General features: G+C 40.2%; 2 protein-coding genes and 1 long non-coding RNA gene across 11 annotated transcripts; 1 reads left to right on the forward strand and 2 right to left on the reverse strand.

Annotated features, from left to right (window-relative positions):
- Nucleotides 1-35,399: 35,399 nt before the first annotated feature.
- Nucleotides 35,400-54,921, reverse strand: TCAIM (T cell activation inhibitor, mitochondrial). 4 transcript variants are annotated; one of them, XM_027675468.1, is made up of 13 exons: nt 54,852-54,919; nt 53,964-54,078; nt 52,886-52,929; nt 52,525-52,600; nt 49,171-49,306; nt 48,479-48,632; nt 47,330-47,576; nt 45,598-45,720; nt 42,902-42,999; nt 41,203-41,294; nt 39,034-39,266; nt 38,381-38,512; nt 35,400-36,661 (listed from the first exon to the last, which is right to left on the reverse strand). In XM_027675468.1, the coding sequence occupies exons 4-13, from the start codon at nt 52,551-52,553 to the stop codon at nt 36,436-36,438; spliced, it is 1,470 nt and encodes a 489-aa protein (XP_027531269.1). In that variant the 5' UTR covers nt 52,554-52,600; nt 52,886-52,929; nt 53,964-54,078; nt 54,852-54,919; the 3' UTR covers nt 35,400-36,435. The 4 variants fall into 4 exon arrangements, with proteins under 4 accessions (XP_027531269.1, XP_027531270.1, XP_027531268.1 ...); XM_027675469.1 differs by lacking the exon at nt 54,852-54,919 and adding an exon at nt 54,215-54,360; XM_027675467.1 differs by lacking the exon at nt 53,964-54,078 and having other exon boundaries at nt 54,852-54,921.
- A 2,294-nt stretch (nt 54,922-57,215) lies between these two features.
- TOPAZ1 (testis and ovary specific PAZ domain containing 1) lies at nt 57,216-97,724 on the reverse strand. 6 transcript variants are annotated; one of them, XM_027675473.1, is made up of 22 exons: nt 96,358-97,724; nt 92,646-94,948; nt 92,386-92,612; nt 89,619-89,680; nt 87,120-87,250; nt 85,158-85,219; nt 83,249-83,361; nt 80,917-81,002; nt 80,057-80,194; nt 75,794-75,857; nt 74,531-74,682; nt 74,220-74,312; nt 73,826-73,941; nt 72,343-72,412; nt 71,064-71,238; nt 69,531-69,631; nt 65,505-65,670; nt 64,522-64,686; nt 63,281-63,484; nt 62,034-62,217; nt 60,602-60,797; nt 57,216-57,900 (listed from the first exon to the last, which is right to left on the reverse strand). In XM_027675473.1, the coding sequence occupies exons 1-22, from the start codon at nt 97,502-97,504 to the stop codon at nt 57,724-57,726; spliced, it is 6,132 nt and encodes a 2,043-aa protein (XP_027531274.1). In that variant the 5' UTR covers nt 97,505-97,724; the 3' UTR covers nt 57,216-57,723. The 6 variants fall into 6 exon arrangements, with proteins under 6 accessions (XP_027531274.1, XP_027531272.1, XP_027531273.1 ...); XM_027675471.1 differs by having other exon boundaries at nt 92,386-94,945; XM_027675472.1 differs by having other exon boundaries at nt 80,917-80,987; nt 92,386-94,948.
- Nucleotides 97,112-104,695, forward strand: LOC113963924. The gene is made up of 3 exons (XR_003533008.1): nt 97,112-97,335; nt 104,163-104,235; nt 104,616-104,695. It is a non-coding gene; the product is annotated as an uncharacterized LOC113963924 (long non-coding RNA).
- Nucleotides 104,696-134,310: the final 29,615 nt, after the last annotated feature.

Here is a 134,310-nt window from a genome sequence, read left to right on the forward strand (position 1 = left end):
CTGCTTTCCACCAGCAGTAGTGTGGGACAAACAGAACAGTGTTCCTGCCAAAAGCAATACAGCTGGAAAAGCCAGGGGTCTGTAGGTTAAAAGCTTTGTTAAATAGAACCAGGTACAATAATTGTGGGTTCGGGGATATTTTACTGTAATTTTAGAGGCAAACATTCACATAAAGAGCTCTCCCCCATACCACCTGCGTGAAGTGGTCCAGCATCCTGATATGGTTTGCCCTGCTATGTGTTGAGCACGAAGGCACTGTGCAAGCTCGGAGCTCAGCAGGGCTTCTGAACAGGAGTTGCTGAAGAACTGGTGCCTGTCCTGAACATGCACAGGTAATAATAAACATAGAGGTCTGAACTTCTGTTGTCATCGTTGCTGTTTTACACCTAAGGACAGAGAAAACATTTCCAACTCCAGTATTGCTATACTGCAGACATAAAAAGCCAGGACAGTGGTTCATCACTTCGAGTTCTGCACAGTCTTTTCTAGGGATTACCAAGACTAAAACTCACCCTGAATCCCCTTCCTTCTTTATCTGTTAACAGACAAGAGACACAGCACTGCAACCTGCTTGGATTTTTACTTCCCGTGCTTAAGAATTCAACTAGTAAATCAGTGTATGAAAGGAGCACTTCCAACAGGTCTACTCACAAGGAAAGGCTTCAGCAAGATCTTGATGCTGATATAGCCTTTGGAGATTTTGCATTAGTCAAATAGTGCCAGATAAGTGAAAGAGGAAGGTTTTGCTGATGGTTTTTAACTTGCTGTTAGGGACTTATTCATTACATTCAGAGGAATATCCATCTTTTTTTTTGGCTTTCACCGCAACTGTACTCCACGGACAACTGTGCCACTTAAGTTCAGCCACTTTAGCCCTGATTTGTGCTGTTTTTTCTCCTTTCCTCATTTTTACTCTTGCAAGCACAAACTTCTAAATTTGCCTCAGATTCCAAATTTGCCATGCCTGCTCTTGCACACTGACTCTCGCTCAACCATATATCTGTCATTGGATCCATTAGTAAGTACAGTAGTAAGCTCAACTTTCTGCATGTGTTGCTGAGCTTCCTGTATGGTATGCTGGATCTTGAGCAGAGTGGAGGGTTGGGGAGCAAAGAAGCAGTATGTGTTGTCCCCATGGTATAAATCATTGGGAACTGGCTTGCTCAGCATATTAATTCAAGCTTTTGACACCCCCTCCTCCACCCATCCATCTCCCCTACAGCAGGGTCACCTTGAGTTTAAAGATGTGCTTGTTAGGATGTGATGGGATCCAGAAAGGAACAGAGAGAGCCTCCTCTATACACATGTGCAAGTGAAATCTATAGGTTTTGTTGGTGCATCTTTACATCTCTACAGTCTTCAAGGGCTGGCTTTGGTAGGCAAGGACCTTGCACTCAACAGCTGACATTACTTTTAACCCCAGAGACATTACCAAGTTTGGGCATCAATCCTCTATTCCCAGAAAGAAGCAAACCCCTACTGTCTTGCCTTACAGCACTGAGCTCTGCAGGCAACTGATGCAAAGATGTAATTTTTCGATGTGCTAAAGGAAGTTGGGTTTTTTTTCCACTTCTATTGATAAAGTCTCCCAGAGCACCTTTATGCTTAAGCCTTACTCAGGCTCTCCTACTGTTTGGTATGCATCTGAGAGGAAACTAAATGACCTTTCTTTTCCTATTTTTTCCCCCCGTGCATTCTGATTCATTCCTTCTTCTTTTCAGAAATTCTGGCTGAAAATCATCCATTTCTAACCACATAGCGGGATTTAGCATCACAAGGACTTTTAGGAACTTTACCTCCCAATGGCTGCATCTCTAAAACCAGTTTCCTCTTCCAGACTTCTCAAATCTCTCTCTATTCACCATCTGTTCAATCAGATTTCTTGTTAGACTAAGTACCTGTGTTGGCTTTAATCTTTGATGATGACAGCTCAACTATTGCCCCCCAAGGATGGGCTCAAGGCCAGAAGATGCCAATGTCTGTTCTTCTCACCCTGATTTCACTCTAAACAGCTTTCAAATGCGATACCTACCATTAAGAATGGTCTAAATCACAAGAAGTGACTTCACCGACTGGATGTTGAACTTATGTGAAAACTGATGCTGGAGTCATATTAAAGGCTCTCAAACTCACCTTCCATGAAATGTCCCATCAGATCGCTTTTCTCTTTCAGGAAAAGCTTGGCAGAATCAACGTGTCTTGTAAACATGCTCTACAGGTCAAGAAATGCAAGCTCTGAGCAGCTGGAGGTAGAAAGCAGGTGCCAACATTATGGGCTAATAATTGCAAATGTTTTGTTATTAGCCTCCTGTTTCCTGACACTGCTGCTGCCCTGATACCTCACTCTGCATTTATCCTCTCCGCACAGTTAACTCAGCTCAAACTCAAAAGTTCACCTTACCTTCGTTCTTGTTCACATCCGCAAGATCCTTTTACTCAGCTGGGGGAGTTCTTTTAACAGCAAAAGGGAGAATGGCTTGTCAGCTGCTAATGCTTCCCCACAGCTGTGTAAACTCTGGGCACGGGCAGCTGTTCCCCTCCAGATCTGGCGGCAGGAGCTGGGAAGCCTGGCACCCTCAGCTATTCATTACCAGCCCCCAGTACAGCCCCCAAACTGGGACATGTGAGTGTCCCCTAACAGGCTGCAGCACCACCATGGCTGACCTTATGCTGGGAAGGGTGAAGTGCTTGTGCAGTGTGTTCAGAGAGACACTAGTATCTCCTGTCTCTTAGAATGGTTGCAAAGATCATTTACATCTTCTACATCGTAGGGTTGTCTGCATCCAAGTGCTGCCTGTCTCCTTCTGCCTCCTCCTCCTCATTCCCTGGGAAGCCTGGACTGATCATTTCTCCCACAGGGCCATGCAGTGTAATTCCTTGAGCATTGGCAAAACTGTGACCCTTGGCAAGTGGCACATTTTCCCCAGATGATTATGTGTTATGTGCAGCACTAATCCTGACCCACATTCAGGTGCTGCTCTCTCCCACAGCTGCTTTGATCAAGACAGATCAGTTTCAGAGGTATAAACTGACTGCTGAGAGAGAAAAGTGGAACTATTTCTGCATTATCCTTAGCAGGAAATACGCTTGGAGCTGATCTGGACCTGAAATGTTTAGGGTGAAACCAACACTGGTCAGGGACAGTTACTACAAAAGTACTGTACTCCTTTATGAAAGCGAATGAACAAGAAAGCGGCCATGCAGGGTGATAACCAAAGTTTCTGGCTTATGTGAGAATTTCTTGTGGTTATAATTTTGTTGCCTGTAGGGAAAGCTGTAAGATAGGCTCAGAGAAAGCTTTTGCTACCTTGTAGGATGCCATTCCTCCAGGCTCAGATTACAGGTAGAGGCTGTTGTGTACTCACAGGATATGCAAGAGGTTGGAGTCTCCTATCTTGATTTCTCTGCAAAATCTCTGGGAACGAGGAGTGACAGACACCTGAAGAAGCCTTTCACCTCCTCCCTGTTTCACCAGGGAGCCAAAAAGGGAGAAGCCCTTGCCTGGGCAGCTCTCCCTGGCAGTAGGAGCAAGCAGCTGCATCCTCTCCTACATGAGACCCCAATGGCATCCCTACAGTTCTTCATAAAAGTGGACCTACAAGAACAGCCTATGACTCACATCACAGCCCAAAGCCCTTGTTGCGTGCCACTGTAAATACAGGCAGCTAACACCCTTTGGGTTTTCTCACAGAAAATGAGCCCCAAGAAGCCACATCTTACTTGGAGGCTATTAAATGTCCCTTTGGGACATGTCTCTTCACTGGGCACAAGAAGGGCCCTGCGCCTGCTGGTGTAAAGCCTTCCCAGTATACCTCTGCCACAGGAGCTATAAATAGGCTGGGGGATAAGACAAAGGGAAACTTTCTTAAAATGGAGGATACCACAGGTCATCTTGTTTGCAGGAATGAGAACTTTAAAGGTTAGGCAGGTGTTCAGGGAAGTTTTGAAGCTGATGCTGTAGGTCTTGGAGAGGGGAACGCTGTCATTCTGAGGATCCCTTCCCTTTTTTGTTTCACTAAAGCAGGGAGGGTGTTGTCTCTCCTTTAAAGCAATACCCACACATATTTACAATAGTGGATGGCTGCTGGGAATAGAAGTTTGTATATCTTCTGTTTGCTTGCTGCAGAGCATTGGAGTTGCGTTGAACCTGACAGCCCCTTTTGTGAACCACTGCCTAGCAGTACAGATGCTCGTTTATTTGAATAAAAGCAGCCAAGGGGCTTGTGTGGTCTCCACATGCAGACTCTACCCTTCCAGGGTGTTTCACAACTACAGGCTTTTGGATGCTACTGCAACCTAGAGAAGTAAAAATAGGAAGGAGGGAGCAAGCCTCAGGAAGCCAAATCAAATGGCAGTAACAGCATCTCAGGAAGCTCACCCAAGGTGGTGGGGTGCAGGGCAGGTGAAGAAGATCAGAAGCATAGGAAACTGGGGAAACAGATGTGGCGATGCCAGGCTTTGGGGAGGGAGCTCTTGAGATGCAGGGCCGGCATTCCCATGCGCTCCCATCTGGCAGTGAAGGAAATTATGTAAAGTGGAGGGGCTGCGGGCCCCCTTATTTTTTTTTTCTTCCAATTCTTTTCTCCCTTCACTTCCCATGATGCAATTAAACAGCCATTGCTGACATCATCATGTATGCACGCTGAATGCAGCCATTGTGTCTCGGCTGCAGTGCTGTACTATATATAGATTAGTTGCCAATCTCTGCTATGTATCAGCAGGGAAGACACCCAAGGAATTAAGTGAGCAGTTGCACTGTAGGACTCCTGGCTTTTGTCCCGTGGCCTCAAGACATGATGGAACTAGAAATAGTGAAAGATAAGTGATTTGGAGACCAAGCCAGGAAACTTTTGAAGGATTGATTTGCAGCAGTGGTAGGGGAGCAGTCCTCTAGGTTTTGATGCATGAAGCAGGAAGACAACCTGGCCCACGCATGTCGCTAGCTTCTTTTATGTAAAACTAAGCGGTTAGTCAGTAATTTCCCCTCACCAGTCCCTATGTCAGGTAACATTAGATAGCTGCACATCCAGCTTCTTTGCCTTTGGTAGATGAGGGAAAAACAACCACCTCTGGTCTTGGCCTTGTGGACAATTGAGGGGACAATTGTGATTGCCCTCCCCTCTGTGGGTGGTAAATGCACCCTGCAATCCCCTGTGCAGAGACCAAACAGAGCAGCCAGTGCCTGTCCTGGCATTGTCAGAGGCATGGGAGGCTGGGCATTTGAGGAGGACCAGTGCTCTATCTGCTGCCACAACATACCAGGTTCTGTGCTGAGCCTATTCAAGTGACCTTGCCAGCACTAGGTTAGGGAAATTTGGCCTTGTGCATTTGCAATGGTAGCATTTTCTTTTGAGGCAAGACAGCTCCATCAGCTCCTTCTCCCTCCCACCCAGCCCTTTGGCTGGAGGTGACAGGAGGTAGCTGAGCCAATCAAACAGCTCAACACTTCAGAAAGGGGCAAGTCCTGCTCTTTCCCTCCAGCTTCTGCTCTTTGCTGCTCATCTGTGGACACTCCAGGCAGCTGACAGCAGGGGTTGATGAGTGCTCAAACAGAGGAGGTGGTGGGACCAGGGATCTGGGTGACCAGGAGAGGGTCAGGGTCCTTGGAGGTAAGCAAACCCTCCCTGTTCGGCAGTGACCTGTTAGATTGACTCAGACAACAGACAATTTGAAGGTGTAAATTGACCCTGAAAGGAAAGCTTTGATGTTAGAGGATTTTTTCTTTCTTGTTGACTTCACTCCAGGCCAAATTCCAACTAAACTGTGGCCATAGCAGCTTTCTCAATCATTTCATGAAGTCCCATACCAAGATGATGAGACCAAGTGTTGCCACAGCCCCAGGCACTCACCTTCCTGCCCTTATGCTGCCCATGAGCCAGTCACAGTGTCTCTGTTCCTAAGAGGTGTTAAAGTCTTCACTCAGTAGATGGTATTTTTTGTTGCTCTGTCTCCTGCTAGGCATTTAAGAATAAGCCAGGTAAAACTTTTTGTTTCTTGCAGTTCCTATGAGAGCAGCTGTTTCTTTGGTAGCAGGCACAGAAGATGCTACCGGAGTAGTTTTGAAAATCTTCAGGACTGTAGGTTCCCCAGATTCTGTGGGCCCCTGTCTGACCCACCTGTCACAACAAAGGTTTTTCCTTGCATCCAGGTAGGATTTTCCTTGCTGCAACTCATGACTGCAGGTCTTGTCCTTTCAGTCTTCTCAGGCTAAATAAACCCAGTTCTGTTAGCTCTTCACACATCATGCTCCAGCCCTCTAACCATCCTAGTGCCCTTCTGCTGCCCCATTTCTCTAGTTTGTCCAGGTCCCTCTGAACAGCAGCCCTGCTCTCTAGGATATTGTACTCCTCCTGCTTTGACATTGTCTCTGAACTTGCTGAGGAAGTGTTATCTCCCATTGTGCAGGTTGTGGGTGATAATTGGTGTAAACCAATTCTGGCCTCAGTATTGACCCCAAAATTCACTATCCATTAAGGACTGCCTGATGGACTCTGAATCCATGACCACTCCTTCCAGAGTCTAAGCATTCAGACAGTTTTTCACTTACTTTCCAGTCATCCCACACCACCTTAGTTCGGCTACAAAGATGCTATGGGGTACCATAGTGAAAGCCTTACTAAAACCAAGGAAAGCGACATCCACTGCCCTCCTCACCCCTGCAGAGCAGGTTACATATTCCACCAGGAGCGCAGGCAGGCTGGTCAGGCACACTTTACCCTTGGAGAACCCATGCTGGCTATTCCTAATCACTCTCCTGTTGTTCTTGAGGTAGAGTTCCTCAGGACTTGTTTCATAATTTTCCCAGGCACTGGGTTGAGTCTGACCATCTGGTCTTTCTCCAGATTCTCCTCTCTGCCTTTTTTTTATTTTTTGAAGGCAGACCTCACATCAGGCATTGATTGACAGATCAAACACAGACCTGGTTGAAGCTGACGGATGTACAAAGCAGCCTTCAAGTACAATAAAAGCAGCAAGTGAAGATCCCTGTGCAGCAAGACAGCTACTGCAGAAGCCACCACGCACGGCATCACAGCAAGCATTGCGCAGCCTGGAAAACACAGCCCAGCTAAGCCCCAAATGCTGCTTATGGGGGACAACCCAGACAGTCATGGTTAGTTAATGGCTGCAATGAAAACTGCAGAACTTTTGCACTTTGACCAGTAAATAATCCATGGTGTTACAGTCTATTTTTCAAACAATTGAGAAAATCACTATATTGGGTTCCTTGGGTTGAAGAACTACAGTTAGTCCCCTGATGTGTTTCCATTTCTGCTGGTACTTGTTAGTCCTTTTAATTGCATATGTATTGCAGAGTGAATGAGAGGCACAAATTTGGATATGAGAACCTGGTCCAGTTCAAGCTTTTCTGATGTGGCTGTTTCAACAAAGGCAGTATCAGGGCAGATGGAAAATATTGTGGTATTTCTGGAATACAAGGGAATTCTTTGTATTTCCTGAATGCAAACAGTATTTCTACTTGGTAATAGCTGTTCTGGAACTGATTGCCTTTCATTCATTGTCTTTTTATATCCCAGACACAGAAAACCTATATTTTTCAATTGATTTTGCATCTTTTCTTGATACAGCTATATACAACACCCTAAAAGCTTTCACCTAACTGGGTAATTATATTTTGTTTTCAAGACAGAAATGTTTTAAACTTCCTGTAATATTAAACAGCTCCCAAAGATACATTGAATATTGACCAAAAGTGTGACCAGGGGATGATGGGCTACATGACTGTCAAAACAAAACTCCCAGAGCACAGAGCACCCCTAGGAAATTGGGCATCTCAGGATTCCTGACAGCAGGAGCCGAGAGTTGAGGCAGCATCTACCCTGCCTTGATTACCCTCGGGCACCTTGCCACACTGGCCTTGGCAGGTAGCCACTCTGAACTGAATGCATATATTTATCTTTTAAGATGAAGTTTTGTTAGCCTTTTATTCTCTTTGCAGATCCCGAAGTTACAAAAAAACCTGCTAAAAACTGTGGTTCCTCATCAACAAGATGAGGAAAAACTCTTACCCTTTTGCAAAGCCTGAGGTGCTGATTCTCTCAGGACATGGTAGACCTGAGGGTGTCTCCAAAAACCTTAACAAGCTATCTGATCCTGCCAACAGTGATCTGCAAAGCTATGAAGCCCTCTCTGCTTTTCAGGTTTCTGATGCAAGTGCCTTGCGTAATACCGCAGGCTTCCAGGTATGGGAACCATAGCCAGCCCATAAACCTGAGTGCATATCTTATCCACCTTGAGGCCAAAATAACCTGACCTTTAGATGATCTTCGGTGGATGATGAATAATGTATTGCATCTCTCAGAAGGCTGATTTCTGCCCCTACGATAACTGACAGTTTTCCTGGCATCACCCAACTGTGTCAGCTTGTATATTTTGAAAAATGATCTGGGGTTATTGAGGGGGAAAACCTGTAAGGCAGAAGACAGACTGTTTCAAAAAGAAGTCAAAAACTATTGCAACCACCAAATGGGAGTGACTTTTGGGACACAGTGGCTGCAGTGTTGGAATTCTGAGCGCAATAAAATCTATCAAAGAAGAAACATCAGGGCTGGAGAGAGACAGCAGAAACTGAGGGCTAGGAGAGAACTTCCAAGGAGTTAATTGGTGCTGCGTTGGTGTTTGTGGGTAAGCGGACCTGTAAGTAAGGACATATATTTGTGAGATCATGTAGAAATTCCCAAAGGAGCTCTCCTTGCTGGCAAATGACACTATCAAGCCTGTGCTGACACACATACTACCTACTGTGAGAGATAATTATATGTCACTCATTACAGAAAAGGCATTACAGGATAAAATCCAAGTCCTTTGGCTCAAAGAAATCTCCAGTACTGCTTCAGCCTATCTACCTGTCATCTCCAGCTGTTTCTCGCTGGGCTGGGGCTGTCCCCAGGAGCCATGGTGTCCCCAGGATCCACTGGGTCACGGCAAAAGCATCTCCTCATGAAGGAACTCCGTACAGGTTGTGGACCAGAACCCTCCCATGCAAAAAAAGGCTTGTCTCCCTCTGCTCTCCCTTATCCTGGTGTTGCCATTAACAAGGCCCAGAAACAGCAGCCTCATGTCATGAGTCACAGAAGTGACTTTTAATTCCCAGAGGGAATTTTTGAAGTGATTTAATGCTTAGAAGTTTACACCTGTTCAGGGATGGGTAAAACTCCTAGGCCCCTGCTTTTGTGCTTTCAAAAATGTGCCATGCCAATTAGCTGCAGATGTGTTTGTAGGGTAAGAAGGATGCTACCAGAGTTTCCCCTGCTCTTCTTGGCTAGACCATTTCCTGAGAGCAAGCCCTGCAAAACGTCTGAGCCCTCACCCTCATGAACGTTGTGCTGGCCAAAATGGGCTGTACTTCTTTCTGATGTGGTTTTTGGGCAGTGTGGCCCTTTGATGCTCTGTCTTACTCCCCTTGCCATCCTTCTCAGTACTTGCCAGTGCTCCACTGGGCTGGCTGCCTGTTTGCTGTAGCTGGATGCTTGCAGCAAGGTTGGGGTTGTCTTAAATGCTTTTAATGGTGGGGTGGCCACTACTAAATAAAAATACACTTCTTAAACGAAAATATATATTCAGACACAGCAAATGCCTTAGCTTGTGGGGAGCTGCTAAGTTTCAGGGAATCACATTTTCTGCCAGCATAACTTCACTCGAGTCAACGCAACACCTTCTCCTAAAAAAGCCTGTGTGCAGGGGATTGCATCCATCAGCAGGATTGGAACTACTTGGAAGTAAGAGCACAGACTTCTTTTATAACATAGTAAAAAGTGTGCTTCTGTATGACTTATTATATGTTCATTATGTTCAAGTTGACACCACTTGTATTCCTTATGTGCTTTTCTCAATTACAATCTTAAACACTTGTATAATTTTAAGCACCTGGAGAGCTTGGCTGGCTTCACTGGATGCTGCTTCTGTTTAACCTCATGCCAGGGTTATGCTGCAGTATATCCTACAGTCTCACCAGGTAAAACTGCTGGTTTTGATTCAAGCATGTTTTGTCTGTTATTTCTCTTGAGGTTTTATCTTCTGAGGTGATTCTCTGAACTAAACATTGCTCCAAGGTCTTCTCCATGCTTTTGGAAGATAACATCCATCTTGTTGGGACTTGCTGCTTAAACCGTGTGGCAATGACTCGCCAGCCTGCCTTAGGCCTGCTGTCATCCTTCAACAGTTTGGTTGACAAAGCAGGAGCTGTGGCTTCCAGGGTCTGTGCTGCTCTGCAGAGACACTGGATGCTTAACTGGAGGAAAGCAGGGATACGTAAGATGGGAATTCAGCGTCTTGGAACTGAGGGCAGTGGGCTGGAGAACATCCAGAAATATGGCTCTGAGTATAGCCAACCATTACAGGAGGAGGTTGCTGAATGTGGCTCCCCCTCTTCCTCTGACCAGTGAGTCGGTGCTCACCCTTCCCTGAGGTCAGGGTAGGCTCCCATTGCTCCCCTGCAGGCTGCATCCACCTGGCTGAGCTCAGTCATGGGCAAAGCTCACTCCTGGGGAGGGGTGAGGTGGACACGAAACCTTGCTCAGCCTTTCTTCAGCCAGCATCTCCTATCACAAGGAAAGATGACAAATTGTTTGTTAAATTATTTAAGATACTACTGACTGGTTATGAATTATTAAAGTGTTTATTACTTACCATTTGGATGGCAACTCAGAGCAGAAAATCACAAGCCTTTCAAAGAAACCCGAGGCCAGACATAGCGTGCCAGACATGCTGGGGACTCGGGGGTGAGCTGAGGTGGTGGGCGCGGCAGCATCTGGTGTGAGAAAAGGCACGGCTGGAGCCTGGAGCGTGCCACAGCCTGCACTGCTGCAGATGGCTTTGCCACTGGTGCTGCAGTCTCACAACCTCCTGCTACTCCTCCCAGTCCTATTTTTATTTGCATGATGGCAGTGCTGTACAATGCGCCATATAACTTAAAACAGAGACAGTCCTTGTCCCAGTGGTTTTCTCCCTATTACTGCAATTTTCTTATTAATGAAACTATCTTTAGGTAGGAGAGGGTTAGGGTTAAAGCAAGAATATGCTAGTTCTCATCAGCAAGTGTATACGTTTGTTTATGGTTTCACTCTGTTAAGGATAGTTGAAATTTTTTATACCGGCCTTTTTTCCCCCCTCCTTTTCACCTCCCTCGCATTTTGGTTTTTTTGCTTTCTGTTTTAATTTTCCCTTTTCTTGAAACTGTAACCATGTGCTGATCATTAGGACTTCTGTTCAATGCATACTTACCCTTTGTGGTCACCATTCACAAATCCGGAGGTTAGTGATCAAAGAAAGAGTGTACCTTATCTTCCAATGTTATTTTGAGGAAGACAAAGCAAGGAGATAAGCATAGTTTGGACATGCAGCTCTGCTTAACAATACCTCCACATCAGAGTCAGGATTGGGCATGTGGTTAAAATACAACTAGTTGGAGCAAAAATTCTGCTACTGGGTTCTGACCACATAACATGGCTGCTAAAAAATGATATTACCCTTTGGGCTGAGCGAGATGAGTTTGATTTGCAGACATAGATATATCACGGCATCCAGAATCCACAGGGTAGCCAGAGATTGCTGGAAATCTCTGAAATTGTTTGTGAAAACAGTCAGCTGAATATGTTTGTCCTTGAAATGCACTGTTTCTTATTTAGTATGGTGTGTTCATTTTTCCTCCCTTGCAAACATTTCAGTCATTCAGCCCAGGAACTGATTAAACCACCCAGTAAACACAGTACAGATGTCAAAGTGAAAAATTCACAAGCTATTCATAACAGGCCATCTGCTGAAAATAATTTGTCTAAATTATTTGGGGAAAACTTACAAAGTAATGAAAATGCTCAGAGATATTTGGGAAGATTCTAATTACCAAAAATCAGGAGAAGGCCTAATGATATGTTTTGGATACAACTGAAATCTTTACAGCTCATTGCCGGATTTGGGATAATAAATGCTCTGTGGCCTGCCATGCTAAGTACTGTCTGCTCAGATTTGAAGCACATAAACCTGTTTCATGTTCATGATTACCCTATAAGAACGTGCAGTTTGGGCATAGTCCACAGTCTGACTTATATTCCTAGGACAAAATGGCTGAAACTCTCACTCAGGCTATATTTGGACTATATTGGAAATCCAACCTTCAGAAACTCAAGCCATCCAAAAAATAAAAAGAAAAGTCATACCAACCTTTGCAGACCTTGCTCAAGTAAAGGCATACCTAATCTTAAAAATTTTTTCATCACTGTTTCTTTGGTTGTTCAAACTGTTTCTGTTGTGTATTATTCTGGTTTTCAGAGCTCCTGCTGAGTCCCGAAGATGGGCTCTTTCATCTGCCATGGCTCCAGGAGCATCTCTTCTTTGCCTTTCTCCATTCTCTGCATCTCTTCTTTGCCTTAAGTTTACACATCAGTGCTTTGACAGGCACCTGAGCTGGCTAAAGTGTTTTTTGTGTGTGAAATTTGGATTTGGGCCCCTGGGAGTTGTATTTGCTGGTAGATCAGAGATCTTACCTTTAAACCACAAGCAATTTCCTGAAGAAGGCTTAAAGTGAAATAAAAAAAAAGGGGAAAAGATTAGTATCTTCAGGGGACATTTTCCAGCACATCGCTTAAATCCTCCTCCCCAGCCTACAGGCTGAGTAAAGGTTAATCCTACAGCATCTAAAATCCCATACAATCCACACTCCCTCAATGTACACATTTCCAGGAGGAATTCCTCTGACTGAGCATACTTGGCAGCCACACAGAAAAGTATCTCAGAGCTTAATGGCCACAAGTCAGTGGATATCTAGGTCCATCAATCTCCAGTGGATATAAAAGTCACCCTGAGACATAGATGCTGTGCACATGCGGGATGGGGGCTTTCTTTGTGAGGGAACCATGTGCACTAAGAAGAAAGACCTCTTCTAAAGCCCAGACCAAGAAGTAGTTGTCAGAGCCTTCACTCTGGGATTAATGAGACTAAGGTCAAACAGATAGGTAGGTACTTAATGAATTTTTCAGTAGATGTTACATCTGAAGTGTGTATTTACTGAATTGTTCCCATGTCCCGTTTCTTCTTTTCTTTGGAAACTGTCAGTATAAATATTCTAAACAGACTGAAAAGTCTGTGGGTACAGCTGGTTGCTGAACTTCACCAGTGAACACAGGGAAATTTGTTTTATGTTTGCAGTCAGAACTTGTTTTCCATTTTTAAGTGACTTCCAATATTGAACTCCCAATTAGGTACTTTTAAATAGAGATGAGCTAATGCATTGTCCAGCTGCTCTTGCCACTATCCTGTGTTCGTCGATAGTTGCCCATCTGCTCTTTGCCAGCTTAAAAATAAACATCCACTAGTAAAATGAAAACATGTTCATTTAGAGTATTATCCTGATGCTACACAATTCAGTGTTTTCCATCTAAAAGTTCATTGCATTCTATAAAAAACATGAAAAAAACGCAGTAGCTTGTCTTACCAGAGGGACAAACTGAACTCGTATGAAAATATGCCGTAAAATGTTGCTGCCAAATAAAGAGCTTAAAATCGGCATTAGCCTTCTCTTTATCTTTTGCCTTTTATTAGTGTAGTCTAACACCCAGATCCACGAAGTTATTTGAATATCAGAGTCTCATTGATTACAACAGGAGTAAAGCACCTAGGTGTATTACAAAAGTTTGGTCTGAGGGTCTCCAGCCTTGCACTGTGCGTAACCCATGAGCTTCGGCACATGGTTTGACTCTTAGCCTGGCCAGCTTTGGCTAGTGCCGTAGACTGCATTTCCGATGGGAAAACGATGGGAAAACGGGGACCGCGGCTGCAGATCTTCGGGCAGAGCCTCCCGTACATTTCCCCGGCGGTGGGGCTGGGTAATCGCGGACCTCACCACGGAGCAGGTCAGCGATTGCAGAGAGCTCGGGCTTGTTCCGGAGGTAGAAACCAGAGACACGAACCGAAAGCACACCGTGTGGTCCCGGCGATGCTCCCGGGCAGCGTGGCGGTCTCGTCGGGAACATCTCCCCGCAGCGCCAGTGACCTCCGAGCGGAGGGGCCGCTTTTGTCCCCATCGCGGCGGGTTTGCTGGCCGAGGCGGGGGTGGCGGGGCTGGAGGGGGGTCCCGGCAGCGGCTGCCCGCAGCTCATCCCCCGGCCCCGGAGCTCGGCTGGGTTCGCGGGGCAAGAGCGGCACCCAGCGGCATCCAGAGCCCCGCGGCTCTGGAGCGTCGGGAGCACCGCGGGATGGTGGGGGGTCTGTGTGTGACTGGGAGCCTGCGAGAAAGGGGCACAAACTTCTTAGTAGGGCCTGTTGTGATAGGACAAGGGGTAATGGTTTTAAACAGAAAGAGGGCCGATTTAGATTGAATATAAGAAAGAAGTAAATATTTTGCGGTGCGGGTGGTGAGACGCTGGCACAGGTGGCCCAGAATGGTCGTGGATGCTCCATCCCTGGAAACATACAGGGTGAGGTTGGACAGGGCTCTGAACAACCTGATCTAGTTGAAGATGTCCCTGATCATTGCAGGGGGTGTTGGAACTAGATGATCTCAAAAGGTTCTTTCCATCCCAAACAATTCTGTGATAGTAGGTTTCTGTGAGTCGATGATTCTATGACTCCCAGCCCTGGGAAGGCCCTGAAAACTGGCTGGGTTTTTTTGTGCGTGTTTTTGTTTTGTTTTGTTTTTTTTAATAAAACACACACACATACACACAAGAAGGACTGGCAGAAGCCTGAGGAAGCCAGAGGGAAGGTCTGGGCTTGCTGCTGCTGTGCTGGGGACAGGGTGAGAAAGGGACCTACAGGCTTTGGGACCTTTCTCTTTCTGTTACAAATATCAGGGAGCATGGTTTCTCCACCCGATAGTTTTGTCCTGAGGGAATCCTCCCAAGAGGGAGCCAGTGGTGCTTCAGGGCTAAATTGCATGAGGCAAACCTCAGCTTTCACTGCCAAGGAGAGAAATGGAAGAGGAGACGGAAATCTGTCAGACTTAACTCGAATCCCAGCCACTGGCATTTCAGTGGAATTGCTGTGGGTTGGGAGTACTGCACTTAAGAACAGATTTTTTGGCAAAAATAATTTAATCCACTGCTTTAGAGTAAGAAACATCACACTCATCATGGTCTGCGTGCTTATGTGAACCAGCCCCAAAGACCACAGCAAGCACAGGTAGTGTCTGCAGCCATGGGAGCCCATGGACCACTAAGCACAGCCAGGAGAGAGCAAAGTGAAGAGCTGGAGCCAGCCCCTCCCTCACCTTGCTCCTCTGGGTCTCATCCAGAAACAGTACCAGGCTCTGCCAAGTTTTGCTCCAGCTGAATTCCTAATGCAAGTGAATCTTAACTCTACCCCTGTTTAGGGTGTTGAACATTGCTGTCTTTGTAAGAAGAAACTGTTGATAAGGATGATCCAACTGTGGGTTTGGAAACATGATAAATAAATGGTGCTCAAATGGCTGCACTTCAGTAGAAGTGATGTTTGGTGGAAAACAAAATATTAAGAAAAAAAACTGTATTTATTATTGCTTTTAATCTTTTTAGCAGGATTACAGACTGGGCAGACAATCTACTTTTCTTGTGGTGTAAAAGAATCCTCCTAAATGAATAAAATATGGGATATGTTAGAACTCAGCTTAAAAACTAGAAAAAAAGAGGAAAGAAAAAACCAGAAAGAACACAGGCAAGTCCCCGTCTCAGCCCTCATTGCCATCTGAGAATCCGTGGTTGGGATCCTATGAAAGAACAACCCCTGGTGGGACAAGAATTAAAATTAGAAGAAGAAGAAAAAAAACTAAAATACAAAGTGACCCATGAAACCTAGCCCAGAAAGAAGAAGGGCCACTAGAGGAAATCAAGTTAAGGATATGTTTGGAGGGAGTTTGTTTTCTCAAAGCCTTCCGTTTCACTGCAGCTGATTTAAAGCGAGGGTTGTGTTTCAGCAGCAGCAGTTGTAGGAGTGCAAGAGGGGATCCTGCTGCCTTGGCCTCTGCTGGCACACCCCACACAGAGTTGTTTCTGGGATTGGGCTCAGAAGCTGTCCATGGGACCAGACCTGGAGGAAAAGCTGCCTTTTCTCTCCAGGGGACCAAGTGATGCTGTAGAGGGGCATAAAAGGTGTCCCTCAGCCTGGCTGCAGACAAACACATGAGTTTGTTGCCCAGCAGTTTTCTCCACTTGCAGAAATGGTCAGCAGTGATGCAGGCCTGTGCCCACCAACACAGGGATTTGAGCAGTGCAAGAACTGAACAAGATTTTGTATGCTAAGGAACCAGTGCCATGCCATCAAAACCTTTCACATGGTAAATGCCTATTTGCTTATTTTATTTACTTCTTTATCCCTAACAGGAGCACTTTTCATCTCACAGTGCTTCTCCAAATGGGCCACATATGTTCTGTTCTCCACCTTTGGGCATGGTCTGGATGCCCATCACAGACCTGCTCTCCTCAGGGCAATCCCACTCCTTGAAGTGAAGCCTTGCTCCTCCACACGCTCCCGCTATTACATTTTCATTAAGCACAAAACATTTCTATTCTGTCCCCACACTGAGAAATTCTATAGGGATCATGACAAAAACAAATGACCCCTGGAGATTTTGTAGCTCTTTGCTGGGTCAGGAAGCTTGGATTGATGGTTCTGCACTGGCAGGTGGATGAAGTTATGATGGTGCCCACTGCTCCAACTTTCCCAGTTGATGGCAGGAGCAGCCACCTTTGTTTCCCACAGACCCAGTTTCCAGCCCTCCTCAGGGGTGTCGTGGGGGTCCATGATGTCCAGTGATGTCAGCTGGAGGTTGTTGACACTGTTAGCCAAGCACATTTCAAGGGATAGTTTAAATAATAGATAAATTATGGGTAAGTTTCTGCTTAGCAAGGATCTTTACACTTGAAATATTTGTACTAACCATGTCTGAAAATAGTGGTGTGGACAGGGAAAAATATATTACACTGTCAAAAGCTGAGCTGAGTAAATGCTGCAGCGGGGATGTTTCAAGTTCATTAGCTCTTTACAAAGCCATACTTATACTGGTTCAAATAGAAAAATATCTCCAGTGAAGAGGTGCAAATCTGCCATCATGGTCCAGGGACTGAAGAGCCTGGTAGTCCCTTGCTGCAGCGCAGGTGCCTGGGTGCTGAGCTGCACTTCGGAACACAACGTCTAACTGCACGTCATGGCTGAGGACACTTTATTGCTTTCTGTCAACACCACAGCACCGAGCTGGGAAGTAATATGTGCTTCTAGTGATGTGATCCCTTAGACAGCATTTTAAATCAAGCTTCTGTCTGTGGGGAGGCATGAAAGATCCCGTGACACCATTTTTATTTCAGGAAGAATAAAGGCATTCATCTCCGCAACATTGGATAGATTCACTGCCTTATCCCAGTAGGGCATCTTCACATAAACAGCTGAATTAAACTGCAGTCTGGAATAGCAGTCAGTGGTAGGAAACTCAGGCACTAATTTTGCTTCTTCACTGAAACTATCTGTGTTTTATCGCTCTGAAGGAGGGTGGCCAGCAGTTTGTGCTATGACTTCCAAATAATGGTACCATTTTTCCTTGGACTGCAGGGTCATTTTTGTTTGAATGTTGATGGCTGGTATTTACAGTTTCAAGCCCATTCGAGGCCAGGAATGTGAGAAGAAAATCAAAAGCAAGTTCCAACCCCTATTTTCAAGGAATCTGGCTGAGCTGTGGAGGTTGATTTGCAGTTTAAAATCTTTAAAATGCAGTTTTAGTTCTAAAAGAACAACGATTGCACCAAGGCAACCAAAAGACAAACGGTGATAACATTTTTAATACCAGTGGGGGCAGCTGATTTGAATTAAGGTTTTTCTCTCAAGGGGGAGACAGCAGCCCTTATATGGGCTACAACTCTGCCATGGTGGAGCTTTTCAAGACCATCCATAATCACAACCTTCCTGAATGCCATGTAAGCTTTGAAAACACTATCCCAGTTTTACAGATTTGTGATTATGGTCCAAGAATTGGCCTGGGACCACTCCCTACTGAGAGCACTCAGCAGTCCTGCAGTTGAGCCAGTACCGTAACTCGTGGGAATCACTCCCATGCCGTTCTCACCTTCTTTGCCCTACACCAGCGTCCTCCAGGCTGGATGTCACCCCCTGCCCCTTGAGCTGATGAGAGCCCTTAGATGGATGTTCACGCACTGGTGAACACCAGCCCAGCCTTCATTTGAGTGAGGGCAGAAGAAACAGAAAGCTTCTCTGGTCTTTGGGCTGAGTTCATTCTCCAAGCAGCAGAAAATAAGGAGAAAAAAAATCAGGGTGAGGGGTAGAAAGCAAAGTCAATGCAGGATAGAAATATGTATACTCACCACAGTCTATGATGTACTTAAATAACATAGTAAGGATTTCAAAAATTCAGTCTTGATTCTTTTATTTTAAAAGTAAGCATCACTCGTGAATATACAGCTGGATGAGTTAATCATTTGATGTTATTTTTAGCCCTTTTTTGTGCATTTTGAAAGTTGCTTCAGCTTCAGTAGGTCTAGCAACCCAAGAGGCCAGGGAAATGCCTTGTCCTTGTATCTTTTCTCCTTTTTACATTTTGCATTGGTCTGATTTTTTGTGAGGTCAGTTTGTGTTACTGTTGGTTTGGATCTGGGTGTGTGCATCACTACATTGTAAAGATGCAAAGCTGCAAAGGCACAATTCACAGAACATCACTGCTTTATAAAGCATACATTCAAGAACCACTTTGAGTTTTTTCATCTCACCTTTTCACAGACTCAACAATTTTCTTTGTCATTGACAGCAACTGGGGATAAAATCACTGTGTGAAATGCTTACAAAAGGACCTGTCTGCCCTTTGCAGAGTTTCCAATACAGCATCTGGCTGCCAGCAAGTCAGACTACCTGGGTAAGGGGAGAACTCTGCTCCATATCACCTGTTCTCCCTCCTCCCAAGCAATGCTACTGGAGAGACACAGAAGTTTAGCATCTCCCACCTAGCACCACGGATATTTATGCGACGTATTCCCTCTCCTTTTTTCCAGAAAGCCGCATCCCTCTCCCCCCACAACTAGGAGCAGAAATCCAACCCTGGGGCATCCATCCTGCAGAAACTGCACCTTGCCAGAGACAAGTACTGCAGATGGCTGCAGCTGCTCAAGCCAACTGGGACGGCAGCCGCCGGCCCCCACGCAGCAGCCCCGCGGCTCAGGTGTCCTCAGGAAGGAGAGAATTAGTGAGGACTTTAATGCTGGATTAGGCTGCCCCAGGTTTTCTCTTTTTCTCCTACCACCAGCTCAGCCCATGAAAGCGGGTGGTCTCCGGTGTGGGTTACAGCCTGGGACTGCCCCTTGGCGTGGCATGTCCTCTCCCTGACCCACAGCCCTGCTTTGTCCTGGGGTATCCTGAGGGCACAGGGATGGGAGTTGCTAGAGTTACAACTTACAACTCACCCTGTCCTCTGCTGTGTAAAGCCTGCAGCCGAAATGGAGCATTTTGCAAAGGGCTTCTCTCCTCTCTGTCTTATTCAAAACCCATGCACCAGAACATGGGTAGAGCCCCCTGCACAGACAAAATATTCTCCCCTGTGTTTTTAAGCATTCCCTTTCTCCACAAAACCTTAGGGATATTCCACCAGGCTGCAGAGAAATCTCTAACCATCACACCAGACTTTAACGGCCCTTAAGTCCTGGAGGACTGAGCAACCCAGCGCTGTGGCCTTGCTCTCTCACTGCAGGGAGGAACTCACCGTTCCCCCTGTGGTCAGAGCTGCAACCATTAATGTAACTACTGGGAAACTGGAGTTGACATGACTTGTTGAGTGGTAGTTGGTAAGCTTCCTGGCTGAATTTGGACAGCCTGCCGGGCTGCCCTTCCACAGCAGTCATGTGGAAAGCCGTGGAGAAATAAGGCTATTGCAATAACGCCATTTTTCTGAAAAGCCAGTTCTGTGGCTGAATGTGCTCATGTGGGTTCAGGACAAAAATCCCATAGTCATGCAACACAGAAATAAGAATTAAAAAAGATCTCATATGTGATTTTTCCCCAGGACTTAGAGATTTGCCAAAACCACTGTGTGCTGAAAACCAAGAGGAGGTCACTTTGCATTTACCCAGTTTCTCATCTTTCCTTGAACATCTGCTACTCGTTGTTGCTAGAGGGAGGTTTGGGATGAGGATACACACCAGATCTGACCCACTGTCATAATTCTTTTACTTTCTGCTATGTAGTGTTCATTTTTTGACCCCAGTTGACTTTGAACAGCTCAGCCAGGATCATCTGCCACTCTTCTTGGGAGCTGCTCTTTGCTTTCTGAGAATGCCCAGCTGAGTTGTTCTGATAGTTCATCAGTATTTCCCAAAGGGTAATTAAAAAGCTTTTATTAAAATATGTCAAGTCTGTTTTGCTGGAGTGAACACATCTTGGAGGCAATAATTTGTTACAAATGTTCCATGTCAAAAAGCCAGAGCATGATGACCCTGCTTTGGCTCTCAATTCTAGCAGAGGTGCCAGGTCCTGAGGAATTGTATCTCGAAAGAGCAGGTTCATCCACTGTTTTTTGGTTTCAGGTAACCAGTGCTGTCCTCTCATTGAGGGATTAGCAGCATAACTGACAAACCAGGAGGAATCCAACTGGTGACTGCTCTTTGTAGACACAACCTTGGAACACAAACCTCTGGCCCCAGGGATTTGCTTTTCATTTGCTGCTCTACAAGTGCAAACAGTTCAGTAGGGAAACTGCACCCAGGCTAATGGCTGCTGACCCTCCTCCTGCTCCAAGTGTGAGGCAGCAGGAGCCTGAAAATCATGGTTGTAATGTATCTAGTGACTGAACTCCATCTGCCACAGCAAGAACCATGCTCCATGCTGCACCACTTGGCTGCTGGTATATGAAGTTTCTCAAGCAGAGCTGAAGCAAAACTCCCACTCTGTGAATCTGCTGGAGCTTAAGGAGTTAATGCAAAAATGCCACAAGTAGTCACTGTTTTTCACAAGAAATGTTTTGAAGTAAGTCCAATTAATCAACCATTTTACAAAATGCAGGTCAGGATGGTGCGGGTGCATTAAACCTGTGATCTCACAATATTACCTCATCTCCACTGGGTCATGTAGGATGTTTTGGAGATGGTGGCCCACAAACACCCTTTCAGACTGTAAGCAGGGGTATCTGCTGCCTGGAGACACCTTACAGGTTTGAAGATACCAATGACCATGAATTTCCTTGTGCTCAACCAGGAGTTCCAAGAGCTGATGCAACATCTTATGTCTTCAGGTGTTGGCATTTGGCACCACTGGCCAGGCTGACGCAGTCTCCTACAAAAACTTTTTCAATCAGTTTGCATATGATTCCCGTCTGGGACAAGGAAACTTTCTACTATAAGGACTGGGTTTTAATCTTTTTTTTTTTTTTTAAGCAGCTCTTTGATTTATTTGCTCATCTAAAGATTTTTTAGGATCCTGAAGCAAATCCCACCTTGGATGACAGATCCTGGTATTGCAGATGAAGGAAATAACCAGTAAAATGACATGCACCGGGTTTCCCACACATCATTACAGAGGAAGCTGTGTTTCCAGAATAGATTTACAATGTACAGAAGCAGAAAAATGCAGAAGTAATGAACATTTTAAAGAAGAGAATGTGCCTGTTTATTTCTTCTGATGTAAAGAAAAAGCAAAATTATTCTGAATATGCCCTTTCAGAGTGATTTTCTAGTATTAGCATTATGGATTTTAAAAAAGTATCCGCTATATTGTTGATATATAAAATATTATATTTATATCGATCTATTGATCTATTGATCTATTGTATCAATGTAATAAAAGCATTTGGTTGAAAAGCAGAACAAATCAATCCTGTGCCCATCAACTACAAATTCAGTTCTAACTTGTCAGCTTCTGCACTGTTTTTAATTCTTATTTTCTACTGCCTCTTCTAATACAAGATAATTTTTAAGTACTTACTTTCATGATCAACTATGCAGCACTTCCTTCAGTTTAGCACAATGTCAGGAGAGGATGGAAACAGTTGTGTAGGATGCAAAAGTGGAGCCAAGGTCTTGTTGAGGGTGAAATGGGTTTGTGTAGGGGGGATGAGGCCTCGCAGGAGCAAGTGAAAGGGGAAATTTGACAAGACCCCCATGCATCTATCCAGGACATTAGCTGATGGCAGGACAGCTTGTGCAAAGTGTATGCACAGAGCTACTTGTGGCTCCTGGAAAACACTAGTTTTTTGTGTGACCACCACCACCTCTCCCTATGCCACGGTTAAATTGGGCAAGGCTGGGTGGACTGGTATAGAGACGACTGGCTTTGAAATCCTCCACTGTGCTTTATAAGGAAGGATCCCAGGGATGCAGGATGCAGGAGGAGGGCTGAGGCGCAGGCAAGCTAGAAGGAAGCACTGGGAAAAGGACAGCGAGAACTTTATAGGATAAAAGCAGGGGACAAGGATGAAGTGAGGGCACAGCAAAGTGCTAAAGATGAAGTGTTATATTTCAGGCAATTAGAATAATCATTCACATCTCAGAAATGCCATGGTTTTATTTAATATGTCATTTTTTTTGTCCTTTTGCCCCCAGACCTGGAGAGAAGGGAGCAGCTGCAAGGCATCCCCAAAACCCCAGATACCCTCCTCTGCTCTCTGCAGAATAAATGTGTTATTGGAGCTTGGCTTGCAGCATTTGCACTTTACCAGCTCCTGTATCTACAGGCACTGGCCAGGACATGAAGCAGATTTTGTCTGCCCCTGGGATGCTCCGAGCTGAAAGCACATAAGGATTGGTTTTGCTGCACTATCACATTTTCCTGCTGCAATAAAAATCAAACCATTGAGTAAAATGCTCCCAATAGGAAGCATGAAAATGTACAAATGGAAAACACAGGAAAGGCTTTTGTAACTGTGATAGTCCCATACATGCTGGTGTATGATGAAATATAGTGACTTCTGCAACATTCATAAATGCAGACTGCCAAGGCAGGCTGGCAGAAGCAGAGGATGGTCTATGGGACACTTTGGTTGAACACAGAGGGTGGCCTGTGTGCTCCTCAGTGCACGAAAAGGAAAGAGAAGGCAAAGCATGAGTCCTGACTCATACCTGCACATAGCACATACACACTAAAATATTCCCTAAAATTTTCAGATGTTATTTGGTCAGAAAAGCTAAGGAGCATGGAAGGATTTCTCACCGGTTGGGAAAAATGAGACCATAATTGCAAAGACATGAAAGCATCCTCTGCCTTCCCCGCTCCAGGTCTTGAGTTCCCAGCATGAAATGTGCTGCATCATTCTATTATGATTTGAACAAAATCAGACGGAGCAGCACAGCCATGTGGGTTAGCCATGGAAAATCAACACTTGTGGGCTCATGAAAGGAAAACTCTGGGTGCCTCCCTGCACCCACCTGGTACGGAGTGGAGCTCAAGCACCCCAAAATCAATGTGGCTCTGGCAGGACCCCCAGTGGAGCAGGTTGGCCCCTTGAGGCAATTGCAGCAAGGAGCCAGGGATGGACCCCTGGGTGCCCACCACTGCTTTTCCCCAGGCAAGGAAGGAGCGGGGTGCAGGCGGCAGGAAGGCGGACGGGGAGGGATAAAAAGGAAGAACCTCCTGATCAGAGGCCACAGCTGATGGCCATGCCCAGGGCGTGTGCCCTGGCTGCCTCTGGTCCGGAAACGCCATCGTGAGGCCCAGCGAGGGCGAGCTACGTGAGGAGAAAAGCAGCCTCAGAGCATGTCTAAGGTCATGACACTTGACCTTTTCATTTCTTTTCGTTTTTGAAACCTGATTATGTCTATTTTTAGGCCCGTGCTTGGGGAAGGAGGGGGGCAGGGGTGGCCTGACCCTGCCTGATGGCGCAGCTCCGCTGTATTCCCTACTCTGCGCCTGTGCCTGTTTGTACATTGCAGCAATGGCTCCATGTGTCCAAGCACACTTGGAGTCACTGGGTGGATTTGGTACCAGAGTGCTTTCACCACCCCAAATACCCTGCAGATTGAGGTCTGCCACATCTGGACAAGGAGCATGTGCTACAGCTGGTTTGGACAGGAAGCCAAGCTCAGCAGTGAGCAGCTTCCAAGGGAATTCGCTCTGGGTGGCCGGGGAAGACAAGGTTTGGTGCAAAGAAGAGTGGCTGCTTGCCCATTTTGAATTGAGATAACCCTGTGGATGCTGTTGGTGAGTGATGAGTTGCCAGGAAGGCGCGGGAGTGGAGGAGGGACTTGGGCATGTCGGAGGCAGAACAAAATTACCGATTTTGAGGCTGAGTATTGTAGTCCAACGTAGGCTCTGGATTTTTCTATTTAAGACAGGCAAAATCACACTTGAAGAAACAAGGAAAAGGGGGTGAAATAATCATGGGTGATGATAGCAAAGCTGGCTCCCAATACAACAGTCCCTTCACCAAGCATAATGTCTATTTTATTTTACCATTTTAAGTTATCTGAGCAATAAGAAAATAACAAAAAAACCCCCATAACCTTCTGGCAGACTGTTTTGCCAGGCAGATGCTGATTTTCTCCCACTCCAGCTACCCAACTGCCAGAAGTGCAATGGGGGAAAGCCAGGAGCTGAGCAGAACCTGTAGCGTAGAGGGTGTCCCCACGTGGGGCTGGGCTCTCCCTTCTCTCCCCAGGACCTGGTGAGTGGGTGTTACTTCACCCAGTATAAGTTTTGCATCCTGCCTTTCCCACAGCTCTGGCTAAAAGCAAACTCATTCTCCCTCTTCTCTCCCTCTCTCTCTCTCTCCCTCTCTCTCTTGTTTTAAAGCAAGGTTATTCTGCCCACCCAAGGCCTGACTTCTTTCACATCACCCATGCAGCAGCATCTCACAAACACATTCAACAAAATAAAATATTGGGTGTCTCTGTGCCAATATGATATTTACACATTATTTCATACACCAAACACACACACACACACACACACACACACACACACACAGAGCTTTCTGTTTTGTGTTTTTTCTTTAAAGGGCCCAGGGTATGGTCAACCAATTCTCTTGGCTGCTTAGCAACAGGCAATTGAGCCTGCCTATCAATTCTCAGTTTATAATAACCTGAGGCAGACCTAGATTTTTGTTTTCCCTTGAGCTTTTGTCTTCCCTTCCCTCTATAATAAATACCAGAAATGTAGGGGCAGCATGTGTCAGAAATCCCCCAGTGGAATATCTTTCATCGTGCTGACGGGGCTGCTTCTCTAGCAGGATAGAACTCTAGGTCCCACACGCCCTACTCTCCTTTGTTAAAACATTTGAGAGATTAGTTCTGCATTAGACCACACCTTGCAGTAGGCTTATCTTTAAAGTAGATAAGTTAAAAATAGAAATTTTCTATTTTGTATTAAAAAAAAGATCCAAAGAGTTCACCTCGACAGACAGACTGAATGCAACCCTGAAGATACACAATAACCTGAATATCTCTGTCTTTGAATGTGCTATAAAAAAAGATAGAATATAGTTAATTTTAGTGGCTAATGGATCCCTAAACAGCACATCCTGCACTGCAACTCAAGGGGCTGGAGCTGAGGGGCCTGGCCATGCTTTTGGGGGGAAATGGCAGTGACAGCGCATGGAGAGGTTGGGAGCAGAGTGCTGTGCCTTAGTGAGCACCAAGGAGCTGCTGCCTCCCATTGGAGGAGGGCAGCATGTGTTGATGATGAAGAGGTGGGTATTCAGCCCATCCTGAGAGGTGCTCTGTGCTCGATGGGCAGTGGGCAGGGCATGGTGGGATCTCTGTGGCCAGCTTTGCTGTAACAGCACACTTCCTCTGAAACACTTTTGTTTTCCACTGCAGCACCATAGGGATGCTGCTTGCTGACTATTACTGCCCTTACTCTGGAAGGAAAAGCAACCTGTAAGGCCTGGAGATAAGGCAAACCTATGGAGATAAGAAGTGAGCAAATGGGAGAAGCCTGCTCACTCACCTCCGGCCCCAAGCAGCCTCATCCATAGAGCTTAGGGCAGCCTCAGGCTGGTGTGGTCTTTTTAGATGTGAGCCCTCCGTACCAGGTTAACCACAATTCTCATAGTTATCCTGTATCAAATATAAGCATTTCCATTATAAGAAGCATTTCCAGGAGACTGACATGTTTTTTACAAGCAGGTGAGCAGGAGTAGACCAGCCACCCGACATGTTCTGGATCACTCTGGCAAGGGATTGGCATCCCTGGTGCTGGTCCACAGCCTCCAGCCTCACCACACCTCTTCTATTCACAGAGCGTGGTGCAAAGCTGCCACCTACAACCCTCTTGCCCACAGCTGTGCTGTGCTCCCCACTCTCCAGGAGGGTCACAGGACCAAGTGCTGTTTCACCCCCAAGCTCATGACATGAAGGATGGTCAGAAACCACCAGCAAGGCCTTTTCTTTCTTGTTCTTTCTTTGCGGATCAGCGGGTTCTTCAAATGCTGATTCCAGAGATGGCACAGATGATGGGGATGGAGAATCCAATAGCATGAGTCTCCTCTCATAAGGACCACACATTAGAACATTCCCCTTACAGCATGAGAGGAGGTCATGCCAGGGAAGGAGAACAGGGGGTCCCCATGCTCCCAGCGCAGCCTGTCTGCTCACAGCTCTTCACTCCGGGCTAGAGCCTGTGGGATTGTTCTGAGCTGTTGTATCACATAATACCATCACTCATCTTTTGCTCACTGGAAATTCAGCAGAGGATCCAGCTTTTTAAAAGCAGAACATCTGGAAACGAAACTTAGGCAGGGTATACATGGGGATGGGCATAGGTGTTCACTTAAGTAGAACTGAAGTTAATGAAAGCAGCATGTCACTGGGAATGCGAGTGGCCAGGACTTTTCTCCAAGAGGAATCCTACAGGAAAGGCACATTTCTGCACTATGAAAATGCAGTCAGGTGACTGTCAAGGTTCCCAACACCAGTGCCTGCCTTCACAGAGGGAGTTTTCTGGTGTGAAGTTTGTGGTACAGTAAACTCTTCAGATCTTTTTTACACAGGGAGGGAAAAGTCACATTGCTTTTGTTGAAAGTTCAGTTATAACTGTGCTGAAGAATGGACCAATCTATCCTCTCCCTGCATACCTTCTCCTATGCTCTGCCCTCCTGTTACGACAGTAAAATTACAGGCCAAAACAAGCTCTACCTTTCAAGAAAAGATGTTAAGGGAAAAATGTATTTTTCACAAAATCTGTGCTTTTGATCTGTTCACAGCAGGAACTAAAAAAATCTACAAAGAAATTCAGGACACTTGATGCACTATCGTTCGAACAGTGATTTCTGGATGCAAAGAATCCAACAGGGATTAGAGAAATATTGAACTCCATTGCAATCCTTCAGGAAAGGGGAAATATTTTAAAACACATCAGCTGTGGTGTACATGTGAAATCACTGAAGCTACACAAGTGCTTGTCATCACAAAAGTCACAGCACTATAAGTGTACATTTAGGTTACAGTAACTCTAGTGCAAATCTCCACTGGAAACTCACTTCTGCAACAGGTAATACACTTTTAAAAGTTTATTTATGACTAAGAGTGTATGTTTAAGAAAACAGAACAACAAAAAAGGAAACAAAATACTGGAACAAATATTAAGACAAGAGGTTAAACTATTTGAACACCCTGAATTCAACTCTGGCTTTCTGACATTTTCCCAGATACACCCTTCCTATAGATCCTTGTACATTTATGTAGCTGTACATCTGGTGCACAAGGTGGAATGAGACCCTTTCCCACAGTGAGGATGCAGCACTGGCAGAATTTGAGGAAAACAGCTTTGCTTTAACAAAAAAGAATCAGCAACAACTACAAAGCCCAAACCAGAATAACGCTGAAGATAGAAAAAAACTTAACTGGGAGTGCAAACTGCTGAGAAAATGGCTCCAGTGTACAAGAAAATTATCCATACTGACACTGTGTGTGTGTTAAACTATTTATTATGCTCATGCACATGGTGATATACTAAAATTCTTGTTGGCAAAATGTCCATTCAAAATTAAATGTTGCTTTAGCCTCACTACCAAGATTTTTGTGGTACCAAGTCATGTTTGTAATAAACTTTATTAAATGTGATAAAATATTACACAGTTCAAACAGAGAAATCCAACAGGGAATTAATGTCCATTTTTGTTAAACTAAGTAGCAGAGCTTTGTTGTTGGCATTAGAACAGCTCTGAGCTTTGCTGGAGATATGTTCTAGAAAATCTCCCCATAGTTCCTAATGAATAATTGAAGACAATATATAACTGAGATGCTTGTTTGCGAGCTCCAGAGCTAGATCCTAGAGGACCATAATATTAACTTTTAATAACGTATGCTATGGTTAAAGTTATAGGACACAAAATTTCACTCTAAATATGCTCATGCTATAAAGAATAATCCCAAGATTATAACCCGGCTAGCAGGAGGTGTACAATGACTTATAAAGCAGAAAGGGAAACATTAGCAAAGCTTACAGCTACTCCAAGTTATTTTTCAGATATCCTCTATTTATACCTCTTACCTACATATTCCATGACTCTAACAGTGCACCACGATGACAACACTCAAATTCTCCAGTGCAGTTCTCCTCATTTTCATGGTCCTCTTTCACCCCCCCAGAAGCTAGGAACTGAGCAGGCCTTTTGAGTGTGTGGGGTCTGGGCAAGATCCTACTCATTTTAATTATTTATCATATGTGATCAGTGAAGATGCAATTTCTGCTCATGCCTCAGGGTGATGCTGAAAATGTTTCACAAATTTATTATCCAAGAAGAATTCAGCACAATAAGTTGTCTGCAAAATAAATTTGTAGAGAACGAAGTAATCATTAGGAAATCCAGCCCATTTAAGCGATTGCTAACTGCACCTAGGCTTCCATTAATCACCACATAATTGTGTTTCACCTAATATTAACTCTGTCTTCAAGAAAGGCTGGTTTATCTTTGGAATAAATGAACATAATAAAAGAAGGGAACAATGAAGGAATGACAAAATCAACATGAACTTTAAACCAAAAAAGAACAGAGGAGTTACCAAATATCCCGTGCCATGGGTGACTCAGTATTTGTATAGAATCTCTGCAGTCTACCATTGAGATGAGCAGCATGTGAGAACATACTGGAATGCAGGCAGAGTACACTTTGTAATGCTGTGGTGGAGCATGAGGGTTTAAGACACAGTGTGACAGTGTGTACCCAGTGACGCTTTTATTTTGACAGAAGCAGAAAGCAGTTCTGGAAACCCTGGTTTGTAATTTCTTGGCAAACTCTGTCACTATTGCAGCCAATGGTCCATGCTCACTCGAGGTGGAGTAGCCTTTGCCCATTGGCACTAGTGCTTGAAATGAGAAACAGAGGAGAGGAAGGAGGAAGACAGATGTACTCAGCACCCAATCCTTCCACACTCTCTTCTTAGCCACTTTTGAACACAAGACATTTAGAATAAATTTGCCTATGATTTGTACCTACCAAGTCCAAACCGATGAAGAAAAATGCAGGACACACGTACTTAGCCAGAACAGCAGTCCTCTTTGAAAGAAATTTCTAGTGCCAACCAGATATACAGATGTACCACACTCACTATACAGGCTTATACAGCTTTACTTGGGTGAGGGAGTATTTTTTCACAAGAGATTTTGCAAATAAAGACATAATTAAATTTTTCTTCTAAGAGAGACCTGTAAGCTGAGAAGGTCTGTTAGGACTTCTTGAAGACATCTGAAGATACCTATAATTGCAGTAAGGTCTCTATGGTTTTCAAAGGGCTGCTACCCAGCTAGGGATATGCTACTAAATTATAACTAGAAATCTCAGCTAGCACCTGCTCTTTAGATCTGCCATTCAGTGCCAGTCACGATAAACTGCATTAGAAAGGAGGTGGACAAACCCCCTAATTGCCAAGCTGGAGCAATCCTAAACCTGATTGTTCCTTTTCCTCATTTTTAGACCAGAGCATAAATTGTAGATGAAATGTGGCTTCTGCCAGAAGATTACAGTTCATGGGTTCTATACCCAGTAAAGATGGAAAGAATCATACAGTAGTGAGGAAGATAAATATATATATATGTGTGTATATGCAATCATTTTTTTAAAGTCCTGACTTCAGCCAGGAGGGGTTTAGACCTTCAGGGTCCTTTGTCCCACCCCCTTTTCACCATCTCAAAATGAAGATAGGGAATCTTGAGCACCAGCAGAGATTTCTGGCTAAAACCAGAATGCACATACACTCCTCAATTTACAGCACAACTTATATTCCCTCCAAAGTCTGTCATGCCAGGACAACAAACACCTGTGCAATGAAAAAACGTTTGCAACTGTACAGGCTTTTAAATTCTGATTCATTAATTTGATTTTTCTTTTTTTGTGGTAATACAGAGTGCAAGAAACCCAGGTATTCCAGGCATCATATAAATACTGACCAAGACAAGATTTCCTGTTGCTAAAACCTTTGTGAACTGGTTAGTCACATCTAGATTAACACTTTGTTTAATCTTTGAGCTTGCAAGATCTTTCTGTAAAGGTCACAGAGAGGAATGTGCATCTGATCATGCAATACACTAACGGCCCTGTGTTTAAATATCACCTGGCTAGAGGGATTGTCCATTTTGAAGACAGCAGCATCATCCTCTAAGAATCTTATTTGAAGTGTGCAAAACCACAGCAGAAAATTGGCTCAAAAAACCATAAGCTGTTAACTCTGTCAGCACTGCTACAACCCCCCAGGGAACAGTTTCAGAAAGGCCATTCCTCACTTTTATTTCTGTGGAGTTTTTTTGTTTGTTTTGTGGTATGTTGGTTTGGGTTTTTTTCTCCTTGATTTTTTTGTTTGGTTGCTTTTTGTTCATTTGTTTTTGGTTTTAAGTGAGCAAGGCTCCTCAGACCACTCCACCGGAGAGGTTGCTGTGATCAGATGTCCTCCCCTGGGACTGCATAGGCAGTCTTGATGAAGACAACAGTGACTCACCCTCCATAGGTCTGCTTCTCTGAGACAGTATCGCCTTCTCACATCCCTGCTAGCAGGGTAAGCCCCAAATCATAGTCTCTGAACAATGCCCTAGCTGCCAGTTGGTGAGAAAAATCAAAGTTAGATGTAGTGCTCCTTGTTAAGTACTTTCTAGCAATTTTAATCAGCTGTAAAATTGAGAGATTTGCATTTATTCAATTTTTTTTAGCAATGTGTAGAAGTTACCACTCAGTCTCCACGGACTGAGTGGTCCATAAATGCGAGCTAAAAGCAGGAGTTACCCATGACCTTGGATTATAACATATTCAAAAACTCAGTCTATGGCTGTGACCCACTGACTCAATGAACTTGAAACATCCCACTAAAAAAAACCCCCTCAGAATAAGTTCCCAGGAGCATGACAAACGGATGGGTAAAATAACGTGTGGGTTGGACAGAGCACTATCAAGGAAATGCCTTGATCTTGAACTGTGGCTGCCAGATCACAGAGTGGTCTTGAGGGAGGACATCAGGTTCTCATCCGATCGCTGCTTTTAGTAAATGGTCTCAGAATATCCCATTACAGAGAGAGGGTACACACAGCAACCACAGGCATTAGCTGACTGCTCAACTATGTCCCTGCAACATATAAAAATCAAATGACAAAGCAGATGATGAAAGAGAAACAATCAAAAAGAAATTAAAGCTGACTGGTGTCTTAAGCTACAGTAAATTGCCTTGTGTTCTCCTGTGCAGCTAGGTAGGGATGTTGGTACTAAATGAGAAGAAAATTAACCCTGCTCTTTTTATCTAACCTCAATGTTAAAATACCGTTTCATGTTGTCATTGCAGCCGTTATATTTGGCACAAACCTTGGCTGCTCCCACTTTTCTGAAATCTTATTCCCTGTTAAAATCCAAGAGAAGTTTAGAAAGAGCTTAAGCAGCTCAATTTCAGGCATGTTGGGAGGGTCTGTTGTTAGCACAGTCCACAGCAGAGATGGGGTGAATTTAGACCTGTAGTTTTTTTGGTAAACATGGTAGGAAAAGCAAAAGAGTTAAAAATCATTTAAACTTGCTAAAACACAGAGCCAAAACAACAGCCAAAGGCTATGGAAACAGATCAGAGAAAAGACACTTATAGAATCTAGAAGTTGTAAAGAAAATAATAAATTTCAGCTCTACTAAATAAAATATATTCTAAAGGTTTTTTGTTTTAAAGACATCGCTGAGATCATAATCAATCAGTCTGGCTACTTAGACACAGCGCCCATCGGAGGATTTAGCAAAAATGAAGCACTAAATTATTCAGCATTTAAGCAATCGTGTAAAGAATATGTAGCTGAAAAGGATAAACTGCAAAACAAGATTATTTTTCCATTCCTTCAGTATATACTGGGCCTTCCAGAGAGATATTTAAACATTTTTTCCATGCACAGAATCGAGATCCCAGCTTTTAATCTTGTATTTTTAAGTCAAATTACTCTAGTGTTTATATGCAACTGAAAAGGATGACCTCCCTGTCTAACTTCTTAAATTAACGTTTTCACTGTATTTACAGCTATGTTTTTTCCTTCTCAGTTAGGCTTTAAAAATCAATCAAACAAAAAACCCCAAACAACCAACCCTCTCTCCCCCCCTCAAAACAACAATAAAACAATCAATCAAACCAAAACCAAAATCAAACAAAAAACCCCAAACAACTCTGCCCTTCTCTATTACAAATCTGCATAACGTTAAGCTTATAAATATTAGGTAAGTCTCATCTTTGTATACATGTACTACATGCAGACAGTACATGCATATGTCCAAGGAGTCACAGAGATAATCTTCTTCAGAAAAATACTATATATTCTCAGAAAGACAACCAGAAATCAGTAAGTTTAAAAATTTCAGTTTCCTCAGAAAGATTTTTTTAGCTGTAACGTACAAAACTAGATGAGATTTACATTCTCCATGAAGAGTTCTGATGGATTTTAGATATGCTTTAAAAAATTAGCTCTAATCTTCTGGAAGACTTTCCCTTTTTAAGTCTTCCTCAAGATTCATTATCAAGATTTTGAATGTCTTACAAAACATGAATACAAGCCAATTAGTGCTGGAGACTGTATCACAGCAGTTAATAGCCACAAGAACAATGACAAAATGGACCTTATTGCATGCAATTTCATGCAATTTTCACATACAGCTGTTAAAACTCAGGCAGGAGCCCATAACACTGAAATTCATACAGAACTGATACTGTAAAATGTTATGCCAACACCTGACAAGATGGAAAATGCTGTTTGTCAGTGACTGCATCTCAAGGTCACAGTATTAAACAGCATCAAAATAACTTGTTAAGGTGATAAATTTTGTCTCAAGCCCCCACCTCTTTTATTGTAGCATTGAATCTGGCATTGAATTTCCTTCTGGCAGCTGCATGAAAATACTCTCATGGGCTGAATGACACGATCTGGGCATCAGGGTTTACTGACTCATGACAGATGACCAACACACATTTCAGTGGCAGAGTTTCAATTTGATCACTGGCAGAGTTTCTTACTTATCTTTCAAATCACGGAATGACTTTTTAAATCACAGAATATTCTGAGTTGGAAGGGACCCACAACGATCATCAAGTCCAATTTGTAACTGAATGGCCCCTACGGGGATTAACCCACAACCTTGGCATTATTAGCACTGTGTTCTAACCCCTTAGCTAATCTTGGGCATGTTTGCTGCAAATTTCTAAACAGTAGGTAACGTCAAATCTAAGCCAAACAATAACGATTAAAACAGCAAGACATCAACTCTAACTAATTATATTAGGATTTGTTTTTAAAGAGGACACTTTTTGAAACTTAATGCCAAGCATGTTTTTAGTTGTTGGTCGCAGAGCAAGCAGGAATATTGTACTGAAAAAAAACTACAGTAGATGTTAGTACTCATTCAAATGCAGTTCTGTAATGAGGCGATAGCAAAGTCTGTTGAACAGAATTTGAGGCATTCTGCACTGCTTAAAAACACAACAGTTTCAAATCATCATCCATTTCCACCCTGCCATTGTGACAAAAGATTTTTCAGAATTCTATTACCTCTTTTTTTCCCCTACCATATTAAAATGTCAGAAAGCAAAATGTAACTCTGACAGATTTAACCCATATATTTACCTAAATGGATAATTGTTACTCTTGTGACAGTCTTCAAAATAAGTCAAACATGCCAAAATAAATACCTACAACATGTGCATTAAATTTACTTTTTTCCCCCCATTTTTCTAAGTATGTTAAATAGAGGCCCATATGCTTGTAAAGGGAACTCAACCATTCTGCAGCAAAATGGACTTACAGAAAGTGCACTATAAAATAACACTCTTAAGTTCTAGACCTTGCATTGCTGAATTACTGACATGCTCAACTTTAATTCTTTTACTGCTCAACTTCTGAGGAGTTTTAGAGATTTTTATAATGTATCTCCTTCAGAACTCAGGAAAACTGAACCTAACAGAAGAGCAAAAGCCCCACGGCACCCGAGCCAACCACCTCCCTGGTGGAAGAGTGGCAGGACTGGAACTCTGGTTTATTGCACAAGAACCGAGACCCAGGCCCAGAGATAACCATCAGGAGAGCAAGCTGCCACACTATCCTTGGAGTGCTGACACATTTTGCTAGATGATTTTGGCTACTTCCCCTTAGAAGGAACGGTGACAATCTGCAGATGTATCTGCAGACTAGAAGTGTGTAACAGCAACTACTTTCACTGCTTTTACACTTAAACTCAGTCCCATTCTCCCTCACCAACCCTTGCCTACACCAATCCCATTCCAGGTCAATGTCTCCATTGCCCCAGTTACTTACACGGAAACATCCCATGCTCTATTTCATTAAGGTTCTTTAGAGCTTACATCTCCTCCTCCTCCAGCCAGTTCCAGTCATCTTTTCTGCACCGCAAAGAGAAGGTGTAGTCACTGCTTTCTGTGACATTAGCGTCATTATCCTCTCAGGATCCCATCTGGCTCTGGCTCTCAGTTGCACCCACCTTCTCTCAGACTTTTTATCATCTCCTCTACAATCAAACTGGACCACTGCTTATTGCCTCAAGATCTGTAAGGGGTCATTCAACTCAAGCAAGAAAAAATTCCACTACATTCACTTTTTATTGCCAACGACACCCTGCTTTCAAAGAGCTATTACAGGGAATATTGCTGGGCTACAACTGATAGGACTGGCTCACTTGCTTAGCACAGAGGGGACATGGACAGGATCATCAGTGATAGATGGAGCGAGGAAGGTAACGTGCAATAGAAGTTAACTACTTAGAAAAAACTATCAACTGACCTTCAAAACCATCACAAGGAATTGCCAGTAATATCCCTGAATTAAAGGCCTGAAAAAGTCACAGCTTCTGCGTCAATGTTTTAAAACACACATTTGAAGTCACAGTGAGAATTTTTGTTTTAAGTTTGACAACATATCAAACAACTTGACACTGAGCCTTTTAACAGGAGAAAACAGAGAACCACAACAATTTCCCTGCTCAATACAAATAAAAAGACAAGGCAAGTAAGCATTTGACAATTCCTTTTTTTTTTTTGCCAGCTATGATGAATTCAAGTGCAGAAATGTTAAGCAGTTGGTGTTTCTCAAAAGATATTTTGTAAAGTAGTAATCCAAATACCAAAATGCATCTTGGCACATATTACAATGCAAAAGTGTTGACATACATTCAGACTTTATTTCATGTTTTTTTTCGAAGAATAAAGTACCAGTAAAGATCCATTTGCCGTACTGCAAACTCCTTGTTCTTATTGAGAAATACTTACTCTTGCAGACAATCCCACACAAATCAATGCTTCCTTTCCTTAGATGTCACATTAAACTACTCAGGTTTTAAGTGTTGTGAATGGGATTTGCAATCTGTTATAGTGTAAGTAAAGAGGATTGTCTGTATTTTGGAGCAAATGCTGGAAAACAAAAAGAGAATGACATCTGCTTTAAAGTAACTGCAGACAGTACAACTGGTGTATTTTGGAATTCTAAGGCAATACTGTTGGACCAGCATACGAAACTCTGCTGTAGAGACCAAGTTAACGTACTGTTTTCTTCGGCAAAGTAGAAATATTCTGTTGGTTTTCCCTTGCTTTTTTGTTTTTTCCTAATTCAGTAATAAGCAGCAGTATGAAATACCAACGTTGCCAGTAGATGAATTATGTACTGAACTTCTGCATTCAATGAATCCCTTAAGATAACATATAATGTCTGCTTTGAATAGTACACTCTTTAAGGTGATCTATCTGGCAATATTCATGTATATCAAAAATACACATGCACATTTTTGCAGACTCACAATTTAATGTATTTTCAGAATTCACTACAAAAATGCAGTTTCACAACTGCTAACATACATTGGACTTCTACAGTAGTATGGATGATGTACAAATGTCTTTTTCAGAACTACCAATACTGTGCATTGTGCAAATTGTCTAGGACTCCACTCCTTCTTGAGCAGCAGCTGGAAGAAAATTTGTATGTTGAATACTGATATCAAAATACAGATTTAAATAATTTACTCTTAAAAACATTCATATTTATAACCTCTTACAGAAAATAAACAATTTATCTGATTATTAGATATGTCCCTCAGTTTTTCCAGTTCCAAGGTATACACAGGTCTCCATCCTGGAGCACAGAGTAGAAGTGTGAAATGCAAAGGTGCATGCCTTGTAGGTATGGCAGCGATTCTTCCAGCAGCCGCTTACAACAATCTATCATCTGTGCACTGGAAACACTTGGCTCCTTATACAGCCGATCCAAAGAGAATTTTTCAGTGGAAGTATCAATTAGCTCTTTTTCTGTAATCATCATCCTAGCAAATGAAGACAAAACACAGTGACAAAGTTAGAACTTAGCATCTTAAAAAAAACCCAAAAAACCAAACCACCTTGAAGTAAGCATTTCAATATATACTGAATATATATTAAAATCGGAAATAATGAAATAAGTAGGTCATATGCATGTAAACAAAGGTATCAATTCATGTACAGTTGGTACAGCTGAGATTTTTGTGCAGATTGATACCTGTGTCTACTCAGAGGTCAGACTGAACATTCTTCCATGACTATGGGCAAAAGCATGCCCAGGGAGTCACATTTGAAAGCCTGCACCATGACATCTTGTTGCTCACTAAGTAACAGGGAAAAATACCAAAATAAAATCCTATAAAGCTCCATTTTTAATGTAAGGGATGCAAGTACTTAAATAATGTTGAAAGTGTAAGTTTGAAGTACAAGATCATGTTCATAATGACTCTCATGTTCCTAATTACACTAGTACTCTGTATGTCATCAAAAACAACAGTTGATAGGTACAGTCAATTGATGCACATTAAATGTGTTAAGTGACTTCCTAAAAGCAGAATTATATGGATCCACTTGGACCTTATGATCTTAAAGGTCAATTCTAAGAATATTGAATTCATAGCTTGCAGATGGTTTTTCCTTTTGCCTCAAAGTGATAAGACACCACATGGCAAACTCAAACTACTCAGAAATAAAGTTAATGTGTAGAGTTAATTAAGTCACTGGAGCTGTGACTGATCAACTAATGCAGATAGTTCAGGCTCAGCAAGTCTCAGTAGCTCAGGCACTGTGCCACACTAACACAGCTGTAGTTTCCAGCCGGCCCGCCTACAGAAATAGCACCGCTGCTGCCCTACTATGCACACCCTGTGCTAGAGAGGGAGGTGAATCAGCCCAAGCTAAGCATGGACACAGCTACTGAAAACACATGAAAACACTACTGTAGGGCCTCGCCACCATTCTTTCCAGAGCTCAGGATGGGATCTCAGTGTACTTGCACAGCACTGTGCTCTGCTGAGGCACTCAGATCACTGTACAAGAGCCCAGTCCACCTCTGGCAGTCAGGGATGAACTGAGATGGTGAGTTAACCTAGGGCAAGCCTGTCCTCTCTGTGGACCATATCTGCACCACCCTCCTGAGTGCCTTCCCTAATACCGAGGCACAAGCTTTCCTGTTCTGTGAAACCTCAGGCTCCCTTGAAGGACTTCAAGTTAGCTGCACACAGGGAGAACCCCTTGTTAGGTGCAAACTAATCTTTTTCTAAACTAACTGACAAACAACTAGAAGTAATGATTCTGTAGTTGTCTCAATACTTTTAGTTTAGATTTTTTTTACTGCTGTCACATTGTAATTAACATTAATAGAAGTTGTTGCTTTTCTTATCCAATTAAAGGTGTCTTCCTTTAAAAAAAAACCCACCTCCCCTTTGGAGAAGTAATTGTAAAAAAATTATGCAATTTTGTCTTGTAAGCAAAGATCTTTTATATCTGAATGAAGTTTCTACAAAGTGAAGGAGGGTATTTTCTAACAACTGTTTGTGTTCACTGAATGCTGTCATTCTGCACTTAGTAAAGCTGATGGTTAAAGTTCTATTTTATAAACAGAAGATTTTTTCCACCAGGAGAGTATGAATATGTTCTTCAAAGTTCTCCTCCTCCTCCAAATAAAAAACATGACATGCAAAGATTTTAATGAGCTAAATGTATCAAGTCACATGAACACTTACTCCTCCTTTCTTTTCAGATTCTCTCTTGCTTCCTGTGCTTTGGCAAAAATAAACCATTGAAGAGCTGCTGGATCGCAGACCGTTGGGATCATAAAGTGTCCAAATTCATGTAAGCTTGGTGCATATCTGTCACTTAGGAAACATGATGGAAGTAAAGAACAAGGTATAATTTTTTTTTAATGCAAGTATTTCCATTAATTACTTTCAGCATGAATTCTGAAGATAAAAGAATATAAATTAATCACTATCAGAATAATTGGTAAAAAACTAATCAAGTTTGGTTCATGCAACTACAGAAACATAATACATAATTCTTTTTTAAAACTACATTTCAAAATCAACTGACAACAATACTTAAAAAATATGAACACCAGCACGACAGCACAAAACTTTTGATTTACCCCAGCACAATACTGAAAAATAAAGACAGAACTTTGAGTCCAACTTGAATGAAATTAAGCAGGATTTTCTTCAGTCTGATTCCTTCTTAACCCACAAAAATGCACTTAAAACCTTCAGAAACAAGATGACTTTGACATAATGAAAATCTGAGATTATATTACTTTTCTTCTTAGTGAAAGCAATAATCAGAGTACAAAAAAAAAAAAGAGTAAAAGCTCCGAAAGAAATAAACCTTTCCTGCAAATACCTACCTTTCCAGAATCATTTGCAAACCTCGCAGACTGCGAGGATGAAAAGGCAGTCTACTGTCACGTAATTTGTTATAGAAAGAGTTCAGAGTCTCGTAGTACTCTTCTAGAGTCCACAAAGGTTGCAGTTCTTCAATATATATTACTTGTATGCCTCCCAGAAGTTCACTTATCCGATCTTCCAAGAACAGCAGTCTTTTTTGAAGCTTATAATAATTTGGCAGTCTCTCAAAAATCTGTGCACACACACAAAAAACATCTCCTATGTCACAGAGCATAAAACTAATTTTAATAAATTAAAAAAATAACAAGAAACTATAAAAGAGACACTTAACAATACAAATATGGAACTCAAAGGGAAAAAAATAAAATCAAAGAATACCAAAATTGAGAAATATCAAATATATACATTTTAGGACTAAGATTGTAAGTATTTTTCATATTTATACTATAAAGGCACCACTATATATACAGAAATTAACAGTTCCAGATAAAAAAATATATCATCTGAAGCCAAAATAAAACATTTATCACCACAGTTATAGTGGTAGAGCTATTCCTCATACAATAGTCACTATTCACCATCTACCCTGCTATTACTATAATGTAGTTTTCCATACCAAAAAAAAATGCTGCTGCTGGAATAAGTCAAGTGATTTCAGAACAATCTCTTTAGAAACCCAGGAGAGTAGTAGAATCAGAACAGCTTTTGGCACAACAAAATTTATTGGTTCAGCATTTGCATTTGTTATGGAGAAAAATGGCAAAACTCCTCTAAATATTGTATTTCTGATGAAGCATTCTAGAGACTGACTTGGACAGTATCCTACTGCTTCCTTCTTCTAGTAATTAGTAACAAAAAGTAATAGCACTTAGGACTATTTTCTAAAACGGGGTAGAATTGGACAATTGTGCCCTCTAAAAACCAAGTGGCTAATCGACCTCATCAAGATTTTCACTGACTTTTTCTATGTAACATTTCACATGATCTTCAGTGCATTTTAAAATAAAAAGCCTTTGATTTCAGGTTCAAATTTATACCTCTCCTTTGTACCATAACTACAACTAACTACATACATTGTCCCATCTGCATGGCATTTTGTGTAGATATATGACCTCCTCTGAAAAGTTAGAAAGACCTCCTTGGCAAAGTTAGAAAGAGCATTTATCTTTTCATGGAAGATAGGAGTTTATTTTAGTATTCATCAGAATGCTTTTATTCCAATGACTATCAACACTCTCAAGTCTCAGACTAGAAAGTTTTTTATTAAATTCTAGTTTCTCAGTGTAAGTTCTTAGTAAATCATTCACACTAACAAACCATGGTTTGTTTTCTCTCTCAGTGAAACACATATAGGCAAAAATTCAACAACCAGAAAAAGAAGATTGAGTGTCAAGTTTTCATATTATTCACTGACTGGACTACAGAAATAGAATATTCTCATATTCTAGCAGGGTGAAATTTCCTAGTAGGAAATTCCACCAATTATCTCCTTTAAAAGTATTTTTTGATAGAACTATCAATATTTCAGCAATCAAGATTAAAGAAAAATTACTGAAGTGACATGTTGATATCACTACAAATTTAATTTTTGGTTCTTTGCATATAATACTTTATCATTTAGAATGCCAGAAAGCTTATCAACTGAACGTTACACAATCAGCAGCAGAACTGGCATAGTCACTAAAGGTAAATTTCTGCAACATCCACATTAGCTGCCTAAAAGATCAAAATGGACTTATGGGGTTGGTTAGTAGTCATTGACTGAAATCATCCGTTCACAACTCCCTTATCTCATATTTATGAAAAATCTGAATAAAATTCATTAGTTCTTCATGGAAATCAGCTCTTTATGGATCACGAAATATTCTGCCAGTGCTTGCTGCACAGACTGGAACGGTGCATAACAAATTAGTTTTCCTTGTATCTAATCAGGAGTAGTACTGACTTGTTAATGAAAGCAGCAGTAAAGATCTGACAAAGACTGTTGTTAGCAATAGCATACAGAGGATTAAATTTAGAATGCAGTGTACACAGTGATGCTAAACATAATAGCTAAGTGTTTGCTTTAAATTACTCATCAGTTATCTGCACCTATTAATATTTTTGTTATAGTTTAAAAAAGGATGTCATAACAAAAGGCATTATCATTTACTTTGAAATCCTCTTACTTTGGTCCAGTGATGGTGAACATCCATGGTCCCCAGCATTATGTGACCTGCTGCACTCATACCCGAGCGGTCTGTAAATACCACTGTGCGCCCTAGAGATTGAACAAAGCTCTTTACTAATTTGGGTTACTGCAATAATTCTCACAATGTATTTCTGCAGCACCAATGCACATGAGTAGATGCTTTTGTTATTCTCAAAGTTTGAAAGAGATTCTTGAAAAGTCTAGTTTAAGAATTTTTTTTCATATAAACCCCACTTAGCATTTGCCTTCTCCCTGTTTGAACTTGCTGGTTTTTAGATACTTGGATTTTTTCTTATGACTACTTTTAAAATAAGAGAAAATCTCAGTAGACAGCATATTTAAAGAATCTGTACAAATAACACAAACAGTAGGAAACGTTATACGTTTAAAGTATACATAAGTAAGGTAAAAGTTGGTCAAAGAACTATTAGCACAGCCATTCAACACCACTTTCACAGAACTCCGCAACATGCAAGCTGTAATAATTTTCATTTCACATTAGGTTTTCACTCTTTTTTAAAATAAAAAATAGAGACAACATACAAGGATAATTCTGGGTGTATTTTTAGGGTGATAAATCAATTTTGAGTCTGAGTATGGTTTTTTAAGTGAAGTACAAAGATCCTTAAGAATTCTTTAGGGTAAGAGCACAGGCAACTAACTATTTATCAAAATAAGCTTCTACAAAAGTCTTCAGTGTGATGTATTAACCTACAAGACAAGGCTTAAAGAGAAGCTCTTGGTCTCAGAAATCAGTTTTCCAAAATCTCAAAGAAAGAGCAGCACTGACTTTAAGGTATCTAGTCCATTCTTGTACCCTAAGGCAAGATCAACTATACCTGTATAATTACTGACAGGTATTAGTCCAGTGTATTATTACAGATCTTCAAAGATGAAGACTACGACTGGTTCACAAGACAGATTTCTTTAGCACTTTAAATCCTTAGCATGCTTAGGAAGAGAAACTAATTTGAAACCTGATACAATTTAAAACTACTACTTATTGTCCTACCCACTGTCTTTTGACAAAGGATTAGGTGCACTCTCAAATGAAAGCATCTCAAACCTGACTATCTGCAGACAGGTATAAAATGGGGAATTACAATTAGAGAAAACAGCTACTGCCACAGGTCAAACAGCTGTATGAGAGGAATGGTAGGTCAGGTTTACAGAATATTTTAGTTTTTCTTGAGAAAATACAGACTTTAATATAGTTGTTTTATGGAACACATGGGAGAAGAGAAAACAAATTCAATTTTAAAGGTATTCTTGTAAGTCCTCCTTCTACTGACTCTTTAGAGAGCTCCTCACATTTCTGTCTTGAATCTACCATGTGTAATAGTCTATTGCTACCTCCGCCCTTTCAGAGGTTCAGACTAGATTTTTTTACCTTCATTGTTAATATAAAGGCTGGTGCCTTCAACTCACTCTGTTTGCATTTATTAAGAAGTAAACTAGAAGCTGAGTGTAGCGAATATACTATAAGGCAAGACCACCTTAAAAAATACCCAGTAGCTTAAAAGTTCTCACCAGCTTTTCAGTAAGCCTGGCAAGTTTGTTTTTGCAGTTACAAAAGGCATTTACGAAAAGAACAAGAGCTCTGTTGTCACAGAAGACCCATGCTCATCTCTAAATAAATTCTATATTAGGATATATGAAATAAGCAACAGACATACCTTTAACATTCTTTAATACTTCAGGTCGCTGTTGGACTAAGCGAGCTAGACTGTGCAGTTGGCTACAGCGGTGAGCAATACCCCAGCTTCTCTGCCACCTAAATAAAAATACAATTGAAAGCATTTAATTTTCAATATCATTTAAAAAAAATCACAGAAGTTGAGATGCAGGTCAAAGCCTTATAACACAAATAACATAGCACTTCAATAGTAATAAAAGAAAGTGCTACTGAAAAGCTGTCCATGTCATATGTTATTTGAACAGTTAAAAAGCCCAAATAAAATTTCACAGTGTTTCTTAAAAGTGAGGCCAAAAAACCAAAGAAAACCAATGACAGATACAAGAAAACCAAATAGAAAATCTGGTAGACAGAACAGAACTTGTTAATCTCTCCCTCAATTAGAAGGGGGTTAGTAAGAAAACAGTGACAGACAACCCCGTATTTGGCTCAGTTATGGAGCATGCAGTTTGTTTGTATACTGTGTAGTGTTCATCCAGAGGAGCAAATAGAGTATCTAAGGTTGGGTTTTTTTTTTTTCGAGTTCCTAGCCCAAAACATTACTATGATTCCAGTGGAAAGTTGCTATGTATTATTATATTTTACAGTGGAGCAATTTTTGTTAAACCATACAGGAGTCAGGTATTACCTTGGTGACTTTAATATACGCAGTTTTGACATCTTTTCCATCACAGACAGATCAAATTTCTAACTAAATTGCAAAAACATTTAAATTGTGAAGTTGTCCTAGTGTATTGAAAAAATACACCCTTTTACAGAGTTGATATAAAACTGTCTCAAAGTAGGAAATTACTATTCCCTTATTGTACTGGGTCTGTCTGGAATTAAGTTCATTTTCTTCACAGCACTCATCTTTTGCATTTTTATTAAAACAGTGATCATAACACACCAATATTTTGTGCAGTGCTGGCACAGTGTCCAGGTCTTCACTTCTTCTTCCCACTCTGCCCCCCAGCATCAGAAAGTAGGCAGCAGTGGGCAAGATGCTGAGAGGGGACAAAATCATGACAGGTGACTCCAACTAACCAAAGAGTTATTCCAGACCGTATGTTGTGTTCAGCAATAAATGCACAGGGAACACAGAAGGAAGGGGGGGATCCTCATGATTATGGTGTTTGTCTTCCCAAGCAAGCATTACACATACTGAGGCCCTGCCTCCCATAGTGGGTTAAACACCTGCCTCCTGCAGGGGAACAGTTAATTAATTCCTCCTTTTGCTTTGCTTGAACTCACAGCTTTGCTTCACTATTAAAACTTCTACTTTAATCCACAAATTTTCTTGGTTTTACTCTTCCTTTTCTCTTTCTCCCATCCCGCTCAGGGTGTATCAAGTGGCTGTGTGGGGACTTAACTGCTGGCTGGGGTCAACCCAGATTATCTCATTTGGGGAAATTTAACTAGCAAAACCTCACTCTTTGGGATGCAGGAAATGGCACTAAGCCACAGCACTTGTGAGGCAATTTAATCTAATCCAAGTAATTCAAACAACTACTTACTGTTACCTAGCAATATCACTTTGCTTTCAGTAGCACCAGACAGGAATGTAAAAAGGTGGCATGTCTTCAGCTGTCCTAAACTTATATGTGGAATAAAGCCAATGACCCAGTTATTTTTCAGACCTCTGTGAACACTGGCATTAGGCTGCAGGATCACAAGTAATAGTTTCCTATTAAGATACTGGTTTGTCAGATTTCCAACACACACATTCTTTTCTGAATTATAACAATATAACTCATGGAAGGTTAATAACTCTGCATGGAACACAACAGTTTTAGTGAATTTTAAAAGCACAAACTGTAATAAAATTAGATATAAGCAATGAATAAAATCAAACGCATACGTTTAATACTGAAGACTGTTTCAGAATCTTAAAAACCCTCACAACAGCTTAGTTACAGAGGATTAGAAATTGTGTTCAAAAAAACTGGCTTCAGCTTAAAAGAAGCCAGGGCCTTTTACAGGGGGAAAGGACAAAAGCATGATTTCAGAGGCTCCAACTCTCCTTTTTTAAAAACAGAACTTAACAGACTGGCCCTTGAAATAATCCCCCAAAGTTACTTTTTCCATTGGTGAATACCTTCACTGCCATTTTCCCATACCAAATATCACACTTCAGAACATTCTCAGTCAAAGGCACAAAATTTAAAAAGGGATCGCAAATTATTTTCTGAAAATATTCTGAAGAATCAAGATCTCCAACTATACTCGGCCCTTCTAAGGAAACATAGCTCCTACTCTGGAGAGTGGGAAACAAAGCACTCGAAGGAACATTTTTATTAAACATTCACACAATATGTACAATGTGCAAAGTTGCATTTCACTGCCAGACTAGTTATCTTTGTAGATATTAACTTGAATTCAGGAAGAGCAATTTTAACCAACAAAACACCACCCAAACTAACACATATGCACAGGTTCTATTTCTATTTATGTGTTTACCTCAACTGTAGCCTACATTTTTAGTTACAAATATGAGATCTCTTGGAGCAGATTGTAACAGGAAACTTTTGTCCCAAAAGAATTCTTCTACAAAAATATTCAATGCGGTAACACTTTTTCATATATGAAATAGAGCTTTTTTTCTGAAACAAGTCTTTAAAGCTCATGGTGTAGAATTAGGCAACACTTCCTTGCTCTGATTGTCTTAATCAAAGTCCTACTGATCTAATTTATTACCTGATATCTGAGAGCTGGAGTTCATTACGAAGTTCAAATTTTAAACGTTCTAGTTCTTTTCTAAGCGGCAAACTCTTTTTCAGCTTTTTTACTGCACTTGCTCCATTATCATCTAGCCAGGATCTGAAAGAGGAGGAAAAATGCTCAACAGTAGAAGCATGCTGCTGTATTACCTTTCATGAAAACAGCACAGGTAACTGAATTCTTACTGCTAACATAAAGATTATTTCAAATTACCAGGTAAAGGGATTTTTTAAAAATAGAGGATAGAAACTGAAATTGTTGAATGCTTCACCTGAAGGTATCTACAAAGGAAAACCTGGCACTTAATGTCTTTGAAGGGGACTAGGGAATCAAACTGAAGCAAAAGACACTGACAGTGTAAACTGTAAGACTTAGAGGTATGAAAGGGGTAGAGAAGCAGATTAGTGTGATTTCAGGGGGCAGCTTCAGAACGTTGTGTTTTAATGAAAGAAGCTTCCACATATCTGCCTTTAAAAAAAAAGGCCACAACAAAGCCCAATGGAAAACCCAACCGAAGTGATTGTAGTAGATTACCAAATACAAGAGGTGGTACTAGAGGGCTAGGTTAGGTAACTTCTACAGAGCTGACAGGAACATAGATTAAATAAGTCAAAGTATAATCACAATAATCACAATCAGACAAACATGACTCATTGAGTACATCTAAAATTTCAATAAATAGATAATTCTATTTATAGGGAAAAGTTACTCTTTAAGAGAGTTAGCCTTTGTTCATAGCATAAACTGATTTTCATACTCTTATTTTTACAAACAAATACTTCCATTCTCATATTGTATTCTGAGCAAAAAACTTCAAACTCAAGTAAAAAGAGAGGCCTAATGCCAAATGGATAGTTATTCAAAGGAAATTGTTAATATGTAACTGTTTGTGGGATTTCTTGTATATGTGTAAAACTAAGTAAAAATATTCTCTAGTACGTTAAACCTCAGTTAAGTGTTTTACAATTGCATATGTTAAAGCAGTTTTATTTGTGAAGTGGTATGCAGGACAAGGGGTATGCTTTGCTCTGAAGAACCTTCCAGCACAGTCCTGCATTCATTTCAAATGACACAAAGTTACAAGAAGTTTTTCAAAGCCACAAAATGTGTATGTGTCCCAAAATAAGCACCAATTTCTAATACACAACATGCTACATTAAATGCAAATTCAGTATTTATAACTGCATAAATTTAAATATTAAGGTTGGCATGCTGAACAACAAATGAGGAGCACAACACTAAGATACTTGGCAAATTAAAACCTTTTAACCTTAGTTTTCACGTATTATCTCTCACCCCTACCAGAACATGACAATGAAAGAGTAACAATAAAGTTAGGAGCCATATAGTTTTGTGTTACAGAAGTACTGTAAGAGGTAAGGAGCTATTTGGAGCAAGTGGACCCTCTGTCTCCTTCTGAACTGCCACCAATATTCCACAAATCTGAAAAGCTAAATCAACCAAAACTGGATTGACCAAACATGACTGCTGGGCAAAGACACAAGAATGCCTCAGCTTAGCTGGCACTACAGTTATCCCAGGAGCTCATTAGAACTCTCTTTAATTATAAAAAGCATGACAAAATTACATGTTGAACAATAAAGTTTTGTATTGTTCAGAATGCTTATTGACTGCCTTTAAAGAACTTTGCACTAGAATAAGACCAATTTAGGTTACAAAATTTCCATTCAGTGAAAGCATTACATACATTAAAGTTGTTTCCACTCTGTGGGCTTGTTCTAGTTCCTCCTCAGGATCCTTGAATCCAGTAAACGAATAATAAGTCTTATCCCATTTGATAGGTCTGTTCACTGTGCTTTTTGCTTCCTTGTGTGGCTGAGAGTTCACGTTCAAACTCTGAATATGCTCTGTAGATAAACTGCAGGAGTTGAGAATATCTAATACTGTGCTCAGGAGATCCCTAGTACGCAACGTAAAACTGACTGCTCGAAACCCTGTAAAATACAAGTATTATTTAATTAAAATTATTTAAAATGCATTCACATTTCTCTCCTCTTACATGAGAAACCAAACAAGGCACAGATAGTTGGAAATTATTATGATACTGTTATTTCAGTACTCACTGCAAAATTTACATGCAGTTCAACTATGTCTCATCACAGCTACTGGGCCAAACTGCCCTGTTAGAAAGCAAACTTTTGACTCAAGAGCAGAAGACAGCTTCCACTTCAAATGTTACCTTAAGCAGACTGAACATAACACCACTATTTTCTTGAAAAACAGTATGATTTTATTTTCTAGGACCTAGCATTAGGATCCCTCACAATTTGCTCAAGTTTTTTAACTGTCAGCATATAGAACGTAAAACTCATCTGTTAGGTAAGGCATATTGGTACACCACAGACAAATGTGCAGACTAAAATTAACCATAAGCAATATTCCAAATTTGGCAATATTTTTTGTAGTCTCAAAGATAAGAGACAATGTGGTAAATTGAAGCTTCAGATATTATACAGCTTCTGCTTTACAGAATAAGTTCCTATTGAACCTACAAGTACCCTGACATTGTGTACTGAGGACAAGGACCCAACTGTTGTTCCAGCTAAACATGACAATGGTATTAAAACCAGAAAAGTTATGATTTACATCCACCTATGTTTTTTACTTTCTCATACTGTAACTTGACTTCAACTCTGTAATGTCTCATTCTTTCAATGCTTTTTAAAGCTTAGATGTTTAATTACTTGGGATGGTCCCAGCTGTCTGATCTAATACATATTTTCATGGTTTGACTGGATTTTATTCAGCTGAGAAGTCTTCATGACTGCACAAGGGTAAGTAATGGTCGGAAAGAATTTAAATACAGGAAGATACATTCTGCACGATATAAAAGCACCTGAAGCACTGAAGGATTCTTGAACATTAGAAGAGTTTGGTTCTGTTTCTCTTACATAAAAAGTAAGTTGAGTTGGCTTCAAGGAACGAAATCCTGGTTTCTGTAGGTTCTCCAAGTAGCCATTTAACCTCTTCAGAGAGTTTTCATTTACTTCCTATTTAAAAACAAAAACAAACAAAAAACCATTACAGATGATGAATTTGGTAATTTTTCATTTAAACCTTTTTTAATCTTACAGGCAGAATTAGTTCTTACAAAATGCCAGTTGCTCTTAGCAAGTAGTGATACAGTTCATATTCTTAGCATTAATAATTATCTTGCATGAATAAATCTGTATGATGTACATAGTTGTACATTCCAAAACCCACTTTTAGGGCTTTCAAGCTTAAAGAAATATACTGATTCAAATATAATGCACAGCATTTCAAAGTGATAAAGTAGTATGTATTATAAATTAGTCTGGAAGGATTCAGTATTTTATTTAGAACAATTAGAAAATATGAGTAATAAATAATGGATGTTTAAGGGCCCTAGCCTTGCTAAAAATAAAGGAAGTGCATCTTTCTGTTCCATGGTAACAACCACATTAAATTCTAACACTATCTTTGTCTCTTTGAGAGCAGGAAAACTAGAAAATTTCCATCCTTGATATATGAAATATTTACAGAGAAAGCATACTAAAAGATTTTTACCCTCTCTTTGGGATGCTGACCAAAGAAATCTGGATGTACAGCAAAATAGAAAGGTCTGAGAGCATTGATGGCATCAGCTCCTGACAAAGTTCTTGCCTGAAGAACACACTGTAGCAATATCTTGTCCAGACATAACCTAATAAAATAATAAAATATTTATGTATGATGCAAGCAATCAAGTGACAAAACAAATTACATTAGAATGTGACAGAATTGAGTAAATGTTCACAACTGCAAGTATAATAATTTAAAACTGATATCAGAAGTCTGAGTTCTGGATTTTTCCCCTTAGGATTCACAAAGCTGTATTTCAACAGAGCCAATCCAACAGGTTCTAGAGATGGTGGATGCTAATGGTTGATTAAAGACATGTAAATAAGTACAGTAAGTTTTCCCTCTACTTTCTCAAAGAAAAATTCCCCAATCAAGAAGTTCAAATTACAGATATTTGCTTTAGTGGTATTTTTTGTAGGTATTCCTGATGCTTCTCTTAAAAGCCAGTCCTTACATATTTTAGAACCTCCACGTTAAAAGCCAAACCTAGAATTTTTCAAGCAGTGTCAAAAGAGTATTAGATTTTACCCAGGAATAATAATCACAATTCAGTCAAAAAAAGTTCTACATTAGTTTCTGGGTTTCCCATACTTGTGTCCATTACAAAAAAAAAAAATCTACTTTCTTAAACATCCTTTTATAGAAAACATCAAGTTAAAAGACAATATTTATTTGCCCTTTAATCTTCACTGAATTAGAAGAAACAAGGACTAAAAGAAATTTCAATGGTAGGAAGCGAAGATTGCTTCACCTAAGATTAGAAGGAAAAATTAAGTTGAAGAAGTTCTACGAAGCTCAGAAAGCACAAATTATTGAATATCTCCAATTATGCAGAAATTAAACAACAGTTCTATAACAAGGACACTTGTGTAACAGAGGACTGAAATGGAAAGAAAAATGAGTTCTGCATTAAAGACCACCAAAATTTCCTGCCATAGCTCAAAGGTGATATTCAGGTTTAGCAAACTAATTACCAAGAGACAGTAGATATAAAAGCAACAAGAAAATGTGAATTGGTAAATATTCAATAATAGGTTTCTCCTTCAGCTGATTTTACAAGCTAACACATTCAACAGGCCATTTTCTGTGATTAATGTTTATTTTAGTTTGCAACTCAGAAGGGCAGGGACTCTGCTCTGTTAAGCAGTAGAATGCTGGTTCACTCTTCACAGTATTATTCAAACAGCAAACCTTAAATATGTGGCAGACTGGAGGCAAAGCTGTTTCCAATTCACATAAAACTAATAACTTTATTAATAATAGTTAGTAGGACTGTTTCACAGCTATTTGTTCAGCATCCTAGACCAAATAATTATCCTGGACACAGAAACATGTGAGACTTTCCTGACTGCTGTCATTAATAAAAAAAAAAAAAATCCCCAAAATCCCCAAATTTGTGCTCGGACAATAAGCAGAATTTTTTCTTTTTGGCCAATGGTAAATGACAACAGTTGAGTTGTCAAGCAAATGCAGTGACCCTCACTTTACCTTTTTTCTATCAACTTTTCCAGCTCTTCAATTAGATACATAAAAGCAGTTCAGACTAATGTTTTCTGCCTAAGAGGTGAGGAAATATTTAATTAGTAGGTCTGAAAAGTCAGCTTGCTGAAAACAGAAGTTTTTGTAGAAAAGTGGGACAGAAAATCTGTGATGCAAGAAGACTGATGAAATTTCAAATCCGTTATCACTAACAACAATTTTCACGTGTGTGAATTAAATGGAAGAATTAAAAAAAAAAGTATTACTGGCAAACACTTCTACCTCCTTCCTGACTACACCTCAGAAGCTCTAAGACCAGTCATCACTATAGCCCATGATCCTATTCAAAATAGCAGGAGATGGTGAAGTACCACATATTGTGTTTTTATGAAGAGTGAAAGCTCTCAATGACAGTGCCACAGTTGCTCAGTGATGCAGGAAAAATATCACTACTAGATCTGGCAAGAAAGGAAGCAAAGCACACTGGATATAAATCCAGTTGGTCCTATGTTCTGGGTATGGTAACACCAAAATAATTGTCTTGCTGAGAAAAAAAAAATTGCAGGTTTGTTTTTTTTTTTAGCAAATGGACACAGAACAGTAAAAAGAAAAAATTTTTTTCCAGCAAAGGAAAGAAAGTAAATTAGCCATTTTTCTATTCCAAAGCAGTTTTGAGTAACAGCTATGCAAAAAAATTCACATCCTCCTAGACCTTGCCAGGAGAAAGAAGAGCTCAGTTCACTGTTCACCTTATTTATACACCATTCCCCATATCCACTCCTAAGCTACACTGCAAGCTGTTTCCAGTAGTTCAGGTAAAAAGTTCCAACACACCTGGAAACTATTAATCATACTTCCAAGTTTATTAATCATAAAGTTCCATCTGCTATTCTAAAAGAAAAATGGTCAAGTATGGCTAACTTTAGTTCCCTTGTTTTGTATCTAAACAACACTGTCATGCTAGTAGGAAGGCTCAGGATTCCAGCCAGAAGTCTATTTTGAACTTGCTTAAAAGAGAAATGCTCAAAGGCCAAAATTAGTCTGCGTGACAGAAGGAAGAATTCATTCAGTGAAGGTGAAAGACAGAACTCTGAGGCATCTTTCAACTGAAGTGACAAAACAAGTGAATTAAAATGGATTTAGAGAGATAAAACGCAAGAAAGATGTTTATGGCTTCACTCACAAGGAACAAGGATTGTTCCAAGAGGTTCATTTAGATCTGAAGAGCAGAGAAAGGCTTCATATTAAAATCAAGGTCATAACCACTTTGAGGACAGTGTCTCCACTTCATGAAAGATATGAAACACAATCTCTACTACAACACATTATGCAATCACACGCTAGGGCTGATTTAATTTATTGATTAAATAATTCCCTCCAGCTTTCTTTTTCTTCACATCTCTCTGAAGTTTAGCTTTTTGGCTTATAGTTTTGGCACTGAAAAGCTTGGCTAAATTAAGCTCATAGTTATAGACATATTCACACATTTCGAAACACTGAGCTTTAATAACTCAATAGTGCAGTAATATATTGGACATCATATTCATATTTGGACTACCCCTTCTCAAAATTAAGCTATTTTAAAACCCTTGTTTTGTTGAGAGCCTTTTTATTGTCTCACTCGAGGACAGGCATATGGCTTTTGGGGATTTTCAGCTGTGGATGCTCTGCTGAAAGCTTCAAGCTGTAAAGGCGAGAATGTCAAAGAAATGAGCACTGATCAAAAATACCAAACCAGTTTCACATATATGCAAATCATATACAAAAACATACATACATAAACATAGGCTAAAGTTAAATTAAGTCAGCAACATGCCATACCTTCTCACGGTTCTCAAGCAGCAAAACATTTCAGCAACTCAATAGTCAAGCCAAATTTCAGCCATCCAATAACTCACTTAAAAAAAAAAGGAAAAAACATCCTGTTTAGTAACAAACAGGGATATTTTCCCCTGCTACTTATCAGTGCATTCTCTAAATCGTAAGTGGAAACTTTCAAAGTCACAACAGTAATACAAAATTGAGCAACCACACATAAAATCTAAAGGTTTGTGTAAGAATGTTTTCAGTTTTCTCTACTAACAGCGAGTCTTGCCAACAGTAAGGGTTGTTACCGTATTTTGCTTTGAGGATGAATATTTAAAGGCATTCCAGTTAGGAAAAAAAACACCCTAAAAATTACCTATGGACAATGTTTCCTGCTCTTCCTGATGTTCAGGTTTTGTTCCGAAAAAAAGTAAAAAAATAGAGGCTTTCTTTAACCACTAACACATACCAGTTCATGGAATTCCATGTAAATTTTTACTAAGTCCGAAACTCTCAAACAAATGATAATACTTTAAAATGTACATGCCAACTATTTTATGGAAGCATAATGTAAAAACAAAGGGAAAGACACTGTCTTACAACAGTGCCTTGAAATCTTTTATCAGAAGTTTGCTGGCATTCATAAAAACGAATTAGCAATTTTTAGCAGTAACTTCTGCACTATGCAACTGTAGGTTGAGAGTTTTCCAGCAGTGGACAAAACACTGGGCATGTCAGAGTGCAAACATGCACCTAATCATTAGGGATTATGAGGGAAGCTCCCTATTGGCAACATTTTCTTATATGTTTTCACACTCTTTTTTGAAAAATATACTTTTGTTTGCACTTTTCAAAATAACATGCTTGCTAAGTATGATGTTTTCAAGCTGAGATAAGCAGTTATCAGAGAAACACCATCCATGTTCCAATACAGCGTGATAGTTCCTTGCAAAACACTTGAAGTTTTAAAACTTACTAATAAAAATATACTTAATCAAGAGGTTGTTTTACTAGAAGCAGACAGTGGGAGAAAAAAAATGCTGGGCTAAAATAACCCCAGATTACTCAATAATTTTTGTCTTCTGATTTTCAGCTAGGTGGGCAAGACTGTAATAATGTCATTTTTAGTGTCCATGACAACAGTCCTAATCATAAACTAAGCTAAATACGTTAACAAGCTCTCTGGTAATAAAAGTTTTCTCTCTCTGTAATTTTAGCTTCAGGCATTTGGGCAGAGGATGGAAAAAAACATCTCACTTAATCCGCGGTGATGCTTTATATAACCAGACAAAAGCATCATTGTTTCTTGCTTCAAATGCTCTATTAACTGCTTGGAAATTGGTACACTGCTTAGTTAAAAAACAAAATCTCCTGGTCTTGACCAAGTTTCACCTGCACCCCACCTCAAAGTCACTCATACTTGCTAACACAGAACAAAATATTAACTACGTTGCAGTCACTTAGTAAAACCCTTTGGCAACACGGCGTTGCACATCGCTATCTCACCTCGGGCCGAAGGCGTCTATTTCGGGTGCTCACCTATACCCGAGGCAGCACTGAGGAAAAAGACTGAAAATAAACAAGATGATACCGGCTCAGAAAATAAGCTCGGGCCAACCTGACTCACTGGCTGCTTGAAAGGAAACAGTGGCCCGACCTCAGAAACAGTTTTAGCTACTGAAAACAGAGCCCTGGTAGAATTCACCTTAAGATTCACCAAAGAAAAGGTGTTCCCAGAAGACGGCAGAACTGACAACCCCCGGCTCGCGGGCCTTTCGCACCCTCAGCAACAAGGCACGGGCAAAGGACCATTGATCCCGAGCCGAGCTCGAGCGGGCAGAGCCGAACCGAGCCGGAACGAACCGAGTCCGGCCAAAGCGAGCTCGAGCCGGGGGGAGCCGAACCGAGCCGAGCCGAGCCGAGCCCGGTCAAGCCGAGCCCGACCCGAGCGGACCCGAGCGCGGTGGAGCCGATCCGAGCGGCGCCGATCCAGCCCGATCCGACCCCCGGTGCCGCCGGCCGGGCCCGCGCGTGCCCAGGCGCACGTACGGCCCGCGCATGCCGGCGCACAGGCTCGCTCCGGCCCCGGCCCGCACCCCCCGCCCCGCCGGCAGGGACGGGGCCACGGAGCCCGGCCCGGTTTCAAAGCATACACTCCCCCTCCCGCACCCCCCCACCGCCCGGGCTCGGCCTCGCACCATCCTCCGGCCGCCGTCGCCGCTGTCCGAGCGGGCCTCTCGAGCAGGAGGGCGGTGAGGTCGCACTGCCTTCCCCGATCCCCTCCTCCTCTGCCCTCCCCTTGAGGAGAGGCGCGGCGAGACCCCCGGCCCAGCCCCGCTTACCGCCGCGGCCGGACGGCGCCCGCCGGGGCTCGGCCCCATCGCCCCCGCCGACGGCCCCGCAGGGGGCGGGGCTGGGGATTCCCGCCGGGGGGCGCGGCCGAGAAGTGGGCACGACCATCAGGCAGTGGGCGTGACCACCAGGCAGTGGGCGTGGCCATCGGCAGTGGGCGGTGCCGCCCCGGGGCGGGCAGCGCTTCCCCTCCCGGGCCCAGCTCCGCGCAAGCGCACGCGCAGGCCCCGCTCCTCAGGGCTGCTGTGGGAATCAGCTCTTCCCATTCTAGCGGGTCGTACAGCTGTGCCCGCAGTAGTTCGTCAGGGACACGGAAGGGAAAACCCTCGACACAAGAAATGTCTGCCGTTCTGCAGAGGGGATGGGAGCGGTTTATCCAAATGCCTGCGCACGCCTCACGTTGCCTTTCTGCAGAAAGAGAACACCAAGTGGGCGAAGAACCAGCCGTGAGCTCTGCGGTCCCGATGGGAACGCAAGAGCGGTTTTCCTGAAGTTATACAGAATCAGGTTGGAAAAGACCTCTGAGACCATCGAGTCCAACCTATGACCTACCACGTCAACTAGACCATGGCACGAAGTGCCACGTCCAGTCTTTCCTTAAACCGCTCCAGGGGCGGTGACTCCTCCACCTCCCTGGGCAGCCCATCCCAATATCTAATCACCCTTTCTGTTAAGAAATTTTTCCTAATGTCCAACCTAAACCTCCCCTGGCACAGCTTAAGACTATGTCTATGTTACCAATGTTCGATGTACATGTACATTTACATATCTATTTTTCTTCCAAGGTAGTTGCTGTCAAAATGCAGCTGATACAGGGACAAATGCCTGTTGCTGACAGAGTTCGAAAACAAAGGGTATTAACTGCTAGGGACTGGAGTTATTTGCATGCAATGTATTGTATTTCTAGGCAGAAAAGGTTAAAAAGAGGACTGACAAGGTTTAGGAACTAACTGTAGTTCAGTGAAGCTTTTAATCAAGTTAACACTCTCACAGCCCTTCGGGGATTTTCTTAATTTCCATAACGTGCAGCATGTTTTTTGCTTCACAACAGAAGCCAATCAGTTATGTGAGCAAATTGGTTGCATAATTATGCAGATGAAAAAATAAATTTAATTGATTCAACAGAAAACCGTGCTGTTCATTTCACCTGGGATTTAACTTCCTGAGGAATAAAATAAATTCGGAGACGTCATCAGCAAGTGGGCCTGCCAGATACCAGCTCCATTGCATAGGGTACGTATTCCCAAAGAGAGGCCTCCTCCCCCTGCCCCAGCACAGGAATTAATTCCTGCTTTTCAGTTAAGTCTCGGCACTTACTGTGTGATGGGAGTAGTGATGTGGCTTTATCTGGTTGTGTTATTCCCTATCTGTACCCAGGACACATCCCACTGGCTCAGCAAGCAGCACAGATTTCCAAACTGAAAGTTTGTTTCATACCAGATAAAATTATCGTCTGAAAAAGTTTGTATTTTGACCGCTTGTCCCCTAACAGAAGGAGAATTTTAAGCATTCTTTTTACTTAATTCTAAGTTGCTACAAGTGGCAACAGAGCTGTTTTCTCCTCACTCCTTTGTTTCTGTTTCGGTCCTGGATCTGCAGAAGGTCAAAAAGTAGCATCAGTTTCTTGGAGAAACAGTTCCATCACAGGCAATGGTACAAAACTCAGACCAATCATGTCAGCATTAATTTTTGATACTACTCATCATTCTAGCAATTTTAGAAAAAGTTATGCAGAAGGAGCTAAGACTGAAAAATGTAGACCTGGGATTTGCAAAAAAAATTCCCAAAAAACCCAAACCCATGATGACGCAAGATGCATCTGGAGAATGTGAAAGGACAAGAGATGTGAAGTAGTCATTGCTTTTAATGTGGCCGTATTTTACTAAGCTGAGGAGTATGGCATTAAGATTTTAGTAATTAAAGTTCCATTACTATACCAGGGACATTTTATTATTTTTCCTCAAGTGAAACTCTCACTAACATCCACTTGAATTCTTTGGTAAACTGAGCACAGCCTGTAACCCTGGCTGTAGCCTCATCTCAAGTCTATAGTTACAAACGGAAGCTGGCCATCTCCACAGCTGGGAGTTTCAGCCCAATTTATTCATGAACATTTGCTACACGATGTGCTCTGGTGAGGTTAAAAACTGCAGTCTGACTGATTTCACACTTTCTTAACCTCCTCATGCAGCATATCATACTCCAGATTCTTGTAGTAGCTACAAGATATTAAACTGTCCACATCTACTTTGCTGTTTCCCCATCCTCCCGCATACCTAAGAATGTTAATTACAGGGATCTGAATAGGGATCTGAATAGAATTAAATAATTTAATGACAATACAGACACTCAGATATCTTGAATATTTTATATAAAGAATAAAAAACCATTTATTAACATCTTAACAACTTCTCCAAAGGGACCCCCCCAAATTGCTCTTTATAAAACACAGTATCAAGCTCCTATTTCCAGCTTTTCATCTCTGTCCCCCATGTGGGTTCAGAAACTCTCAAAACTATCAATGTTTTGAAATAAAACTGTGGTAAGCCTTTCAAACCCCCTTATTCTGTTTTAGTTACAAGAAACTGTCCATACCCAACAAAAGCAATCTTTCCAAGAGCATACCATGTAATCAGTGAAAACTGAAAAAAGATTTTCACAGAGGCAATTTCTCATGCATCTAACAACATTCCGAAGGAGCGCAGCGTTGTCTACACCAAGCTACCAAGCACAACACAGGAAAGTTTTTATTTGCACATTTTTCTGTCTCTCTCTGCAAAAAGGTACACATACATTTTATTTCCTGTATGAAAAATTTTATCAAATTAGTTGCTTAAAGTCAAACACAGAAGTTCTTTCAGCTTAACTTACATCTGGAAAAAGCAAAAATATGGATATTGTCAATATATTGAGTGGCTGGCTCTGCAAAACTGCATTGTCTCTATTGTACTTAACTTTACTCTTCAGAATGTTTTTCCATCTTTCCAGGCTTGTTTCCATTCCACACTGGAGTTTTGTCTTGTTTGGCACATGAAATTTCTATTACCAAAATACCGAGAATGTTACTCAAGAAACCTTTTCTGGCCTTTTGATACACATCAGAATGGCCAGAATTGTACTGTATTTCATGTAGACCTAGGCAGCACAAAAATGTGAAATACAGGACTTAAGAGCAAAGTTTTTTAAATTGCCTACTGGTTTGTCATGTGTGTGTATATATATATTTCTCATGTATATATATATATACACATATTGCCAGAAACACCAGAAGCCCCAGCTGTAACAAAACTTCTGAGCAATGATATGGGGAGCTTGCATTGCTTGTTAATATAAAACATGACTGAGACTACATCCTATCAGCTGAAGATGATACTCAGGAGATGGAGCCAAAACATTGCAAAAATTTTACACAGTTCAAAGTTAAACCTGAAGGTCAATGATTAACCTCTGTCTGAAAAAGAAAGCAACATTTGGATTTTTTTTCTGGGGATGATCTAAGTGAAAATTCAAGGATGCTTACAGTGGAAAAAATTCTGCTGTCTCTAGAACATCTCAAGATTTGAAGCCATACACATTACAAAGAGAATTTTGTCCTTCTGCATCTCTCAAACACAGTATTAGCCACATCTGGTACTGCTTACAGAAATGTGGGATTTAGCTGAGGGTCAGATAGCCTCTTAATTTCCAAGGGAAATTAAGCTACAAAGGATCTTACAAAAAGTAATTAGCAAAAATTACTTAGTTTCTCACTACCAGTTTTAGTTCGCTGAAACCTTCCAAAATTGCTCTTATCACTAATGCTGGAGTGGCTGCAAGAACATCAGTTTAGATCCCTCACTGGAAACCTGATCACTTCTTACCCAGTCTTTCAGTTCCCGGGAAGCAAATGCGACTGGATTTGACCAGGTGGATGGCCTTACAAATGGCAGAGCCACCTCTGTGAATACCAAGGGGTGGAAACCAAAGTTTGTTTGAACTAGTGCCAACTGTACTTCAAGAAATTTTGAGGTAAGGGGCTTTTAAAGAAATGCCATCTGATTGTTATTACTGAATCCACCATTTTTTAGAGGGAAGGCAGATGAGATCCTCACAGAAGAATGAAAACACAAGAGCCTCTATCTTTGCATTTCTTTCTGTACAGGTGGCACAGGAGAAAAGTAGTGATCTTGGCTGTCACCGCATTCAATCTTCTCTCTTCCAGTAGCAACTCCCAGACAGACTGGATGAGCAGTGGTATTGAAGAAGGTCAGAACCGGGCCCTGAAGAGGGTCAGGAATCTAAGAACTGCTAATCAGATTCATGACATCAGATTAATGGCATGAATCTTAAGACTAGAGTGGCAACCTCCCCCAAAGAGAAGAACCACCAACACCCTTTCAAAACCCTCCACAACTACCCAGGAATAAGATCATGGCAGCTTTCATAATTCAGAGGCACAAAGGACACCTGCAATAATGCTCCCGGAACTGGGAAGAGACTTATGCTGCTCCAAAGGAGGGAAAGATTTTTCAAACATTCAGGTCTTATGCCACCATCTTGATCTCCCTTATGATGGAACAGCCTTAAAAATACGTGAATTTCTCTACCCAAAAGAGCAGAACTGTTCAGAAAAAGAAGCTTTGAAAGGGATGGAGAGCAGGACAAAAAGAGCTGTACTACTGGCATGTTTGTGAAGGTTGGTACTGGAGATCTAAACTAACACTACACAAAGTGGGGAGCTCAGGCAACTATCAGCTTTGACAGAGGTCCCACTGATTTGCCACAAGAGTTTTTCTGATATGAAATGTGTGTCTCTTCTTACTCAGGCTGCAGATCAGTAGATGAAGTGTGACTTGAGCAATTCATGCTCTTAATCTAATTCAGAATTTGCAGGTGGGAAAAAAGAAATCCCGAAGAACCAGGAATGGTGGCACAAGCTTGGTAGAAGCCTCCATCTCATCGTGCAGTTGGCAGAAACTAAAAAATGGGCAAACCCACCTTCCTCTAAGAGCATAACCAAGGGAGAAAGCAAGTTTTCCTTTTCAGTGGAAGTACCCATATACACAAATGTGAAGCTACACACGAGCTATTATCAAGATACAACTAACCCTTCATCTGTGAGCAACACGTGTCTGTTGAAGAAAGGTGTCACAAGTCAGGCATATCTCAAGTGATTTTGAAGTTATTTTCATCTCAGTGCTTTTTATTGGGATCTTGGAGTAAGGAAATTAACATCTAAGGTGCACACAGATGGGTCAACATCCTCACAAGTTACTGTGAGGAAGACAAAAGGAAATGTATTACTTCTACAGACTATGAAGCAATGTGGAAAATACCTCATGCAAGAACAGTAGATACATTCAATCAGTGCACTTACCTATACTTATACTACACTTACACTATCACCTGCTGGGAGAAACAAGTTAGTACTAGATTCTCTGTAAAAAAGGAGAATGTAGGTTCTGAGGCTGCAGCTTCCTCAATATCTAATGATGTCATTACAGAACATCTATATAAGTCAGTGTGACATTTATATACTTAGGGAAAAAAAATTACTCTTTTTGTGCTACTATCTGCATTGTCATCAATATCAGTATTTAAAAACACAACTTGAGTTTGAAACATTGCTGTCAATCTGTAAGGCACAGTCTGAACACAGTGGGAACTGCCTTTATTACTCTGTATTATTTTGAAGAATGATTGCTTTAACCATTAAAAACCAAAAGTCTTAACTATTTAATGACTACCGAAACTGCCAGACCTCCTCAGCCCATTTCATATTCTCCTGAAGCCATTTTAGAGCAGATGAAAGCTCCAGGCTGTAAACTTCTTCCATATTAACATTCATTGTCATATGCTTAAGTAAAAGCTTTGGATCGGATAAACGAGCTGCTAGAATCAGTCTCTCCACTGCCACTTGATAGGCACTGTTATCCTGAACTGTCTGATCTTCACATCTGTAAAAGAATTTTCACAAATACAAAATTAGGTACCATACAGGCCTTGTGTTGCTTGCCTGACACTCTACTGGCAGCAAGATTACAGAAATATTAAAATAAATCCATGTATTCACTTCACTGATAATACATTATGTTAATTTCTAGACAGATTTTAGATTATTATTCTGAAGAATTAAAAAGTTAGAAAAAGTATATTTTTAACATATTTTACAGTAATGAAATGTAGTAGGCTTTAATGCCAGTGCAAAGTAGCTCTGCCATATTCACAATTCATGAAAAAATATTTGTCTCTGGGCTGGAAAATTCAGTAAAGGAATGCAAAAAAGGTTTAATCATTTCTGGCATGTAATCACTTTTGGAACAAGGCTGTGCCTAAGTTACATGCCTGTATTTTTTTGCAAGGGCAGAACTTACTCTTTAAGAAAACAAGCAGAGGTACAATAGCACACATATGAAAAAAAGAGATAAAAACCTCCTCATTTATCAAAGGAACAAAATTAAGAGGTGTATTCCTTGGGAAGGATAGAAAGGAAGGAAGACAAAATACTAAAGTTTTGGAGATGCACATGTTCATAGTTCTTAACAAATGTAGCTTTTCTATGCAGTTTTATATTTTGATGACGAGCTAGTCAGTCTCAGAGAAAAGTGAGTCTTGAAAAATAAAATTACAGGTATAACCTAGTGACAGTGGTTGGTGGTTTACAGACAAAAGGAAAAAAAAGCAACAAAGCACATTTCTAATCTGGGTGTATTAAGACTCACAGAAAGTGGGAAAAGAAAACACTAATAAATTTAATATTGAGCTATCCCTCGTAAAGAAAATTAAATAAAATGGCTTCATGCACTTTCCAAAAAACAGCCAAGAAATGTTAAGAGTTGGTTTTTGAAAGAATTAACAACATTTTGACTGTGCCCTTCTACTCCAGTACTTAACCACAACACAACAATCTATATAGCAAGGTATCAAGTCATCTCATTTTTGAATATACAGTACATTCTTAGTGTGGTAGACACATTCAGTTAGGAAACACAAGTTACTGTCACTCTGGAACAACTACTCTTCTGCTACACACGTATAGAAATTATAATGATAAAAAAAAACCCAATTCAGAAACAAAGATTAAAAACAAGTTTAAAACCAAGCATCCTCTTTCCTAGACAGTGGAAAATAGGATCTCTTGTTAATTACCTCATAACGTGAACAATCAAAATGGTACGTATATGACAACAAACCTTTTCAGTATTATTTGAAGAGTCTGATTAGTAGTCATTGGACTTTGAATATAACTGGCATTTGAAACAAGAAATATTTCAATGGCCAACAGCATCTCAACTTCAGACAGGTAAGATGGAATCTTCAAAAGTTTGTGGTATGAATTTCCCTGCAGCTGTGGGTAGCAACCCAATGATAAAGCATCTGAGAATAAATGCAGAAACATGAGGAATTAGGACCACCAGTACTTAACACAGATCTGTTTTCTTCTGTGTGTGACTAAATGTGGAAAAAACCCAAACTCTTAATGGATTTTATTATTTCACCGATGAAGTGGCCTGATTTGAGAACTTAGCAAAGAGTATTCACACATAATATTCACTGTTGTAAAATGTTATTTTTTTCCATGAGTATTATCAGCTATGATTAAAAAGCTCTGACAGAATTCTGTAGACACCAAGTGTGTAATAACACAAGTACAACTTAGGGCAGGTCAGACAGAAGCTCTATTAATCATGATCAAAGTGAGAGAACATTTGAACAGCATCTCCTGCTTTTTTCCCCTAACTTTTCTTAAGTGATCCCAGCAACCCAACCTACATATACAGCATTTTAGGAGAAAAAGAAAAAGAGATGAGGAAAAACTATAATTCCAAGGTTAAAAAAGAACAAGACGGATGGACTCAAAGTAGACTGCTAACCACCACAATTCTAAGACAGGATCAAACAGTAAATAATGTGACAATGTGGAGTGACAACTCTTGGTGGACCCCAGCAGAGTGGCACACCCAGTATTATCTTAGCTCAGAAATGGGGAGTTGAAAACAATTTCTGACTATTAGCTTTTAGTTGAAAGGAATTTTCTTATAGTTAGGATAAACTTCTTAGCCAGACTTCTCAAATCTTACATATTAATAATTTTAGCACCACAGCTCTAAACAGATGTATAAGGAAATATAATTTTCCTAGATGAAAAAGTGAAGATGATGCAATTTTCAACCATTTCAAGGGTTCACATTTCTGAAAATCTGAAACTGAATATAAAAAATTAATTTTATCAAAATTACATTTATTTCATGCCAGGTAGTATGCAATGATTCTTATTTTCAACTATTTCCTAATAAATATTTTGGTTACAAATAAATTCCTGATAGTGACACAGAAAGTACTGTTTTTCTCTTACCCATTTCTTCCCAACATACTGAAATGTTATAAGCATGTTATCCAAAGACTGCAAGGGGAGGACATTGTTTAAGAAGCCACTTACTTTTGTAATATGTCCTAGCTTTAGACCACAAAGAACTTCTTCCCAAAGCTGTGATTAATCTTCTAAGTAAAATAAAATCAATAGCAATTTTTTTTGAAAGCATGAAGTCTACTGCAGAAGATGAGACCCCAAGGCTCTTGTTCTCAAAACAGGCATTTATCAGCTTGTTAAAAAGGCAGCTGTACTGAGAAACATCTACAATATCTGAAATGAAATGAAGAATATTAACTACTGAAGCCAAATGCAAATCTAATTGAAGAATCACTTCCCAATCAGTATCTAAATGAGGACTCTTGCTTTTATCAGCAAAATGGAACATGGGATAACATGAATGCTTTTTTCATCAGAAGTCTTTTATTACACTAGTTCATTTATATTGTGAAAGAGAAGTGTTAAGGTCCAAGTAACAATTTGCTGCCAAAACCAAGAGGATCAGATAAAAATACACTTACTTGCTCAAGCCTATAAATACAATCTTTACCTGATCTCTCAGGTTTAAAACTTTCACCAATAAAAATCACCTTAGTGCTTCCACTTCTGCTTCTACTCTGAACTGTCCCTTTCCTGGCAGGACTGAGCAGCCTTGTATCCACCTCTAACCTCAAAGAACTAGATCCTTTCAGTATTCTCTAAGTAGATGGTCTTCCAACCAACCTCTCCTAACATTCATAAAAGCACACACTGGCAACAGACTGAGGCCTACACAGAGGAATCAGCTGAGGTTTCCTCAGTGGAGCTTAAGTAACTACGCATCTCATTTTGAAGTACGTGTCCAAAATTTGCAAGATAAATTGAGCCCAAAAGAGCCCTTAGTTCTTAGCATGGTATGTAAAAGATGTCTAGGTTAGCTGGCTCAGTTACAGAAAAAAAATCCCCTAAGGCATTCATCTGAAATTGGGATAAAATTAATCATGCCAATTATATCCCTATTTGATTTCATTGTATAGACTCTGTATGATCCTTAAAAATTTAATGGGTCTTTTCTGTTGCCCTGTGTAATTGAGTCAATTGGAAAAAGAGGACAGGTGTATAAACACTGTGTGTGTGTGAGTGTGTGTGTGTGTGGCAAGAGCTGCAGAGTACAATACGAATTTAAACTGACACGACACTCCGGAAAAAACCCCAGGCTTGTCTAAAACCATCTTACTTCAACAAATTTTAGCTGGAAAACAGAGAAAGAAGAGCACAGAATCATCTGTTAAACTTTTAAGTCTTAACACAGTACCTTTTTCTTTACTTACCAGAACGGTTTTGCAAACCTGGGAAGTTCTGCAGAACTTCAAATGCCTGCCTGTACAAACTTTTACTCAGGTATTTGTGCACTAGGGTATGTAACAGATTGTGTCGATTGAGGATGTCCATTCTATCACAAGGCCACAATGGTGCATTTGTGGTCCACTCTGACTCTGTCGCAAACAACAGTGCAGTGTTATTTCTGTGAACTGAAACTGCTGGGCGCTGAGATTTTTGGCCATTAAGAATATACTGTAAACTGGAACATAACATAAATTTCAGATCTGCACAGAAAATGCAGTTCTAGTTATTAATAATTCATTCCTCATGACAAATGCTCTTCTGAGGGATTCTCTGGACCTTTATATTGTAAAATATTGTTAAATATCACAAAAGTAAAATGGACTGTCAGTGGCATACATAAATATGTAAATATCTATGTACATCTATAAAACTGAGTAGCAAATTTGAGACCCTAATAATTATTTACAGAACACATTCTATTCTTCATACTTCTGAGTTTCTTCTCCTTTCAGCAGATCAGAATTCCAAAAAGCCAGAAATGATATGTTATTTAACTGCAGAAATATGGTACTATTCTAAAGTAATTATATTAAATAGGGATACTGACAGGCATAAAGAAACACTGTATTGACCCAAGCCTGAAATTTTTTGACATTGAATGTCCCCTGGCTCAAATGAAATCTACATGGAGTAGGGTCATTTTCCAAACTGCACTCCTCCCTCATTACAGCAGACTTTTGAGTAGAACGGTGTTGATACCAGACTACTGCAAAAACTTTTCTGAAAAATATTATGTATTATATTATTTCTTATACATATCAAGACTACTACTAACCAGTAAGATGGATCACGTTTGCTTTTGTTGTCCCAGTATTATTAACTTCATTTAGTAACACAGAGCAGCTTGTATCTTTTATCTGAAATTTGTCATAGAAGGGAATGGTTCAAATTTAAGTCAAAAGCTTACCTCTCAATACCCTTGTCGCTCCATCCAAACTTCCACAATTAAGAAAGATTTCTGCAGCTTTATTAACAATCTGACATCTCGATGCTGACCTCCCTGCACCTATAAGTCCTTTCATGAGCGTAAAATGTATCTGTAGCTCGTGCAGTTTATCCAAAACCTTCCTCCCCTAGTGTAAGAGGGAGAAGGGAAACAGGGAAGGTCAGAGAAAGCAGTGGTATCAGTGAACAAAGAGTGTATTTACACAAAATACAGCAGATTTAATTTAGTAGTATAGGTTTACAGGCATCAGTTCAGTTATCCAAACTGAGTCAGGGGAGAAAACTTCTAAAGCAAAACTTCTAAAGAAGGGTCAAGTTTATTTTTTACTATGTAGGCAAAAAACCTTGACCAACCCCTCACTGAAGAGTTCCCAGCACACTATTCCCCACTATTTCTATTATATAATGTCCCTATACAGTATTTTTAATTTACTTTGTAATTAATTTCTATTTGCTTAGGTAATTTTTTTATTTTTGATTCCATTCAGCACTACACAATCTGCAAAATTCTAAAAAGATCATACAGAGATTTTTCTTTTTGCAGTAGAGCTATAATTGTTAAATTGAAATAATTACTCCAGCACAAGTGAAAGCAAACACTGATAGTTGTATGCAGCAGGACAATAAACTGGAAAAAGTTGGGCCTATCTAGCCAACAGTGTAACAACCAACAACTTGGTTGATTGCCAAGATTCCAGGCTGATATTTAGACTGGTTTCCTACAGAAGCTTTGTCTTAACTTTTTCGTTGTCCTTTTCAGTCAAAACTGGAAGAAAGGTAGCAGTCTCAAAGATAATTAAGATCTGACCAACTTAAAATAGATGATGATTAAGTCAAGGTGGGATATCAAAATAATGTTCCCAGCAAGGCAAGGCCAGGCAGAATTCAGTACTTGCCCTGTCTGGCCGCATCTTGCTAGTCAAGCAACATGGACCAAGCTCCAAACTTGATGTGTTTCAGCTCTTGTTTAGTGGGTGCATCAATGAGGAAGCAGCTTATTAAAAATTGTGGTTTTGTGTGAGCATGCATTGTGGTGGCAGAATAAGGGTCATGAAGGTAGAGGGAAAGGGAAGTTTAGGAGAACAGAGAAGCTGACAGAAAATGAAACTCACTTATAAGAAGCTCATGATTTGAAAATGCTTTATGCATATGTACATACATACTGTGGACTGCTATGTGCTCAAAATTGGAGACTTTTGAAGCCCTACAGGTATCTGCAATTGTTTATCTCAGCAAACTCCATAAAAATACTAGAAGTATCACTGCAGTTAGCATTTAAAGTGTGAAGAACCCATTTGACTGTAGATGTATGTAGCTGAAGGGGAAACTTACATACTAGAAAGACTCTAAGTGCAAACCAGAGACAAAATATAAAATTTAGAAGGAACTGCATCTATTCCATCCTTCTGGCAAAAGGAGGGGCCACTGTGAAGTCTTCTTTATAGGAAGACAGAAAGCATGCAGCTATAAGCAGAGAAATGATCTATAAAGGAAGGGCACTCAAAATCCAGTTGTGGAATGGGATCCTTAATTGGACTAGAATCTCTGACCAATTCTCTGAAATATTAAAAAGCTGGAAAAAAATAAGCCATAGCAAAGTCCTGCAAGATAGGAAATAGATGAAATAGGAAGTGGGTGAAATAACTGCCAAAGGAGCATTAATGTTACAGGATTCTCTACAAGCACATATCCAGAAAGCAGTCTAGTGTTGCTTGAAGAGCCACCTTAATGGAAGACATATTCATGTTTCAAATCTGCATGTTTTTTCAAAGTAAATCTGTTTTATGAACTTTCCTTACCTCCTACAAAGAATGTTCTCCTCAGGACCAAGGAGCATACATATTTCCCCCCTGAGAACTACCAATCACCAAAGCTATGCAATAAAGGGGTTTGATGTTCACGAAAGAAAAGTGATCTGAAAAGCATATCTAGAGTTTCAGATAGTCCAGCATATTCGTAAAATGGCACAGGGCATGTCCTAGAGCACAATATCAAGTAGATACTAGCCTCTAACCACAGGATTAGGGATTTATCTGATACATATAATGGAGTGAAACTGGTTGGAGAATGGGAGAAATGACAGATCCCTGAAGCAGAGACCAATTTGGGACCTGCCAGTTCTAATAAAAATCGCAGAGCCTCATTCACATTCCCATACGGTCAGCACAGGTTGTCTACAAGGCTATTTGAGGATCTTGGTCAGCAGTCTGTTGAAAAGTGGGTTTGATACCTAATGCAACATTTTCAAAGAAATCATGACCTTTTGCTCTAGACATGAAAAAAATCATAGTATTGAAAGAAGCATCTACTTTTAGTAACTCATGTTGTACAAGAAAAACACTACACATGCTTATGACAACTTGCACCTCTGAAATTACGACATGAAGATGAATCGCCTTGGAATATTAGGGGTTATGCAATCCAAATATCAGGATCACCCTTAAGAAGTATCTGTAAAACAGCTAAAATGTATGAATGCGTACAAACACTATATTCTGAAGAAGACAGCCAAATCCCAAGCCAAACTAAACTCTTCAATGGGCATGTGAGCACTATCACTCCTCAATGCCAAAATTTATATCACCTCTTCTATGGTTAGGACTATCTTAACTGTTCTAATTGCTAAGTTTTGTGGAACAAAAATGCCTAAAAATACTGCACTACTTCTAGTGCAGTATTACGTAAGTGCTAATGCAAAGATCCTCTCTCCTTCTCTTTACTCTTAAACAGTACCACACTGTGCTGTAGCTTGACAGGGACCTGCTGAATTCAACTGAACAAGCTGATGCTGAAAAATTAATGATTCAACAGAACAGGTGTACTGCTTCTAGACTAAGCACCTCTAGCAAATATCTCCTGGGACCTGGCTCGACCAATAGCACAAAAGAGAATTTAATTCCTTGAGGTGAACCAAAACGGGTTCCTTGATGACAATTCACAAAAAAACCCAACCCAAAACTTCAAGAGACAAAGGGAAGAAGATAACGAGAGCATTTCCTTTTGTTCATAATAATTCATGCTGGAAATCATCTCGTATGGGATGAGGAACATCCCAGTACAGCATAATTACTAGCTGAAAGGATCAGGCCCAAGTTCAGAATTTGATCACTGAACAAAATACACTCCAAAATCACTGGTAGTTTATACTATTTCTTATGCTGTCACTTGTCATGTTACATTGTATAGGAGATTCCGTCTGGTATACACTGCTTCCTTCCAGGAAGAAAAAGATGAATTTAACATTGAAGTAGATATTGCTACAGTGAAATTATGACCAATACTGCGTGAGGCCTAAGGAGCGTAAAACATCCAGTCAGAAGTCTAGTCTCTTAGCCCTGGCCCTTTATAATATTTGACAGCAAAGACAGCATTGTAAAGGGTATTTCTTTGTGATGTCCAAGTTTTGCAAGATTCGCAGAATTTAGAAACTTATATTCTATCGAAGAAAAGCACTTCCAGTGGAGTTCTGAGGAACAAGCAGTTCACCAAGAGCAGCAGCAGCCTTGCTATGCTGCTTTTCTGTCTTTCTGGCCTTATCCATGCTATTTGAGGTCAGATGCAGAAGCACCAGTGCAGGAAACTGCCGAAACTTCTCTAAATATCACTTGAGTTGTGAGGTCTCAAAATGCAGCATTATCGCCAGACAGAAGAAACACACATTTCCGGGAAACAATCCCATCAGCACCTCACCCTAGAATATCAGGAAGACTGTTCTCCTAATTCAGATTCAACCTCAGCTCAGAAAAATCACAAGCTGAACCTGAACAATCAAATTCCTAGGTTGCAAGACAAAGTTATGATGGCCTCCACAGAAGCCCACTGCTCAGAAAGGCACAGTAAAATGCTTTGATCCAGCTGGACAATTAAGAAGTATTAAGATGGCGAGGAGGCAGGTGGAGCCATTCAACTAGAGAAACACAATTTAACATCTAGAAGAGAAATGACTACTTCTTTTTCTTCAAGTCAGGTTCCTACAGTCCAAGTATACCTTCGTCCACTGCAGTACTTCGTGATAAGAATACATTACGCTTATTCCAGTCCTCCCAATGAAAAGTCTGTCTGCTTCATTAGGTTGTGAATTTTTCATTACTGGAAAGAAAACAAAAAGCATTTTTTGAAAAATTTTACATGTAAATGCAGTTTAAAAGAAATTAAATGCTTGAAAAACACAGTCATTGTGAAAATATCAAATCCATTTTCTGAAATATTTACCATTAAAAGTAGTAACTTTTTAAGTTCTAACACTGGAAGTAGGGTAAGTAACTATAGTTTATTCAGACAGTATTTCATAGTAGTCTAAGTCATCTATAAAATGATTGGACATATAATGACATAATTTAGCAACATCATTATTTGTAAAGTAAGCTTTACATTTTCTGGCAACATGAAGAAATTTTGGTAATTGCAGAACTGAGTAATTACAAGTTTTTCCAAACATATTGTACAACCTCTTTGGTCTCAACCCATTCAGGTGTGGGAATATTTTTTGTACCATTAGAAAATAAAAATAAATATTTTAAAATGTAGTGTTTATTTATCTTGTATTTGCAATTTCTATTTTTACGCATGCTTTCTAATGCATTTAATATATTAGCGCAGTAGTACACAAAAAATTGAGGGTGAGTGTTCAAAAATCTTTTACTGATGGAGGTGCATATCAGTTTGGAGACCACTGCTTTAGGGAAGACAGACTAAGTTCCAAGTTCTGCCAAAATATTCTCTCTGTGTCACAAACGGAAGCTGTCATAGCTGTTTAGTAATGCAGAAGTCTGTGGTCAGAAAGGTCATGTCACATATCTGGAATAAGTATTCATCATGTTTTAGTAGTTAATACAGGATGAAAAGTATCAGAGTCATCCCTTATAAAATACTTAAATATCCCACTGACACTTCAGTGAGCCTCAGTAATTTGTGAGCTTATCAGGAAGAATGATACAGATATGCAAATGAAGGGGCATAGGGAGGAAAGGGGCAACTAGAAGGTGTTTTGTGGACCCAGCACTTGGGAGAAACTCTTGGTTCTTTAGAGAATACTTCTAAAAATCCAAATTACTAAGGAAAAGAAAAGGTATAAATTATGTATATGATGTAACCCTCTTCAAGGTGTTTTAAAATACACGACTATATATATATTGACAACTCTAAAGTTTATTTATGCTATTAATAGTGTGACACTTCACATGACAATACTTAAATACATTTGCCTTTGTCCTGAGTATGGGCCATTCTTACTAAAAGACCACAAATTTTGGGTTCTCTTCTTGATTTCACAAAGCTCAAGTGTTCCTCCTTCAGAATTTTCTTTTGACTTTAAGTGTAAGCACTGTGGATTTTACTTCTAGTAGAAAATGGCTTCTACTGAACATTACAGCTGATTGCATTTGCAACTCAAGAAATTCTGAACATCGTAACATAAAATTAACTAATAATCATAAAACTATACAAAATAAATTTTTATCTCTTTTAAAACTCTACAAAGAATAGGGATGAACAAAAAGCATTTCTTGTATCTTAATTTTACCTGCATCAGTAAAATCACAGAAAGGAACTTCTGGTCTGTCTGACTCAGAATCTTTGGTTAGTATTTCAGCAATAGATAAAAATAATTTCTGAAAATCCTCAAAACATTCACATCCAGTTCTTGCATTAAGATACAAAGTTCCCAGTTTGGTCCAATCCCTTTTTTCCTTACAATGCTGTGAAGAGGGCAAGGAATAAAGATAAGCAAACCTGCTTCCAGAACACCAAACAGAAAATATATTGAAATTTGAGAGATACACCTGGGATAGATTAAAGCAGAAAAAAGATGGAAATGAAATGCTACTGCCAACCTTCATGTTCATATGGCACAGTTTCATGTTGCCTAACTTGCATGGACTACTAATTACTTCTGTCCCTCCAGAAATAAAATTTCTTTTTTCATGTCATGACCCCAACTGAGGAAGCTCATAACTTATGCATCCTATTTATGAACTGGCATTCATCCAGTATTTACTATCCTTTTTTTTTTTGACATGATGCACACCGGATTTATGGTTAATTTCTATATGAGTTTTAAAACACTCATTTACAATCCTGCCAAGGGAAGACAGTAAATGTATTAAACAAATAATTGAGCAGAGTTAGTTTCACAGAATATATTTCCTTGTCTCAGTTTACTTGCCAGATCACTTGGTAACTTTGGTGTTGAAGGAGTAAAAAAGAAGGTTCTTCCCTTCTTATATTTCAGTGTCTGGATTTGAGCACTATGTGTGATAATATGTAAACCATAATTGAGCATAATAAGTAATCTGACCTTGAATATGAAACACACAAATGTCCAACTAAAGAATGTTTTACAATATTTTCTTATTCTTTAGAATTCATGCTTAGTGTTGTCAATTGCAGCCTTTTACAATTGTGTGTTTTTATACTAGATGTGAATTCTATCTGCTAAATAATACAAATAAATTTTTGGTGAGGAATGATGCACCACTACCAACTACAAGCATAACAAATGTAAGGCATAGGAAATAATTGCTTAAAGTTATAAAATCTTTAAATTAGATACAAACCCAAGATACAAACTGCAAGTATGTAAATTAAAATACTGACATCACAGAAAAGCCAAAGACAGTATTCCCTTGCATGTTAAGCCTTCCCAAATATGTCTTTACATAAAAGCATTTGATCATAAGCTCAATATACCCAATAATAAAGCTCACTAATTTACAAAGGTGTACAAATTGTTATTTCTTGTATGTTTAAAAGAAGGCATAGTTCAAGTATTCCAACAAGTCTGAAGAATGCACATACTGTACCTGAATTTCATCTGCTGCCAAGTTGAAATCAAAAAGCCAGTTCTTTTCAAAATGGTGTCTTTCCCTAAATCTTCCATATGAAAAAAATATTAATACTTAATTTTAACACACCCTATTGAACTAAATTATGCACTAGCAGAAGATAAACAACAAAAGACCATATATGAACAATAAACTGATCTGATTTTTGATTCTATTTACTTCACATTATGCAAACTGCACACTGAAAACACTCATTTACAATCTTGCCAAGGGAAGATGGTGAATGTATTAAACAAATAATTGAGCAGAGCTAGTTTCACAGAATATATTTCCTTGTCTCAGTTGAAGTGTAACTGAAAAGGTACAAATAAGACTTGCAAATCCAGTAAGTAAACACAAAACTGTATTGTATGTACTTCTGACATAAAATGACAAGTGCAAGTCACCTTCAAGTACCTAGGAGCACAACACTTTATTCTGATGCCACCACTGAAACGATGGATACATCTACTCAGTGCAATGCTACGATGTAGAGATGCATAACCTACACAGGGCATGTGCTAGCACATGTAACTGAAGTAGCACAGGTGCTCAGTCTTCATAGATACAGACCATTTCTCACATTCAGCTGAACTCACATACTGAGGCAACCTGGAAGAAGTCATTACTTTGTGAATCAGATTCCCAATACAAAAAGTGATTAAAATGACCTCCAGCATTTGTGGTAAATTGCATACGTAAAACACAGAGATCCATGGCTGAAAGTACTCTATGGGAAAAGTATGCAAAAGCAGAAAATAATTTCTACACTTCTTTCAGTTGGAACAGTGGTGGTTTGTTTTCAGATGGTAGATGCTGCATATTTGGTCTTCTCTAAGAATGAAAGGTATGTTTATGAATCACAAATTTAGTTTCTCAGCTTGCATGTGTGTATATGATGCAGATGATACAAAAAAGAGGAAGGATCACAATCTCGTTCAAGCGATGGGGAGGTATCAACAGTTTTGGAACAGATTTGACATTTTGCCCAGTGTAATCCAGCAGTACCTAAAAATGATCCTCCTCCCTAGCAGTGTTGGCACAAGTGTTTATCTAATCACACCATAAAGGAAACTAGAAAACTACTTCAAATTGTAACCCTCGCATTGTCTAGAAGGGTTATTTTTTGCAGAAGTACTGTTTGCTTATGTGGGCATAAATGATATATTAAACCATGATGTTTTGAATTTGACTAGTTATATAAACCTGGAGCACAGCAGGGAGCAGACTGTACAATGATGGTTGATATGGAAAAAATAATAATTGGAATCTAAGTTTTGACTTAACAATCCTTGATCTTTGAAGCACAGTAGATTGACACCACTTTAAATACAATTAGGCATGATACGACAGTATTTTAATTCAAAACATCTTTTAAAGATTTTACATAAATTTATAAAAATAGAACCTAAAGCAGGAACTAGACAGATATAATTAGAAAAACAGTTCCTTAAAGACATACCTGGATTTTATGTTCAAAACAATACTTATTTCCCAACTGGAAACTTGCAAGTGGTGAAGTAACTTAACAATATAGTCAAAATGGTCTAACTCAAGGAACATACCAGCATCAATGAGCTGTAATATCAAAATAGTAAGAAAAGTAAGCATACAAAAAATTGTGATCACAACGCATTTTCAGAGTAAGTGGTAAACAACATTGGGAAAAACATGTCACTGTGAATCTTAGTCAAAAAAGAATGGATTAAATAAAAACCCGTACAACCAATTCAGCTACTCACAATAACACTTTTAATATTATTTCAGTACTATTTTTTTAAAGTAATGTGTTTGAGTTTTAAAACAGGGAAAGTATTTCAGAAATTCCAACAAGAAGCAGTAGTACAAACTCATACCTTACGAAAGGTACGGATTAGTGTGGGCACAGCATCTCTTAAATTCAAAGAAGCCACTTGCTCAAAAACTTTCAGAAGAACATCTGTAGTTGGCTAATTTAAACCAAAAAGAAAAGCACAATGAGTTTTGCAATTATGTTCAATAACAAAGCTTAGAGATTTTATAATGGGAACTTTTGAACTGCTCCCCTCACCCAAGATTTGAGTACCAGAGTAAAACCAAACTTATTAACACAAATGGCATAATACTCAAACTTGGAGTGTGGAGAAATTATGGAACAAAGATTTAAAAATATTCCAAAGTCACCTACCAGCATCTTGATTTCTACAGTTACATTCAATATCCAAAATACCTCCTGCAACAAACACTTCTTGAGCAGAGAAACAAGAAGATCATTCAACACTTGAGAAGCAAAATCCACACCAGGAATAACTCCTCTGTAATACCGCACAAATATCTGGACTGAAAAAGCAATTAAATTAATTTCACTTTGGGGTAACGGATGCTAACTATTTAAGCAAGTTATTTCCTTACATTTTAAATGCAGTGTAATAACCCTTAATTATCCAAGATATTATGAGACAGTGATATGGAGAAAAATGTGTTAAAGGATCCAGTTTGAATACAGTGTTAACCTTACTAGACTCAGACTGACTATTCTGAAATACCTCATATCATTGAACTGAACACTGTAAGCCCTGTAGATTTCAAGAAAGCTTAGCTGATTTGGTGCAGCACAAGAAAAATGCACAAAACCAGGTCAGATTTAGTATGTGCGTCAAGGTAGTAAGGCCTTTCCAGACATGAAGCTCTAGAAAGTGAAGTGCAGTGCTATGGTGGACAGTTTTACAACCTGCTGCATAGCTAGCTTTCCTTGATAGATACGTACTGTAGCTTGCTGGTACACAGTGTTACCCACATTAAAACACCCAGTATTTTAACATGGGAACAATACCGCACAGGGCCCATTCTGCTACACCCTGAGAAGCTCTCAAAAACTTAAGACTGCTCAAGACAGGTACAAAAGGAATCACTGTCCAAAGTGAAAAAAAACCCAAACCAAAACAAATTCCTTTCTGACTGAACTCAAAAGCTCAGATGGATCTGCATCAATTGCAGTCCTTAAAATGGGTTAATCATAATTGCCTGCATATATGGTAATGTGTAAGGACTAAACTAAAGCTGTTTGGGTGCAGTAGCAACACTTCAAGAGCTTCATTCTAAAGTTTTTGGGTTTGTGATGTTTGGCCAGGGTGTTCAAAAGCACCTTAACAAAATTTGGGTCCTCTGCCCCAGTCATGCATTTCTACTCTCAAATCTAGTTACAGTCAGGCTAAGTTCATTTTCTGTGGAAGTAAGTTTCTAACAACCTCCTGAGATAACTGTGTATTTAAATTTCTAGCCTGACTGGGAAATTTAAACATGACAATGCAGGGATTGAACATATTCATTTGAAATAGGAACTTCTTATTCACTGTTGAAGTGGTAACCATTTCTCTCTCGACAACCTATTTTATTTGCTTTAAATAAGCTAAGTATCAAAGATACATCAACAGCTACTACTATACCATACCTGCACGTTTTAGGAGGCCTGGTTCTTTGATATTAATGTATGTCCTAAGAATTGCCATGCAAATCTAGGAATAAAAAAAAAACAAGCAAAAAAACCTATTATGAAATGTTGCCTCAGTTTACACCAAACAAAAGAACTACTCATAAACATGACTTCTATTATGAAATGAGCTCTACACTGAAAATGCAGTTACTTTGAGATTAGTATTAATGTGGCAGACTGTAAACAAACAGAAAAAGAGAAGCAGAAAGGTTAAAGTGAAATGTGGTAAGAAAAATTACATGGAACATACCAACTAAGAAGTCAAAAAATCATCCAGATATGAAGACTGTAACACTGATTATCACAAAGAATCACTTATAAGGACACAGAACAAAAAACTCACTAACTTCATTTAATGAACCGTTTCACCCCACACCCACTTAATTAAGAAAAAAAAAAAGTCCACAAGTTATTTGGTATTGGAACATTCTGGTTTTAACATCTTAATCTGTCAGCTTTGTGATATTTACACATTTTGCTCTACCTCTACCTCTTCTATGAAGAAAAAAAGACTACTGTGTTTAAATCTTAGAATTCCAAGTTAGGGAGAAAACCCACCCAGCCTTTCAGATATCCTTTGTCACTTCTGGAACATTACAGTCTTTCTGCACAACAATGTAAATAGGTCATATTTAATACTATTTTGTGAAACAATGAAAAATCAAGAGACAGGGAATGCCCTAAATTAGTAGTCATGTTATTAGAAAATTGAGTCAGGTTTATTTTTACACACGACTTAAAAATTACAGAGGATCCACGCATGGAATTTGTTAAACGGCAAATGAACTATCATCAAAACTAAAGATACTGGCTTGTGGCCAAGACATCCTTCTTTTTTTAAAACCATTAATCTGTTCAGATCATCAAGCTCAAGAACACAAAAACTGTACGTCTAAGTATGTTAAATATAAATCTTATTGTTTTTACTTTGAAACAGTATCATAATGTTATTGAACTATAGTCCAAGATACACCTTTCAGAAAATCATGTAATCTTTAATATATGTGAAGTGTGACTTGACAATGGGTTAACTCATTTAATCCAAACCTATAATCCCAGGTGGCTCAGGGCATTTCCAAAACAAACTTTCGTAAATGCTTATAGTATGGAAATTAGTTTGCTTTCTTTTGGAATCTGTTTTTCTCCTTCCTTGGACTGACTCCCAAAAAAAGCCAAGATTGCATCTGGAGCTCTGACTGTTCCAAGTATTAGTGAAATTGCCTGGAAAACCCACTTGTAGTAGTATTTAATCATGGGACATGTTATATTACATTAGTAAAAGAAACTAAATGTGTTATTCCTTTACAGCTTCTAGAAGGCTTCAGTTGATTTAGCTGTTTCAATTTTAAAACATATAACTGCACATATAGACCACGTAAAAATCTGAGAATCTCTAAATTTTGAGTTAACTGTAACAGGTTTTGAACGAAGCTACATGAAAGAGATGATTCCTATTTTCAAAACGTAGTATAAATCCCACTCTTCTGTCATCTATCAGTTGATTCCATGACTTGTTCAACATGACAATTTAATAAAAACTATAATAAAAGACTGTGTCTCTTATACAAGCAACCAGCTGTCCAGTAAAACACAGTCCCTACTGCAGTAACAGAGAGGTGCTTATTCAGAAGAACAAGCACAGGGATTTATGAAATCCTTCAGCGTCTTCCAGCCAGTGTACACTCTGATGTTTAATAAGGCAGAAAACCTCATGCTGCAGCCTTTTGCTCAGTGAGATCAAAACCATGATCCTTTTTAAAGGCGGTTCTGTTTATGAAGCCTGTGTAATCTTTAGGATGCACAGTCCCTACTAAATGTGGCTGAAACTGATCAACAAGTTCAAAAGTCATTTAACGGCTGTTAGAGACAGTAACAGAAGGACAGTGTAAAGTCCATTTTCTTTAGAAATCCAGATTAAAAAAACTAAACCAAACCCCCACCACAACAGAAGTATATACTCAAGGCTCCGAAGTTGCAAGACAACACTAATGAAGACAGAAATCTTGCTATTTTATATTCTGTTTGCTTCCAGTTAGAGGTTCATATGATCAAAGAAAAAGCAAGTATGAAGCCACAAAAAGTAATAATTTCTGTAGTGGATACAAGTCAAAATAAATGAGTAAGGTGCACAAAGCTAAAATGAAAACAGACAGAGAAATACAGCTTGCATAAAGACATGTTTTCAAACCACTTATTTAACCATGGAATTATTATCCGTGCTACACTCTGAAGTGCCTTTTGAGCAAAACCATTTACTGTATTATGCCCACTGTCTCTTGCCCTTTCACTGTGCACCACTGAGAAGAGTCCAGCTTCATCTTCTTTATCCTCTCTCCATCAGATACTGATACATATTGTTAAGATCTGCCCTCCCTTTAAATACTTCAGGGAGTATTTAAAACACAGTCTTAATAGTTTTGTTTACTTTGCCTAGTACAAAAGAGATTTCACTGTTTGAAATTAAAGGCATCTTAAAAAAAAAACAAAACCAAAAATAGTAACTTGTACAACTTGCTGAGCAAAACAGTATGCTGTTTTTCAAAACATATGATGTTTTTATAAATTAAATCACTGCTGTGTTGTGTGATCAATTGCAATTACAAAGTGTTAAATACTAGGAAGTTATGCCTTAAAGCATCAACCATTTACCTAATGAAAAGGAAAGAATATCCATTATGGGGAAAGGTACTTCTCTTCAAAAATTCCGGTAACAATCATCACTGGAAACAAAGCACTAAGGAAGTGGACTACCAGTCTGCACAGCAGTTCCTGGAGAGATGTATTTCTCCTGTGTATGACTGGATGACTTTGTTACTTCTTTACCTGTTTTCCATTGATGTACTTTGGTGCCACCATGAGGTGCTTGGCCTATTATCATTTTGAAATGGACAGGTCTATAAATATAAATAAATATAAACTAAACAAAGCTGAAAGTATGCTTTCAGACTACCAGTAAAGTTTGACTAGGTTTGGTGGGCAGAACAGTAAAATTGTGCTGGACTGCTGCACCACCAGTAAAATCAAATGGAATGGATTTTTAATAGTTTCAGGAAAATAATTCTTTAAGGTGCTTGTATATAATGAAGCATTACAAACCACAATAATTCATATAAACTAGCTGAAAATTACCAATATTCACTACAGCCTGCCGAAGACACTTCACAATTGAGGAAAAGGGAAAATGTCCCATACAAAACTATTCTCAAATTATCTTACTATCTTTAAGATGTAATATAAATTTTCAAAGGGTTTACAAAGCATTAGCAAAAAGTAAAGTAGTTTTTTTCCAGATATAGAAAGGAATGGAGAAAACATCAAGAAAAATAAAACTGATTTACACTGATGTATTTTAAAAATTCTGATGCAGAAGATGGATAAGTTTCTTTAGATGTTACTTTTTTTTTAGTAATTATGTCTAATAGGTTCACTACAAGTTATTTTTTACATTTTGATTCTGAAATGTCTTACTGACACTAACGATAAAACTGCACTCATACCAAGATGGTAGATAAGAAATAAATCTTGTAAGGTCTGATGAGGACAAGTTTAGGCATTTTACTTTGTTTATCTGTTTTGACATTTTTGTTTGGTTCCAAGTGACTTACAAAACCACCTGAGTCTTGGTTTCAGACAGCCAATTCCAAAATTTTATTACATGACTGCACAATTAGCTTGCCTTGCACAGTTCTCGCAAGTATTACAGGCTCACAGTGTCTCTGCTAAATGGTTTGAAAACATATCTACTTTGCCCATCACTGGAAAACTATTTTTGCTTGCAAATATTATGTCGCTCTATTTAAAGAGATTACCGCATCTTTAAACAAACATGCTCATACTGCACAAAATATGCAGGAAGTCATATACCATAGATAGCTTTTGACAATACATACAAAGTCTCTGCAAAGGTTTTCTGAAAGTCTCTGATGCTCAGGACAGAAATGTCTCAGAATCTGTGCATTCTACTACTCTATATCTGCACAGCCTAATTCTTGCTCTTTTGCTGATGACTGTTCTCTTTAAAAGTCCACTAGTTCAAAATTGTACGATGCTTTAAAAAATAACTTAAGAGACCTTGAGAGAAAGGTTTTCTGGACATTTTTTTCATCCATCAATCTCTGAAGTTTACTCCCTTTCCATATATAAATAAACAAAGGAGGTTATGTTTTGCATTTAAAGTGTTCACACTTACAACTTGTTCCTAACTTCAACAAAACTTGTTACCTTTTCATCCCCTTGCTCAGGAACATGACGGAACCGACATCTTGCTCTTGTACACCCACGTGAAGTCATGAAATAGTATCTGCAGTATTTTCGGGGCAAGTCAAGTGCATCGAGGATCTGCTGGACTGAATGAGAAGCCTGAAATAAAACAGAATTGCAAAAAGTTGAAGAGATCAAACAAGTAGTACTTTTTGAAAGCAAACATGCTCTTTTTTTTTTTTGAGAATTTCAAAATAACTACAAATTATAAAGAAAAGCAAAAAATATGGGATCTATAATTAAACCTCTGAAACAATCCTCATGTCTATATTGTCCTTGCAGCATTTCAAAGGGGACAAAGATCAATCTTGTCATGTTGTGTTAATGTCTAACACAAAAAAAGCCTGTCTTGAAGACCACAGACAGGGACAATGTAAGAACTGCTAAATGAGACAGCCAATGAGTAGAGAGGAGGAAGAAACAGAAAGGTGACAAGCTCCTGCATGGCTCTGAGTAGCAGTCTGAGAATTCTGGGGCATCAATTTCCTTTACCCTTTTTCAGTGCCCAGCAAGATGGATAATGCAGGCTGTCTTAAACATGTGAAACCTTGTCTGCTTTTCAGTTCTACAAAAAATGATAAAGTAATAAGCATTTTTAAATTTTGCTTAAGCTGAAAGTAAAATCAAGAAACTGAAGAGTTGTCCCATCATCACTGATTTTGTTCTCAGAAACTGTATTTACTCAGTGACAATATCTTTAAGGTGTAGAAACATAAACTTACATAGATTCATAATTTCTGACTCGATATATGGAGAACTGTCTGAATATTCATAAGAAATTTAGTGCCAAAGGATCAGAAATCAAAGATTTAATAACTCACAGTTGTGTTTTTCTCCATCCTCCATGGCTCAAAATCTCCAAAATTCTTCAATGGCTGTAAAGGACTTTTTCCTGATGGTTTGTAACCTAAAAATTAGGATGAGGGCAATAAATGGATCACATAATAAAAACTAATCATACTGAAACCACTCCAATTTATCATATTTTCCTTTATATTTATAGTTCCTTCAAGTCACAGCAATGATTAATGGAAATTTGATTAATACAGTCTAAAGCCAGTAATTTAAGTTACAGTTTTCTTAATTATCCCAGAAGTGAGACTTTACACAAACTTCAAGAGTAAGCACATGTAATTTAAAAACTTCACTACTTTGTCCAAGGTTCCCAGTCTCTAACTTATAGAGATAAGAAATGGAATAAAAATATCCAGAAGTTTAAATTTCAAAAGGAAAAATAACCCACCCACTTTATCAGTAATCTTTGTGTTCCAACATCACTAGCCATAAATTTAAACTGTTTTTTTCACAATTGAAAGAAAACCTTTCATATTCTTATGTTTTAAGCAGAGCTGTAGCAAGCTTAAGTCCAATGTAAATTACTGGTTTCTTTACCATGAAACTTGGTTTTATAACTTTAATTATTATTGAATAACAGATTTCTTTCTTTGAAAAATGAATAATGTTAATGGAAGATAAAAGTTCAAATTTTCAACTCCATATCTAAAGAGAAATAAGAGCTTTTGAAAGCCTTGCTTTCTAGGGTTCCCATCTAGCCCCTCCAAAGGGCTGGGTGTTCAAAAGACAGGGTGCTTAGCCCTTTCTGACAAACTACAGTTACTAAAGAGCATGAAATAATGAATGTTCTATTAGAGACTTGCACTAGGTACATGGTTCTTATTCTGCATGTCTTTCTAAACAGATAGGGCTATCCCAGGATAGGAAGGAGAAACCTAAGGTCGAATAATTAAATATTTAATGTTACATACTGTCACACTTACACAACTTTGTGCAGCGATGGAGGGCAAGTCGATAAATTCAGGATTGGATACAGTTAGTGACAAGAAAGACCAAGAAAACAGTCAACCACTAGATGCAGAAAAACAGCACTAGGAACTTGATCTCAGAAGTCTTTCCTACAGATTCTTGCCATCCCCAAAGCCCAGAGTTTCTGATCAGGTCCCTTCTAGAGTTTGTACTTTCCTTGCTGACTGTAGGTCAAACTTGTAGGGAAGTAGGTGAAATAGTGAAATAGTCAATTCTGCCTGCACAGTTCTGGGAATAAATGGCTCTTTTGCCCTGTCCTAGCGCAGGAACTCTTGCTTTGGCAACTGTTTTGAATGATTTTAAGACAGAAGATTTAGAAGAACTCCTCTGAAGATGTATACATTTTAAGGCCAAAGACACGAGCAGTTTCAAACAACTGGAGTCCGAAGAAGTATTTCACAGTTGCTTTTTATAGCGTGTTTCTCGCACTTCCTGAAAATATTGTTAAATGACATGACGATAAAATCGTTCTACAAGCTCACACTAGCATCAGAATTTGAAACTAAGCACGAACCTCTGTCACTGATCTTAATTCAGGAAATCCATGTTTATAAATATCTATATTAATCAATAATTCTAAAAACATTCATTCCCAAAGCAGCTGTTGCAAAGAAACAGAATACAGTACCTATCCATAAGTAATCAATTCCTGGTTTTCTCTATCTCATACGCCAAATAAACCATACATTTATGTAAGGCTAAATGTCAGATTTGTTATGTGCAGTGACTACAGTTCCATTACATTATGATTTCCCTGGTGGTAGAGACACTGAAGAGGTATCTGTCTCAGGTGTGAAATACACTGAACATGAAGTGCTATTTATTAAATCTACATAATTTCCTTGATCCAGCCTAGCACATGCCTCACAAACATTTGAATTGGCATAAGCAACAAAATTCTGACCTTCAGCAAAGTGGGTAAATCACTTTAGCAAGTTTTGTTAACAACAACCAACCAAGAAGACCTGCAGTCACGTTTTCTGACCACAAACAGAGAAAAACAAGTTACCTGCTGATGACTTGGTGCAAACATAATGCGCCAAACTACTAAGAATGTGGGCATTGCTGTACTATTAAAGTATCTGAGAACCATAAATACCAAGACAGAATGACTGCTATTTGACCCTACCAAATAGAGTTCTGCTAAAAACCAAACCAAAACCCCTCACTAACCTATCATATGAGAGCTTGCAGTTTTGCTTTTATATATGCAAACTAAAATTCCAGCCAATACCTTCAGGAAATGAAGACTATCCGTAAGATTTTATATGTAAATAAAGCACATGAAAAAATAAATTCTGGAGGGTTCACCAATACAGCATACAATACCATTTGTCCAGGATTTCATCACTGTAGCTTCACTGAAGATATTTCCTTTCGGGCCATTCAGTGGTGATCCTGATAGCAATTCACAGTCCACAAGATCTTTGTATTTACAGTCACTGCTGAGTATTAAAAAAAAATTTAAAAATTCTTTAACTAAGTAAACAGGTGCTTCTCTCATATACTGTACGCCAAAAAAGACAGATTAAGTGTATAAAACGTGAGAATTTCTTCCACAATTTATACAACACTTCAAAACTTGCTGTAAATTAAAAAAGCTAGCAGTCCCAGCAACTTAACTTTCATTAATCATGTTGCCTGGTCCAATGTGATTATCATCTTAGCTCAGATTGTTCTGTCCTAAAGCATAACCGTATGAAATTCAATAAATAAGTAGAAAAGGTACCCATGAACCACTTTTGGGGTTGTTTTTTCTTTTTTCCACTATGCTGACAGGAAGACTGAGATGATTTCTGTCATCTCTGAAGAAGCATCTACTTTACCATTGTCTGTTATGTAAAATCTGCCAAAGAAGTAAACCACAAAGCTTTTCAAATTACATTTGAAGAGCCAACTGTTTTCTTTTCTAAAACCTGATTCTACTGGGCAGAAGATTTAGGTGATTTCAAAGGGAACTCCAATTCAGGACTGTTCTGTCTTTAACTATCCCAAATACGTTCATTCCAGATAATTAAACTACTAAAATGTGACATTTTCAAAAATAATCTAAAAATATTGTTAGCCAAATACTTGGTATTCTCTTTCTTATTTGGAAACAAAGCCACAGGAAAAACATCATCCCCTTTCATGAGATCTTCCTCCCCTCCCCCTTTCAATTAAGAATCCTGGTCCAGTACAAAGGACACTTCAACCTGCTTGCCTCTCTGGAGACAGAAGTAGAGTTGCTATCCCCTGTGAGGGGTACATTCTTGCTATTTAATACTTCTCATAACCAAGATAATGCAAATTGTTCCTAAAGTGCAGGCTGTTTTTAATACAATTTGAAATGAAAATGCTGTGGCAGAGAAGAAGAAATTCTATCTAATAAACCCAAATTCTTCAAGATCAGTCTTTATTTTTAAATGCATTGGGTTGGTTTCCAGAGGGAAAAAATATGTGCAGATTTAGTTACTCGGAAATTTCAAGTTACCATGTAAATTTTTTTTTATACTTCCTTGTGATGCCAGCCTCAGGTCTGACAACAGGATTTTCATAGTAACTTACCTTCAGGATAACAATCTCAGATCTCTTTTTAATCTAGACATGAAACTACACACAATTTTGCCAGGGATTGTAAACTATACAGCTCTGAAATCAATTTATTTTTTTAAGTAACGGCATCACTAGAAATGAAGTTTGCTAAATAAGAACAGCAACTCTTGTTTTCTTCTACATGAAACTTTGCAATGGTAACATTTTTGAGTAAAACTAGAGAAAATAGTTTGACTCCAAATGAAGGCCTTTTCTTTAACCACACAGAGTGCTGCATTTCAACTAAAGTAGTGAAGTAATGCAGAATCACTTGCACAAACATATTTTAATCAGCATAATCTACTTATTCTATAGTATAAAGAAGGTAAATTGAAACAATATTTAACTAGGAGGAGGAGTTTGGAGCTCTCTAGTGGATTAATGAAAACACGCAGTATTCTCCACTAACATACTTCTGGCACACCTCACCCCTCTCACAGATTGTGACTGGTGTTGGAAAAAAACCAATACTCTTCTATGTCACCTAAGGTTTCTTGACTATTTTGAAAATTACTTTGTGTCCTGGTTCTGGTCAGGACAGGGTTAACTTTTGCAGTAGAAAAATTGTATTAAATACTGATGGTGTTTTGGTAAAAACATCATGTTTTGTTTGTACAGTAACTGGGGAACACCACAGGTTACATGAAGGACACATTATATATACCTTTTTTCAGCTTCACTCTTTTTTTCTTGTTTAACATCAGGCACTCCATCTGCAAACTTGAACTGTGAAGATATCTAAAAGTTATTTTCAGGTACAGCCAAGCACTACGAAGCCTGTTATGCTTTACTCTACAGACTTAAAACTGTTAGTGATTATTGAAAGGTGTGACAATATAGCCTTGACTGCAGAAACTGTAATTTGGATTGTAGGGTTACTCTTGCAACGTTTTAAAATGGACATATTGCCATTATGCTCTTGATCTTTAAAACAGTGACTGCTAATTGGAAAAAAAGCGATGTGACTGTCTTGACTTCTCTGCTCCCATTGATAATCCCAGAAATTTTTAGGCCTACTGCCCAATTTTAACTGTGCCTGACAGATGTGTAGAAACCCACAAAAGACTTCATCAAGAAACCCACTTCATCAAGTTTGATGAAATTTAAAGCTGTACCAGGGAGGAATTTAAGGCTTTTGCTCAGCTATATACTATGTTGTATAGTTAAAAAATCACCAATGATATGGAGAAAATAGACAGTGCCAAATATATTTGGGGGTAAGAATCTGAAAGGACTAATACAGAAAAACGTCATGGAATCCTGGCTTTGTTTTGTTCATTACTCATGGAAGTAACTGGAACTACAGAATCTATCACAAATTTATGATAGCCAAAGAATTAGACATAGATGCGCTCTCATCGGATTTCCAAACTTCATTTTAGCAGTTCCCCAAATGTTTATAGCACTTTCTCCACGGTTAGTCTTTGTCCTTCTCACAGGATTATCAATTGGAAAAGCCATCAAAAAAGTAAAATACAAAAATCACCCCAAATGGTAGAGTACTTGCAACAAGTTTTCTGCCGTTGCATTCCCTGCCCAAGTTGGCACAGGTAGTTTTCTGTCCACATACAGAACAGTAAGACACTGGTTTTACAAGGACAACGCTATGAAGCAGCCCAGCTGGGACTGACCTTGCAATATTACAAGAAGTACTACACCTTCAGCAAACTGTACTATCTGACAGACCCTTTTAGATTCTCTAAGAGATCAAGGAACAAAGTGGTGCTGTTAACTTTGTGAATCAGATGTTAGCAGCCCAAATTCCATTTGCTGAAGGAAATGTTTCTATTCTTCTAAATAATGATTTTGAAAAGGAGACCGATTCTCTGCTGTTTGATTAACTGATTACTTACCAATTTTTAACCATGTGAATTTTAAGGTTAACTTACCCAGTATAAACCATTATCCACTCTTAAAGCAGTGGAAAACAGTAAACGCTATCAGCAGCTATGTCTGAGCAGCAGAGAGATGCAAATTCCAATCCCTTATTAAAGAAGTAAACACTATAAAACTTCAGCAAGTATTAAAAGATCTGACTTATTATTTAGAAGGAGGACAGAGAGAGTAGAAAGGTCAGATAAAGTCAGTAAGCATAAAAATGGCTTAACATTCCCTCTGAACTGCCGCAAGTCAGTATGTTAATATAATGGCCCCTTTGCCCATGTAATCAGGCACAGAAGGATCCTCCTTGGAAGCATGATGGCTGTGCAGCTCCCCAGCTTTCCAATACCATGCCATTCTTCACAGATTGTATGGTGAGAAGCATTTTACAGCAACTTTTAAAACTAGATATGTTATGTAAAATGTCATATGCAAAGTAGTACTCTTAGGTGTTCACTGGAACAGTAATTTTCATACTGCTGGTGGTACAGCATTAATAAGTGATATAACAATATCCTGTTTCATTTCAAATGTGAATGTGAATTATTAGTAACAACAAAAAAAATCAAGTTAAGCACAAATTACATTGTCAATGGCACAGAAATCTATGAAATACTAATATTCTTTTTATTACAGGAAATTAAAAATTTTGTTGATAAAACAACATTAGTAATTGAAATTATCCAATTATGTGGATTGTAATTTCTTAAACTATTTAAGGAGAGAAAGCATAACTTCTCAGTACCTTTTCATTCACATCAAAACTCTTCAAAAGTTCATCCAGTTCACTTGGTTGCCCATCTTTAAGAAAGTCCTCAGTAACATCTCCCAAAGGACTGCTTCCTCTGGAGGAGTTGTGGGTTTTAATATCTTCAGCTAAAAATGTATAAACACATTGCTTTATGTGTTTCCCATGCTAAATATTACAAAGTCTTAATATTAATGACATTTAAGAACTCCTAGGACTTCCTAAATGTGAAATTTATAAGGAAAAATAGTTCACGTTTAAGACAAGAACCATTTCAAATAAATATTAAGCTGAATCTGCAATTAAAATTCTATCCAGGCTGTATGTACTGTAACGATCCCTGTAGAACAGTACAACAGGTTTATTTATAGAATATTGAATTCAGTATTTTAGAAATAAATTCAGTTAAGCTTTTTTATTAAAACCCAGCCAAAGATATGTGTGGTAATTTGCTACACAAAAAGACTTAGACTTTGCTAGAAAACGGCATAAGTTAATTGTAATGATACAATGCTCTGAGAAACTCCAAATTCCCGTAATACAGTAGACTCAGTAAGAATTCAGTGTCAGGAAATTTCAGCACCTTTTGCAGATGCCACAGGAAATTAATAAAACACCTGACTACAACTTCCTGAAGCAGCTGTTTATGTACAACAGCAGAGTTCTGCATAGAAAAGAAATTCACATGAATTAAATTTCAACTGCACTGCATTGTCCAGATGCAGGAAGAAAGAATTATATTAATATTGGAAAAGCTTTTGTCTTATAGTGACTGATCTCTGTATGATCACCAGACACATCTGGCAAAAGACAATGTACGTAAGATTTCCACTTAAAAGGTAAAGAGGATTGATGTCATCCAGAATACTTTAATGTTAGTATTTTTTTCCCTGCTTAGATGGTGAAGCCACTGAGGCATGCAGCCATGACCTCACTAAGTAACACGTGACACCAGAACAGTAACTTATTTTATTTACAAAGCAGTAAATCATTTTATTTACTAAATAAAATAATGCTAAATAATGCATAAATAGTCAGTAATTACCAAACCCAGGCAATTTCTTTTGGTCTATGCGGGTCTTTTTTAAAAGTCATATATTAAACATTAAGTTACCATGTGCATATTCATCTAAGAGTGTGATGTGATCCTAAGTTTCTCAGACCTGGGAAGAAGGACTTACTGAAACCTTTTTCTTTATTTTATGCACCACAAAAAGAATCAAAGACTTTAAGCCTCAAACTTCACTAGAACACGAAGTTAAACAACAAAGAAAATGCAGAAGTTACTAAATGTACAGGACTTGCTCCCAGGTTTGGTTTCAATCACCTCAGTATTGCAGATGCATGGCATAGGCCCTTCTGGCATTTTACATCACCAGAGGCCTAACTGCACTTCCTCCTCAGGGAATTTGTGTCTGTTTTTTAGTATCTGAGCTCTTAAAACCTCATTACCTTTTATTTTGCCTTCTAATCCCTGAAGCCTGAAACCTTCCCTCCCCCAGATAGTCACTAGCCGCTCCTTTCTCTCCAGGAGACTACATCTGCCCAAACCACTCCTTCTAGATGAACATAAATCATTAACGTGAAAAACTAGCACAAGAGGTACCGTCACAGACATCTTGCAAGCCTGCAGCGAAATCAACACATAATGTCAGAATGTCACATTAACAGCAAGCTGACAAACTGATACCAGAAAGGGAAATACTGTGAACTTTCAAAACCAGTCTCAGCATTCTATGTGTTCTCCACTAGGTCAATAATGTGCTTCTGTTCAAAGTCAAAATCCTGTTCCTCCAGCCTATCTAATAGAAACTTCCACATCAGATATAATTGAAAAGTAGGTCTGGTATGTAAGCTGTAGAAAACAAAACAAATCACATTCATATGCTGCCTAGCTTGACTGTTCTGCTTTAAATAGGAAGAAAAAAAAAAACATTAAGTCAGAAGTAACCTTCTCTTATTGAAAAAAAGCATCCTTTAACAACAAAACAGTGTCTCAGAGAAATGAGCAAAGCATCCACAAAAAGACCAAAAGGACAACCTGGAAAAAAAAATGATTACAAAATTCTGTGTGCTGATGAACACAAGAGAACAGCCAACTCTAAATGTGAGCCAGACTCCAAAGCAGTATCACAGTATTCAGTGTCCTACTATAACCTCAACTATCAGAATTTCTTGCCTAAAGTATCAGAGATGTAAAAAAAAGCCCACTAACAAAAACAAACAAACAAAAAACCCCAACCCCCCAGTACTACCAACAGACAGGTATTACAGAGAAGTAGAGATCCCTGTATTACTCAGGTTTGTACCATTTTGAAAGACGTCAATTTTAGACACATTAGGAAATAAACTGCCATTACAATAAAAAGATATTACAGGAACTGACACGTTCCTCTTTTTTTGCAGGGAGCAGAAAGGCTAGGTTTTGCCACAAAACATCTTTGTGGTTACTTTCACGTTCTGATTAAGTAAGAAAAAATTTCCAATGACTCTCACCTTTTAGCACCAAATCATAGGAATTTTCAGTATCATTTGATGTTCCAAATTCTTGCATGCATCTGTTTTGAACAAAAAGAATATTTAAGATTTCCATCTTGAACAAAAATAAAATTAATGTACCACTTACATTAAGGTTCTCAGTAACAGTTTTAGCTATGGACAGAATCCTTACATACGATGCACAAAGTACATAAAATACAAAGTAAAACTGTTCTTAACTTTTGGCTTTCTTATGTCCACCCCTACAGTTATACACCTAAACATGTTAAGTAAAACCAAGACATTTCAAATCCCCAATTTTTCAGTAAAAGCTCATTATCTCATTTAATTAATAAAATTAGGAAACTTTCTCTTTATCACAAATTATGGAAATACTGTGCTAATGAGCCAATTTATGAGTTTCTAGAAAATGAAATTTATAGCATTTTTATATTTGAGACCAAAGTAAATTTATATTCAAGATCATCTGCATAACAATATATCTTAAAGAGAGTAGCAAAAACATTTGTTCACAGAAAGATACTCACTTCACCTATTTCAAGGATAAGTTAGGAAACAGTAACTATTTCTCCTTAGAAAAGCTCAGAAGTAAAAGTACATGTTAAAGTATTATATACAGAATATATAAAACATCATCAGCACAGATTTTGGAAGCTTGTACCTGGTGAATGACACAACATCTGACAGCAAGCTGTCTAGTAAAATGGAACAAAGGAAATTTGCAACAACCTAGTGGGAATGAAAAAGTTCCACAGTATGTGTAACTTTGGACTATACAAACATTCAAGCACATATAGGAGATATATTAAGACGCAGAGTTTAGTAAGTTTCAGCAAGTTTGCAGAGATGGGAGGGATTACTACTATTAGAGCTCTTTGTAGGTTTATTTCCTCTCTCCCCCACATTTTATGTGAAATGTAAAGTTTGAGTGATTTTGCCTACAACTACTGACTTTCTTTTTTGCAAAACTATCATGCAGACAGTTGCAGAAAGCTGTCATCTTCATATACATTGCTTAAAACTGAAAATATTTTACAGTACAGCATCAAGAAACTGAAATATTCACGTTCAGGTCAAAAGCCACTTTCCAATCTTTACCAGATTCTGCTAATTGTGCAGTGTGAAATAGTTATGGAAGTACTTTATTACTGCTTGCACAGAAAGTGCCTAAAACACATACAGAAAACTACATTTATTACAGTACTTGGCATTTGCTCATCAGACTTCAAACAAGTTCATTTTTCATCTATCTAATGATCTCCGATGTTGCTCTAAGTCAAGGTAATTACTAACTAAAGGAAGTATTTGTCCTTCCCTACAAAGTACTTACAATATCCAATAAAACTTTCAGTTACTATGTAGGTAAATTGCAAACCTTATTACCATAAACAATACATGAGTCTAAAGGGCTCAGAAGTTCTGGTCCTCCATCCTGTGCAACAACTGTCTGAACAGTCAGTTGGAACCCACCTCTGGACAGCCATTATCATCCTGGCTAATAATGCAAAATGTACAAATACAGCAAATACTAATTCTGATATACAAAGATATCATAGACACTGTACCCAAAATGAATACTCATTCTAATACATTTACTATGACACAGCCTAACTGCTTCTCAAGAAGTTGGACGTTGCTACTACAGACTTGCCCTGTTCTCCAGAGGCTTGTTTTGGCAGAAATTTTATTCTTTTAACATCTGAAAGTTTCATATTCTCATGTCCAAAACACTGTTCATCACCACAAAAAAGATTCCTTTTCCCTTTTGCACATAGGTGTAGGACAGCAGAGAGTAAAAAAAAAAAAAAGAATGCATTTATAAGGTGGTTGGTACAACACTGAAAATAATTAAAACATTACACAAAATATGGACAACATAAAGCCACCCAGAAAGAGCACACAAAGAAAATTAAAACACCCATCCCAATAAGAAAACTAATCTTCAGAGGAAAATCTTGTATTATTTTCTATCTAGACTTTACGTTTTCCTTTGTAAGATGAAAATATCAATCTTAAAACTCTTTCACTGAACACAAATATGAAAGCTTAGAGAGAAAACAGACTAGACAGTCGATGAGTTCATCTACTCCATGAAGTACTACCTCGTTTACAAAAGTTTGTTTCTACTTTAAACTTCTCTTCCTCTTTGAATGTCTTTTACTATCATCTCAAAACCAAGAAAAACATTAATACCTAATGTTTACACCAGGAACTTGTTGAATAAAGATGCAGGATCATAAATATCTGTAATACTTTAGCCAAGTTATGCATTTGAAAACTATTCACACATCTGGGGATAGGAAAAAAACAGGGAAGGAGAATGGCAGAATGGAATACTACTGTAGAGACAACCATTTACTCTTACAGATCCAGCAAAAAAATAAGCTATGTAGAAAGTAATAACATTTCTAAGTATTATACCACTTTACAGATAAGAAAAATGCCCCCCAAAACCCTGCTATCTCAAATCAGGTCATATTAAGAATATTACTTTCAATTATCTTTGTTTATACTTTCATATTTCACTTCACTTGGTCTAAATCAGTCCTTTCGGATTATGTTTTACTTCAATCCAGTTTATCCAAGCTCTTATGAAGAACAAATTAATTTATCTGGATTCAGAATACTGACATACCTTAATCAAATTTGACACTTAGAAGCAACCCAGAAATTATTCTTTAAAGAAGCCTGGCCACTACAATCAAAGTACATGAGAAAAAAGTACTTAGGAGCATTGTAAGAAAAAAAAGAACTATATGCATACCCAGAACTATTCTCAACTGCATGTCTCTTTTCTGAGGTAATGGGAGACTCGGGCTTTGTGTCTTTAATGCAGATATTAGTAGAGGACACTTTCACTGGACAATTTTCACATGGAAGGGCTAGCTCCTCTTCATTATTGGTTCCAAAAAGATCAGGGTCATCCTGAATCACATCAATGACAAGAATATCTTGCTTGTAAGCTTCAAAAATATCTGGTGAATTTTCACTTTTATGTTGTGAAAGAATCTCTTTTGATTTGCTATCATCACTTATTTGCAATCCAACAGGGTGGTCAACTGAATTCCAAGAACAATCAGGAAAACTAGGTTTCAACACACATTCAGAACCGGAAAAATCAGGCACAGATGACTCTGGTTGTCCATCAAGAAGAGGATGTCGATATGAAGAAAAATTTTTGGGGAGCACAAATATCCCATTTGAGAAGTTTTCGGAGCCATTGTGCTGAAAGTCCTTACTGTCAATCTCATATGCTTTTTTCTTTATAGAAGCTGTAGATGTAGCATCACTCATGACAGGAAAAGGGTGCTGCTCAGAATTTACCGGGACAGTCTCTTCACCTGTCTTCTGTCTTCTTGAAACACCAGTGCTTTCAAGCTCTAGTGGACTGCAGGTTTTTCTTTCAAATGAATGGACAGATTCCAATTTCCTGGATTCAGGTTTGTTTCTACATAAAGGAATTCTGAATTTTGTCAGGTTTTCAGGTTTAATTAGCTTTAAATCAGAAAATGTCTGGTTCACTACTGACACTTTGGAGCTAAAGTTTATTCTGTTTGTGTCACGTGTAGATGTACCTTTCTGGACTGTCACAGATAGATTTCTTTTTGTTACATCTTCTTCATTTCTATCTTTTTGTTTTGTTGTACCCTTCTGGACTGTCACAGACAGGTTTTCAGTTGTTACCTCTCCTTCACTTTTATTTTTTTGTTTTGTTGTACCCTTCGGGACCGTCTCAGACAAGTTTCTATTTGTTACATCTCTGTCATTTTTATCTTTTTGTTTGGTTGTAAGATTCCAGGTTCCTTTAACTTCTTGCACATCATCATGGTTAAAAGCCAAACCACTTCTATCTGCATTAACTGATGATTCCCCATTTTCATCACTCATTCTCAAAGTCTTGTAAATATCTACAGAAGAGGGCTCTGGTGTTTCAAGTGAAGTCTGACATTCAGTATTTGGATCAATTCTTTTATGTGCAGATTCTTTTGTAATTTCTGCCGATGACACAGGCAAATCCAACTGTCTCAAACTCCCAGTCACAGCACTACCTCCTACAGCTTTAACACTGCTTTTATCAGAGGAATCCTCAAACGCAACTTTTAAAAGTCTTCTTCCTTCTGAGATGGACCCATGATTTTTATAAACCCATTCAGAAGTCCTGGCACAAGATTCAACAGGCCAAATTTTTTTACCAGTCATGGGTACTGTTCTTTGACAGGTAAACTGCTGAAATTCCTTATTAACATTGTTCAATTTTCCCCCTGTCTTGCTTTTGCAACAGTCACAAGCATCATGGACCTGAGCTAGCGCTCTCAGGGTACCTAAGGCAGCTGACTGATGTGCCACAATGCTTGAATTTTCTCCTTTCGCTATTACAGAGAGCTCAGATCTCTTCTTAATGGCATTTTCAAATGCAGGTACTTTAGTACTCTTCGTTCTCCAGGCTGATATATTTTGTGCTTCATGAGTGTTTTTTCCCATATAAAGATTTAATTCATCATCATGTGAATCTGACAGAGTATGATTTAGTCCTGAAACTGCAAAGGAGCTTGATATTGCAACTGCTGCTTCTGCTTGTAACTCACACTCACTGCATTCATTAGCCATGTCCGTGAAAGTATTCTGCACGGCTGATTTCTCTGTGATTTTCATCTTTTTTCTAGGCTTCCTACCAATATTCCACTTTTTTTCCCTTAAACACTTATTGCTTTCACTCAGACAGCATGAAAGATAGCCTTCTCCATTTTCATTTTTTTCTTCATTAGACGATAAACCACCTTTTATGGGTGAGATCTTATTTGGCATTCTACTATTGCTGCAAATTGTATCACTCACTTCTACAGTACCATGGGCTACATGAAAAAATCCATTTAATTTATAACTGCTGGTAGTTCCACTAGTTGAAAGCTTCACTAATGTATTGATGTAACTACAGTCCTCTAATCTCACATATGGATCCTTTTCTGTTGCACAGAGCAAGCCACTACGATGTTTAAGGGCATTTCTACAACATTCAGCATCACATTTTACAGATGTGTTCATCACTTTTTCAGCTGCAGTCAAACTTTGCAAGTGCTTGATTTGACCATTTCTGGGTTTTCTTTTCTTAGGCTGACTTTCTTTATACCGCACACCAGACTTTTTTGTTACAGCATGGCATAGAAAGCTCTTGCTTTGAGTCCCACCTAGAGCAGCAACCATAGGAGATTTAGAGTAGTGAGATTCCATTTCCTTAGAATCTTCTGATCTGTTTTGCTCTGTCTTTACCTTCTTCACAGCCTGTGAAGCACCGGAATCTTGCTCAATTGCTTTCAATTGTTCCTTTGCTGATTAAAAAAGCACAGAAAACACTAAAAGACTACCCTATTGCAATATTTTATGAAGAGAACAAAAGAAACCAAACCCCAACATTCAAGGCTACTAAGAACATGACACTGGATAAGGCTAAGATATTTCTGTAAAGTTTTACCATTTTTAAAAAATGAACACTATCAGCAGACTTAAAGTCTTATTTTAAGAAACAAATGCAAATATTAACAAAACCTTAAGGCATCATAAGGGCATTGCAAGTTGTATATTTGTTATACATTCCACAGAGGTGGAAACCAAATTAGAGCAAGTCTGGCATGAAAACGCAGATGCTGTTTGCACACTCAGCCTTAAAATCTTTTGTTCACACAGTAGGATCTCTGTAATAGGAAAGCTTATTCAGAAGAATATATTTCAGATACAGAGTCCAACCAAATGCATTAGACTGAACAAGATCCAGCGAAACTACAGGACTTGCATTTTTATAGACTACGACTTTTTATTTCAAAGCGAATACAGATTATGTAAAAAACAGTACATCTGAAAATTTAGACTAGAAAATGTACTCAAGAACACACTAGTAGATGTGGGTTTTTTTAGATCTTAGGTTTCAAAGATACAATTTTGATCTCAGTTTTTCAGAATATGGTTTCTAGATAAAACATTTATTAATAATCTACAGTAAATATTTGTCATTTGAATGTACCCACATTGAAAGTAAGAAGAATGCCTTTTAGACAATCATTGTGAAAAAATAAAGAGACTTTTAAGAATCCCCCTTCGAAATTGTTCCAGTTTGATACAACAGTCACTTAAAATGTGAAAATACGATCATTGTTTCTACATCTTTTAGGATTTTAGAGAATAGCAATTAAAAAGCAAAATGTTTTGGAAAAAAACCCCAGCATCCTGTAAAGGCAGGCACTGAAACAAGACAGCATGATATATATTCAAAAATAAATGGACAATATACAGATGAATGAAGAATTGACTCTTATTTTGGCTTTCCTGAAACTACTGCCTCCTTTCCTGCTTGTGCCTGACCTTCTCTGAAGGAATGGGCAGACCGCTTTTGAGAGAAGCAAATTCCAGTACTCCTTATCCAGGGCCTGTTGCTGCCAATACCCCTTCTCTCTCCCCCTCACCCTTCCTCCCTCCTGATACCTCCCCAAAAGGCAACTGGTCTCCTCTTCTTTGTGTTAAAGGCTGCTTCTCCTTCAAGAAAAGCCTTTCCTCTTTCTAAAAATCTGTTTTCTTCCAAGACTTCTATTCACAGTACTTTAAAGCACACCCTAGCTCTTATCTCTACGCTTCAACTAAGTTAGCAGCCAGTTTTTAAAGGGGTCATACTGCAGCACTGGTCCCTTGTCCTGGGAGCCCAAATTCTGCACCTGTACTTCTACAATGGGGCTCTCCAAGTGCTTACCATTTTCCCCTGGGCTATCTGCTCCTTTCTGAGGGACTGAGCTCTGCCACTCTTCTTTCATGCAACGTTTGTATGTCTTTCGTCTTCTTGGTGGTTCTTGTCCATCTACACCCTGTACCAGTGCATTTCTATCCCTCTTCCTCATATTCAGAGCTCCTTTCCTGGACTCTGGACACTGTGCATGCAGTTCTAGCAAGACAGAACTACCTTTCTTTCTGGGACTGTATAGTTTTGGTTTCATCAATGATACCCCACCTTTCTTGCTCAAGCATTTCCTTTCTTTCTCCTGCATCCCTAGCTGTCTTGATCCAACTAAAGGACACCCATTCATCTTCTCTGGTATATCAATCTCTTCCTGACGTTTTGTTTCAGTCATGGCTTCCTGACCCCCCAAATTCTCCCTAAGATCAGGGATTTGCATATTCTGCATCATTACTGAGTCAGTGCATTTCATTTCAGTACTCCATGTGACCTTTCTGCGTTGCACCCTTTCTGATTCTGGAAGACAGGAAATGCCATGTCTCTCTGCGCTCTCAATTTCCTCCTCTGAGGATGGAATTTGTAATTTTATTTCCATACAGCCGTATTTGCCGTCTTTTTCTGAGCTCCTTGAATCCTCTTGGAAAACTGAGAGGTCCACGTGGTCTGAGCAATGTTCTTTCCTCTCAATCCCTTCTGAGAACTTATTCTGCAAAGTAGTTCCTGAGAAAAACAGCTGTTGACTTTGCCCTGTTCCTCTCCTTACAGTCTCTTCACAGCCTACTGCTGCACCCGTACCTGCTGCCTGCCGATCTTCACTCTCGGCTGTGTCTGAAATTGGCGGAGCTACACCGCTGCTGCTTCTGGCAGCCCCCCTGTGCTGTATCCCCCTGGGTTTTTTACCTGGGAATTCCTCGCCTTGCTCCTTCTGCACGGGCCAAAGAGGAGCAAACTGCCCAAAGGAAGCGCTGGCGAGCCTGGCAGGTTGCACGCAGGTAGGTAAGGGCTGCTCTGGTTTTCTCTTCCGCGCCAGGCGAGGACTCCGCATAGTTACGAGCTTTCTCCCTGGCTCACACGCTGCATCCTGGGAGCCGGGGCCGGCGCCTTCCCAGCCAAACGGCCCCACCTCGCTGGCTGATACCATTTTCCCTGACCTCAACCGCGGCATCTCGGGGGCGCAAAGACAGCAGCAGAACCCACAAAACCCGCTCGCAGGTGCACCCCAGTGAAAGCCCGGCACCCGCAGCGGGCACAGGCCCACCTCGGAGAGGAGCACAACCCCTCTCAGGCCTCCCGGGTCACCCGAGGGGGCCCTGGCTGACAGAAAACCCAGGCCGCTCAGGAAAAGGCCACGGCCACAGGCGAGCCCCTCCCGACAGCCTCCCCACCCCGAGCCCGCAACAACCCCTCACAGAGCAGGGCGGTGGAGGAAGAAGCCCCGCGCCTCCCCAGACTCAAGGCAGCCGCTGACCGCAGCCACCCGCGACGCCCTCTCACCCTCTACCCTCGTCCACCGATCCGTTTCTTGACGCCTCCTCCAAGCGCCGCCTGCCCGCCCGCAGGGCCGAGCTGCCGCCGCGGCGGGTAATGGCAGTAGCGGCGTAAGGGCGAGGCGGCGGGGCGAGGCGCGGAGCCGTCCAGAACCTGACAGAAGCCCCGTCCCGGCAGCGCTCGCCCTCCCGCAGAGTCAGCAGTGCCGCCTCACGCCTAACCCCCACCACCGGGGCGGGGCTCAGCATGGGGATGGCAAGAGCGGCTCTTCCGCACCGCGGGGATTTGGCGTCTGCGACGCTGGGCCAGGCGGTGGTGTTGTGGTTTGGGTGCACCGCCGTAGTGCTGCTCCCATGTTGCCCGAAGCCCCGTGCGAAGCTGCCGGGCCCGGCCGCAGCCGTGGCTCATGGGGCGCCCAAGGTAACGGGGTTCTGTGTGGAACTGCCACACCGTGCGACCAAACGCCCAGCTCGCCCCGAGGTGCGAGTCGCGTAGGAAAATACCCAGGCTGGCCCGTTCCTTCAGGTGTTCCGTCCACCTCAGTGAAGCAGTATTATCTGCCTCATGCACAATGCTTCAGGAACCCTCCAACTCCAACGCTGAGGGGTCATGTGCTTGTTGCACGGAATCACAGAACGGGTCAGGTTGGAAGGGACCACAGTGGGTCATCTGGTCCAACCTGCCTGCTCAAGCAACATTGTGTTCCTTAATATCTCCAGTGGGATTGCTCTCTGGGCAATCTCTTTCAGTGCACCTGCGCAGTAAAGAAATTCTTCTTCATATTCAGGTGGAACTTCTGTGCATCAGTTTCTGCGAGTTGCTTCTTGTCCTATTGCTTGGCACCACTAAGAGCTTGGCTCCATCTTCTTGGCACCCCTTCTTTAGATACTTACAAACTTTGATGATGTCCCCTCTCTGAAGGCTGAAGAAGCGCAGCTCCCTCAGCGTTTCCCCCTAAGACAGATGCTCTGGTCTCTTAATCATCTTTGTAGCCCTCTGCTGGACCTGCTTCGGGAGCTCCAGTGTCTCTTGTACTGAGGACATCAACTTTGTATTTAAAATAACACAGATTCTCAGGGCTAATGTTATGGAAAACATCACTCAAACAGATTATATAGTCAGAAAACAATAAAAGTCAATGTTTGGGCTTTGAGTGTGGTGATAGTTTCCACACAGGTGGTGGAGAATACTAAAACTTCAGGACCATCCACCGTGTGATAATGTAAACATATAGAAATTAGCTTACAAAACCAATGTTGTACAAAGATTCAGTCTGAGCAGGTGCTATGTAGGTGCTATGAAAATCACAAGTTATTAAACTTAATAAGGTGATATTCTAATGCCAACAATACAATTAGCAAAATTGCACATGGTTGGTAAATGACCGTGTCCTACAAGCAGTCCCTTTCTGTTCACAAGTGGTCTCTGAGGGATCAAGTGCCTTATTCAAATTCATTTCACTCTGACTTAGTACTTTCTGGTGTTCACATTTAATGCATCCTCCTTTGAGACCTGTGTCACAGCTTTCTGGAAATGCAGTACAGTGGATGTAAAACAGTAGTTGAAAGGGCATATTTTACTAATTGGCATTGGCTCATTCGGTGACTTCAGCCCATGTAACTTTATCTCTGCTTCTCCATCTAGAGGTAGAGATAATACACCTCAGTACAAATAAAGACAGGTAACTTTGGATTTTTGGTAAAAGCTCTTCATAGGTGAAGAAAGAACAGACAGGCTGGGACATTGTTAACTTTTGTTTGCTTACCATCTTCTTAACATGCACATACTTAAGTACAACAAATAAGTCAGCGAGTGGTTAACTAAAACTAATCAAAGCAGAAAATACAGATGTCTTAGACAGTTTCTCCATTGGCTCTGTATCGTGCTTCTGGTCCTTGGGGCAGAAAGGACCCAATAAAAGGGACTTAACAGCATTTATCGTCAGTATTCTGCAAAGCCAGTATTACATATGACATTCAGCTCTGACAAAACTTAACCATTTAGCCTTCTCCAGTGTGTAATAGAGTCTTTTAAGCTTTATAGCGAGATGAGGAAGAAAAAGATATGCTGAAAAGCAGTAGTAAAGAAAATCTGGAAGAATGGCATATAAATGATTTTACTGCTCTCCAGTATAATTTTTAAGAGTTTAATATATATTCAGTTATTTACAATGATGAAAACTCTACTCAAACCAGATTTTCATAAAATGAATAAAATTTACTTGACATGAATACTAATTAAAGACATTCTGGATTAAAATCCTTTGGAAAAAGGGCTAGAGCTTCAGAAAGGACACTTTGAAGCAGCTGTGGATTATGTTAAAAAACAGATTGCATTCAGTTTACAATACGGCTAAAAAGAGGTAGTATAAACATAGTCTTGCAAAGTGGATCAATTTAACCATCTTTTAAGAATACTTGAAAGAAGAGAGATTTTTAATATGTAGACATTTAAAGAAGTTCTGTGTCAAATGTTTATTAAAACTGTAGGTTATTAAAGTGGAAATAACTTTAAAAAATAAACAGCATAAGGAAAAAAATGGGTTATTTTCACATTCCAACCACATTTGAATTAATAATACTACAAGGAAATGTTTAAACTTTATTTTAAAATTATATATTGTTTAGAAATAAAGATAAAAGCTTATTTCTCTTGAGTTTTGTAGTCCTGTATGTCAACATCTAAATGCCATATCTAAGTTTTAGAACTGATTCAACTTTTGCTGATCTATTGCTTAGTTTCAGTGATTTCTTGTTCATCATAGACACTTAAAGACAGTAATAGAAAGATGAAGTACTGAGTGTCTGAAAGTAAAAAAGGAATCCTAGTCCCTAAAACATTTTTTGCCCAGAATAACCAGTACACTCAGAGGTGCCTGGCAATTTCCAAGCAGGAAAAAGGAACTTGTGTGACTACATTTATATAAAGTCCATAAAATTTTATTTTTTTTTTCTCAGAGGAGTGTGTGCACTTAACTCCTGAACCAATATAATTTACATTGCTAGAGTGGAGAAATTGAGGCTGCAGATCTGACAATGATACATTTGAGTAATCTTCCAAAAGTTTTCAAAAGATCGAAATTTATAAACATATAATCCAACTACATAGGTGAGCAAATCATATAATTTTTTTGTTAGGCTCTATTTTAGACTTTGCTAATATACTCACCTAGCAACAGGAATTAAGTTGTCTTTTTTAGCTAGGGAACTGGAAAGAATTAACTCAAAAATGAACTGGGCATTTTTTGTGAGGCAATGTGAAAAATGTCCCCCCGGACCACTTATTTTTATACTGCTTGCATCTTCATGCTTGGCTGAGGGATAGATTTGTTATCTCTAGCAAACCTTAGTGAAAAGAGTTTGGCTGTGCTGTAATAACTGAGACTGAGCTCTGAAGAATATTCCTGATCTGTTACATTCTTAAAACACACCAAATTAAGCCCTTAAGTAATACAACTAAATTGAAAAAGGAAAGAGTTTTAGTCCAGTGTATTTAAGAACCTATCCTATTTTAACCCCAAGGATTTATTTATTAACAGTTCTGAGCTATTAGGTTTGCAAAGGTAGAATCCAAAGATAGTAAACATTGATATGATTTTTAAGTAACTGCTTTATCCTCTGCTTTCCATTTAAATACACGAGTGTTTTGGAAATAGGTGTATTGCTAATCTGTTAAAGTAAGAAGTGTTTTTTTTTTCTCAAGCCATTCATGTATATCCTTCTAAAGCTGCCTTGGGTTTTCACTCTGAGGACTTAAGGCAGGAGCCACCTTTGATATGGCATCTAATGAGAATCGTGCAAACTACCCATGTTGGGCTTGAGGTGCAATGTGCATGTTCGATTCATGTCCTCGGTAGCTCACCTGTGTAGTGTTGATCCAGTTTATACTGACAGCTGTCTGCTTGTCTGCCCTGACACTATGAGCTCTGCTGGACAAGGGCCAGTACAGTGCTGAGAGCAGAGGTACCTCGGTGGAAATACACGATCTGTTTTGTGAAACGGCTGAGTGATTACGCTGCGTGGCATCATGATGGTAGACTGGATTCACCTGAATCCAGTGAGTAGCTGGATATCTCAACCTTTGTTTTGGTGTCTGTTTTTATTATAGAGCTGTACAGGGCAGATTAAAGTAACTTCATTTTCCACCAGTTTAAAATGAGTCACTGGAGGAAAAAGGACAGCTGCTGTATTTCGTAATGAACCATCTGGCATTTCTTGATAGATCCTCTGATTCCTAATTTACTACTGAATTGTGGCAGCAAGAAAATCAAAATTATTGATTGTATGGAATCAATTTCCACTGGCAATTGTTGTGCTCCTTTGGTTTCTGTCAAAGGATAGTCATAGAAGGGATAAGGACCTCTCACACTGAGCTTTACAAGGCTTGAAAGTCATCCATACCACTTGCCTTTTTTTTGGTAATCATGCTGCTTGACATTTATTCTGGAAGACTGACTTTCCAGATAATCACATTTGATCTGAACCTTACAGAAAGTGGCACTAATCGGTTTTAAGGTTCCACAAGGCAGCTCCTGTGTAAGGTTTGTATTCTGTTTTATTCCTTTCCATTCATGGCTCTTTTTAAAATTTCCACTGCTATAAGTCTAAGAAATAAACTAACTAGCTAGCTGGAATTAGAGATTCAAAAAATACAAATGCAGGAGAGAGATGCAGTAGAGGATCAACTAGTCAAATAGAGAACTACGTTTTCAGTCTGAATTTATTTTAAAATTCTCTAAATAAAACATGTTTGCTTTAACTAGATAATACATAACCATGTACCTACCACTAAATCTGCCTTTAGAATCAACTTCTTTTGGTGGCTGGATGAAAAAGATGTGGGACATAGAGGAAAGCATCTGCACACCAGCAAGTACATGACGCCTCCATCCTCCTGCCAAAAAAGCTTATGAAGTGTGATTTCTAGATCAGAAAGTTAAAAAAGAAAGGGAAAAAGGAAATGAAAGTTGAGTTAATCAGAGCTAGAAAAGGCATAGAAATAGTAATGGTAGGGGTGCAGTAAGGCATAGATAGAATGCGATAAACCAGTAGATAATCAGTGAAAACATTGCTAGAAAACAGAACAATAAAATGGCTTCAGAAAATCACTCTTAAAAAAAGAAAGGAGTGGTGAAGACTAAACACAGTCATAGGAAACTTTTCTGTGATTCAGACTGACTGAAGAAACAGTGGGGGATCATCTTCAGCAGTACTCCTAGGAAAAGTAAAGACAGCCTGAACTTTGAATGGTGACAGTGATCAATCGCAAACTGGAACCCAAATCTGAGTCCTAATTAATCTTGCTGTTGGGCATTGAACAGTGACTGGCTCCTAGGTTCAATTTCTTGTGCTATGGTCATCCATTAAGGCTTTCCATCTCTCTCTGCTTAATAGTGCCAGGGTGGCTGACAAGTATAGAGCCTCAGAATAACTTGCTGTGTCTTTTCTTCCTTGAATGATTCATCCATAAGCATCAGCTCACATCCCTTAATATGTTATATAGTTGGTATATGTAGTTTTGAACCTGAGGAGCGTATTTACAGTTCCTCTGTGTTTTTTAGAGCTCCAGATCTCTAGGAAATATCTGTTGCTTACTTTTTTTTTTGAGACTGTGTTACTCTTTAGCAATGAAAGTACCTTTTACAGTTGATGAAACGTAATTGTTTCAGCCATGCTGACTGTATCGCACAATGCACTGACTATAAAGCTTCCTCTAACCAAAGCAGCACACAACCCTTTTAAAATGTTTGCTTTCTTTAACACTGAACATTTTCCCACCAGCATATCCAGGATAATCTATGGGAATAATTGCATGAAAGCTGACATTATTGGTTCATGTGTGCAACATCTTGCTGTGTAGGAAAGAGGAGAGGAGAACAGAGATTTACTTACTTTTGCATTCATCTTCTTACTTTTTCATTTGTAATTAGTTATGCTATTTGAAAACAGCAGAAAATTATCTTCAGATAAACCAGGGACATATTAGGTGCTTTAGTGAGGGTTAGAGGTAAAATTCATTGATGCTAAGTCAAAGCAAGGCACCCATTTAGCAGGGAGTTGCATTCAGCATACATTATTGGGTTAATATTGTCTTCACTTGCATATCTTCATACTTTGATGGGCTGAGTGTCTGGGTCATAACCTCCAAGTGATATCTTAGTTATTTGCATTCTGTGTATGAGAAGACAGGTTTATTTGAAATCTAAATGCTCCCTGTCTGTATGCCCTGCTGCTTAGCCAGCATTTGGGGACAGATAATTTCTTTTTCATCTCTTCACCTAGATAAATATTTTTCTAATCAGCATGAGGATTGTTGATGTCTTTGTGATGCCCCAGGTTCCATACTGTGTTAACTGCAAGAGCGTCCACTCTTCAGCTTGGATGTCATTTGGTGGGTCAGACTGAGAACGTAAGTAATTATGGAAAGTGTTATTTCTGGAGTAATTTTCCCACAAACAACAACTCCGTGACTGAGGAGAGCTGATCAGAATGCAGAATGTCTCAGTACCTGTTGGTGTAGACAAATATGTAATTACTGAAGAAATTAGATGTTTCACTGTTAAAGGAGGAATTATTTGCTGGACTACCCTTCAGCCTTGTCGCTTTCTAGAACAATTCCTTTGACACCATATAGGGAAAACATCCTTTAATAATGTAACACGACAGCTCTGAAACCTCATTATTAGTAATGATTCTACTGTAGTTTTTGCATAATACCAAATAATAATAATATTATTACTATTACATTGGTAGAATTCTAAAGTGAGTAGTTATATTCCTGATCCCCAGGTCAATCAGCTGACAACAACTGAATGAGCCATCTCAAGAAGATGAGATGACATGGTGAAGACATGAAGACATGAACACTTTCTGAGGTGGAATAATATGTTTCCATATGTGGTGCATCTGAATGATTTTTCAGGAGTGTTCCAATAAATGAGCCTCTTCCTTGGTCCATGTGAATTTACAGAAAAATCATTTATATATATAGTTAATGCTGGGTAATGAAATTATAAATAAATGTAAACAATATATTTATTTACATTAAAAGTATATAAGTTGCTCTTGTGCATATGCAAATTGTTATTTATCTTTGCACCTTGTGTTTGAGTTTCCTATTCTGTTTTGAACCTTGAAAACAGACAGGTAATAATTTGTATTCATTTTGTATGCTCAACAGTCTGAAAAGAGACAAGTGAAATCAGTCAGTTGCCTTATGTGGGCTAAGAATGATGCCTTCAGGGATTCAAGATGATTGGGGCTAGGCACATGCTGAACTGAAACCTTTTCCTGTGCCGCAGGATACACTTGATACCTTGTCTTTTCTCCACCATCCCATAACATTTACACATCTATGTTTGTCACATAAATCTGCATTGTGGTCTTCCTGAGGGCTGTTAGCTTTTTGTTCCTGGCTGCTGAGGAAATTAAAAGTTATAACCAAAGACAAATAATTATTTCTAATCAGGAATCTGTTTGGATATTTTTAACTAACATCTTTCCTTTGGTGTAGTTACAGGCTTCTGTGAATAAAATATGTTCCCTTACTCTATAGGTGGTATCTGTTAAAACAGAAAGATAAATAAACACATTGCTGCCTCATTAAAAAAGTCAAGAACTATGTGCAGCATTTAATTTTGTTGCTGCTTTTCCAGAGACCTGTTTTCCAATACCCTCATCGTCCTATTCTCTTTCCCCAAATAAATATTTTGTGTGGAGTGGGATGGGAAGGAGGTTATTATGGGGGGTTCAGAGGCTGCATTGAGTCCTTACATTCACTTTGGAATTTGTTGGTGCACTGGACGTACTGCACTGCCGGGAGGCTACACATGGAGTTGAGTAGAGCTCTGCAATGGATTTTCTTGGTATAGCTTAACTCCAGAGAACAAGCAATGAAATGGTCCTGTACAAGTCACTGCCTGATCTCTTAGTAAAAAACTCTTGCACCCCAGTGGTACCCCTTTTGTCCCCAGCAGTCTTGAGCAGGGAATGCTAGGCAGAGACTGTCAGTTTTGTTTGGATTCAACTGGATGTTATTAGCAGGACAAAACCCAACACAAATGTTGCTAAAATATAAAAATTATGCAGGACCCTCTGGCACCTGGTTCTGGCAGGCACAGCCGTCCACTACTGGGCTGGGGGCTTGCTAGGAAGCTCTGCTCTCACTTTGCAGAGCAGTGGCCTCAGGCTTTGAAGCCTTAGGTGATGTTTTATCCAACTCTTTGTTTTGAATGGGTGATGTAAGGATTGAAAGATGGCCTGAAAGCTGTTGGAAATCAATGGCCAGATTTCTCTGACATCTATGTCTTTTATGTGTGAGTGGATGCTAAGGGCATACCCCAATGTGAATGAGAACAACAAATCCCTCCATGCCAGAACCAGTATGCTGGAACACTCACCTCGGATTTTGTATCTGTTGTTCTCTTTCAGGGTGACAGCAAACTTTGCTGACCAGCATGTGTTGACCCCATGAGCTGGAGTTTGTGCTCTGTCATCACAGTCAGACTTCACACATGTACAAGCCCCTGCATTTTGGGAGAAGGAAAAGAAACAGGAGAAGCAGGAGACTTGGAAAGAGAAATCTTGGCATGCTCTGTGAGGAGACTGCCACTTCTGTTCCTTCTGCTTGCTGTTCCACCATGCATGAAGGCTTCAAGCTATATAATATGAATTAGTACATAGCCTATAAAAAGGCTATAGTATATAGTCTATTTTTGCTATAAAAACCAAGCTAAACCAACATGCCTCATTAGTCAAGTGGAGATTGAGAGGTACTGTTCTGAAAAGGAATTATATCCGCTGCAATAGTATTCACTAGGATGCAAAACCTAAACATTTTTATTATCCCCTCCCAGAAAACTTCTCATATCCTTTCGGGAAGACTCACCATTTAAATTTCAGGCTTTTGGGTCAGGGAACCAGAGTGAGACATCAGCTGATGGAGCCTGGAAGTTGCCACTGTGCCCTGTACATGTGAGATAACAGCAGTAACATTTGCAGGGGCAACTGAACAAAGAATTTTATTATACATGGCCTTTAAATATTGACTAATTGATTTAGCACTTGAAAAATATTTGGGGCTTGTGGATTTGTCTACTCAAGCTGTAAATAGCTGCTGCTAGCAGTCTCCAGCTGGATTCAGGAACACTGCTGGTCTCAGTGACCTTCCCTCCTGTTCATTTTTTGTTGCTAAAAGTAGTTGGAAAAAAGAATTAATCAGGACTGTCATTCAGAATATTCAAATTATAGCAATCCCTGTGTTAAAATGTACCTTTTGTGAAATAAAACCATTTTTATGAGAAGGAAATTAAATTATGTTGAATTAAAATGCCAGAGGTTGTTACAGCTGGGTATTTATATAGATTTTTATGCTCAATTTTCCTTGCTATTTTATAAAATTTTCATGATATGAATTGTTTTTCCAGAATCATAAAATGTTTTAGGAGAAATATAGGTTGTGGGTAGTAGATTGGATTTTTCCGGAATGAATGGCTGCCTTGCTTGCAAATTCCATCATGGAGCAAATGACATGTCAGTGTAGTGAATTTGCAAAGTTGTAGCCAGATAGTGATGAAAACCTAGTCATACTTTGATACATTGATAAACAGGAAGCATTTATCTGAAAAACATAATGGATGGCCCTTTCTTGATTGTTAATCTATGGTGGTATTCTTAGGGAATAGAAAGTTAGTTCTTGCTGAAAGTCTGAACACACAAGCAGACTTGTCTGTACAATAGGAGTGGAAGAGTTTCTTTAAGAAACTAGATGAATTGGCTCTCCAATTGGGTCTCCTAAGTGCATCTGGTCTCTAACTGTGATATATTCTGTCATCTTTAATCACTTTACAGCATGTATAACTGGTTAGTTGACACCAAATAATGCCTACCACTCCGTTGGGAATTGCTGGGCGTTTTTGCTATATCTTTTACTCAGTGTAAAGTTTATACCTTAAGATAATATAATGTAGTTCAACTCACTCTAAGATACATCATACTAAGGGATCCTTTGTTTTCAAAGGTTTTGTTTTCCTTTTGAAGGAGATCTAAGAATTTAGGTTTTGCCAAAAATGCCTGACCCCAAACCCATGAAACCTTCACTGAATAGAGTATTTCTTTCTGTAAGCAACAAGTTTGGACATTTTTCAGTAATGTCTTTCTGGTCCTGCCTGTGCCACATAATGGAATGGGGTGAGAAGATCCCAGAGGAAGGACAAATTGAGGTGTTTCCTGCAGCAGCAGCAGTATAGTTGTCTCAGTGTGTTGCCCTAACCAGAAGGGCCTAACCAGCCCTTCTGAGGTTGCAGAAATTGTGTCCTGGAGTACCCTTTCAGGGTAGAATCTTTCTGATTTCCACCAAAGGTTCAGACCCCTCCAATGGATGTTTTTCTGAGACGAAAAAAAATTCTGAGAGAAAAATAAAAAAAAAACCTGCCAAAATTTTCCAGCTGGCTCTTGTTGTTAATGTTGGGAGGGTGCATGGTGTTTTTCATAGCTAATAAAGATGTTGATGTGCTACTTTATAATGAAGCTTAGTTTTGACTGTGGAAATGTGACTAATTCTTCCGCAGATTTAACACTGGCACAACAACACAGCTAGTGCTATTCTCACTAGCTTAGATCTCTCACCTAGCAGCACCTTCTTCTAAATTAATCCTTGCCTTTTCTGTCTTACTTTTGGATGTCTGAAACTAGTCTCCTTGGAAGGGTTGAACACTGAAAAACATTGCTCAGTCCAAGGGGCCCTGCCTCAGGTTCCTGGCTTCATTTTAGCATCATTGACCTGTAACAATCTCTTGAAAATGTCTGCCCATGAAGTTAACCTGTGCACATGAGATACCACTGTGTTGAAATGACTTCTTGAATAGGACCTTAAAATGCAAACTTTCTGTGTGCTATATTGTGCTTTATGCCAAGTCTTCCAAGCTGCCAATTGCTCAATTAGCAGTCTGATTAGCTTGTGGTGGTTAATCATGTCATCTTTGCTGAAAAAAAGGGCTTAAAAGCAGAGGGCTGGAAATTTTCTGGGTGTCATGTGTTTAGGAGGACAGGTGGTGACAAACGCTGGTGCTGGAAAGATTTATCCAAAGTGTGTATGTTCCCAGCAGATGGTGCTGCGCTGGTGGCCATGAGCGAGAGATGTGTCCAGGACTGACAGCTCCTCGTCCAGGTACCAGCCCTTCTCCAGCACTCTGTGAGATGCAACTTGAGATGCAACATTTATTGAGGGAAGGGGACTCTGAGGACACTGGAAATTGCCATCATGCAATGTGGAAGAGGCCTGTTTACACACGTGCATAGGTGCTGCACAATCTGAATTTCCCCTTGTGGTGTTTTGTTGTATTTGTGTTAGTCTTTTAGTTCACTTGCACTACGGGCTTTGTATTGTATTCCCTCAAGGTTTGCATAATTTGTATAAATATACAGCATACTTCTGGGGCTAGAAAGGATGCGCACTCTCATTTCATTAGTCCTCTCAGATGGGCCAGGGCAGTGCTCCTATTTCATTCTTGATTAAAGAATTGTAAAGCCTTTTGGTAAAGAAAATAAAAAAAATTCTTCAACTCACTTCATACTCTGCCATTTTGGAGTGATTTGTAGATGTGAAAAGCATTTAGCAGTAAAGTAAGCAAAACTGCAATTTTCATATTTGTTTTATAAAAATCACATACAAGCACTGTACTCAGAAATTGAGACTAAAAAATGTGAGCTTTCATTAAGCTCTGGGTTGTGTTTGTTGAACAGGAAGACAATGGCAGCAGTCAGAAATTATTTTGATGTCCTCCTACAATATGACCAGTTGCCCGTGACCCATGTAGTGCCTAATAGGGGGCCAAGGTTCCTGCGCAGTGGGGAAGGGACCCCATAAGTGACCTCATGGTTGATAAGACCAGCCCTAGAAATAGTAACTTTTTAATATTAAATTCTTTTCACAGAGTTTGTCTAATAGTCTGAGCAGTCAAACTTTTTAGGGCAGCTTTCATATCGCTGGTGTCTTTTATGCGACTTGATGATCCTTGTAAGTTCCTTCCAACTCAGAATATTCTGTGAAATCTAAACATGTTTCGTAGTGTTTAAATCCTGTGTTGTAAGTATGGGGGAGGAACAAAAAGTTTACGCAAAATGCTGTGGATTACCCTGTGCTTTGAAATACCACCTGATTTTTAAAGACCTTGTTACAAAGATCATAGTAACAATATATTAAAACCCCTAGTGTTATTTAGTAGTAATTTTTTAACCCTGGAGTCAGAAGACCTGGTTATCAATGTGGAATGTAATCAAGTAGAACGAGCATATAAGAAATCTTCATAAGCAACAAAACAAAGCAGCTCAGTTGCTTCAGTTGTTTCCCTTGCAAGGCCATGGCCTTTTCATCATGTTGACTGCACAGATATAGCAGAGCTTGCAGCATTTTCTTCCTTGCCTTTGTGATTATCACTAAGCAACTGGCCCCTCACTGTTTCTGTGCTCAGAACCGGTTTAGAGAGATTTGCATAATTTCAAACTTTTTCTCTTTTAAAAGCTGTATCACAAATTAATGGACTAAAAGGAAAGTGCCTTGAATGAGTGACGTTTCTTTGTTGAAGAATTAGAAATTACATTATCTTCTCTAGCCCTCTACGGAGGGAACATAAAAAGTGTCTCTGCCGCCCCCACAGCATCCTGCTGCTGTTGATATTTTGCAGGTTTGGAGAAGGTGAATTTTAAGGATGCCTACAAACAATGTACCATATGTATAGGCTTGCATATGTGTCCCGGTTCAGCAGTTGAGTAAATCGTATGTTATCAATGCAATTCAGATGGTTTGCTACATTGCAGCACAAGATATTTCTATGCAGAGATCCAATTTATATAACCTGTTTTCCCCAAAGATGAAATTTACTGCAAAAAAATGTGTCTGTACTACTTCTTGTAAGTCTCTTCCTGTGAGTAGGGAGTTCTCTTTAATCACAGAGGTTGAACTGGACTGGAATATAGAATCATAGAATTTAGAGTGTTAAGGTGTTCGAATGGGCCTTAAAGATCATCTAGTCCCAGCCCTTCCCACCGTAATCAATAAACCTTTCTGTCCCAATCCAGCATCTGTGTTGGAGACATGTTAGCTATGGAAGAAATGATCTTTAGAGGTATGTCTAGATTTTCTTTGTAAACACTGGGCATAAAAATGAGTGCAACAAAAAGTGTGTGTCCTACACTAGCTCTATTCCATGCTCACGGAATCTGCTTAAAAAGAATGGTAGCTTTTTTACAGAGATTCTAAGCTCTTAAAAACTGCATCACAGATTGTTCAGGATATCAACTGAGTAAAGCCTTTTGTTAGCCTCAATTTAGTATCAACAAAGAGAGATAAGAGAAAAGGATGTCCTGGAGATTTTCCTAGTGCGGACTTCATCCCTTTTTATTCCACCATGAAATGAAGAGATATCCCTGATGGTACCACACATTTCTGATATAGGAAGCACTGAGATGCTTTGTATAAAGCTGCAAGATGCAAAAAATGATGTGCAACCCTGTCATCGTGAAACGGCATACATGCCATGTTTATAGAGTGGCTGTTGCTGACACGAGTTCCCCGGTTAGTTACTGGGTGAAGCTGACCACCTGCAGTGTCAAATATCTTCAGGCAATAAAGGAAAATCAAGTGACTCTCAGCTCCTCCTTTTTTTGTGCTTTAATCCATTTCTGAATGTTATGGAAATATGGGTTGCTGTGTAGCAAAAGTCTGTATTTTTAATTCAAGTTTTAATTCCATAAATTTCATCCTTATAGCAGACTTTCATTAACAAGTAGTAGGAAATTATCTGAGAAACTTCATTGCTTGATACAGATGATTATGGCAAGCTAATTGCCAGTTCAAAATTTCCCTCCTATGATTCAAGTTTTAGAGAGCCTGATGACACAGTTATGGGACACTGCTTTTCTTTGAGATTAGTTGTCTTTCATTAAAGACTAGCTTTACAGCTTCTGGTATTGGATGTTTCATTTGAAGAAACCTCATTTTTTCGAAGCAGATAAGAGCCACTCGGCTCTCTCAATTGAAATTGTATGGAAGGGGGCCATACTGTTTTGTGAAGATGGTATGAAAAATCCCATTTCTAGACTACTGGCATAATAGGAAATACCGTTCCCACACTTCACAGAAACAGCAGGGAAAGTGTGGTCCTGACGCAGACAATCAAAACTTTAATTGTAAGGCTAATTCTGATTTATTGCAGATTTTAGTGTAATTTTATTTTTCACTGGCACACACTCAGAAGAGCTAGGTCTTTCCCCTTTCCCTCATGCCATTCCCTGTGCATGGCATACGCCATGAACTAAGGTAGCTGCGCTCATGCCTGGAGTCTCAAAACTTCCCCTTACAGCAGCGCAGCAAGCTACCATTTATTTTTAATTGCTCCCCACCGTGTAGGCCAATTAAGGATGAAGCCAGCAGGGCAAGGATCACTGGCAAAGCCTTTGAAGGGAGCAGACCCAGCATTTGCTTCGCCGGAAGGCTGCCATTCACACATTTGTGCAAGAATGCAAACAATTGGGCTCACTCAGTGGGATCGAGTGCTATCTAGTTCAGTCTGAACCACTTTCTAGTGCAGATGGCAGTGAGAATGGCAGCACCACTGAATATTATCCCCGGGGTTAGAAACTTTCCAAATGAGATTTCCATTCTTGACCCACCCCATTTCAGCAGGAAACACCTGCTAAAGCAGCTTTAGGAAATGCCTCTCTTTAGCAGCTTCTGTTTGAGCTCAGGTTTTCCTAGCCATCGGAATTTAGCAGGCTTAAGAACTTGATCTTTTGATAATAGGAAATAGAAAATATTAGAGGATAGTGGGTACAGCCTCCATTTTTGGCTCATGCTTCCTGGTACCTTGATTATTCCTTTAAAATCCTCTTTTGACACATTTATTTTTCTAGCTTTTGAACCTCCCAGAAAAGAGGGTTGCCGGATATCCTAAATAGCTTGATAATTTCCAGGAAATCCTGGATGGAGGATTTGCTGGGTAGATTGGAATTAGCAACCCAGTATTTTAGATTCTTTGGGAAAGGAATGAGTCTGCAAATTTGGTCATGAGTGTTGTGAGCAGTCTGTGCTTTCCTGCTTCTGTGGAAGAGACCTAGCATTCATCTCCAGTTTCACACAGAACTGGGAAATATCAGTGTGCACAAACCCAAAAAGCATTGAGGAAAAGTAGGAAACGAAAGTGGAGGAAACAGTTTTATCCTGGGAAAAGTTTCCAGGAGGGCTTGCTGTTCTTTGTGATGGGCTTTTACTGGCTGTCGGATGTGGCTCACACGTTGGCAAAGTTGTGTGTGCTCTGTGTTAGGGACACACAGACGCTGGGCTCGAGAGGGGTTTGGTGTCTCTTCATGTCTGATGTACATTGTGCAGGTAAATTTTAGTCAAAATAAGCCCAAGTTCTGTTCTTCTTCTGTTCATTGCACGTGCTGGTGTCTCCATGAGCCTTAGGGAAGCCTCCCAGTTATCCACTGGTTGGGATGGTGAAAGCAGTGGGTGCAGCCAGTCTGTCTGGCTGATGGCACTGACCTCCCCTGCTGTTTGTCAGCACATCTCAGGGATGCCAATTCCACAGTTCCCAACCTTTTAAAAAATATTTAATTTATAAATCCCTCTGGGTTTTGTACTAGAGAGGAAGACCCTGTATGAGACCTCTTAGATTATTAACAACTAGCCTTTTAAGAATCACTTAAAATTCTGGCCACAGCCCATATATATGCACAGGGGGCTTTACTAGACAAAATAGCCTTCAAAGTACTCATTAAACCTCTTACCTGGGCAATTGCTTAGTCATCTATCTGGGGAAGCCCTGTATGACTAAAAGGGCTGATGTCAGGTTTTAAATGCTATTCTTCATACAGCAGCAATGGAAAATGATGCAGCTGAATTGAGACTGCAATTCCATCACGACTGGGCAGGTTTCATTTTACATGTATGCCATGTAGCCTGATTTTGCACATTATAGAAAACAGCCGCTCCCTGGCTTGTCTGTAGGTTGGATTTTCCCCACAGAAACTCCTGCAAACACTGTAAAGCAGAAGGCCAGTGTGGCTTGGGTTATTTCCAGGTGCTTCCCACCTCCCCAGGTCCTTGCACCACATCTCCCTCCTCTGCTCTCTGAGCTTCTCCCACTGCGAGTGCAGCCACTGCAGCCCAGCCAGTGGAAAAGAGGAGGAATTTCCTGACACGTGCTGAGCCCCAGGAGCATCAGCTCCCTGAGCTGCCAGGCTCTCACTGACATGACTTTGCACAGAAACGTTGATGCTGCAGATGAGCGGACTGGCATGCCTCTAGGACTAAAAAAGAAATGGAACTACTGGGGTTACTTTTGTTTTGGTCCTGGTTTATCTCCCTGTGTGACTGCTTTTTAAGATTTCCCTGCATGTAGACTTCTGGGGATGTTGCAGCTTTCTGTGCCACATGAAGTCATTGTGAGGATCAGTTACTGATGGCTGTCAGAGCAAGCCATTAACATATTAACATTGCTAAGGGCATTTTTGTTGTATTTACAGTAAATGTATTTCAGCAGTAATGTAAAATGTAAATTAAATTTCATCTTTCGTGACAACAAGAAAAGCACTGTTATTTTACAAATTGTTCACCTCTCTGACAGGTGTAACTTTTTCCCTAATTTTTAAAAAGCTAATAATTATATACAATATTTGTATAAAACAAATTGCTGTATTTGTAGGGTTTTTTTTCCTTTAGATACCTGTAACATTGCTATATTATAAAGATGGAAATTCTCAAACAGTCTTTTCCAGAAAGAAATTCAGCTTCTTAAAACTGTATAAATAATAACTGAAAGAAGACGTATTTGTGCTCTCCTGATAATGGAGTAATATGGTGCCTGTGTACATTTTAATCTGGCATTCAGTAATTGTAGAGCATGGTGATCTAACAGTCTTCAGACTTCAGAGCCTGCATTCAGCAGTACATGCAGAATTGTTTTCAACATGGTAGAGAATTGTAGTGAAGGAAGAGACAAAGCTGTTCAGTGTTAGACAAAGGGTTTATCATTCTGATTGCCAGTAGTGTATGTTTTGTAAGTTAGGATATGACTGAGTGTCTATTTATATGGCTGTTATAGAAATATGTGTGTGTGTATGTTTGGAATGGGATTTTTCAAAAGCAAGCTGGATGTGCACTCCTCTGTGTAGTTAATCATTTCACTATGGTGCTTATATCATGCAAGCTCAACAATTGTGTTACAAAACCCCCAATATTATGATTGTTTGTCTTGTTTTCCCTGTGATTGATAAGTTCTTGGTTCCATCAATACATCAAGACCACATTTATATACTAAAACAGGAGCCTGTCATTTCTGAGGAAAACAAAACCATTAGATAAAAGTAAACTGCTAACTTATATTCATAAGCACCTATCAGCATTTAATAAGATGGCATCCTGTTCAGACCAAAAGCCATATCCTGCCTTGTATTGACTATGTTATCTCAGTCTGGGGATTTGACTTGTATTTGCTTCCCATGTTTTTGTAGTCAGAAAGTCTTTGAAAGAAAACTTTCATTCTGATTTCTTACTGAGATGAGAATCACATTTCAGTCAACAGGGAGTAGCTGGGTCTGCAGTTGCTGCAGTAGTTCTGGGTATTTTTGTGCCTGTGGTCTGGAAAGTGCTCCATTGCTTCTCCAGAGCCTGAATATGTGTTAAAGCGGCTGAAATGGAAAGACAGCGAGTCAGCCTACCATGACTCTCCATGCTGCTAAAACAGCATGTAGAAAACATAGCAGGTGTTGGAGGCATTAGGTATCACACCCATAGTGACTCAGTCAGCGCTCGCTGGGGAGGGAAGATGGTCACGGGAGTACAGGCAGGGGTCGGCAGGGAGAGAGGATGACCACGCTGCAGGAAAGCAAGTACAGATGGAAAGAACAATCAGATTTTGGAAACAAGTGATGGGAAGAAAAGGAAGCTTTGGCTGAAGTCGTGAGCTGAGACCCCAGGACCTGGGTTTGGTATTTGCTTTCTTGGACTACCTGTGTCATAGTGGGTAAAACAACTGCAGGATTTCTGTCTTTCAGTTCCCATGTGCACCTGAGAAGCAGCAGAGTATCTGCATGCAATGCCAAATGGATGAGAAGCTACGTGTAGCTGCAAATACAAGATGAGTTGCCCCTCAAGACTTAGGGTGATCATAATGTGGGAGGGCTTCTGGTCAACAAGCTCCAAACACCTTAACAGAATTCTTTGTTTAGAGATACTTCCCTGGGAATTTCCTCATCAGGGTTCTGGCCAGTTCAAGCCTTGTTTCAGGAGGTGTCTGTTGTTTTCAAAACAGAGGTTTGTCCTGTCTGGGCACAAATATTTACCTTTCAGCTTTCATCTGATTTCAATATATGGGCAACATCTACCATTCAAGAAATGTATGTTTTCTTTTGCTAGAGGGATTGATTTTCTTTTCCCTGAAGACACCAATCACAGGATCAAACGTTCCTGAATCCATGCTTGGCTTAGGAAGCTGCAAAACCACCATTGCAAGGGAGTATGAACCTAAACCTGTGTTGGCTCAAAAAACCAGAAACAGTCTCCCACCTCTCTTTTATATCCATAGTGAGGGGAGGGAGCATAAAACTGGAATTAATGCATCTCAGCAATCTGGAATAGCACAAATGAGGATGTGTGTTTCAGATAGGAACTGGGCATCTAAATCTCCGGTTTGTTTGAGATTTATTGATCTTTCATGGTCATACTGAGAAGCAGTCATACAGGGGATGGTCAGTGGTATGCCATAAGAACAGTCCTAAAAGACTTTTTTAAAATCTGTGTATTTCAAATCCCCATTTCTATCACATAAACTAAAATTAGAAATGTCCTTTCAAAAATCATTATGCCCAAAATGTTAGCAAAAATTACTTTTGCTAACAGTGGTGCATTTTATTCTCCTAGTGCAGCCCAGCATCTATCTTATTAGCCCAAATTTGCATTTGATGTAACTGCATGCCATGGATTTTGTCACCAATTATCATTCTTTTCCAGGGAGGATGTTTGTGATTTGGGCTGAAATATGCTAATTACTGAAAACCATCGACACGTGAAGAACTCAGTATTTCAGCGTATTCCCCACACCAGCAAGAGCGGTGAATGTGAAATACCACCTGTCAAGCACTTGCAGCAGAGAGGGTGTACTTTCTGCAGTGTCCTGTGGAGTACAAGAGGTACGGGAAATGAAACTGCTGGAGGATGCGATGCTGTTGCTTGTCTTTGCAATCTGTACGTGGAGCAGCCTGGCAACGTGGCGTGGCAGGAATTCCTCTGCTGAGTAGGAAGGGCAGCACCACAGCAAGCTGCTGAGCTTGGTAATGCTTCCCGTACCAAAGGGGGAAAAAGTTTGCAGGGGGATTTTTTGTTTCTTTAAAAATCCATACTTGCAAGACAGCAACTTCCACACAAGAATAACACAGAGGATTATTTTGAAAGTACTTTAAAAAGATTGTAAGAGAAGGGGATTGCTGATTTTTCAGAGCAATGCAAAGTTGTTGCTGCCAATTCATTTCATTCATCCTAAATACCCAGTCGCAGTTTAATTCCTAGATGTAGTGTATGCCCTTTCGTGTATAATCAGCCTAATTTGTCTTCAGCTGCAAGCAAGTGAACTAAGATTCATTTAGTTAAGCAAGCTAAGCAAAAACATTCTTTGCTCACAGATGGGTAAGCCAGCCGATATCTTAAGATAAATGAAAGGAATTTTGTTTTCTTTTCTTAGCTACTGTAAGGACTCCTATGGGTGGAAGAATGACAAAACAAATTTTGTCCCTCCGTGTTTTTAATTAGTTAAACAGGGAAAGACTAATAGATCTCATCCTGGAATCTGGAATCCTAATTTGCAATATTGGATGTTGTTTTGACTTCAACTGGCACTTTTAACAAATAGACTTTTCACTAGAGGTTTTCAGAAAGACCGCATGTAATATTAGATGAGAGGTACTTAATTAATGTAGGAAAGCGCCAACAAACTATCAGCCAGCACCAACTTGTCTTGGATTTGAAATAAAAGGTATTTGGTCTGTGCTGCCTGCCTAGCAATTACCATTAAATGTGTGTGGATTTAGGCCAATTCTTAATGAAAAAGGGCCAGCTCACAATAAATGTCACCCATGTTGTCTTGAGTTATGCTGATAGCATGGTGAATGAATAACACAAAATGCAAACATCAATTTAACTGACCGCAGGGCAACCAGTGGGAGGCAGAGATCAGCTATGACACCCCTTATCCCTGTGCCCTGTCTAAGGGCACAAGCCAATAGCCAAATCTGCCCATCACATCTCTCTCCCAGAGAGCAAAAAGATTTGCAAAATAACTGCAATAGGACATCACATTGTCAAAAGAGAGTGTACACAGAGGAAAGTGCTGAGAATTGAAACCCTTTTAATCCCAACAATCAATTTGAATATAAGCAGGACTTGCTACTAAGAGAACTGTACAACCATTTTTCAGCTATATCCTTTCCTTCCTTCTGACTGAATGCACATGAAAGCAGATGGGGAGGGGAGAAAAGTGTACCTTTCCAGGCTCTGAAAAAAACGATCCTCACTCTGCACCATTTGTGGTGAATGAATTCAAGTGGGACAGACTTTTGTCCAGGAAGAACTCTCTTGTAACTTTATTACTCCATACCTATATACAGACTCTCTACCGACCCTGGGTCCGAGCTCTCCAGCCAGCAAGATGTTTACTTATCTCCCCATATACCACACATACCCATGTGACTGCTTCCAGCCACAGAGAACAACCATGCTTCAAGCGGCTTTGACCTTGTGATTCTTTTCACACACACACTAATCTTAGCTCTGGCTAGCTCAGGACCACAATATTTTTGCTTTAGTATTTTCTTCTTCTTTTATCATCCAGGTGGCTGGTAGGCTCTGGCATTTTCTTGGTAGAGGAACAAAGTTCAGGACAAGTTGGAAGTGTCTCAGCCCTGCATCTCAATGTCGCATCTTCACAGGGTCAGAGAATAAGTGAACATGGACAACTCTTGCTGCTCATCTCCATCTTTCCAGGAGAAATTCCAAAAGGTGCAGGAGCAAGGGAGGACACGTCCTGTTCTGCCCCCTGGCACAGAGGGGGCAGTGAGCCCCTTTAACTAGGGGTGCAGGGGAAGGAGCCACAGTTTGCTCTACACCTGATGGAGAAGCAAACTGCAGTGAAGAGGTTAGTTTAGAAAGGAGGAGGCTAGATCTCCCCAAGACTATGGAGGGAACCCAAATATTGTGAAAACTGCAGAAATCCTGCCCCTGGTGAAAGGATTATCTTTGTTAGAGAGCAGGCTGATTGCCTTGGGACTGGTAAGAAGCTAGGGAGCTAGATCCCTCTTTTCTGTCTTCCACTCCCTGTGGTCATGAACTGACACCATGGGGGTCCCTAATTTCTCACCCATGTGCACCCAGTGGGCAGCAGGGAGCAGGCTGGCAGCTCTCATGAGCTTCAACATACAGCAGAGTTAAAAATCTGCTAATTCCCCAGCCTAAGGTCTTGTGTCATCATCATTACTTTTCTTTTCTTTTTGAACACTTTGCAGATGATAGCTTAAGGTAGGGATTTTCTCTGCCACTGTTCTACCATCTTTCCCCTGTCTTCCCCTGCTCTTGGCCAGTCTCTACAATAGACACTACAAGAGACACTTATTGCATGTTCATGTATTTTCCTAATTCCAGCACTGTGCAAAATGGATTTAAGCCCTGCTTGTGGCCAAGTCTCTGCATGTCCTGCTGGTGGATAGAGCCTGTTCTCCATTTCAAGGTCCTTAAGGTCTTTCAGCTCCTCTTGGACCACCTGAAAGCCAAAGTGTGCCCTGTGTATTGCTCCCTCTGGCAAACGCCGGCTCATCCTGAAGCAGGTCAAGGTAATTACTTGGAAAATAAATTCTGTTTAGAGAACTTGTTATTTCTTAAGGTTAGCCAGGCACAGCAGTCAAATGGGAATTATCCTCATAATCTTCAGATCAGAAGTGTGGAATACGCCGCAGTTATCTGAGAAGGTATGATTATGTTTTACACTGGCTGCTCATCGGTGTAATCACAGCTTTAGTCTCACAGCCTCAGCTTTTCTGTGGTAGTGGTGCTCAGCAAGCCTTTCTCTTCCAAACCAGCTTCAGATGCACCGAGGGAACAACCTTTGGTACCCACCTGCAGCCCTGGTTGCCTCCCATTAATCCTCTGTGGCCCCCTGCCATTTGGATGAGCAAACTACTGTTCTTTCTGTTATTATCTTTCCTCCCCCCCCCAAAAAAGCAATCAAACTTGTAATAAATCGAATTACTTTTTCGGCTACCTGGTTGTTTGTGTAATTGAAGGAAGTGGTTAATTTTTGAGCACAGTGGGCTATTCACAGCATTAAAATTAGTTTTGCTTTTGTTAGACCAGAGATCCATTTGTCGCTAACACAGTTGAGGCACAAACCAGTATTTAGATGAGAGATGAAAAATGCATTGATTGACCAAAACCTTCTGTACCACTGAACACTGTGCAGTGATCTAACTAGCGGTGAAACAAATAACTTATCACAGCATTGGAATTGCGTGCACGTAATGGGAAATTCTCTTTTTTTTTTTTTGTTCACAAAAGGACTTGATCACATGCCATTATTCAGAGAGTAGCTGAAATCTCTGCAGGCCTTTGCTCTGTAATCCAAAAAGCCCTTTGCTTTTTACTGTTGTAGGCTTTGGCAGCTACAAGAAAATGCAAAATGATGGCTGTGCTTGTATCGATTATCATCCTAATTCTGCTCTCAGTGAAGTCCATCACAAACCTGCCACAGCCTCCCGTGGGAGTGAGTGCAGGCTGTGTATAATTGCAGTTACTTTAATAGAAATTTACTTACTTGACACTTGAAATTCTGCATTCTTGCTGCAGTTAGGCTGTGAGCAGCATCAAATTAACTGTCTCCCAGAAACAGGCTGAGGCTGCTCATGCTCACCTATCCTCCTGTTTTCTGAGGGAGGAGTGACAGCCCCTTTCCCGATAGCAGGTCCTCTACCAGAGCAGGGCTTCTTCTGCTTCCCCTGGTCACCTGTGGGATTCCTCCAATGTACTATGTCTTTGTGATGGATGTGCTGCCCACTGGCAATTGCTCATTTTGATGCTCTGCATGACGTCTCTGCTTCACGTCTGGCTCCTTATCTGCTTATTTATTTTATGACCTCTCTACCCATTCTGATCTTCAGTCACTCCAAATTCTCTTTGCTGCCTGCTTCTCCTGCTTGGTTTGCTCAGTTAGTGGCCCTGCATCTGGTTTTTGGGTCACAGGGAATGAACAGGGTCTGGTTGAATGCCTCCTTCTTCAGGTGGAGAACAAGGTGACATCTTCGAATAGTTTTAAAGCTGTTCAGTGCCTTTTATCAGTTCTTTGCATTGTTCAAATGTAGTATAGCCATTTAGTTTTGCCAATAGAGCATCCTCAGTGATATCTTTAATTCAGTCTGCACAAGAGGGGGTCATGAGGCTGTGGCTTTTTCCAGAGTCTATTTAAGGTTTGTAGGTTGGGCAGAGAAGCAGTTTCTCTGAGCAGTTTCTACCATCTCTTTTAAGAGGTACGGTGTAAACCTGCGCAGCCCTGATGCTGTGTTGCACTGGGGAAGATTCATCTGCTCCCAGCTGCTCTGTAAGTCTGTGCCTGGAGCAAAGCCTCTTGATAATAACCCTCGAATTACCTGCTTCTGCTGCAAGCCTGGCAAGGTCAGGACTTTGATTTAACCTCATATTAGACCCTAGGTGCCTCCATGTGCCCACTTTTTGCATACAAGAATCAGCAACCTATGCAACTTAAAAACTGGCCATTCCTTCTGCCTGCAGTTCACCAGCTGCCTGTCAGTGTGACATCCAGGTTCTGCAGAGCTGCTGAAGGAGGAGGCAGAGCAATGTTTCACAGCTGACTTAGTTTGCCTTTCAGAGAAATCTCTCTATCCTCAAAAGAACTGTAATACCTCAAACATCATTTGCAAATGTTAATATGGAGAATACCCAGTGGGTACAGGCTTCCAGGTAAGCTTTTAGAAAATATCTGTCCCAAAAGTGGAGAAGTCTCAGATTTGTGTTTTAATACCAGCCTTCCCTATCCCACTTATGACCTGTTGCAAATAAATAAATACCTTAAAGATCTCCAGCTTGTCCTGGTGTCAGCAGGGATAGAGTTCATTTTCTTCTTAGTTCTTGATACAGTGCTGTGTTTGGATTTCTATATGAAAATAATGTTAATAATACACTGCTGTTTTGGCTGTTGCTGAGCAGTGCTTTTTCTAAGTCAATGACTTTTCAGTTTTCTATGCTCTGCCAGTGAGGAGGTGCACAAGAAACTGGGAGGGAGCATAGGTGGGACAGCTGATCCAAACTGGCCAAAGGGATATTCCATACCAGAGAATGTCATGTTCAGTATATGAACAGAGGGGAGTTGGCCAGAATATGCCAGTCTGGGCTTGGGGAGAGACTGGGCATCCGTCAGTCAGTGGGTGGTGAGCAATATTAGTGTGCATCACTTGATTTTCCTGGGGTTTCTTTTTCTTGTGTTTTTTCCCCTCCTTTCTTTATAATAATAGCAACAACAACAATATATTATCATCACAATCATCATCATCATCATTATGATAATATTTTACTTTTTTCTATTATTTCAATTATTACTATCTCAACCCATGAGTTTTTACGTTTTTCCAATTCACCTCCCCATCCCGCTGGGATGGGGGTGAGTGAGCAGCTGTGTGGTGCTTGGTTGCCAGCTGGGGTTAAACTTTTAATTTAATGGCCCATCTTCGCGAACGAAGATTTGGGGAAAGGTCTTTTACCTTTCCAGCCTGCGCAATGGATTTTTTTAGGTGAGACACAGCCTGCGCTGAACTGAGCCCACCCTTTAATCCTAAGGTTCATCTGCCGGGGCCAAGCAAGCTTGGACAATGGCAGTGAGGTCCTCAGGACGTAGGTTTGTTTAGAGTGTCCTTCTCATAGATGGATGGCCACACAGGGCTAACGACCTCCATCAGGCCAGGAGACCGGGATTTGAACCCGTGGTCGCAGCAGTGAAAGTCCTGCACGCTAACCACTAGGCCAACAACACAGCTAAATATCAGCAAGTTTGCCCTGCAAAATCTTAGGGACTCCATGACTGCTTAGGGGGAGGACTGTGCAAGCCCAGCTGGTAAGTGTTCAAAACTGTGACCTTGTGATGGGCCTCTGTTTCCCTGGGTCAAGTTCATACCCCACAGGCTTGGTAGATATAATCAAAGATGAGGACAGTTCATATGGCTGATATTTTTATGGTCCAGATGAAATAGTATGGGAAAGGCCTGGCCACTGGCTGCCTGCACTAAGGAATGAGGTGAATGTCTGGGGCCTCATGGGCTTAGATGAGCCCCTGCTATTCAGTTCCTGTTCAGCTGAGATGTCTACAAGCTTGCAATTGAGCGCTGTAGATGCTTCTGTGTTGGTTCAAGAAGCAGCATGTTCTATTCCTCTTTTTAAGTGGCCTACAGAACTCATTTTACCTAACAACTGCACATAGACAAGAAATTTATTTTAGGCAACAAACTCTCAGCTGCAAGTTTTCCCCCCTCCCAAAGCAGTGTACTTGAGGACCAGTGTCCCAGCCCTCTCCTTCCCAAAGCTCAGGCACCAATTTGCCTGCAGAGGCTGAGGCTGGAGACACAGCTGATCATCTGTGAGGATGGAGAAACTTTTTCTGGTTGAGACTTTTGGGTTTTGTTTAGCTGACAAACAGGAATTACTGGAAACTCATCTGCATTGCAAGTGTGCATTAAAATGCATGAGGCGTGTAAGGCTGGAGCTGGTGGAAGAAAAATGTGTGCAATTTGTGGAAACTGTGGATTGTTATGACTCCTGAATTGGCATATTTATATGCTTCATTGTTCTTAGATTTGGGATTTTCTGTTTGTCAAATCTAGTGTGTGTGACATACATACCATGACAGACTTTTTGTTGCTTTTCTTTCACAGAAGACCTTTCAGTGAAATCAAGGCGACAGCATAACCTTCACTAGTGGGCAGTGGGCTAGATGACCCAAGAGAAATCCCATCCAGCCCGAATCATTCTTTTTTAGGAATACAGTTGCCAAGCTAAGATATTTCTTGACAATTCATCACACTACAAATAACAGTTGGGGAATGAATACAAATCCTGTATGATATATCCAACGGAGACAGAACTTTTAATCCTCCTTTCTCAGTTGTCTAAAGGCAGTAAAATGGAAGGCAAGATTAAGACCTGTTATGCACAGGATCAAAAGATGTTTTTTGAGGCATAACAATGAGGTGTTTTTTGATTTGGGCATCCCAAATGTTTTCCAGCAGAGGTGCCTTGGAAATGTAATATATGCAGACATGTACTGAGTAACAGACAACCTCGTTTATCTTAGTTCTCTTTTGCAGAACAGTTGGAGGAGCTTTATAGATCCTGAAAAAGCTTCAGACTCTTGCAGGTAGAAAAATCATTGATGTTAAGAGAACAAATTTTAAACTCTTAACCACTTTTTATATGCTGCTGTATGGGATCAGGAAGTCATAACATGCCATAGCATGTAAAATGTTATGTCACTGATTATATAAATTGTATTTCTTCCAATCTTGAAAATATACCAGTGAAAGTTATGAGACCGTACCACAAGTTGGATATTGCTACGTAAAGATGATAGATATTGCTTTTCCATTAGATGTATTCCTCTCAGGGTACAGATTTCCTGGATAAGGTCCTTTTCATTCTCAGAATGATGCAGGGCAGCCTCACCATTACCTCCATGGGCTCACTACTGTTCAAATGTACCTGTTGCAAGTCACCTGGGTCACTGTCATGACTCAAACTATGTGGTTCTGAGGTGGATTACAGTGCATGTGTCTAGTGCCAGGCAGAGAATGAGCTTATTGGCAGCATGAGCGAAGCGTCAATGGAAAAGAAAAAAGAAATTTAGTGTCACGTAGTTCTTATTGTATAGGCAGCAGGACCAGCTGCCAGAGGAAAGATTGATTGACCACTGCTGGTGTTGTCTAATGCTGGCCTTGGACTTCAGTAGCCAGGAATATGGCAGGTGTGTGGGAGTTGTGGATGGATGGGAAGAAGAAGGAGCCAGGGAAGTTCCTTTTGTTCAGAGCTGCTCTGAGTGAGAGGCCATAAAACTGGCATCCTGTGGCATGACAGAGGGGGTGGCAGAAACACCCTAATTCTCGTGAGGGATAGTACAAAGGGAAGTTGTACTGCTTCAGGTGAGAACAAGCTATCCCTGAAAAACGCAGGGAAAAATTCAGTGTATTTTTAATGTTTGTGTGGCACTTCTAAGCTAGAAATTGTTATGAGTGCTAAATATTATGTTCCCTAATGTGTAAAACGGTGACTAATACTATTACATTCTGTCATACAAGAGCCCTTGGGATGCAAATTCAAAGAGGCACAGTAAATAACCATAAAAGAAAAAAAAAAGGAAAGAAGGAGAACAGAAACCCATTTCCCATTTCAGCGGGAATGTGCTGATTGACGGCAGACTTACGGAGACAATTCTCCTCTCTGCTTGGGCTGCAGAGCCCAGACCCCGTTCAGGGAGAAGGAGGTAGCAAGAAAAAGGGTCTGGCTGGCTGCTGCCTCACAGAGGAGCTGCAGATGGGCACTGCCCGACAGCAGGTATCCTCTGTCTGTGCAGGACCCATGGTTACAGACCTGACTCTTTTCCCTTCATCTGTTTCAAACCAGTGAACATAAGCAGCCATGCTGCCTGAGCCATGCTCTTCCGAGCTCTTAAAGCAAAGCTTTCAGTGGGTTTTTGAGAGCCCGTCAGCAGCTTTTTCTACAATAGCTCTGCTTCAAAACTTATTGCTGCCACCCACTCTCCTGACTCCTGCTGGACACCATCAGTTCTCTGCAGTCAGGGATACAGCCTTCCTTCCTCCTACGCTGTGCCTGCATTCATTTTTTTCCCTGAGATTTTATATTGTTTGTATGTGCTGTTGTCAAATGAAATCTCTACAGGCTGAGGGAAGAGTGGCTGGAAAGCTGCCCAGTGGAAAAGGACCTGGGGGTGCTGATTGACGGCCAGCTGAACGTGAGCCAGCAGTGTGCCCAGGTGCCCAAGAAGGCCAATGGCATCTTGGCTTGTATCAGGAATAGTGTGGCCAGCAGGACTAGGGCAGCGATTGTCTCTCTGTACTCGGCACTGGTGGGGCCACACCTTGAGTGCTGTGTTCAGTTCTGGGTCCCTCTCTACAAGAAAGACATTGAGGTGCTGGAGCATCTCCAGAAGGGCAACAAAGCTGGTGAAGGGTCTGGAGCACAAGTTCTATGAGGAGCGGCTGAGGGAGCTGGGGTTGTTTAGCCTGGAGAAGAGGAGGCTCAGGGGAGACTTTATTGCTGTCTATGACTTCGTGAAAGAAGGCTGTAGCAAGGTGGGGGGCAGCATCTGACTTCCATGCAACTAGCAACAGGGCAAGGAGAAATGGCCTTAAACTGCTCCAGGGGAGAATCAAGTTGGATATCAGCAAAAATTTCTTCACTGAAAGAGTGACTAAGCAATGGAATGGGCTGCCCAGGAAGTGGTGGAGTCACCATCCCTGGTGGTATTCAAGAAACAGCTGGGTGTGACACTTTGTGCTATGGTTTAGTTTACATGCCAGTGTTTGGTCAAAGGTTGGACTCGATGATCTTGGAGGTCTTTTCCAATCTTAATGATTCCATAAATCTATGACTCATTTGTAATCAGTAATGGGAGGTTGCAGGATCTGTGCCTGGCCAGATTGCTCACTGCATAGAGATGACTGCCTTGGTGGCCAGGGAGGGGGGAATGGTCCTGGATGCCATTTGTCCCTGCTTTATCAGGGTTTATTCCACAATAGCCCACAGTACCCTTGTAGCCAAACTGGTGAGATGTGGTTAGGGGGTCATTTCTGGGGCTAGTACAGCTTAATCTTTCTACCAGTGAGCTGGTTAAGGGAACAGAGCACACCCATGACAAGTTCCTGATGGCACTCTGGCAGGTGTCAAACCTTACAAGCTCCGCTGCAGGGATGGTCTCGACTCAGCCTCCTTTAATGCCCTGGGCCATTGGTGATGCCTGGCCAAAGCCCCGGACAGGTCACACTCATGCACGTCCCTGCAGGTCCTGCTTGTTGCTGCTGCTGGCTCTGCAGAGGGGCAGGGTGCTGGAAGGCAACGTGAACGGGGAAAACCCAACCCAGAAAGAGAATAAAATGCCATAGGATTGTTTCCCTAAACCCAGATATAATAATCGGAGCTTGATGAAATGTGCTGGGTGAGTACATTTTGCATGCGGCTGTTTCTAGGGGAGTCAGGTTTTTGTTTTGCTTTTAATTAGCCAGGCTTAAATTAGCAGCATCTACTGTTGATATTCCTCCTTGAACAGATAGAACACTTTCAATCAGGAGGCTTATTAATATGTAAAAAGTGATTTGTTTTGATTTCAGTCTGGAAGGGTTTCCTCCCCCCTCCAAGTTTCCATTTCAGTATCTTCTGTTCTAAATGAAGGTGAAATTGCTGTGTTGTGGCCATGTAAGAGAGCTTGGGTTATCTGGGGAAAAGAGGAAAGACTTGATGGAGAGTTTCAGAAACTCCCATCTGGGTTGGTATTTGTTCTGCTGCATGTTACTACGCTGAAACAACACCCTGCCGTGGGGATAACAGAAGACTCACCCAGGCTGCTGTGCTCCCTCACAGGGAGTTAATTAAAATTAACACCATAAAATTTTTTTGCTTCCCCAAGGCACTGGGACTGTTCTCAGCTATCTCCTCCCCTCTCAACCTACAGTTCTGGATGTGAGGAAGGCATAAGTTTTTTTACTCCATAATTCCTGAATCTCTTCACCAATATGTTTGCATCACTATATTCATACTGCAGATGACTGATGCCGACCTGCTCATAGAAAGATGATCCCAGCAAACCTCACACATGGTGGAGGGTCTCATTGGCTCTTGCTAAGAATGTCAGGTCCAAGGTCCATTTCCTTGCTATGGAGTTTTTGGGCTGATGTGGCAGCAAACTTAATTTATTTACTTCTCTGATCTGGAAGTCTTCAGAGAGGTGCGGACATCAAGATTGAAACCAGGCCAAAATGGCGAAGCAGGTGGCTCAGAGGCAGTTTTGGACTGTGGAGCATCAGAGGTCTCCTCCCCACCTTGCAATGGGGTGGTGGAGCTTTGTCAGCCTCTCTGTAGGCACTGTCCCTGTCTGTAGCACACCATTTAAAGACCAAGGGGTCTTTAAATCCATTTCTGTGAGACACCAAGATGGGGATGGTCAGGGCTTTTTGTTATTACTTGTGCGAGTGTTTGTAAGACCCTGCTGTGGGTCATAACCCTGCTGTGTTGTGTGCGATGCATATACAGAGAAAGCCGGGTAAATGCTGAAAGCAAATCTGAAAGGGGACAAATTTCTTGGCCTTTTAAGCCCCCTTGGCACAGCAGGAGTGATAGGAGAAGAGAGACATGCCTGCCCACCCTGCTCCCTTGTGAAGGAGACTCGGGGCACCCAGATCCTTGCCATGGCACTGCAGGGGAAGGCCAGTGTGGGCAAAAGTTTTGCTCTGCCCCACTTAATTCTTATTTTTGTCAGAAAAATGTCATTTAGAAATTGTTTGGATTTTTATTTCCCTCTGAGAAAATCCCAGTTTGTCACTGTTAATCTGGGTTATATTCAGTAACAGTGTCTGACTTTTTGTATTAAATTATTTCCAAATATGGATTTTTTCTTCGATGAACATATGGGGAAATTTTTTTTTTTTGTTGACCAAATGTAACTATGAGAGTTGGTGGACTCCAGTCATGTGCTTAAATTCAGAGAGACTTGATTCATCAGATGTAGGTTAAACTGATTTGTCTTGGGATTGAACCAAACAGATTGTGAAAAGCAGTGATTTACACAGTGCAAATCATCTGGTCTGGCACTATTTGCCTTAGGCTGGTTGTGTAATTACAAGTGTTGAGTGATAAAATGTTACCTGATGTTCTTACCACCTCCCCAAGCAGGTACACCTCCCAGGTGGAGATGTGGGGATACAAACTCCAGGAGAGAAAAGAGGTTACTCCATAATAGAGTCAAAAGAGGACCTTAGCGTGGGGTAAAGTCCCTGTGCTCCCCAAGCAAGAGGTAATGCCTTCAGCTGGGGACCTGCCTGCAAGGCCATGAGCAGGGCAGAGAAACAGCCACTGAAATGGGGTTTTGAGTAACCTGGAGATCGGACTGATGGGGCGGACTGAAGGACAGATGGACAGAGGCTGCGGGTCCAGTGAGTAGAAAGCGTCATGGGGGATAAGTGTCTGCTGTCAAGGAAAAGTAAACCAGAAATCCCTCCTGCCTCTGCAGTGGTGAGCATGCAGGCATGGAATTCTGCCTGACTCAAGGGAATTGAAGCCCTGTGTGTTCCTGGAAATTAAAACAAAAACTGGCTTCACTGATATTTCCTGAAATGCATTTTCATGTCATTGAATCTGTCCTAACAGCAGCCCCAAAGCATCCAAGATTTCATTTTCATCTAGTAGTGATCAAAAGCAACATCAGCAAAGAATAAATAGACAACGCCATGCTGCAGGGATATTAATTCACATGACAAGGCAGTGGAGTTTACTTTATTAAAAAAGAAAGCTCATGTGAGGGTTTTCTTGGTCACTGAGTATTTCAGTCACTATAAACATCTGTATTTTGCAATGTGGTATTTTTTCTGGGTCTTGTCTTTGAGGGCATAAGTCTTCAGCTCCTGTGAATGACGCTGCAGCCCTGGTGAATGTGTCTGAATTTGTGGTATGCCTGGGACTCAGGCAGCCAAGGACGGGGGCTTGCTCATCCTGGCAGGGATGGGGAGACTTTGGTGAATGTCGCCTGTTTCCCCAGCACAAACGTAACTGTTTTATTTATAAAGGAAAAAAAACCACCCCAATCAGGTGGGCTTTCACAGGGGTTAAAACAAGCCAACTCCACCCAAAGCTACCCAGGACTGAGCCACCTGTGCAGTCTAGAGTGTATAAATCTCACGGTGGCTGCCCTGGCCCTGGGGCATGCACGACCTCCCACTGCAGGCAGCTGCCTGCACGTTCACCACTGCAGAGGGGGGATGGATTTCTGGGTTACTTTTCCCTGTCAGCAGACACTTCTCCCCCATGACAGGATGAGTGATGCTGTGCTCTCCGCATGTGCTGTGGGAGCAGTCACTAGCTCTGTTTCCCTTACCTTGTCATTAAGCAGCAAAGACATTGCCATTTTGAATTCAAGGCTTGAAGACAGTATGATTTTAATTCGAGTGATAAAACTAGAAGGGCTTTTGCAGCAACCCAGCTGCCAGAATGTAATTCGATACTTTGGGTTTAGACTAGGGAAAAGTGGGAAGAGATTAAAAACCATTCCTGGAGGAAAAGAGCTGCTGTTTCTCACCAGAGACTTGTCACACGCTGCAGTTGACATGGGAGATGCTGCCATTGTGTGATGGGTCTCTCTGGAGGTCCCCACAGTCGAACAACAACAGAAGTTTATTTGAAGCAATAAAATAGTAAATGAGATGTTTTGAAATCTGGTGAAGTGAGAGGTTATGGAGTGCAGGAGTACTTTCCCTGACAACACCCTGTGGATGTGCAGCGGTTCCCAGGGCATGTGGGGATTTTTACTCTCTAAGAGTCTTCTGCAAAGTATCTCCAGAGTTGGGGTATGTGCTAGCCCACGTGGCTGTTCCTATGGAAACCATTATTTTAAAAAAATTAAAAATAGTCACATAACCCCACTAAAAAAGGCTAAAACCTTTTGCCATTTGGCAAGGAATAGGGCTGTAGGGTGTATGGGGAGAGCAGCTTCTTTTCCAGAAGACTGTCCTGCTCTTTATCAGCTGAGGAAAGTGGGCACCTACTTGTGTTTCAGCCATCAGGGAGTCTTTGGGGAGGGGAGCAATGTGGTGGGTGCTCATCACTACCTCCCTCCTGCAGACATGCCTCAGCAGGGCAAGGTAAAACCAGCACAAAGTGCTGCCTCTTCAGACCTCCACCATATCTGATGTCTGCAGCAGTGAAATTCAGCTGGAGCTTTGGAAATGAATTGCAATTTGCAGAGTTAGCAGCTGCTTCATATAGACAAGCTGCTGGCTTTCCCAGAGGGCCCAGGGACATGTGCTACCACAGCTACCCATCCCAAATGGCAGGGAGACCAGGGAGAAGGAGTTCAGGGCATGACACCCCTATACAATGGAAGGAATTAAGGTTTATTCATCTTAATAACCACTTCACTAAAGGCATATGGGGGGCAATGTATTTGGATGTTGAGTTTTTGACATATGTCAGAATTCTCTAAAACTGGGCTTTTCTTCCCAAACTGCCAAAATTTTTAGCTGAATTGTGGAGATGCCATGCACTCAAAATATTATTATAGACTTCAGGTCTCTTCCCAGTTTTGCTTTTTTTGTGCTGTCCCAGACCAGGAATGAACCAGCCTATCCCAAGCCCCTGCCTCAGACTCTGCAGACAGAGCAGCAGCAGGGACAAAGCTGCAGTGGCACAGGTGTGGGAACCTGGTCCCAGCCTCCCACTCGGCACCTAGACCATGTCCGTAGGAGTAGAGGAGATTTCCTGGGATGAAGTGGGTATCAGAGTGCAGCTGGCTGGGTTGCTTTGCACATCTTTTTCAAAATGGTCTCTGTGGCAGCAAGAGCTGTGTGCATTAAGCTTGCATGCGTGGGCAGCGCTTTCCTGATAATGCATGGCTGGAGAGCTAGGTCTAATCAAATGCAATGTAGAAACTCATTTATTGAGGCAGTGATAGTTAGTGTTCTTAAAGAAGAGATGCAACTGTTTATCAAAGAAGCATCATAATTTTTGGAATTTCCCATATACATAAAGACAAGGAGTATGACACAGCAAGGTCTGTTGCTTTGGCTTTTAAGCAAGGAGAATCTCCCTAGAGGATGCGTTATAAAACTTCTCTGAGTAGTTTATGTGATCTTCAGAGACTGTTTGCTCACTTCCGTTGTTTACATTAACCTTTGAGTCAAAATTATTTAGGCCTACTTTGTGATTTTTATGCTCTTTGTGGTGCCACTTCACTGCACAACAGGGATGTTTCAGCCCCTTTTATGTGCACATTTGAGGCCTGACTATATACTGGGAGGACTCTTCATTTTTCTAAAAATATCTAATATACCTCTCTAATATACTGTATTTAAAATAGTATCTGTGAACAAGCCTCTTTTCTTCCTCCTTAGTGTCACCTCTTGCTCACTGTGTTAAGAAGCCGGAAGACTGTTTCTTTATTTGCTCCCTCCTGTTGTGAAGCTTTTATAGCACTGAAAAAACCTGACTCAGGTTTGTGGGTACCAAAATTCAGCCCCACCTACTGTTTGCTTTGCAATGCTGCCTGAAATATCATTTTAATTTCACATTAGTTGTTTGCCAAAGAGAAAGCCCAATTAAAGAGACAAAGAGGATATCTGTTAATGGCACTTTTCATGAGGAACGCCACAGTAACAAAGCAGCTTGCATGTGAACACTTAGAGAGTGAGAGATGCTGAGCCCTACCGTGCCTGTCAGCTTGGTTTTTGCATGCAGGGGAAAAAGAGAACAAAATTTACAAGGATGCTATTCTCTGAAGTGGTACATGAGCTGCTGGCGAGCCTGGGAAGGAAACAAAAAACCCATTCAAAACAATTGAAGAACAGCGTGGATGCGCTGAGAAAATAAACCCATCAGGTTTATATTTTAAAAGGTTCAAGGGTGAAATTAAATATTATTTGCTTAAATATAAAATACGGGGGAATAACAAGCCCATAAAACAAAATCTCACAAGAGACTACAGCCCAGCATTTCAGCTTTGATAGACTTTGCTTTTTTTCCCCCCATTGCTGCGCACAGTGTTTTCTTAAGGTTATAAAAACCCTATAAACAATTCTAATGGAGTATTTTTCCGGGGTAAACTTCCTTTTTTTACAATACTACGCAAGTAGGAGAAAGGATCTGGAAAGCACCAGAAAACTCTCCAGGTGTACCCACAGACTGAAAGGGCCTGTTGTTTTGGGGGCTGTCCAGAAACCTGGTGAGCACCTATTTTTTCATCTCAGCAGCCGGAACTAGAGTTGACATGAAGAACAACTGCAGGTGCTTATTTAAGAATAACACTCACACAAATTTAAAGCCCATATTGAACTATTTATTTTGTGGATTCACCTTTCGCTGCAGTGTGTGCCAGCTGCTGAAGGGAGCAAACAGAAATTCCTTCCATCACCTGAAGCTGACAGTCGGCTATTCAACCTGCAATCCACCTCATGAGATGACACGATCAGGCTTCTTAATGACAAGAAGGAGTGCTTGATTTTCAGTAGCGGTGCTACATTATAGCATGCATTAATTTGCTAGGAAATCACTTTAGAAGAGCATAAAGTGTGATGCATTTAAGTTATAGTACAATAAATGCCCCAAAGAGACCTCTGAAGTGTGATGTTCTCATGAAATTCTTTAAGAAAGGGAGCTGAAAATGGCCTGTCTCCACCCACATATCATACTTGAAGAATTATGGAGATAGTCTATCAGGTCACCTGGCAGGAGATATTAAGCTATTTCAAATGTTATGTGTATTTACCAACAGAAACTGAATAGGTCAAAGAGGTTTCTGGCTCACAATAAAAGATGAAATGATGTTTAGTTCCATATATGAATAGCTGCTCATGTATATCAGTGTGTGTGTGCAAGGGTTATTGGGACTATTTCTTTGATGCCTCCTGTTTCCAAAGAATTGTGTGTATTACCCCATGAAACAAACTCTGAAGTGAAAAGTTTCAAGATTTAAAACAAGGTTATAACAATGAGATTACCATACAGACCACACGGTTTGTGTTAGCAGTGAACAAGTTTAATAAAACAGACTTCTTGCATGTTGGATTCACAAATTCATACTCCTCCGTGCCATAGTGCCTGAAGTAGAAACATGATCTTTCTTTCCCTCTCATCAATGACAAAAAGCCAACGCTAGCCTGCATCAACAGTTTGCCCTCCCCTCATGTACGAGTAAGCCTCCCATACACCTCTTACATTATTCATGGTATTGCTTGTGGACTTTTTGCTAAGAGAGGAAGGGTTACTTCTGTAGTAAGTCCATCTGAACAGCAGGATGAGTCCAATGTAACATTGTCTCTTTTCGTTTGCATTTCCAGGCCCATACTATTTCTGGTCTTGTGCATATCCTGACTCTTGTCTATCTCCCTGCCAGCAATCATACATCCAGGAAGAGATTTAAATAATTTTTACTGCCATCTTCGATCAGATGAGTTCTATGTTACCTGAATCGTTTGCTCTCCGCATTTCTCCACTCTTTGCTTTAGACATATCTAGTGGTTTATATCATACAAGAGAACAGCCAGCCACACCTGAGAGCATATAGCCATTTTCAGGGGTGGGAGGAAGGGAAAACTCACCAAAGAAAACCCCATCCTGAGCCCAAGAGCAGATGACTGCTTTCTGAGATCAAAACTGAACAGCATTTCAGTTTGA

This window comes from Neopelma chrysocephalum, unplaced genomic scaffold, assembly GCF_003984885.1.
Source record: "Neopelma chrysocephalum unplaced genomic scaffold, ASM398488v2 Primary Assembly neopelma1_26, whole genome shotgun sequence".
NCBI classification, from domain to species: Eukaryota; Metazoa; Chordata; class Aves; order Passeriformes; family Pipridae; genus Neopelma; species Neopelma chrysocephalum.

Coding starts and splice junctions, on each gene's coding strand:
- TCAIM (XM_027675466.1), bottom strand. CDS start 50,753: ATGTATCTAATTGAAGAGCTGGAAAAGTTGATAGAAAAAAG. Junction 47,577..48,478: donor AGAATCCTTCAGTGCTTCAG/GTGCTTTTATAT, acceptor TGTATTTTACAG/GGTTTCGAGCAGTCAGTTTT. Junction 36,662..38,380: donor AATCTGAAAAGAAAGGAGGA/GTAAGTGTTCAT, acceptor TTCATTTGCTAG/GATGATGATTACAGAAAAAG.
- TOPAZ1 (XM_027675470.1), bottom strand. CDS start 97,504: ATGCCGCGGTTGAGGTCAGGGAAAATGGTATCAGCCAGCGAGGTGGGG. Junction 94,949..96,357: donor AGATAGCCCAGGGGAAAATG/GTAAGCACTTGG, acceptor TTTTTTAATCAG/CAAAGGAACAATTGAAAGCA. Junction 83,362..85,157: donor AAGAGTGAAGCTGAAAAAAG/GTATATATAATG, acceptor AATACTCAGCAG/TGACTGTAAATACAAAGATC.